This window comes from Mustela lutreola, chromosome 14, assembly GCF_030435805.1.
Source record: "Mustela lutreola isolate mMusLut2 chromosome 14, mMusLut2.pri, whole genome shotgun sequence".
NCBI lineage: Eukaryota > Metazoa > Chordata > Mammalia > Carnivora > Mustelidae > Mustela > Mustela lutreola.
In genome coordinates this window covers 18,474,154-18,618,332 of record NC_081303.1, presented here as the reverse complement: position 1 = coordinate 18,618,332, position 144,179 = coordinate 18,474,154, and the positions used below count along the sequence as shown (strand labels likewise).

Below are 144,179 nucleotides of genomic sequence, written 5' to 3'. Positions count from 1 at the left end.
TGCTGTACAGAAAGGGTACTTTCATAGGAGAGATCTATTTCTTGCTTTCTCAAGGCCAATGGGGGTCTGGGTGTTGTTCTTGCATTGGCTATTTATTAAATAGCTTCTAATGTAAAATAGTCAGTATGCTGAATTGGCACATTTTGGGGCAGACTATATGACCCCACATGCACATTTGTGGAGGTCAGGGCTTGAAATGAGGCACATACCACGAACCCTCGAGAGCAGTCTCTTGAAACCAGGATATTACAGACCTTGCCTGGGTCTTTGGCTTCTCAGACCTATGCAGCACGTGTGTGCAGAGTATGCCCTTTAACAGCCATCCTTTGGGAGCTGGGACCAGTCTACACCCACTGGCATAGCCTCCAGGGCAGAGGAAACCTACTGTCACAGTCTTTCTGAGGCATCAACTTTAAACAGTCATTCCACCTTTGACTAGTGGCCTGATGAGGACCCAGGTTTTCCAGGAGCCATGGTACCAGGTGTCTTTTACTGAGGGATACCCTGCTAGACTGCCCAGCTTCCCCTGGAAAGGCATCCAGTTTCCTCCAAGCATAACTTCAGGTGAAATATGCACATTAAAGACAGTCTGGTCTTGGACTTAGGCCGATGCTTCTGACCCACAGAAGTGCATACCAATAACATGGCATCTTCCAGGCAATGTTCTTCTGTTCCAGGTCTCCGGCTGCCCTGACCTGCACGGCCTACACATATGCTGTATGCCCCCCAATATCCAGCCACAGGCGGCCAGGGCCCTCCAGGCACCTGGAGCTCAGGCTAGTCTCCAACCACCTGCCTGGCTTCCTGGGTAGGAGGATCCCTTACCCAAAAATCTTTCTGAGGAGGCTGCTTTAGACAGACCAGTCAGTCCACGCTTGGGCTGGCTGCCTGATGAGGTTCCAGGTTTCTCTGGCAATCTAAGCTAACAGGTGTCTCCTACTAGAAGCTATCAGGCCATCTGCCAGACCCCACCCTGGCAAGGCAGTACATCTTTCTTCTGATCTGCCTTCATGGGAAATAGGAATGTCTGTTTCAATTAAGGGCTCAGAAACAGCCAGATGCCTTGTACCCGGAGCAGCCCCGTCACGTGACCAGGCTTCTGCTGACATTTTTGCTGTCACAGGTCCTGTCTAACCTGACATGTACATGCACATGTGCACCATGCACCCACCCGTCTTGGGCAGCTAGACCACTTCAGGCCTCTGCAGCTCCAACCAGCCCTCCTCCACCCACATACCCGCAGGGCACAGCGGGGCAGAATCCCCCCAAATATTTCTAAGGCATTCGCTTCAGGGTAGAAAGAGCTCCTATTTGGACCAGCTACCCAATGGGAACCTGGGCTTACCGATAACCCGGGCTCAAGTGTAGTTCGCAAAGGTTTCCCAGCCAGGCCACCTGGTTCAGTCTTGGAAGTCCAGGTTAACGGTTTTATCTTCAAGGAAGACAGGCAAACCTGTGTAGGGTCATATTAGCAATTAGGCAGATGCCGTGGACTTCCAAAAGCCCATTCCTGGGAGCTGGATCCTCTGACATTGCCCAGGTCCTGGTCCTTGGCTTCCCTGAGCGGAGTGTTCCATGTGCTCAGCAGCTTCCTGTCATCTCGCCCTGGTTAGCCAGAACCCTCCAGACCTGTACAGTTTCGGTCAGTGTCCCACAAACTGCCATTCAGTGTGGTGAGAGCCCACCCCGCTGAAAGTATTTCTGAGGCTCCGTCCTAACCTGGCAATTGTCATCCCCTTTTGGACTGGCTACTGGATGGGATCCTGAGTGGCTCCAACAATCAAGGCTCCCAGGTGTATCTTTCCAGATGGCACCCCAGGAATCCCACCTGCTTCCTCCAGCTCGGCCTTCAGTGCCAAGATGCACTTTCATGTAGCTTAATGCTTGGCATTAGAGAGATGCCAGGAATTCCCAGTAACCCACTCTCATGACCCCGTGTCCCCAGACAAGCCTGACCTGTGTGTCCCAGGCATGCGCAGTATGCATCCTGTCAGCTGCCCATGAGCAAGCTAGGCTCTCCAGACCTGCAGAGCTAGGGCCCCCCCACAACTGTCCGCATAGCCTCAGTACTAGAGGGGACCCATTTCATGAAAATCACCGAGGCGGCTGCTAAAATAAGAGATGCTGATTTCCCATGTGGACTTAATGTCTGCAGGGGTCCCAGGTTTCTGCACCGACAAGGCTCCTGGGTATCTTTCATTGGTGGGTACCCTACAGTAACCCGCCTTGGTTCTCCCCTGGCAAGGCAGACTAGTTTCCTCATCTGTCTTCAGTGTGGATACGCACATTTGAGTAGGCTGGGGTTTAGAATTAGGCAGATACCAGACCCCAACAGCATGCTCTTGTGACCTGCCCTGTCCCAAATCCTGCCCTCTTTCAGGTTTCTGGCTGCCATGACCTTCCTGGTCCACGCATGCACAGTACATGCCCTGAAAGTCACCCTTGGTTGGTCCGGGCCTTCTGGGCCTCTGGAACTAAAGTTCATTTCCAAACACTGCAACAGTGAGTTCAGTCCCCATTTAGCCTTACTGTCGGCTGAGGGCCCAGATGTTTACAGCAATCATGCCTCTCAGAGGGGTCTTATCAGAGGACACCCAGCTAGCTAGCCATATCCAGCCTCTGTAAGGGGACCCAGATTACTCCAGCCTGGCCTGCAGTGGGAGCATGTGCGCTCATGTGGGTTACGGCTGGTAACTAGGCAGGTGCCACGTAACCCACGAGTCTGAACTCACGAGCTGCCTTCTCTGGATTCTCACCCTGTTCCAGATACCTGACTACCCTGGCCTGGAGAAGCACACACGCACAGTTGTGCCCTGTAAGCCAGCCTTGAGCACACCAGACTCTCCAAGCTTATGAAACTCTGGCCATCCCCAGCCACCTATGCAGCCTGGAGGGAACCCACCTTTTGAAAATCACTTTAATTAGAAAGTTGCAAATGGGTGGCAGTCAGTCCCCGTGCTGACTTGCTGCCTATTGGATTCAGGGCTTCTCTAGGAAGCGGGACTCCCAGGAGTCTCCCAAAGAAGGGGACCCTGTCCTGGTGGCAAGGCGCCTTCAGGGGGTGTATTCCAGAACGGGCAGGTTGTCATTGCTCATCAGGCCTACTCCTTGTCACCCTAAATGCCTCCTCTGGTGACCCAGCCTCTCCCGACACGGCCCAGTTCAGGTAGCTGGCTACCCTGACTTGCACAGCCAGTGACCTTCACACCCTGTCTGTGAACTTCAGGCTGTAAAAGGCTCTCCAGGCCTAGGGTACTCTGGCTGGAATGCAACCACCCCAATGGCCTCAGGATGGAAGGAGCCTTGGAAATCTGCCGGAGGTGGCAGCTTTAACCTGGGGGTGGTCTGTCCCCATGTGGACCTGCTGCCTGATGGGATCCCCAGGCTTCATCTAGGAAGCAGGACTCCCAGCTGGCTCCCAATAGAGTCTACCCTTTCCTGCAGGCATGGCCCTTCCCCAGCAAGGTAGCTAGAAAAGCCCCAGCTCTGCCTTCAGGAGGACTAGGAAACAATGGGTAGGTGGGCCTGGTGCATTAGCCTTGTACCCCCAATAGCACCCCTCCTACGAGCCAGTCGTGCTGTTACTGCCTAGTTCCAGGTCCCTGGCTGTTTTAGTTTGTGGGGTTCGTGTCAGTGCACTTCATACTTCGTATCCTGGCCTTGGGATGCAGGAAGTATCCCCAGGCCTGTGAAGCTTCTGCCATGACTCAACTACCTGAATGGCTTGGGTGTTTAAGCTGTGCCACAGTCTGTTCCTTTTGGGACTGGCTTCCTGATGAAGTCCCAGGCTCTTCCAGCAACCAAGACTCCGGGCCATCCCAAGCAGCCATGCCCTGGCGAGGCAGTCCAGATTTCTCCAGCTGTGCCTTCAGGGCCCCTGTGTACATCTGTGTCGGTTGAACTTGGGAGTAAGGTGAAACCCAGGTACCCCCACCCAGCTCATGGGACCCAGACTCCCCCTGACACTTGCCCAGTGACAGGTCCGTGGCTGGGGGGTTGCACATGTGCCATAAGCCCAGAATGTCCCCTTTGTGCAACCAGGGCTCTCCAGGCCTGTGGAGCTCGGAGCATCCCTCACCTGCAGTGCTCTCAGGAGGAGGCAGCCCACCACTCCCAAATCACTCTAAGGCAACTGCTCAAATGGGCGACAGTCAGACCCTGAGGACTTAATGTCTGCTGGGATCCTGCGCTTCCGCAGCAACCAGACCTCCTGGTCTTATGGGAGGACACCCCAGCCAGCAACCCCTCCACCCCCATCCAACCTGGCACAACACTCAAGATTCCTCCAGCTCTGCCTTAGGAGGATTATTTGCATTTGAGGAAGTTAAGGCTTGGAATTAGGTGGAATCCAGCTTCCCCCATGAAATAGCGAACCGGCAGCCTTATCAAAAATTGAAGGGGGGACGCCCCAAAGAGGGAGTGGTCATGCTCCTGTGCTCCTCCTCGCAGCTTGCATGCCAGCGGAAGGAAGAGAATTCTTATCTTGACAAGAGAGGACCCTTTTATACAGGAATCTACCCCCCCATCTCCCTGCCCCAGCACCACGCACTGACCACTCCTCACCACCAGTGAGAAACCACCACAACCTCACACTTTCCACCAATGGACTTTGGTACAGAAACCCTCCCCAGTTCCTCCTGAAACCTGATAAAAGCTGACCTTCCCTTTCTTTCTTCCAGCTTGCCTATGATTTGCCGTGGTTTGCTTGCCCTGAATCACAATTCCTCTGCTACTCCCCCCCAAAACCTCACGTCGTTAGTAAAAATAACTGGCAGTTTTATTTTGAGGTCGACACCCTGAATAGCCTTCTCCTGTAACCCCCGCTGTGTTGGATATCGCCCTGTTCCAGGTCCTAGGCTGCTCTGGCCTGTCACCCCGTGCACGCTCAGTCCCCACCCTGTCACCTGTCTTGGACTGCAGAGGGCACTCCAGGCCTCTGGAGCTCTGGCCTGAGCAAAACAACTGAATGGCCTCAGGGTGAAGGAGCCCAACACCTCCCAGACCCTTCTATCCCCCCACAACTCCTCCCCAGCCAATTTTCCTAAGGCAACAGCTTTATCTCTCAACAGTCTGCCCTAATTGAACTGTCTTCGTGGTGGGGTCCTGGGATTCCCTAGCAATCAAGGCATTCAGCTGTCTCTGGCATGCATAGTCTGCACAGGGTCCCCAGACCCTGAACTACACAGCACCCTCCAGGCCTACAGAGTGCAGGCTAAGCTGAAAATACTTGAATGGCCTCAGGGTAAAGGGAACCACCCCCAAATTCTTTGAGGCAGCAGCTTTCATCTGACCACAGTCAGTCCCCAGGTGGGCGAGCTGCCCAATGTCTCCTATAGGAGACTGGGGGGGCCAGGCCTCCAGGTCCCTCCCCAGCAAGGCATTCAGGATTCCTCCTGCTCTGCTTCCCCAGAGACCATAAACATTCTTGTAGGTTCAGCTGTGGAATTAGGCAGATGCCAGTTCCCCCCAATAAGCCCTACCTGTGACTCGGCCTCCCCTGACATCGCCCTGTTCCAGGTGCCTGGCAACCACCGAGCTGCACAGCCCACATGTGCACCATAGCCACCCTGTCCGGCTGCCTGGGCTGCAGGAGCTCACGCCCGTCACTTCCAGGTGGGGAGACCCCACAACTGAACGTTTTTCAGAGACTCTTGCTTAAGCCAGCAACTGTATATCTGCATTTGAACCGGCTAGCTACTGGGGTCTGGGTCTTCTCCCCTGATCAAAGCTTGAAGTAACTCTTATTGAATGGTACTCAGGCCATCCTGCCCAAGCCCACCATGCCAAGGCAGTCCAGATTCCTCCAGCTCTGCCCTCAGGGGGACAACGAGCCTTTATGTAGGTTAAGCCTTGAAACGAGACAGATGCCAGGTACCACATCATCCGCGTCCTGTGACGGGACCTTTCCAGGTGCTTGCCCCATTCCAAGTACTGGCTACCCTGACAGCGGAGGCCCACCCATGGCAGGACCCACCTCCTAAGCCAGCTTTAGGCAGCCGGCCCTCGGAAATGGGGGAGTCAAACTCCACTCAGACTTCCTAGCAGCATGGGTGCTGGGCTCACGCAGCAGTCTTAAGCTCCCAGACGTCTGGCATGAAACTACTGCGGCCAGCCCACCGATCCAAGCCTGGCAAGACAGTCCAGATTCCTCCAGGTCTTTTAGTGGAGCATATGCGTTTGGGTGGGCAAAATCCTGGAATCAGATGCCAGGCACCCTCAGAAGCCCCCCCGGGTGTCTGGAATTTGCCCAACATTGGCCTGCCCCGTGACTCTGGCTGTCCTGACCTGTGTGGTCTGCACAGGCCATAACCCCCTGAAACTAGCCTTGAGTAGACCCAAGGAGCCAAGCTTATAGGAGTCGGGCCAGGCCCCAAACACCGGCACAGATTCCAGTGTGGAGGCGCTGGCCTTGTGAAAATCCCCCAGCAATACCCTGTATTCCCGATAGCCCCTCCTGTGAACGCACCTCCTCCAGCATTGCCCCATCCCAGATCTCTGGCTCCATGGACCCGACTGCCTGCTCACGTGTCGTCCGCGTACCGCCGGCTGGGAATGTGCTGCACTGGGCCCTCCAGGCCTGGGGAGCTCCCGCCAAACTGCAACCACCCAAATGGCTTCCTGGTGGATGGTGCCTACTTCCAGAAAATTTTTTCTGAGGCTCCAGCTTAAAGTACTGACAGTCCCCATTTGGACTGGCTGCCTGTTGGGGTCCTGGGCTTCTCTAGGAATCAAGGCTCTGCCTGCCACTGTCTGCCTGTGCTCGCTCACGCTCGCTCTCTCTCTGACAAATAAATAAAATCTAAAAAAAAAAAGCAAGTCCAGGAAACTAGTCCCAGGTAACAAAGCCCAAATACAAGGGTGGGTCAGGCCAGGTGGAGACATCCAATCAGTGGGGGCGAATACTGCTACCAAGGAGTGTGGGCCCCACCTTTTGGGTGCCAATTCTAACCCAGGTGATAGGCTAGTTCAAATACCTCCTAGGGTAAATTGTAATTCAATTGCCCACTCGTGTGTGACCTAGCATGACTATGCAGCTTTCTGTGTTACAATCTCATTGGCCACCTGTGTGTCGCCAGGCCCAAGCACATGGCCTTTGCCCTTTAAAAGTTAGTGGGCAAGGCAGGGAGGGGTCGCCCTCTATGTAAGAGGGGACCCCAGCCGGTGGGTTTAATTCTTGATGCTTGGCGCGAAATAAAGCTTTGCTTGACCTTCGCTTTGTATCAGTCTCACTCCTTTGATTACGGACCTAACAAGGAGAGAGAGCCCAAATCCCCAAAATCTTTCTGAGACTCTAGGTTACATTGGGACCTGTTAGTCCCCATTTGAACTGGCTCTCTGATGGGGTCCCAGCTCCTCCAGTGATTAAGGATTCCAGGTGTGTCCTATAAGGGGGCGTCCCACCTGGTTTTAGTAAGGCAATCCAGATTTCTCCAACTCTGCTTGAGGGGGAAGACACACATTTGGGTAGGTTAAGCCTTAGAATTAGGCAGATGCCTAATACTAATAGCCTGCTCTTGTGACCTGGCCTCACAAGACACCTTTTCTCAGGTCCTCGGCAGGTGCCTGAGGTATGTGCCGGGTTAGCCATCCTTTTGGCAGCTGAGGCCACCATGCCTTCGGAGGTAGAACTCAACCCCAAACACCTGCACAGCCTCAAGGGTGCAGGGACCCAACACCCTGAAAATCACTGTTTAACAACCACTTGCCACAGAACGGTTCAGACCTCACGGAGACTTACCGTCAGCTGGGCCCGGGACTTCTACAGCAGCCAAGGTTCCCAGGTGTCCTTATTGGAGGAAGCCCCAGCCAGCCCACCGATGTAACTCTGGCAAGGCACTCACTCCAGAGTACTCCAAGTCCGCTTTCAGTGGGAATATGTTTATTTGCATAGGCGAAGGTCTGGGATTAGGCAGATGTTGGGTACCTCCGAATGCCCCCTCAGAGCCTTGTCCAACATCGCCCTGGCCAGTGCAGCCTGCACATGCGCAGTATGCACCCGGAACCCGGACAAGGGAAGACCCCGCCCTTTAAACTTGTCGACCTCCTGACGGGCCCTAATCACCTAAGTAGCTTTCAGCAGTGGAGGGAGGCCATCTGAAAATCACTCTGCCCCCAAAGCTGCAAATTGGGGATAGCCACCATGGGAACTTGCAGTCAGTGGAGTTCTAGGCTTCTCTAGGGACCAGGACTTCTAAATGAGTCTAAATGGAGGCTCCCCTGTTCTGCCGCGTGGCCCCTCCCTGGCAAAGCAGGAAAGCTCCAGCTTTGCCTTTTGGGGAGAACTCCACAATGGGTAGGTAGGCCTTGCATGTGTAGGCTGTTGACTTGTCCTCCTAACAGCCCCGCCCTGTGACCTGGCCTCCTTCAACGTTGCTTTGCTCCAGGGCCCAGGCTATCCTGACCTGCGCAGTGGGGACGTGCAGTCCACGCCTTGTTAGCAGGACTAGGGCTATGTATGGGGACACTCCAAGCCCATGAAATTCTGGTCAGAACCCAGGGGCCAAAATTGCCCCCGGCTGTAGGGAAACCACTACTAGAAAATCTTGGGTGGGGGGTGGGGCAGAGGCAGAGCAGCTTTAAATTGGAGACAGGTTGTCCTCATTTGGATTGGCTGCCTGGTGGGGTTCCTGGGCTTCTCCAGCAGTGGGGCCTCCCAGGTGTCTCTTATCCAAGAATACAATGACAACCCTCCCCGCGCGGATGGCCAGGCAATCCGCATTCCTCCAGCTCTGCCTATGTCGTCTGTTGGTTTGATATGATTCCAAGTCCACTTGTTTATGACAAAGACAAACTGTCTTTAGAGGTAGAGTTTTCTCGGCACGACAATGAAGTAAGTCGTTTCAAGTCACCATCATCATCATCTCATCTGTTCTCGCCCATGAGAACTCAGCAGCTGGCGGCACCTGGCTGGCGGCGTATGGGGGAAAACGTGACAGAACTGGCGTGGAGACGTCAGAATACAAATACTGAGAGCTGTAGGGGCTCCTGGAGAGTGCTTGCTCTGAACAATCAAAACCTGGGCTGATTTTTAAAAAAATAGCTCTCAAAGAACTTAGGACAATTAGCTTCTGCCCCAGTAAAGGCAAGTCTCTTTTAAACACATCCAGGTATCCTCCTTGTGAAGATCATCGTGCCAAACAACACATGTGCCCTTGTTGCCTAGCAACACGCTATAGCAACAGAGGACCTTTTTTTTTTTTTTTGCACTGGCTGCTGGATGTCAGCTCTCAACCTGGCTAAGACTCTCTTGATTTCAACTCCTCTTAAGTGTTTAGAAAGAGAAATCCAGGGTGCCTGGGTGGCACCCTCAAGTGTGTGGGTCTTGCTTCCACTCAGGCCACAATCTCAGGATGGTTACATCAAGCCGGGCTGTGGAAATTTGAGGTCTGCATGGAGTATGCTTGGGATTTTCTCTCTTCTGCTCCCTCTGCCCCTCCCACTTGTGCACGATTCAAGTCCCACATCCGGCTCCTTGCTCAGTGGGTAGCCTGCTTCTCTCTCTGCCTCTGCCTGCCACTCCACCTGCTTGTGCGCGCTCTCTCTCTCTTTCTCTGACAAATAAATAAATAAATAAAATCTTAAAAAAAAAAAAAAAGTCAATCTGAAATATCCTGATCAGCTTCAGGTGAGGTCATCTGCATGATAACAAACCCCGTTGGTCCCTCTCGCCTTAAAAGAAGCTGCCCTGGCCGGAAACAATCCTTTCTTTTCTTTTGCTAATAGCTTCGTTGCCCCACCCTCCTTCCGGTTAAAACCTGTCCATTTTATACAGCTCCTCAGAACGTCTCTCTACTTGCTTCCTCAGTTGATTCATAAATTGCTTAATAAAGTCAATTAGATATTCTAACTTACTAGGTTAAATATTTTTTTTTAACAGGGGCACCTGGGTGGCTCAGTGGGTTAAGCCTCTGCCTTCTGCTCAAGTCATGATCCCAGGGTCCTGGGATCCAGCCGGGCATCGGCTCTCTGCTCAGCAGGGAACCTGCCACCCCCCCCCCCCCTGCTTACTTGTGATCTCTCTCTCTCTCAAATAAATAAATCTTTAAAAAAATATTTTTTTTTAACAAAAGTACAAAACTAAATTTGGACTTTATTCCTTTCATCTCCCCTTTCCTGGAACAATAGTGTGATTCATCTATCATTGGTTTGGACCATGGTATTACTTTATTGGTTTAGTAGACCACATTATCCTGTGTGCAGTTGGCTTGTAAAATTTCACAATGGAAAATTTCGCAGATGTAGGAAAGACATTAGGGTTTGAAGCTGATGGCCAAGAAGGAATTCTTGAGACGTCTTTGGTGCAAAAAGGTGATTTTTATTAAAGGACAAAGACAGGACCCATGGGCAGAAAGAGCTGCCGCACCAGGGTTGTGAGGATTGGTTGATTTTACACTTAACTTGGGAGGGGGTTAGGGATAGAGTACGTTTCTAAAGGGATTTTGGAAGCAAGGTTTCCAGGACCTTGAAGGGGCTAGCTATTGTTGGGAAAAAGTCACTTTTTACCATCTAATAAAACCTTAGTCTTGAGACCCTTCCTTCCAATGTATACTGGTGGCCAATGTGCTTGGGGGATGAATGCCAACATTCATCAACCTTAATGAGGGGGGGTTAGAAATAAAGGAAGTTTCCAAAAGAATTTTTATCTGTTAAGTAGATTCACAAGGGCCTGGAGGTTGGGTTAAGATTGCCATTTGCAACATATCAACATCAAAGCAGTTGAGTCCCTAGAGGAAAGTCATTCTGCCCGTTTCAAGGACTTGTTAATGGTCTGTAGGGAGTAAGGAAATTTAACAATTCTTCTTCTGCCTTTGCTTCCCACATCACCTACATCGAGTAAATTTTTGGCAAAGACAAACTCAGTATCTGAGGGTTTTTTTTTTTTTTAAGATTTTATTTATTTTATTTGAGAGAGAGAGAGATCACAAGTAGGCAGAGAGGCAGGCAGAGAAAGTGAGGGAAGCAGGCTCCCTACTGAGCAGAGAGCTTGATGCGTGGCTCGATCGCAGGACACTGAGATCAAGACCTGAGCCAAAGGCAGCGGCTTAATCCATTGAGCCACCCAGGTGCCCCTCAGTATCTGAGCTTTAACTCACATCCTCAAACATACTATCCTCAAATGGTATAATCTGCAACTGGAACCAAAGTAATAGTAATGAACTTTGGTCATTGCTGTGAAATGTCGTATTCCGTGTAAATTAAAAACAGGTGATAAATTATAATACATGTATAATTAACCAGAATCTAATAAAGCCCATTAATGGCTTGACAAAATTTAAACTTAATATATGATTTACTATCTATGGTATCCTACTGAGATTATAACCAGCCTTTTTTTTTTTTTTTAAAGATTTTATTTATTTATTTGACAGACAGAGATCACAAGTAGGCAGAGAGGCAGGCAAAGAGAGAGAGGGGGAAGCAGGCTCCCTGCTGAGCAGAGAGCCCGATGCGGGACTCGATCCCAGGACCCTGAGATCATGACCTGAGCCGAAGGCAGCGACTTAACCCACTGAGCCACCCAGGTGCCCTATAACCAGCCTTTGAATAGATAAAATTGATAGAGCTACTACAATTTGGATGCTAGTGGTCACCACAGCAATTATCTGACTCTGCTTTACCATATTATAAATGATCTGGAATCCTATTACGCAGACTCTATGATGAAACATACATTGAACACAGTTGTTAAAGGCAGCAGAACAATAGAAAATATACACTTCACTTACTAACCTTACCAAAATTATTCAAGAGATGGTGTAGGGGTAGAATGGATTATTAATGTCTGAGGATCCCTAAGACCTATTGGAGACTTTGGGAAAAACTTAAAATCAAGAAACCTCCAGATATTGGCCTGGTCACCCGATCCAGTCCCTAAAAGAGCAACCAAGGAAGATAATCCAGTGCTACTGTAACAAGCATTCGTTAACACAGATGCCAACAGGCAGAATGGAAAAGTGCGATCACAAAAAGTTATCCCCAGGGTAGGAAGAAAGGAAATGAATGGCCTTGGGTGTCCTAACTCAGGCCAGGGAGCCAGCTCAGCAGCCAGTGGGATATTTAATTAAAGAGCTTGATCTGGTGGCCTGAGTGGGCTGGCCTCTCTTGGGGCCACCCTCTTGATCCCTGAGGCTAGGAAACACCACTCTGGAAGGACCCCTCCACCCTTTCCCACAGAACAACTACCTGGGAGTAGATGAGCTCATGGTCAAAAACTTGATTGGTGACAGGTGCAGGGAGGGTTAATCAGATTAAAACAGCCCATAATAAAGAGCCCAAAAAAGTTTCTACATATAAATGCCAAATTGGCAACCCTCTCTGGTTCCCTCCCTCTTTAGGAGTGTGGTACTACCCACTCAGTACACCTTGCTTTGTTGCCCGCCACTCTTTCTCTGGTCTACCTCTTCATTCCCCAAAATGGCGTGACCAAGAACAGTGGGCACCAAAGGAAAAGAAGTCTGCAACCGTAACGTTAACCTGAAGCTAAAAGCCCATGATAATAGACAAAACTACAACAAATGATTAATATGAAACCAAATCAGAGTCAATGAAGAGAATGCTAATACTGGACAAGAAATGACAAAAACTAGAATGGAATTACAACAACCTCATTTGGACACAGATGGTCCAAACAGGACAAAACCTGATCCTGCCAGAGTAGAGATCATGCACTTCAAACCCATTACCACTGATGCTAAAATGAATCAATACCCCAGAACATCTGGAAAAAACAATATTAACTTACAAAGATCTTTGGGTAGCAGCAAACTGGAGATTAAGATGACCAACGCCTGATATATTATCCCTTAAAACATCTCCATGGAAAACTTCAGTGGAAACTACTAATATATTTCATTTCACTATTATATTTCATATTATGAAATTAGGACTATTAACTCTGATCTGTAATAGAGAACATAGATCCTCACTGATACATGTGGAAGCAACAAAACAAATTAAAAAGTCAGCTTAAAAACTATACACTAGGGGTACCTGGGTGACTAGTTGGTTAAGCGTCTGCCTTCCGCTCAGGTCAAGATCCCAGGGTCCTGGGATGGAGCCATCAGTTGGTTAAGTGTCTGCCTTCCACTCAGGTCAAGATCCCAGGGTCCTGGGATGGAGCCATCAGTTGGTTAAGTGTCTGCCTTCCATGGTCATGATCCCAGGGTCCTGGGATGGAGCCAGCAGTGGGCTCCCTGCTGATCAGGGAGACTGCTTCTCCTTCTCCCTCTGCCTGCCACTCCCTCTGCTTGTGCTCTCTCTGTCAAATAAATAAATAAAATCTTAAAAAAAAAAAAATCTGTGCCCTGCAGGATAGAACATCATTATTTATAGTATTTGCATAAGTCAGAAAAACTGAACTGATTGACTTGATAAGACCAACTGAGGAATTAAGTGAAGATAAAGGTTAAGCCTCCTGTCTATAGACAAAACAGGCTTACACCTAATGAAAATAAACCAAGTCAAAACAGACTATCTAGACTTAAGTTTCTGGCTTTTTTGTTTTGGCGGTTTGGGCTTCCTAAACCATTTAGACCACCACCCATGAACACAAATTATAAAAACAGAAACTCAAATAAGAACCCCAGAAAGCATGTATAGTGGCAAAGAAATGGAAACAGCCACACTTTTATGGTAGATAGACCTACAGAAAATAAGCCCACATATACCCACTACCCCATTTACTATAAATACTGTTTTAGCAAACCTAATTCCATTAATATACAAGCCGCTGATAATCAAAGGAAAGTAAGCCTCATGAGCCACCCCTGCCCCCCGAGACTCTGTGGTCACTGTCTCTTGGCCTAAGCCAGAGATAACTGCCCATATATTACACAGACCATATCAATAGAAACCTATTATGCAAGCAGAAATACTGCATATACCACTATGTTGTTAGATACAGAGGCCCAAGTAACAATGATACAGGGCTATCCTACTTTAGAAAATTTTAAAGATTTTATTTATTTATTTGAGGGGGTGGTTAGCACCTGTGCCAGGGGAGGAGCAAAGGGAGAGGGGTGAAGAGGAAGCGAGAGGGAGAGAGAAGCTCCATGCAGGGCTCAATCCCAGGGTCCTGAGATCACAACCTGAGCTGAAACCAAAAGTCGGCCCATCAACTGACTGAGCCACACAGGGCTTCCCATTTAGGAAATTTAAACAAACAAACAAACAAATGCACTTGAATGATTAGGATGGAAATTAACACCAGGGGCACATGGGTATATAGAGTCTAACAATTGAGGATAGACTGTGCATTATGGCTACATGCTTTATAAATCCCAATTTAGAAAACATTCTTGGAAGGAAGGTAATAACACAAAATTTGAGGGAAACACATTCAGGAACTCCTAAAGGAATAAATTATTGTGCCTACTGTTTCACGTTATAATAATCCAATCCGGGGTGCCTGGGTGGCTCAGTGGGTTAAGCCGCTACCTTCGGCTCAGGTCACGATCCTAGGGTCCTGGGATCGAGCCCCACATCGGACTCTCTGCTCAGCAGGGAGCCTGCTTCCCTTCCTCTCTCTCTCTCTGCCTGCCTCTCTGCCTACTTGTGATCTCTGTCTGTCAAATAAATAAATAAAACCTTAAAAAAAAATCCAATCCAGCCTATTAAAAAGCTGGACGAGTGTTATAGATTATAGGAATTTAACAAACAACCTCCCCAGATTGGTGGTGGTGGGGAACCCAGATATAGGTGCTATCATCAGCAACACCACCACTGGATCTGAAACTGATCACATGGGGATGGGCTTATCCAACATGTTCTTTGCTATTCCGGTTGATGAGGAGAGCCAACCCATGACTACATTCCCATGATATCAAATACATTAGGTCTGATCAACAACATACATTAACAACCCAGTAATAGCCCACAACCTTCTAACACAAGACATCCAGGTCTTCCAGGAAATCACAACACTCACACAAACCATCATTTCTTCTAACCGTGACATCCCTATTTATGGAGATAACTTGGAACAACAGACTAGAGTCCCATTATAGTTTTTTTTTTTTTAAAGATTTTATTTATTTATTTGACAGAGAGAAATCACAAGTAGATGGAGAGGCAGGCAGAGAGAGAGAGAGAGAGAGAGAGAGGGAAGCAGGCTCCCCGCTGAGCAGAGAGCCGGATACGGGACTCAATCCCAGGACCCTGAGATCATGACCTGAGCCGAAGGCAGCGGCTTAACCCACTGAGCCACCCAGGCGCCCCGAGTCCCATTATAGTTAATGGAATCCCTTACACTCAGAAGATGGACAAATGACTCATACACTCAGAAGATGGACAAATGACTCAAATAATGTCCAAGGACCCCACACTACAGTATAATTTCTAAGTATAATCTGGTCCTCTGAAGGCAGAGAAAGAACTGACCCAGTTATAAAGAAGATAGCGTATAAACTCCTATCACAAAAGCAGCAGGTCACAAACTGATAGGACTATTTCAATTTTGGAAAGAGCACATACCACATAAGAAGACCATATCAAAACACATTTATAAAATAACTAGGAAAAGTAGGGGGTGGTATTTAAGAAGGGAATTCAGAAGGACAAAGACTCAAGAGGCAACCTTAACTTAGAAATGCTGTTACCAATTTTAATACATTGGTACCAGCTAATGAGGACTCCTAATATAAATGAAATAACCTATGTTCACAAAGGATTGCAAATGGTGTCTGAGGATAAAACCATGCAGGACCCTTTTGGGCTAAGTACCCATGGTCTAAGAACAGATACCAGTCATTTGAAAGTCTGCCCTGGGCACTCAATAAGGTTCTACAAAATACAGAGCCACTAACAGAAAATAAGCTAATTATACTTAACCTCAGCAGTCTATTCTGTCTCCCTTGACAGAGGAGAATGACTTTTGACCATAAAGTCCTAACATGGATGAGTAAAGGGAGTGTTGGCATAGAAAATAGTGAATCTGGAAATGTTATACGGACATCTCATTTAGTCAGGCAGGCATGGGCAAAGCTTGTCCTGTATATGGTCACAAATGCAAAGATTCATTTTGTAGAAATCTCAGCTAAAACTGAGCATGACATGGCCTCAGGATGTCCAAATGAAATGTCTTTTTTGTTTTGTGTATGACTCAGGACCTCGTGAAGAACTTAATTTTCCCTTCTGATCAAAACTCTTCAAATTGTAGGGATTGAGGGCACATACTTCAATATTATCAAAGCCATCTATGAAAAACCCATCGCAAATATCATTCTCAATGGAGAAAAATTGAAAGCTTTTCTGCTAAGGTCAGGAACACGGCAGGGATGTCCATTATCACCACTGCTATTCAACATAGTACTAGAGGTCCTAGCCTCAGCAATCAGACAACAAAAGGAAATTAAAGGCATCCAAATCGGCAAAGAAGTAGTCAAACTATCACTCTTCGCAGATGATATGATACTATATTGTGGAAAACCCAAAAGACTCCACTCCAAAACTGCTAGAACTTTTACAGAAATTCAGTAAAGTGTCAGGATATAAAAGCAATGCACAGAAATCAGTTGCATTTCTCTACACCAACAAGACAGAAGAAAGAGAAATTAAGGAGTCAATCCCATTGACAATTGCACCCAAAATCATAAGATACCTAGGAATAAACCTAACCAAAAAGGCAAAGAATCTATACTCAGAAAACTATAAAGTACTCATGGAAGAAATTGAGGAAGACACAAAGAAATGGAAAAATGTTCCATGCTCCTGGATTGGAAGAATAAATATTGTGAAAATGTCTATCCTACCTAAAGCAATCTACACATTTAATGCAATTCCTATCAAAGTACCATCCATCTTTTTCAAAGAAATGGAACAAACAATCCTAAAATTTATATGGAACAAGAAAAGACCTCGAATAGCCAAAGGAATATTGAAAAAGAAATCCAAAGTTGGTGGCATCACAATTCCGGACTTCAAGCTCTATTACAAAGCTGTCATCATCAAGGCAGCATGGTACTGGCACAAAAACAGACACATAGATCAATGGAACAGAATAGAGAGCCCAGAAATAGACCCTCAACTCTATGGTCAACTACTCTTCAACAAAGCAGGAAAGAATGTCCAATGGAAAAAAGACAGGCTCTTCAATAAATGAATGGTGTTGGGAAAATTGGACAGCCACATGCAGAAAAATGGAATTGCACCATTTCCTTATACCACACACGAAAATAGACTCAAAATGGATGAAAGACCTCAATGTGAGAAAGGAATCTATCAAAATCCTTGGGGAGAACACAGGCAGCAACCTCTTCGACCTCAGCCGCAGCAACATCTTCCTAGAACATTGCGAAAGGCAAGGGAAGCAAGGGCAAAAATGAACTATTGGGATTTTATCAAGATCAAAAGCTTTTGCACAGAAAAGTTAACAAAACCAAAAGACAACTGACAGAATGGGAGAAGATATTTGCAAACGACATATCAGATAAAGGGCTAATGTCCAAAATCTATAAAGAACTTAGCAAACTCAACACCCAAAGAACAAATAACCCAATCAAGAAATGGGCAGAGGACATGAACAGACATTTCTGCAAAGAAGACATCCAGATGGCCAACAGACACATGAAAAAGTGCTCCATATCACTTGGCATCAGGGAAATACAAATCAAAACTACAATGAGATATCACCTCACACCAGTCATGATGACTAAAATTAACAAGTCGGGAAATGACAGATGCTGGCGAGGATGTGGAGAAAGGGGAACCCTCCTACACTGTTGGTGGGAATGCAAGCTGGTGCAACCACTCTGGAAAACAGCTTGGAGGTTCCTCAAAATGTTGAAAATAGAACTACCTTATGACCCAGCAATTGCACTACTGTATATATCCTAAAGATACAAACGTGGTGCTCTGAAGGGGCACATGCACCCAAATGTTTATAGCAGCAATGTCCACAATAGCCAAACTATGGAAAGAACCTAGATGTCCATCAACAGATGAATGGATAAAGAAGATGTGGTATATATATACAATGGAATGCAGCCATCAAAAGAAATGAAATCTTGCCATTTGTGACGACATGGATGGAACTAGAGCGTATCATGCTTAGCAAAATAAGTCAAGTGGAGAAAGACAACTATCATATGATCTCCCTGATATGAGGAAGTGGAGATGCAACATGGGGGGTTAAGGGAGTAGGAGAAGAATAAATGAAACAAGATGGGATTGGGGAGGAGACAAACCATAAGTGACTCTTAATCTCACAAAACAAACTGAGGGTTGCTGGAGGGAGGGGGGTGGGGTTATGGACATTGGGGAGGGTATGTGCTATATGAGTGCTGTGAAGTGTGTAAACCTGGTGATTCATAGACCTGTACCCCTGGGGATAAAAATATATTATATGTTTATAAAAAATAAAAAAATAAAAAAAAAAGAACTTAATTTTCCCTCCCAGAGATCCCAAGACATGGCTGAATTACATGCTTTATCATGTCTCCTTCTGGTCTTGTGAAAATAAGGAGACAATCCACAAGAATTGTGGTGCGGGGTGGTGTGGTGGTGGGCTGAGATAAACATTTATTCAACATATGCTGAAAAGTCTCCTATTTTATTAGGCTGTTACATATTTTCTATGTTGACATGATCATCCTGAAAGATAGTTTTATTTCTCCATTCTACAGTGGGGAAATAAGGAGCAGAGAGAGTAAATGATCTGTCCAGGATCACATGGCTATTAAGAAACAGAAATGGAACTCTATCTGGCTCAGACACCTATGGTCTTTCCTCTGTATTCATGTCCCCCTCTCACTAGATTAGCAGTTATATAAACTAATTATCTGGCTGAGAATTATTTTTGCACAATGCTTTCCAGCCTAGAATACTTTCATTCTTTCGTGGAATCATCCTTGTCAACATAATGCCAAGCTGGCTCCTTCCAAGATTTTGTTTATTGACTTTAACTAAGTGACCCCACTTAGAAGTATAAAGGTATTTATTAGAAGGTTTGAATTAATCTATAAAGAAGACAGCAATTCCAAAGGGGTGTGTGACATCACCACCCCATCCACTTGAAGATGGTGGCTGTACCCAGGGTTCTGAAGTCACTAATATATGGAATATATTGTTTCACAGTATTACACTTCTCTTCACTTCTGCTCTAGACTGGATGCCACCTCCCCAAGATCTCCTCTATGTATGTCTTGGCAGGCCAGTGTCCTTAAAAGAAGCTTCTTCCCCCACTCCAGAATTACAAGTCAGTCTTCTTGACTGACTGGCATTTCTCCTATGCCATTTAGAGCAACATGAAAGACTAGCAAGTGGGAAATAATGCAAACCAACCCCCCCTCCTCCCGCCAAAAAAACATTGGTCTTATATGCTGGTGTGTCTTTTACACATGGTGGCAAAGAGCCTCCAGAGAGTAGAGCTTATTTGCCATTGTCCTTGGACTGTGTCTTCAGTTTGCTTCTCCACTTTGGTGACCCAAGGTAAGGAATAAGTCATGGTCCTCCATGGTAAAGTTCTACTGGCCCCAAGGTATGAATAGCAACCATCCTGCCTCTTTCCCAAGTTAGGTGGTGTAATGCCCATTCAATGGATGCAAAACAGATTCAGATATGCTCAATAATTTGCCCAATGCCACACAGCCAGTGCCAAGGCAGGTCAAGGTCAGGGTCCTTCCAGACTTCAGCTCAGTTCCTTGGATATTCTTGGATGGGAAGGGAATTAAAAGCAAGACAAGACTTGTTGGGTGTAAGGTTCCTTTTTTTTTTGAATAACTAAGGTGAGTCAAAAATAGCCAGAATGGAAATAAACTTGAGTTTTAAGAAACAAATTAATTTTTAAAAAGAGTAGTCAAATTTATTATAAAAAGATTAATAGTTGTATCTTATGATAAGTCAAATTTATATTATAATTCATATTTTTTGATAAATAATACCATGAAAGCATCAGCAATTTAAAAAAACCCACTCTCATTATGATAACAAACTATTTTAATATTCTATATTCTACCTCAGACTTTATTTACATGCATAAGAGAGTTTTGCATAATTGATATTCTATTGTATTGCTCCACTGTGATGCTGCTTTTGAAAAAAACTTAACATACTACAAGCACATTACATTGATTTATAATAATTACTTAAAATGGCTATAATATTCTATCAATTATGTTATCAAAGATTGTTTAAACATCATCTTTTTGACTTATTTTTATTTGCTTCCTCTTATTAATATGAATAACACTCCAAGAAGCTACTCTAAGCACATAACTTCATCCTTTTGCAAATAAAACTGTAGTTGTCGCTTGAAATATATGAAATATGTGTCTAAATGTATATGTTTAATTTTAGTTCATTGAAGGAAAGTTAATATAATTTTATTTTTTAAAAAAGATTTTATCTATTTATTTGTCAGAGAGAGAGGGAAAAAGCAGGGGGAGCTGCAGGCAGAGGGAGAAACAGGCTCCCCGCTGAGCAAGGAGCTGGATGTGGGACTCAATCCCAGGACCCAGGACCTGAACTGAAGGCAGATGCTTAACGGACTAAGCCACCCCAGAGTTCCAGGAAAGTTAATTTTAGGAAAGAAGAAAGAACACAATAGATACCACCTTGTAATCCCAACGCATAGAAACTTCTGATATTATAAAGATGCACATTCTTTATATAGTTATCAAATAATATTTGGGATATATATAGATATAGATATATAAAATCAGTAACAGCTTGAGTCATAGCATAATACTGCTTCTGCATCTGCTTCCATTCATGAATGTTTTCTCATTTTATTAAATATTTGTTTGTATCTTGCATCATGATTTATTTAATTGCATCCTTCTTGTTGGACACTTAGTGGTTTTTTAAAAATTCTCTGTAGTTGATACTACAATTATTTTGGAATTAGTCTTTGTAAACACTTATAATTGGTTCCTTAGAATTAAACTTCTAGAATTGGAATAACTGATCTAAGGATTTTCATATTTTTGTTTTATATTACCAATATTGCTTTCCAGAAGAGTTGTATCAGGTAAACTTTTCCTTTCTGTATATGAGGGTTTCTTTTTTCCCTCATGCTGGCAAGCAGCAATTTCTTCATTAAAAAAAAAAGTAGAACAGCTCCCCCCCCACCCCCATAGTCCTGTTAATTTGTTAGTTAAAAAATACACTCTCCTGTATAATTTTGGATTTCAGAAAATAGTCAACAAAACAAAGAGGCAACCCAGAATGGGAGAAGATATTTGCAAATGACACTACAAAGGGCTGATATCCAAGATCTATAAAGATCTTCTCAAACTCAACATACACAAAACAGGTAATCACATCAAAAAAAGGGCAGAAGACATTAACAGACAAGTCTACAAAGAAGACATACAGATGGCTAACAGACACATGAAAAAAATGTTCATAATCATTAGCCATCAGGGAGATTCAAATCAAAAGCACATTGAGATACCACCTTACACCAGTTAGAATGGCCAAAATCATTAAGACAGGAAACAAATGTTGGAGAGGATATGGAGAAAGGGGAACCCTCTTACACTGTTGGTGGGAATGCAAGCTGATGCAGCCACTTTGGAAAACAGTGTGGAGATTCCTTATAGAGCTACCCTATGACCCTGCAATTACAATACTGGGTATTTGCCCCAAAGATACTGATGTAGTAAAAAGAAGGGCCATCACAGTCTCTTATGTTTTGTCTCTCCCTCCAATTTCCTCCAACTCACTTCTCCTCTCCCCAGTGTTCATAGTGGCAATGGCGACAGTCGCCAAACTGTGGAATGAACCAAGATGCCCTTCAACAGATGACTGAATAAAGAATATATGGCCCATATATACAATGAAGTATGATGTCTCTATCAGAAAGGATGAATACCCAACTTTTGTTTCAACATGGATGGGACTGGAAGAGATTATGCTGAATGAAATAAGTCAAGCAGAGAGAGTCAATTATCATATGGTTTTACCTGTGGAGCATAAGGAATAACACGGAGGACATTGGGAGATGGAAGAGGAGATGTGAGTTGGAGGAAATTGGAGGGGGAGACAAACCATGAGAGACTGTGGACTCTGAGAAACAAATTGAGGGTTTTGGAAGGGAGAGGGGTGGGGGTTGGCTGAACCTGGTGGTGGGTATTAAGGAGGGCACTATTGCAGGGAGCACTGGGTGTGGTGCATAAACAATGAATTTGGGAACAGTGAAAAAAAAAAAAAAAAAAAAAAAGACAAAGCACCAGACAGGCAGCTGGGTACATTTTCTCTCTCTTGAAATTCTAGTTTCTGTTGAAACAACTCCCTTAGGCACCCACAGCTCTAGGTTCTTTCTAAGAAATGAAGCAAGTATTCCCAGGGCTGTTAACATTGGGGAACAAAATCTAAAGAAGTATTCCTGCCTTTCTGATGTCAGAGATCACCATAGAGATGTTTCTCACTTTGAGGCAGAAGATAAAGCTTTTTTGTGGTCTGAGTGCCAAACTTGTTGAAAGACGGACATTGTTGTAACTTAACATTAATTAATAATGTGTATTCACTATTCATTAATTAATAATGTGTATTCACACAAACCTGCATCAAATGACATTCTGTATGGAGGCAGGGGTTGGACTGAATGCACGAACCCTTGGAAGTTGTTTTCAGCTGAGGATTTTCGAGTAACCATTGGAAATCAAGGTAAGTACCAAGGATAGTAGGAGTTGAGAAGAACAGAAGGCCAGGATATAATATCTTTATTCTTCTTGTTGTGCTTAGACAAAGCCCAATCTATAAGAGAGCTATCCTATAAAAAGTTGCTGAATGAATAAATGAATGAATGGGGGAAAAAAAGAGCATTGTTGAACTCAGTAATACTATCAGTCAACTGGGTATAATTGACATCTATAGACTACTTCATCCAACAGTGGCAGAACTCTCCTAATGCCCAAGTTTACATGGAATATTTAGCAATATAGACCACATTCTGGGTCATAAAATACACCTTAACAAATTTAAAAGAATAGAAATCATACAATGTCTGCTTTCAGGCCATAATGCATTGAAACTAGAGACCAGTAATGGAAAGGTATCTGGAACTTCCCCCAATACTTGGAGTTTAAACAACATACTTCTAACAATACACAGGTCAAAGAAGATATATCAGAAAATATTTTAAGATATTTTTAACTCAGGATGCCTGGGTGGCTCAGTTGGTTGGACGACTGCCTTCGACTCAGGTCATGATCCTGGAGTCCCGGGATCGAGTCCCGCATTGGGCTCCCAGCTCCATGGGGAGTCTGCTTCTCTCTCTGACCTTCTCCTCGTTCATGCTCTCTCTCACTGTCTCTCTCTCAAGTAAATAAATAAAATCTTTAAAAAAAAGATATTTTTAACTAAATAAAAAATACAACTTTTTAAACTTATGAGGTTCTGTAAAAAGCACCACTTAGAGGGAAGTTTATACCATTGAGTGGTCATGTTAAAAAATAAGAAAGACCTAAAATTAATAATCTAAGTTTCCACATTAGGAAACTGGAAAAAGAAAAACAAATTTAATCCAAAGTAGGCATGAAAAAAAAGAAACAAGAACCAGAACCGAATCAATGAAGTTGAAAACAGGAGCTTAATAGAGAAAAATCAATAAAATTAAAAGCTGATTCTTTGAAAAGATCAGTAATACCAAAACTATTTGAAAAGTCCAGTACCATTCATGATAAAAATCCTCAGTGAACTAGGAATAGAGAACTTTTTCAGCTTAATATCCACAAAAATGCTATAGCCAACATCTTACTTAGTAGTGAGGAACTTAAGCTTTCTCACTAGGATTAGAAACAAAGCAAGGATGTTCCTTCTCACCAGTCCTTTTAAGCACCATACTATAAGTTCTAGCTAAAGCAGTAAGAGAAGAACAAGAAATGAAAAGTATACATTTTGGGGGAACCCTCCTACACTGTTGGTGGGAATGCAAGCTGGTGTGGCCACTCTGGAAAACAGCATGGAGTTTCCTCAAAAAGTTGAAAATAAAGCTACCCTACAACCCAGCAATCGCACTACTGGGTATTTACCCTAAAGATAATGAAATGAAATCTTGCCATTTGCAACGATGTGGATGGAACTAGAGGGTATTATGCTGGGCAAAGTAAGTCAATCAGAGAAAGATAATTATCATGTGATCTCCCTGATATGAAGAATTCAAGAGGCAACGTGGGGGTTTGGGGGGTAGGGAAGGAATAAATGAAACAAGATGGGATCGGGAGGGAGACAAACCATAAGAGATTCTTAATCTCACAAAACAAACTGAGGGTTGCTGGGGGGATGGAGGTAGGGAGAGAGTGGTTGGGTTATGGACACTGGGGAAGGTATGTGCTATGGTGAGTGCTGTGAGGTGTGTAAACCTGACAATTCCTGTGAATCGATTCCTGTACCCCTGAGGCTAATAATACATTATTTATTAATAAGAAATTTAAAAATATATACATTTTGGGAAAGAAGAAATAAAGCTGTTTTGTTTGCAGATGACATAATTATCTATGTGGACGACTGACGGAATCAACAAAAAATCTACTGGAAATAATAGTTATAGTAAAGTTGCAGGGTTCCTTCTCACCAGTCCTTTTAAGCACCATACTATAAGTTCTAGCTAACACAGTAAGAGAAGAACAAGAAATAAAAAGTATACATTTTGGGGGAACTCTCCTACACTGTTGATGGGAATGCAAGCTGGTGTAGCCACTCTGGAAAACAGCATGGAGTTTATATACAAGCACCAATTATTTTCCTATATACCAGCAATGAACAAGTGGAATTTGAAATTAAAAGCACAATATCATTTACATTAGCACCCTCCAAAATGAAATGCTTAGATATATAAATCTAACAAAATACATTCAGGATCTATATCAGGAAAACTACAAATATCTGTTAAATTAAATCAAAGAAGAAGGTAAGTAGAGAGATATTCTATGTTTCCGTAGAGGAAGACTCAATATTATCAAGATGTCAATTCCCAACTTGACCTCTGTGTTAAATGTATACTCATTAAAAATTCCAGCAAGTTATTTTGTGGATACCAACAAACTTATTCTAAAGTTTATACACAGAGTAAAAGACCCAGAATTGGCAATATGATATATAAGGAGAAAAACAAAGTCAGAGGACCTAACTTCAAGACTTACAATAAAGCAACACTAATCAAGACAATGTGATATTGGAAAAGAACAAATAGATCAACACAACAGACAAAGTTATCAGTAGCTAAAACAGACAAATAGATAAATTTTTTAGAATAGAGAGCCCAGGATTAGACCCCCATGAAGGACAAAGGAGCAAAGGTAATAAAATAGAGCAAAGATAGTCTTTTCAATAAATGGTGCCAGAACAACTGAAATCCATGTGCAAAAAAAATGAATGTAAGCACAGACCTTTAACCCTTCACAAAAATTAACTTGGAATATATGACAGATCTAAATTTAAAGTTAAAAATGATAAAAGTCCTAGAAGAAAAACACAGGGGAAAACCTAGATGACCTTGGGTCAATGACTTTAAGATATAAAACCAAAGATGTCAACCATGAAAGAAAAATTGATAAGCTGTTCCTCATTCAAATTAAACACTTCTGCTCTGTGAAAGACAGTTATCATGAGAATGGGAAAAGAAGACACAGACCAGAAAAAAAAAATTGGAAAAGACATACGTGATAAAGGATGTTCTCTAAAATTCTACAAAGAACTCAAATAATTTGGGGCGCCTGGGTGGCTCAGTCATTAAGCATCTGCTTTAAGCTCAGGTCATGATCCCAGGGTCCTGGATCGAGCCCTGCATCAGGCTCCCTGCTCAGCGGGAAGCCTGCTTCTCCCGCTCCCACTCCCCCCTTCTTGTGTTCCCTCTCTCGCTGTGTCTCTGTCAAACTAATAAGTAAAATCTTAAAAAAACAAAAAAAGAAAAGAAAAGAAATAATTTAATTAAAAATAGGCAAAAACTTTAATGGGCACCTCATCAAAGAAGATATACAGACAAAAAGCATATGAATAGATGTTTTATATTATATGTCATCAGGGAAATAAAAATTAAAACAAGAACAAGGTATCACTACATACCTACTAGAATGGCTAAAATCTAGATCACTGATGACACTAAATGCTGGCGAGGGAGGGTGTGTCACAAAAGGAATTCTCATTCATTGCTGACTGGAATGCAAACTGGTACAGCCGTTTTGGACAAAACCAAACATATTCTTACCATATGATCCAGCAGTCACGCTGCTTGGTATTTGCCCAAAGGAACTGAAAACATGGCTACCCAAAAACCTGCACGTGGATATTTATATCAGCTTTACTCATAATTACAAAAACCTGGAAACAGCCAAGATGTCTTTCAGTAGGTGAATGGATAAACAAACTGGGACATCCAATGAACTATTATTCAATGCTAGAATTAAATGATTTATCAAGTCATGAAAAGACAAGGATGATCCTCAAATGCATATTACTAAGTGAAAGAAGCCAATATAAAAAGGCTACATACTGCATGATTTCAATTATATGACATTCTGGAAAAGGCAAAACTATGGAGACAGTCAAAAAATCATTGGTTGCCAGGGGCTATCAGGGGAGAAGAGATACATAGGCAGAGCAGAGGCTTTTTAGGGCAGTAAGAATACTCATAATGATGGTATGTCATTATACATTAGTCCAAACCCTTTAGATGTACAACACCCAAGAGTGAACTCTAATGTAAACTATGGACTTTGGGTAGTTATGTGTTAATGTAGGTTCATCAGTTGTAACAAATGTACTACTCTGGTGGGGAGGGGTGCTGATAATAGAGAAGTTATGCATGTGTGTGGGGTAGGGGTATATGAGAAATCTTTGTACCTTCCCCTCAATTTTACTGTGAAGTTAAAACTGCTCTAAAAATAGTCCTAATTAGGAAAGTAATTTGATATAAAGATGGGTTTTTCTTCAACTATTGCCAAATTCAGCTGTTATAGAGAGCAAGACATACCTACAATGCTGATTTTTAGGATTATATAAGTCTCAGTCTTATTATGCTTATTATGCTAAATGGATTCATGGATTGGATGACTTAATATTAAGATGGCAGTACTCCCCAAGTTGAACTGCAGATCAACAAAAGATGTCCTAAAATTAGTTTGTGTTGGGGTGCCTGGGTGGCTCAGTGGCTTAAGCCTCTGCCTTTGGCTCTGGTCATGATCTCAGGGTCCTGGGATCAAGCCCCGCATCGGGCTTTCTGCTCAGCAGGGAGCCTGCTTCCCCCCCTCTCTCTCTGCCTGCCTCTCTGCCTACATGTGATCTCTGTCTGTCAAATAAATAAATAAAATCTTAAAAAAAAAAAAAAAATTAGTTTGTGTTGATGACTGCCCGACCCTGTGAATATATTTTAAAAAGTGTAAAATTCCACAAATGTCATGTAGCTATTTCCTTTGATAATACCCAAAGAACTGGATCTAGCCCGGAGAAGACTGACTAGAGTGACCGAGAAGACAAAGCCGTCTCTACTCATTCTCATTGCCTATTTCTCTCCTTCAGTAGAAAAGTGTACGTGGTACCTGTCAGTAGTTCTCAACCCTGGCTCTGTGTTAGAATCGCTTGGGCCCCATCCCAGACCAATTAAGTCTGGGTCCCGGGTTCAATCTTTTAAAAAATCTCCCCCAGGACTTCAGGTTTCTGATCCAGCATGTAAGGAACTTAGAAGCCATCATCCCATTCTATCAATAAGGGAAAAATGAACAAACTGAAAAAAAAAATCAATAAACTTTCTTAGATCTATCAAAGGAGCAAGATCACAGGGCAAACTGCTGCTCCTTGAATTAGAGAGAATTTCAGCTTACCAGAGCAGAAACCCACCTCAGTGAGACCAAATATGGGGGAAGAAATCTAAGCTGTAACTGATAAATTGCTGGGGGTTCTGTATGGACAAGTCGGGGAGACAAAACAAAACAAAACAAAGCAAAACCCAGGAAGACTCAATCACAGGGGCAAGATTCACACTTCGTGCATTTTACCTCCAGGAGCTTTACCAGGTTCTCACAGTAAAGATCAGAGAAAAATACCTTTGGGCTTTCAGGAGAGGGAGGCAAAAAGTAAGCATTTTGAAACACACCAGTGCATTCTGAGAAAGGCAGGCCCACAAGAGAAACTATTTTACCAGACCTAACGTATTGGGGTTTTATCAGAGTCTAACCAGCCTAGGTGAAAGGCAAATAGCCAATTGCAGCTACTCAAGCCTTCCATGTGGAAGGCAATACACAAATCCGGCCCCCTCTGGCCATCCTGGACCAGGCAAATGGTTACAGAAAAAAAGAAGAAGGAGGAGGAGGAGGAGGAAGAAAAACTGTGAAGCATTTGCAAAATTTTTGATCGAATGGTAAGACTGCAAGCATACCTTGGCTATACTGTAGATTCAGTGCTAGACCACCATAATAAAGTGAATAAAGTGAGTCAAGGGAATTTTTTTATTTCCAGTGCATATAAAATTTATGTTTGCACTATACTGTAGTCTGTAAGTATGCAGTAACATTGTGTCTAAATAACAAATATCCATACCTTAATTAAAAAAATAAATTATTGTTAAAAATGCTAACTGTGATTGAAACCTTCATAGATTCATAATCTTTTTTGCCCACAGAGGGTCTTGCCTCCATGTTGATGACTGCTGACTGATCATGGTGGTGGCTTCTGAAGGCTGGAGTGGCTGAAGCAATTTCTTAAAATAAGACAAAAATGAAATTTGTCACATTGATTGACTATTTCACACATGATTTCTCTGTAGCATCAATACTGTTGGGATAGCATTTTACCCACAGGAGAACTTCTTCCAAAATTGGAGTGGATCCTCTCAAAAACATGTTCTTGCTTTTTCAACTAAGTTTATATAATATTCTAAATCCTGGGTTGACATTTCAACAACCTTCACAGCATCTTCCCTGGGAGTAGTTTCCATCTCAAGAAACCACTTTCTTTGCTCGCCCATAAGAAAGATCTCCTCATCCATTCAAGTTTGATCATGAGATTGAAGTAATTCAGTTACATCTTTGGGCTCCACTTCCAATTCTAGTTCTCTTGCTATTTCTACCACACCTACAGTTATCTCCTCCACTGAAGTCTTGAACTTCAAAGTAATCCATGACGGTTGAAATCAACTTCTCCCAAACTCCTGCTAAGGTTGATATTTGGACTTCTTCCCATGAATCACGACTGTTCTTAAAGTTCATTTGTGAACAATTTCCTGAGGGTTTTCAATTTACTTTGCTCAGATCCAGCAGTGGAATCACTATGTATGGCAGCTATAGCCTTAAGAAATGTATTTTTTAAATAATAAGACTTGAAAGTCAAAATTAGTTTTTAATCTATGGGCTGCAGAATGTTGTGTTAACAGGCATGACAACAACATTAATGTCATTATACATCTCCATGGACTCTTGGGTGGCCAGGTGTATTGTCAGTGAGCAGGAGTCTTTTAAAAGGAATGTTCCGCCCCCGCCCAGCCCCCGAGCAGTAGGTCTCAGTGGGTTTAATATTCAGTAAACTATGTTATAAAAAGATATACTATCATCCATGCTTTGTTGTTGCATTTATGGAGCATAGGCAGAGAAGACTTAGCATAATTCTTGAAGGTCCTAGAATTTTTGAAGTGGAAATGAATGTTGATTTCAACTTAAATTCACCAGGTACATTAGTCTCTAACAAATGAGCTTTGTAGCTAGGCTTTGACTTCTCTCTAGCTATGGAATTTTTAGCTGGCATCTTTTAATATAAGACTGTTTTATCTATAATAAAAATCTGTTTAGTGTGGCTACCTTCATTGATTATCATAGCTAGATTTTTTTGGATGACTTGCGGCAGCTTTGACATCAGCATTTGCAGGCTCACTTTGCACTGGTGTGTTATGGAGATGGCTTCTTTCCTTAATCCTCATGAACCAACCTCTGCTGGGTTCACACTTTTCTTCTGCAGTCACCTCACCCTTCTCAGTCTTCATAAAATTGAAGACAGTCAAGGCTGTGCTCTGATTAGACTTTGGCTTAATGGAATGTTGTGGCTGGTTTGATCTTCTCTCCAGACTACTGAGTCTTTCCCCATATCAGTAAAAAGGCCATTTGTGTGTTCACTGGGATAGTACTTTTAATTTCCTACAAGAACTTTTCCTTCTTGTTCACAACCTACCTGAGTAACTCCTTGCCACAAGAGGCCTAGCTTTCAGACTGCCTCAGCTTTTGACATGCTTCCTCAGTAAGGTTAATCATTTCTAGCTTTTGATTTACGGTGAGTGACATGTGACTCTTCCTCCCACTTGAATATTTAGAGGCCATTGTAGAGTTGTTAATTGGCCTAATTTCAATATTGTTGTGTCTCAGGGAACAGGGAGACCTGAGGATAGAAAGGAGGGGAACAGCCAATTGGTAGAGCTGTTCTATCAAAATACACATGATACTTATGATTAAGTTTGCTGTCATATATGGGCACAGTTTGTGGCTCCCCAGAACAGTCATGATAATAACATCAAAGATCACTTGATCACAGATCATCATAATAAATATAATAGTAATGGAATAATCTGAAATAGTGTAGAATTTCAAGAATTCCAAAATATGACACAGAGACCTGAAGTGAACAAATGCTGTCAGAGAAAAATGGTGCCAATAGACTTACTTAACACAAGGTTGCCATAAACCTCAACTTTTAAAAAGTGCAATGTCTGCAAAGTGCAGTAAAGTGAAGGGCAATAAAACAAGGTGTGTCTGTAGAATGTTGTTCTTTTACACCCTACCTCTACCTTATAAAAGTCCTGTCAACCACAGGTTTTTGTTTGTTTGTTTGTTTTTGTTTTTTTATTAAGTATATCATGTCTGGCTTTCAACAAAAAATTACAAGGCATACTAACAGACAAAAAAACTCAGTCTGAAGACAGAGCAAGTATCAGAAACAGACCAAGATATGGCAGGGATGTTGGAATCATCAGACCACAAATTTAAAACCACTATGCTAAATATGCTAAGGGATTGAATGCAGAAAATGGCCAACAGGCAAGAACAGATGGGTAATGCAAGCAGAGAGATGAAAATTCTAAGAAAAAATTAAAAGGAAATGCTAGAGATTAAAAAAAATGCTAACAGAAATGAAGAATGTCTTTGATACCTACATTAGTAGATTGCACATGGCTGAGAAAAAAATCTGAGCTTGAGGTTTTGTCAGTTGAAACCTCCAAAACTAAAAGGTAAAAAGAGAAAAACCCTGGAAAAAGGGAAGCGAACATCCAATAACTGTGGGGCAATTACAAAAGGTGTAACACTCATGTAATGAGAAAACCAGAAAAAGAAGAAAGGAAAAAAATAAATATTTGAAGCAATAATGATTGAGAATTTTCCCAAATTAATGCTAGATGTCAAGCCACAGATCCAGGAAGTTTAAAGAAAGCCAAGAAGAATAACTGCCAAAAGAAACTATACTTAAGCGTATTATACCCAAACTATAAAATATCGAAGATAAAGGAAAAAATCTTGAAAAAAGCCTGAGGAATAAAACACTTAATCTATATAGGAACAAAGATAAGAGTTACATCTTACTTCTCAGTAACCACACAAGCAAGAGGCAGAAAGAGACTTCTCTGCAGACCTCCATCAGCTCACCTGTAAAATAAATCTTGTGATTCCTATCCTACCTGTCACATAGTAAATGCTCAATGAAGGGTCTTGAATATTGTGAAGTATCTGTTAGGGGCTCGGGAGGAACAACAACAAAAAATTTTTTTAAGCCTCCTATAAATAGTAGATTTATAGAACGTAAAGAAATCCTCCAAATGACTATGTAGAAATTACACATTAGAAATTAATGGGTTTGTGGAAGTCCCGGCTATTCAATGCTAATAAACAACATGAAGAAAAGCGTTTGGAATTTTTTCAAGATTTAACTCTTCAACTATGTCACTCTGGGTCAATCATTTCCTTCATGTTCCAGGAAATTTAGGGAAAAGGTAGAAAGAGGGGGAGCAACGAATGTCCTTAATGCAAGCTCTGTGCCTGGCACCATGAAGTGCACTTGGCCTATATGATCCCAAACGGTTTCTAAACAACCCGAGGAGGCAGACATTACTATCTTTATTTTACACTTGTTGGGACTCAACAAGATTAAGTAATTTGCTGATGATTGCCAAGGTTCGAAGGAGTGGAGATGGGATTTAAAACCAAGCCTGCCTTATGGAAAAACATGAGCTCATAGGAATGGCAGCCGGGCCTCCTGGCCTGGACTCTTGGTCAGGGGTGGGCCATGTGTCAGAGCTTCTGGATGAGCCTGGCTGGTCCATGGTCTTAATCCAGAAGGGGGAGTAATATTTCCATTAATTTCTTGAATTGAAAATGACCTTAAGAGCCCCTGGGGAGTGACATACTGTTTTGCTGTGTCCTTTCCTTTAAGAAGAGTATGGGAGGCCCTCCCATTGTGAATATGGACGTCCTTTATTCTGGTTAATGATCTGCAGCTCTGGTTGAAGTGTAGGGGTGGGGACAGGCACCCCGAAGTGCTGCACACAAGCTGCCCCTTCCTCTGCAGCAACACTTGGATCAGTTGGAGGCTTTCAGAATGAAGGACAGACATCTTTTCCAACTTTTGTATAAAGAGGGAAGATTTTATGTCATTTCCAGACGTGCAACTGGAAGGTTTCTGAAGGTGGAAGGTGGACCTCTGTCTCTCCTGCTGTTTCCCTGCCACTTTCATTACTATTCAGTCTGAATGGGCTGTAAGAACTTCCTAAAAAAAAAATACAGAGCCCTTAAAGCATCAAGAGTCATTGAACATTAAAAAAAAAAATTCGTAAAGAAAATTATATATTTCTTCTTTAATGGGCTAGTCGCAATCAGATTTGATGACTGATTTGATTTTTCTGGTGAACATCGTGGTCTACACTAATTGTGAAGTGAGCCTCGTTAACTGTAAGGTCAGACAGGCATAAAGTGCATGTTCTGTTTTTTCCACTGCTTTCCTAAACCTCGCACAGTTCATTTACTCATGCATTCAACATGTCTTTACGGGGCAACTGTTATCTGCATGTCACTCTGCTACCTATTAGAGGCATAAAGAAAAACAGGGCATGGTCTCTGTCTTATAAAGGCTTATAGTTTAGCAGTGAGGAATATATATAAACAAGAATCTCAAGAAGGGGAAGAAACGTTGCAGAAAGAGAAGGGTGGGAAGAGAGAGGAGACAACCAGGAGGTGTCACTGTTGTGATGTCTCATCACCAGGTGGAGGGGAAGAGGAAGGACATTTTACACAATGTTGCTGGGGAATGAAATACGTGAGGAAGAGGCAAGAGATGAATATGGAAACCCAGACTGGGGTCAGATCGACAGTGGTCTTATATGTTACTAAGGAGTTGGGGCTTTTTCCGTCAGGCAAAGAAGGGTTGACAGCCAGCAAGGAATCAAACCTCGGTGCTACACCTGCAGGGCCTGAACTCTGCCAACCACATGAATGAGCGAGAGGATGGGTTCACCCCTGGAGCCTCTAAGAAGGAATGCAGCTCTGCACACCCGACATTAACCCGTTGAGTCCCAGCTCTGACTTCTGACCTACAGCACCGTAACATTGTAACATTGTATTGTTTTAAGCCAGTGAGTGTCTGGTAATTTGTTATGATAGCTAGAACACTAATATAGGGACTAGAAGAAGCCACCTTCCTTCCCTGGCCTTTCCCTTTTGATTTATTTGGCTTTGGAATATAGGTGGGTTTCAGTGGGGTGAAGTTCAGAGCCAGTGACCAAGAGAGAATTCTTGAGACATCTCTGGGGGCAAAACGGTGGTTTATTAAAGCCCATGGACAGCGCCCGGGGTGGGGAGGGGGGGGGCAGAAAGCCCTGCTGCACTGGGGCTGTGAGGGGTGGCTGATTATATACTGTGGGGTTGGGAGAGGTAAGGGAAAGGGGAGGTTTTAAAAGAACTTTCATATGCTAAAGAGGACCTTCAAGATACCGAAGCTCCTTGCCAGTCGTGAAGTTAAGCTTGTCTTTCCCCTCTAGCAAGGCATTAACATTAGATAGTTGGGAGATTGTCCTGGAAGGACGACACAACCATCCCACCCAGGTATGGGGGGTGGGGAGGGGTTGCAGGGGATGCCGCTGCTGTCTTCCGCCAGCCTTCTGTTCCCTCCTCACTTTGATGCCAGTGACCCTCATCGGTCTAATGTTTGGACTTCTCCTCCTCCCTCCTAATGTTTTCTAAGATAGACCCCAGACCCAAATATAATTACAAGGGGGAAAGAAAAAGTTTAACGCGAAGATTTGCATTTGTTGGGCTGTGGGCCCTGGTTACCGAGCACCAAGTTTTGTTTGATTTGCACAGTATTATAAAAACTTTAAATTTCATGTTTTGTCTCTCTTCCTTTTTGTATTTGCCCTCCCCCTCCCTTTCTTCTTTTTCTTTCTTTCCTTATTTTTGCCTTAAGTTAAGGAGCTCTGTCTGGCCCCACTGAGCTGGCTGCCGGATCTGTTACTGTCCCCTTTGACAAGTGTTCACTTTCTAGCATTCCTTGTTACCTCTCATGGCTTGTTTACTCATTTATATGATCTGTTTGCATGCTGATTGCCTTTGTGACACTAGCCTAAATCTAGAGTGAAAACATACTCAATCTGGGATCTCTGAAGTGAGAGGATACAAAAGCAAAGGAAGCAACAGCAAGACTCAATAAATGAGCAGAATTACTTTTTTCAGTTCAGGGTGGTCCTATGAAGTATCGTGAGGTCTTCTGAATAATGTGTGTGCTTGCACCTCCGCGTGCGACTATACTTATGGATGAGTGTATATAGGTAGAGAATTATGAAATGGGCAAAAATCACAGTTTCAGATGAATTCTTTGAGTGAGGTTTCTCTTCCTTCAGTGGGACCCACCTACTACCAATCTATAGTTTCAGTTCTGCCTCAGTCCAACGGGAGGATATTTAGGTACATGACCCTGAATCAGTATTTTACGAGATCCTCATCATTGCTTTGTTGTGGCCTAACATCTTTTCTGGTTCCTTGTGCAAGGTTTTGACTTGTTTATCTTTGACCAAGATCATTCCTGACAGCTCAATTCTAATAGGGTTCTTCCCCATTCTCTTCTTGCCTTAGTTTCTTGCCTGATTTTTAAAAAATTATAATTCTGTCTCATGCCCTCTGATCTATCTGTTAACTCAAATTCTGTCTTGGAAACTTAGCTTCATTAGGGGAGGAAATTCTCACTCCTTTCTTCTGGGCCTTCCTTAGGCCGAATTTTTACTTCATTGGACTCTCTCCCAGTGGCCTGAGGCTCTCCACATGTCATCTGAGGCAACACCTTTTTTAGTCACATCTGCGTAGAGTCTTCTTGGCCTGTCACAATCAAAGCTCCATTCAGATGATCTCACTGTCCCAGGCATTTGTGTGCGGACATTACATTTTTCATTCTTGAGAAAAGTCTAGGAAATAAAAGATGTGAACATAGGAGGAAACTGCCTGGAAATTTGAGAGGCATCCCCAGTAAGCTTTCTAGTCTTTCCTTGTTCTGCAGCTCACAGGATTGAGCCCATCTTTTCTCAATTATCTCAAGTGGAAGGATCATTTAGGACATTTGGTCATTTTACTCCTGATTTTCTTCAAAATGAACCTAGTGCTCTATAACCATGACAATATTTTGGGCCTTTAGTTCAAAAAATTCCCAAAGAGTCTCTTTATCTATTAATTGACAATTAAACAGAACTCTAGGGAAGAGCTATTCCTTTTGGGCATGAAAAGTTATCTAGAGGGTGATCACGGAATGAGGACTAGCCGAAGATTTGGAAGTGGTATGCTACAGTCCAGACTCTGCCACTGACTACCTGGTGATCTGGGGAAAGACACTTACCGTCTGTGTGGCTTTCCTTATCTGTTTAAAAAGAAGTAATTTTTAACATGGTTACTCACAGGGTTGTGAGGATTTCCTAAGGATGGATCTGAGTCATCGTCCAAATTGGAGATCCCAGCATTAAGAACCCATCTGTTTACTGTTGACAAAAACAGCACCTTGTTTACTAGCGTGTTTAATGCCATCTACATACATTTGTCATGGGATTCGTTGACATTCATGAGTCAGAGATCTGCTCAAGGCTTTGCAGCTCCAGAGTGAATCAAGAACTCAGGTCTCTTGACCCCAAGAGTCAGGTGATATTACATGCCCACTGTAGAAAGAGCATCTCTGACAGGAACCCCAGGATCAAGGAGCACAGAGGTGCTTCTGTTCATGCTCTCTGCTCACATCTTAGCCACTGAAGTCCCATCCTACCATGTCTGGGCTGACATCCCATTGATCACTCCAGGGCAGATGACACTGGGCCATTTCATTTCTGACCAGAAAAGTTTTTGTCAGTGTTAAGAGGCTTCTGAGAGATGATGTGCCTCTGTTGGGAGTCTGACTGGACTACTTTCTCTCCTTTTTGGTGTCAGGTAATTTTGGTCTGAAGGAACAGAGGAGAGTGGCCAGTTATTAGAATGGCAATGAGATAACTGGCATACTCTGCTGGTTTGTTGCTGGCATTCCCTTTAGGAATAGCAGTGTCCAGACCAAAACCCTTTGACCTCAGGGTAAGGCTCCTTGAATTCTTCTTCTTACCTTCCTCTCCAAGAACTGATAATCCCTGAAGCTATGTATTGCTTTTCTGTACACAATTCCAAAGTTCTTGTCTTCCAGGCAAGTGATACTGGGGCAGCTCTAAACTCCTGTTGACCTTGTAGAAGATATGAGAAGATGGGCTGGCTGCTGAGGAAACCAGGCCTTCCAGTCACATGGCCTGGTGTCTATAACCCTGACTTTCAAGCAGCTCTTTGGCTCAGTTTGGTCTTCCACGACCCACTAGTGATTTTCTCAGAGCTCTAATGTAGCATGAATTCCACTTTGGTGCTTGTACAGAAGTGAGTTAGGCTGAATCAGATTTTTTTTTTTAAAATTTTATTTATTTATTTGACAGACAGAGATCACAAGTAAACAGAGAAGCAGGCAGAGGGTGGAGGGAGCAGGTTCCCTGCTGAGCAGAGAGCCTGATGTGGGGCTCGATCCCAGGACCCCGAGATCATGACCTGAGCTGAAGACAGAGGTTTAATCCACTGAGCCACCCAGGCGCCCCACGCTGAATCAGATTTTGACAGGCTCAAGTCCTTTATGGTTTTATTGAAAATATCCTGCCAAGTAGAACAATTCTTTTTCTTTCCATTTAATGCCCTTTACCTTGAAAAGCTTGAGTATCAGGGAGGCTGGTAATAAAAGATCAAATGAGACACTCTTCTCCTAGCATTAATGTTCTCCTAGAAGGTGGGTCAGGGGATCCAACTTCCTAAAAGTGCCTTAGTTGGAGACATGTAAGGAAACCCACCGAGAAACCCTTCCCTAACTATCTTGACGATAGGACTCTCCAGAAGAAGCAACCTCAACTTCTTGGTTTTCATCTGCTAAGGAGTGTCAGGATGTGGAGCTAGGTCTCTGGGAAATTTCTCCCCCATCTCCCATTGTACACGTGGACAACACAGCTCTGAACTGAAGAAGAGGACTTCTGACCCATGCCTATGCTGGGACAGGACACAGCTGCACAGTGGTGATGGGGTAAGTTTGCTAGATGAAGCTAAAGACAAATGTAGAGAAAAACTGCATCAGAATTCAGGGTACAGGCACTCACTTGAGGGCCTGCAGCCCAGGAAGGCCGTCCCAGAACAACCTCTGGGGAAACACCTTCAGGGAAGGAGTGGGGAAATGGAAGGTGAAGCAGTGATGCTCCAGGGACATTAAGGAGACCTGGTCTGAATGCTGCAGTACCTTTGGTCTTAGGAGACACTTTGTCTGGATGCAAAGGTCATGATGCCAACCCCAAAGACCCAGGGAAGTAACAAAAAGAAATGAAGCCATATGAATACTAGAATCACAAAGTTTAAGGCTGTTTGGACCCTATGGATTATGGGCAATATTCCATAGTGGCCTCCCCCATTAAGGATTGAGGGAACATATGCAAATGGGCAGAAAAGGCAAGCTGGTGTTTCATGCCCATAAGCAGCAGAAAGAAATAGTATCTTCAACCTAGAAACAGGTGGTATAGGGGGAAAGAAAAAGCTTGTCAGGAGAGACCATGTGGAAACCAAGGCAACTTTAATACTTGGAAGAGGGCTTAACTCCTTGAGGCTGAAGATGGGAGGAGAAAAAGGATGTAACGTGGCTCCGATACGGATGGCTCGGACCAGAGTGTTTATTACTGGGATAGGAAGATCTGTAGCAGGCACTTCCGGGAAGCAGAAGGTATGGGATGGAGGTTCTGTTCAAGGCCAGCAGGTGCTCTCAGAGGAAGGGGGAAACAACAACTGGGATGTTACAATTGTGTCCACACACACATTGGAACCACCACACACACAGAGGAGCCAGCAGAGCTACAGACAAGCCTAAGGGACCTGCCTTCAAGGGGCTACAAAAGAATTAGGAAGATACAATCATTCAGATGAGAGCTGTGCACAGAGCCCCAGAAAGGCAGTCAGGAGACCTGCTTCTCATCCCATCTCTGTCACTCACAAGCTGGGTGATTTGGAGCAAATCGCTTCACATTTCAGGGACCTCAGTCTCCTTGTGGTCATTAAGGAGCTTGGCCAAACTGGATTAGAGTCACCATCTTAGTAGTTAGATCAGTGGGATTCTAATTCCAACTCACAATTTTGGCCTGGACTTGCTATTACCTCCCTCTGTTGAGGCCGAAACCACTCAATACCTCTGAGCAAGGTGAATCTTAAGATGGCATGGTCTCCTGGAGAAGAAAGACACGGAACATTAAAATCCCTTATAACACCCAACAAAATAAATCTTTATATGTAAGCAAGGAAGTTCTTGACAACATTCCTTGGAGTATAGGATGTTCCTGACAGATATTATCTAAATCCAAGCCTCTATATTTGAGATCAGGGAGGTAAAGGCGATTTATTTCCTACTTAGGTGAACCTCTCAGAGGGGCAGGAACTTGGCTCCACAACCAGCCAGAGCTGCTTCTCTCACTCTTCATGCAAGCTAGTGATGGGTTAAGTTTCAAAAGCCTCATTTGTACTCCCCAAAGGGAGTGGGACGCTTGTTTGGGAGGAGGCTGGAAGGGAGGGAGGGTTAAGTATCTGGAAAAAATGGACCTGAGAACTGCATAGGCTTAAACTAAAACCATGGAATGCTCAGCTCTCTCACAGGACAATTTGTTGCTGTCTTTAAGACTCCTGTCCTATCTCCTTATTTTGCTCTGATGCTGGTACCGGTTTCAGACTCACAGACCTGTTCTCTTTGGTTCTCAGAACCTTCCACTGCAGAGACATCCAGTCTTGCTCTCTCCAGACACTGCTCTGTGCACCCTCTTCCCCCTCTTTAATATTTCCTTACTGATCTCAGTGCAGATATTAAGAAAGGGATTGAGTTTAACTGCTCTGCTAAGAAAACATGTCTGTGTTTGTTTTCAAACACATCTATTTGTTTATTTATACACATATTAATAATATACAATATATGAATGACATATAAAGAGTATATTAATAATAAATATGTAGATCGCTCATAATCACACCATGCAGAGATAATCCTATTAATACTTTATTTCTGAAATTTTCCCATGCTCTCATAAAAATCACATACTTGCATAAAGATATATATATATTTACCACATGAAAATCATACCCCAAATCCATTTTTTAATTTTCTTATTTAACACCATAAAACAGATGCTTTTCAAATGATAGGGTTTCTGGAGATAGTTGGAGCAGGGGCTTTTAAATAGCAGTAAAGCAAGTCACCACCTATCTACCCACCACACAGACCATGACCTACATCCTGAGGCTGTTGAGAGGTACTGCTGAGGAGTGTGGTACATGGGTGGGGTACCGTTTTGCTGTTACTGATATCAACAGACAAAACCTACTCTAAGGCTTCTCTGAGAGCCAAGATAATGAGATGCCCACCCCTCCAGGAAATACCCTCTATGAAGTCTTACCTTGGTCCTTTGGACCTTTGCTTTCTTTCCCTTTATGAGTCTCATTCTTTAGAGAATGGAGCTATAGGTCATGGTAGAGCTTACCTCCACTCCAAGGAGAAGACTTGTGTGTGGGCTTAGGAGAAGTTTTTTTATCCTTGTGTTTCTTCCCCTTGAACTGGAAGTAAGAGCGGGCTGCTTTCCAGGAACAAAACCTGTGAGAAGATTGGCTTCTGGTCACGTGGAAAAAGTTACCTGCTGAAGAGGCTGGCACACTGAGCACAGGGCAACTGGGTCAGGGCCACTCCTCACAGAGAGCAAAGTGTGCAGTAGAGAAGAGGAAAGACTTGGCCTTGGAGTGCTGCCTGTCAGAGGCCCTTCTTCTGAGCCCTCTCTGTGTCCAGGCCTAGCTCCAGTGAGGACCTTGTGTGGGCAGTATGTTGGGATCCCCTTTCGGAACCAGTGAATGGAGTCTTTAAAGAATCTGCTTTATCCAGGTCTGAGTAAGAGTCAATCCCTCCAATGCTTGCTTGAGCATCAGACTATGAGCTCTCCACTTAATCCCACGTGGTACAGCCTGAGTGTCTGACTGATTTCCTCTCAGGTCCCAATCCCTGGTTTTATCTTGTCCCTTACTCAAAGTCATGACCCTGTCATCACATTCCCAGCAGTATGAGTAAACCCCTTCCTCACATGAACTTGCACTCATATACTTACTCAATCTAAGAACTATTGCTCCCTGGAGTCCCTCACAACTCTCTTCATCTGTTCCCCCCTGGCCCCTAATGCCTTGCTGTCCATCAACCCACTCTTGCATTGGACCCCTTGGAGGTTGGTCTTGGCCAAGATTGGATTTATTTTCTATCCTGCCTTTTCTCTGATAGTCTTAACTCATGCCCTCTTTCCCATGCCCCCAAGGGGCATTCTATTTGATCCAGCTGTTTCTCTCATTCCACTCGCTATAATGGGTCTTTGTCCCATCAGGAAGCTCCCAGCATGCCACAATGCATACTTTATAGTGCTTAAAATATTGAGAGACCTTGTTTCTAATCCTGGTTTTACCATGTCCAAGTGCTCCTAGGCATCTCTTAGCCCTTTTGAACCTCAATTTACTCATCTATAAAATAGGGATAATGACACTTTGCCCCACCCATCTCAAAGGGCTGTTGAGAGGTTCATCTGGGATAACATATGTAGACACAGTTTGTGCAATATAAAACTCTTTATATAGGAGTGTATAGGAAAGCAAGTGAAGAACCAGCTGCATAAGGATTAGGGATCCAAAGTCTCCCTGAAGCAGTCTATACTTCCTAAATAGGTGTGAAGCAGTGCCGAGCACTGACTCAAGCCAGGAGCAGCATGCATTTCTCAGGGTTCTGATCCTCCAGAAAGTTTCAGGACAAATTTCTGTTTAGTCCTGCTTAGCAGAACCAGAATCAAGTCTGGACTTGGTGCTAGATAACAACTAATGTTCAAAGGATAAACTGGTTATCTTGAACTTCAATTTTTAATTCTTTTTTAATCCTGTATTAAATAATGTATTATCATAGAGGTTTTATTTTTTTTATTTTTTTTTTTTAAAGATTTTATTTATTTATCAGAGAGAGAAGGAGAGAGAGCGAGCACAGGCAGACAGAATGGCAGGCAGAGGCAGAGGGAGAAGCAGGCTCCCTGCCGAGCAAGGAGCCCGATGTGGGACTCGATCCCAGGACGCTGGGATCATGACCTGAGCCGAAGGCAGCTGCTCAACCCACTGAGCCACCCAGGCGTCCCGAGGTTTTATTTTTTTTAATTTAACTGAATTACATTTATTTTTTCCTTCCAAAGTTTTCTTTAAATCCAAATTAATTAACATATAGTATAATATTTGTTTCAGGAGTAGAATTTAGTGACTCATCACTTGCATGTACTACCCAGTGCTCATCGCAACAAGTGAACAAAGGCTCTCCTTAACACCCATCACCTATTTACCCCATGTCCCACCCACTGCCCTCCATCAACACTCCATTTGTTCGCTAACATTGAGTCTCTTATTGTTTTCCTCACCCCTCTCTCCTTCTCTCTTTTTTCCCCCTTCCCACGCATTCATCTGTTTTATTTCCTAAATTCCACATGTAAGTGAAATTACATGGTGTTTGTCTTTCTCTGACTGTCTTGTTTTGCTTAGCATAATACACTCTAGCTCCATCCACATCACTGCAAATGACAAGCTTTCATTCTTGTTGATGGCTTAGGAATGTTCCATGGTGTCTATATACCACACCTTGTTTATCCATTCATTAACTGATGGACACTTGGGCTCTTTCTATACTTTGGCTATTGTTGATAATGCTGCTGTAAACGTCGGGGTGCAGATAACCCTTCGAATCTGTATTTTGTGTCCTGTGGTTAAATACCTAGTAGTACAATTGCTGGATCATAGGATAGTTCTATTTATCATAGAGGTTTTAAAATAAAGGTTGGAGGTTGGTAAGCAACCTTTACACTTCTCTTCCACTAAAGTAACACTTATGCATGCATGTGTGTGTGTGTGTGTGTGTGTGTGTGTGTGTGTGAGGGGAGGTCCCCTAAGAGCCAGAATCATAAAATAATCTAAATATCCTAATTAGCCCTGTCTTGGAACATTTCAGCCTCTGGTCACTGTCATACAGGGCCCCGTGTGGAATGTATAGGTTGGCACTATACACTATAGGAATGAATAACCGGCTGGGAGAACCTGGACCAGTGTCTCAGCCCAGATTCGGCAGGCTAGGTTAGAAACCAGTGGGCCACAGTTGCATTTGTCCTGCAGATATTTTGTTTGTTTCATTTTTGTTCTTTGGCCTTCGTAATTTCCTCACCATGTTTTAGTTTTGAGTGTGTTGCCACATTTGCCACTTTAACATTGGGAGATAGGACATCAAAACCTAAATTTCTGGGACACGTTGGTGGCTCCGTTGGTTGAGTGACCAACTCTTGGTTTTGGCTCAGGTCACGATCTCAGTCATGAGATGGATCCCTGTGTCTGGGTCTGTGCCCAGCGGGGAGTCTGCTTGAAGATTCTCTTCCTTTCTGCCTCCCTTCACTCTCTCTCTCAAATAAATCAATCTTTTACAATAACAACAACAACAACAACAACAACAACAACAACAAAACTCCTAAATTTCTAAGCTCCTCTTGAGAATGTAATATGTAGCAACTGTGCCTCTAATGGTAATTATGGGATTTGGACATAACAGAGTAGAACTCTTGTGTCTTACTCTCTCATGAAGCGCCTCAAGCACAATTACAGTTGTGTTAAATTTGACAGAACTTCTTCCCAGGTATGGAGGTCCATACTCACTCTTAGGTGAGGAACCTATGCCTAAGAAAATTAACATCATTTTGCTAAGCAAGGAGGAGGTGCCTGGGAGAGAGCCAGGTACTCTGATCCCCAGTCTTACTTGGCCTTCCATCCTCTGACTCAGTTTCAGCATAAGAGTGGGAGGGATGGGGTGTATTATGTGGCATAAGAATACACCATTATAGTCCCCAAGAGACCGGAAACTGTGAAGCAGAGGGCTACTCTAGAAAGTCAAATGTTTTTTTCTGCCCTCGTGGTCTTGGGCAAGGAGAAAGAGTTACCTTTTCCAGAAGTACATAATGACAGGGAAGAGAGACATGACAGTTCCATGGAAGATGTTCCGATCTAGGTGGCCCTCTGCAATGGCAGCAATGATGGCATCCTTCTGGGATTCAGAGATGTTCACCTACCCATGGAATGGGAGCATGTTAATGGCTGAGGCTTCAGGGAAGGCAGGAAACCTCTCTTGACCCCCCAGGACTTATAAGACCACCCCCTCCCCAGAAGCTTTTCATGCAACTGCTAGGGAAAGGACATCTGGTCGACCCAAGACTTAGGAGGTGCCTATCAGCTTTCAGAGTTCTTGAGGACGAAATGCTTCTTGGCAAATGCCCAGAGAGGAACAGGAATCTCCTTTACCCTCAGCCTTGGAGGGATTTCCGAATGCAGGTAGAGCTTTAGGATGATGTTAACTTTAGACCTAATTAGGGCCACGTCATTCTCCTTGTATGCCCGGTTGGCTTGCAGCACGTGAGCTGAACTCACCAAATCATTAAATCTAAAAAGAAGCAGTAAGTAGGAAATCAGTGAGGAGAAGATAAAAGCAGCAACTAAATAGGGCAGCCAGCCCAGACCCATTTCTAGACTAAAAAAGACAGGGCCAATCCTGGGCCAGGTTGAAACTTAATTCATTCAATCATAATACCTCCACAGGCAAATACAAATCGAGCACCTACCACATGCCAGGTAACACGCTAAGTGCTTCTTCAAGTGTATTTCTTTACCATAAACTCCCTTAGGTATCCCATCCTGCCTCCGTCCTGACCTCTGTACTGGTTTTGCCTCTGAAGACTTTAAGGGGTAAGAGTTATCTTGCTCTTTCTTTACCTTCCTCCTGATGCTTTCACAATTACCACCACTCTTTGAAGCCACCTATTACTTTTCTTAATTTTTTTTTATTATAGTAAAATATATGCAACATATCATTTACCAGTTTAACCATTTTTAAACATGTAATCAGTGGCATTAAGTACATTGACTGTGCTGTGCAACCATCAACACAATCCACCTCCAGAACTTTTTCATCTTCCCCAGCTGAAACTTTTCCTAAGAGTAGAATACTAAGATTTTCCCATTATAATCTTGTTTTGCCATACCAAGAGCAGGGATTCAGCAGTGAACTTGGTAAACAAAGTTCTGCCTTCTTTTTAGTTGTCTAAATGCACTTCCTGCACCTATCATCCTACTTATTAACTCTCATTTGTGTTTTGTCTGCCATCCAGATTGGTTTGCGGGATCTCAGAGAATAGGGAACACGTCTTACCATAACACATCTTTTGAATCTCCAGTACCAAACCCAGTGCCCAAGCAATCAGTAAGCATTTGTGGAACTGAGCTAAATGCCTCATTGGGGTGCAGATTAAGAAGATCTCTTAACCAATTCCCCTAACCAGTGTGCTGAATGACCAGATACTCTGCACGTCTCAAAACACACCGACTGATGCCTACGACATGCTCATCATATACACCGGTTGTACCTTCTGTAATATACTCTCACATTTTCGCAGTGAGTTGAGGCACATACATACTGAGAATTATTCATGCCTCTTCTCAAAGATTTTTGCCTGTTGTACTTGTTCCTATAATTTGTAATTTATGAAAATTAATAAAATATGAACATAAAAGTAAAAGATATTTGTTGTTTCTCAGAAAATAAATTTGAATGTGTTGGAATGTTCCAGTAAAAGCAAGTTGTTTTTTAAAAAGTTGCTGTTGAAAAAAAAAACAAGGTTACTATTGAGTGAGGTGTGACAAAGCAATTTAAAACTTTGAAAAAACACGTATAAAATTCAGAAGGATTAAACTGCCTTTATATTCTCACTCACTTTAAAGAGAGAAATTTTAGAATTAGCTGATAGCATTTTGGATATAGTTTATGCAAGAAAAATATATGGATCTCCAGTTAGAGGAATGGCTTTGATTTTACGTTGAAAGTTTGACAGGTGAGTTGAAGTATGTTAGCATGATTTAACATAATAATATCTATTTAAGTATGGATGTTCCTCACAAATTTAAAAATAGATTTACCATATAATCCAGTAATCCCACTATGGGGTATTACCTAAAGAATACAAAAATACTAATTCAAAGAAATAATGCACCCCCTATGTTTATTGCAGCATTATTTATAATGGCGAAATTATGGAAGCAGTTCATGTGTCCATTGGCAGATTAATGGATAAAGAAAATATAGAATATTACTCAACCATGAAAAAGAAAGAAATCTTGCCATTTTCAACAACATGGATGGAGATAGAGGGTATAAAGCTAATCAACCAAAAGCAGGCAAAAATGACAATAATAATGTTACACAATGAGTGAAGTAATATAGAGAGGATTGAGTAGCCTGTATGCATGTACAGGAGACTTCCAACTTATATCAGCTTAAATGCCATTTATGCATCTCTATCTGTATTTCTAAATTAGTTCAGAACTTTTAAAAGTTCTCAAAAAAAAAAAAAAAAGCCCACCACATTCTAAAACATAGACTCATAAGCCATTCTACTTTAGTACCTAAGATACCTAATCACCATGCAGTACATCATTTCTATGGGGGAAATGTATTCCAAATTTCAAATCAGTGCTCCAGGAACATACCCTTTCTGTTCATGACAAAGATGTTCCCTTTGATGAGGACAGAGAAAGAAGTAGAAACTCTTATTTCTCTTAGAGTCACTTGTTTCTATCTGCAAATGTTCGAGACAATTTTAAGTCAGTTTTCTCCTTCAGAGGCGCTAGACCTGTGTTCTCAACTGTGCTGCCATCAGAATCCCATGAGCAGCTTATGACAGTACCAGTTCCCAGGCTCCACACTGGACCCCTGAAATCCAAATCTCTGGGCCTGGCATTGGCAGTATTCACCAGCTCCCAGAGACCCTGATGTGCACCAGTGTTGAGAGCCATTGACTAACTCCTTTACCCCAGGATGATTGTTTTGCAAGTTCAGACCCTGGGCTCACAAATTGAAGAGCTGCACATGAGACACACTTGGTTAAGAGTATTTCTGTATTTCTAAGTAGAGAGGTGCCTGGGTGGCTCATTCACTTAAGCACCTGACTTTTGATATTGGCTTAGGTCATGATCTCAAGGTCATGAGACTGAGCCCCACGTCCGGCTCTGCACTGGATATAGAGCCTGTTCAGGCTCCTTTCTCTCCCTCTCCTTCTGTTTTTCTTTGTCGAGAGAAATATTTCTAAGTAGAAACTGTACTAAACAACAGGTAAGAATAATCTGACCCAGGGCAGAAAGATGTTTTCCTTTCTGTATTTCACCAAAGCTGTAATGGAAAGATCTCCAATTTTTTTTCTACTACTTGCTTTTTTCATAAGATGCATGGATAAAGCAACGAATAATATCTATATCTATAACTATATGTCTCTGTTCAATGTCATGCACACACAGAGACACACAATTTTTATTACTAAAATTCTTTGTTCTAACTAAGGAACTATTGGCTCTATGGTGCTCCATAAGAGGACTTCTATCATATTAGCAAATAATAAGGAGAAAAAAGCGCTCCACTTCCTGGGTATAAATATCATTTCAATATTTCAATCATTTCAATATTGGCAACTCCAGAATACTGAAGAGCATCTAGGACCTAAAGGGAAGGATGGCAGAAATTGATATGGTGACAGGCAGAATTCAGTGAGATTTTCAGTTGGAGATTCCTGCCTGGCAGGGCTGAAATCACTGTGTCACTTACAGGCTTTGCAGGAAGGTACTAACCAGGGGAAGTCGTGATAGGGAGAGATGGGAAACTTACCTCTCTATTTCAGAAAATAAATACAAATCATTGATTGCAAAGTTGACGGTGATAATTCTGTGGCCAAGTATTCGGCGCTTCATCAGTATTATATCCCCATCCTCAAGGTCTGCATTCCGGACGTTGGCGGCATTTGCGGTTGGGCGTCCTGGTGCATTTGGTGTTGTGGAGAAATCTGAGAGAGAAAGACAAAAGAATTAAAATCTAGTTTGATGATATTACTCTTAAACTTGAAGCCTTTGACTTGGGCATAACTAAAATGAAGAAAGGAAAGTGTGGACCCATCTTTGGGGCTGTTGAAATAGTGATTTCCTACCCTTGGGCTCAATGCTTTACTTTGACTTGAAGGACTGCTAAAAAAGCCATCTGCTCAGATGGTATGACCACATACACACCCAAAAAAAAAAAAAAAAATTAACTGAGTACTGAAAGGTGTTTTCCTGGTGCGTGTCTCATGGAAATATAATTGCACTGTAGTTATGCCAATCCTTAACATTTCTGCAGAAATTGAATATGCAGATGTGACCTTCAAAATGGAGTCTGTGGTTTTTTTTTTTTTTTAAGATTTTTTATTTATTTGAGAGAGAGACAATGAGAGAGAGCATGAAAGGGGAGAAGGTCAGAAGGAGAAGCAGACTCCCCATGGAGCTGGGAGCCTGATGCGGGACTTGATCCTGAGACTCTAGGATCATGACCTGAGCTGAAGGCAGTTGTTTAACCAGCTGAGCGACCCAGGCACCCAGGAATCTGTGGTTCTGATGATGCTTATTCTAGGTTTATCAAGGAAGTAATTTAGAAGGAAACTGGGAAAGCAGCGCAACAAAAAAGTCAAAATATCAAGAGTAAAGGAGTTTAATGGAACAGAGAGTAGGGTGCTAGAGTAGAAAACAGACATAAATGAGTAAAGAAGAATATAGAAGATTCAAGAAGGTTTGGATTGTGTCTAGAAAAACAAGACATTTATTTTAGAAAGTTTCTTGAGTAGGATGTACACAAAGAAATCCATTCATTGGGATTTAGGATTGAGAAGACAACAGTTTTGGACTGTATCTGGCAAGCAGTCCCTGGTTAATTGCCTGGCTGGGTTTAAGAAAATTGTCTAATCCAGCTCTAGAATTTACAATTCTTCCTATAAAATCCGTTATTCTGGATATCTGTTCAGGAATCGCTGATGTGGTATGGTGCTTCCTATGGTGTAAGTGGGATTCCTTTTGGAGAAGTGTTACATATAAAATGGGAGGGTACTACAACACTAAATAAATAGCTAGCACCTCTTATTTCCCAGACCTTGTGCTAGGTCCTAGGGTTACAGCACCAAATAAAGCAAAGTCTCCTCCTTCCTGTCTTATAATCTATCTCTTAGACTTGAGTTCAAAGGAGAAAACAAAGTTTGAATAGTAGTGGAAGTTGGTGTGATGGCCAGGGATTTTAGGAAAAGAGTATGCTAAATCCACTCAAGAAATCTGGGAGCAGTGATATACTTGTAAACCAGCTCTGGTAGGGGAGGGGGGAGACTGGCTTTGGTGTCTTTGCCAATTTCTATAATAAATACTTCCACTGTAGCTGGTTTCAGCTATTGATGGTTCACAAAATGTCCCGAATATTTAACAGTTGACTCTCAATTGGGTAGAGATTTGTCAGGTTGTATTATTTTTTTAAAGCAAGACCCAACTCTATGCTAGCTATAAGAATACTTTAACTGTAGGACATAAATAGGTTATAAGTAAAGGAAATGAAAAAGATAATACATGCTAACACTAATAAAAAGAAAGCTGGAGTGACTATCTTAATATCAGACAAAGTAGATTTCAGAGAAAAGAATATTACCAAGGATAGAAATATATATATATATATTTTTGTAATGACTAATGGGTCAATTGATTGAAGGACGTAACAATCCCAGAAAAGTGTAAATGATAATGATAGAAAACAGACGACTGGCAGACAGATCTCCCACTGAGCTATAGAAGCACTCTTCTTGGGCTGTCTTATCCAAAGCTCAGGATGTGGGAAGTTGAAGTAGGGTGAAATTAGACTTTCTAACCATTCTGGGGCACGAGGGTTTGAACTAATTTTATTTAAAAGAAGGAACAAAAGAACTAGAACTATTCGAAAACCCTAAATGTTTGTAAAGCAGTTCCTAAAAAATACATACAAAAACTTTTGCAAATTAGAAAATATCATAATATTAAAATTAAAGTTCCAATAGAAAAATAGACAAAGGTGGGTGCCTGGGTGGCTCAGTGGATTAAACCGCTGCCTTCGGCTCAGGTCATGATCTCGGGGTCCTGGGATCAAGTCCCGCATCGGGCTCTTTGCTCAGCAGGGAGCCTGCTTCCTCCTCTCTCTCTCTCTCTGCCTGCCTCTCTGCCTACTTGTGATCTCTCTCTGTCAAATAAATAAATAAAATCTTTAAAAAAAAGAAAAATAGACAAAGGATGTAAACAATTCAAATAGGACTGCAAATGACCAACAAATGAGGGTACTCAATTATGAAAAAAATATACATAAGAATGGCACGTTAGTTTTCATTTACTGGATTGTCAGTTTTTTGTTTTGTTTTGTTTTTAGACAGAGATCACAAGTAGGCAGAGAGACAGGCAAAGAGAGAGGGGGAAGCAGTCTCCCCATGGAGCAGAGAGCCTGATGCGGGACTTGAGCTCAGGACCCTGAGATCATGACCTGATTGGAAGGCAGAGGCTTTAACCCAGTGAGCCACCCAGGTGCCCTCGGATCATCAGTTTTTAAAAAGTGCCTAATATCCCAGAGGTTGGTGACAACTTGGCACTTATTTATACGGTTGGTGAGAGTTTAATTAGTGTAATGTTTTTAAATTTAACTATTTTTAACCATTTACTCATTTCTCCCATTTTAAGGAATTGATCTCATAGAAATACACGATTGCTAAATATGTGTGTTTTGCAGCATTATTTGTCATACCGACAATTAAAACAACTCAAAAGTCAACAAGAGAGATGAAGGTGATAGACATTAAGGAGGGCCCTTGAAGGAATGAGCCCTGGGTGTTACATGCAACTGATGAATCACTAAACTCTACCTCTGAAACTGATCATACACTGTTAATTGAATTTAAATTTTAAAAACAACAAAAAAAAGAGTGATGAGATTTTCATCAATTCCTCTGGTATTATCTCAGGCACTTTGGCCATGTCATTAATCTTAATTAATTAATCATAATCATTAAACTCCAGTCCAACTGGCCTGATTGCAATTCCTGCAATAAGCCACGCTCTTTCTTATTTTAGGATTCTATGTAGACCTTGAAATTGCTCCCCACCTATTTTGTCTGCTTAACTTGTCATTCATGAAGACAGATTTGTCATTTTCTAGCAGTCTTCCCTGATTCTCCTCCCTGACTAACTAGGGTCTCCCTACAATTGTCATTGGGATTATTCACCATACGCTAACAGCAGTAACACCGGCTAACACTTTTATGGTAATGGGTAAAGACACTTTGTATGTATTAACTCATTTAATCCTCACAACAATCTAGGTGTTAAGTAAATTATTATTACCATTCTACAGGTGAAAAAATTGAGGTATAAAATCACTTTCACAAGGTCCTTCAGGCATATTCTAATCCAGGATATTGGGCTCCAACATCTCTGGCTCTTACTTTCTGTCTTGCCCTCAAAATGTAAGTGCCATGAAGACATGTCCTATCCTGCATGTTTACCACTGCATCCCCAGCACCTGGCAAATTTCCTGCCATGTAGTGGATTCTCAGAAAGTGTGGTGAATGAATGAATGAGCTAAGAAATGAAGTAGTTGAGTAAATCTATTCTATGGACAACAGTTTTGTGAAATGTCAGATCTTGCTGCACTTTAGTCATTTTCCACCCTTGCTGGCTCTGAGAGAAGCCGCCACCGAACTCACATCCTCTCTAGGCAGGTCTGAGCTTGGCTTTGCACCCAGGACCTGGAGTCCTGCCGGACCCCAGGCTAACACAGGCAAGACAAAAAGTGAGAGCTCTGCAGCCTCTTATCAGGGCTGAACCCTGTGTCTGAAATATCAACAGGAAAGACAGTAAATAGAGAGATTACTTACTTTCCTTGTTATTTTGTACTTCTAGGTGAAGATAGTCTTCAAATTCCTGGCGCTTATGGGGATCAGACATAAATTTGCGGTACTTGCAAAAGCTCTTAATGAATCCAATCATTTTCCGCCAGCCTCTCCCCTGGGGGAAAAGAGAGGGGTGCGCCATATTCATTAGTATAGCTGCTGTTCGCCGGAAGTCTTCTATGTGCCAGAAACTTGACATTCATTATGTTTAGTCCTCACAATACTTCCTTTGTAAGGAATAATCTTAAACTCCAATTTAAAGGTGAGGAAAAACAGAATCATAAACCTTCTCCAAATTAAGTGGCTAATGGGCAGAAGATTCTGGCTTTACCCAGGCACGGGGCCACTGGCAATGCTCCTTCTACCATAGACTTTCAACGGTAAGATTTGAGATGACATGATTAGGAGAGAGTGTGAGTGCTAAAAATAGGAAGAAAGAGGGGTGGGAGATATGCCTAACTCACAGGAAGGGAGTATTAGCTCAGAAAAATTTGAAATGTTGAAGAAATAAGGAGATGAATAAAATCATTTCTAATCATTAAAAAGAGAAAAGTATAATTACATGCACATGCATACCACACACACACACACATACACACACACACACACCCAAATGCATTTTATAAGTTCATTATCTGTTTCTTAATGCCCAGTGACCATTCTGTAATTCATTTGCCCATTGACAAATTGATATTTGGAGGCAGAAAGAATCTTATTGATCAACTAGATCAGTTGTCTCATTCCACAAAGAGGGATCTTCAAGGCAAGCATGAAATTTTTTTTTTTTAAGATTTTATTTATTTGACAGACAGAGATCACAAGTAGGCAGAGAGGCCGGCAGAGAGAGAGAGAGAGAGAGAGGAGGAAGCAGGCTCCCTGCTGAGCAGAGAGCCTGATGCAGGACTCGATCCCAGGACCCTGAGATCATGACCTGAGCCAAAGGCAGAGGCTTTAACCCACTGAGCCACCCAGGCGCCCCAAGGCAAGCATGAATTTAAAGAGCCAGTAGCAATATACAAAAATCACTTGAGTCTGGGTTCAGAAACTTGGAGTCTGGAGCCTAGCTTTTCCCTGATTATGTAATTTGGGTCAATTTACTTAATCTGTGTCTCAGTGTCTCCATGTATAAGAGAGAAACAATAGCCTTCAGGATTGGGGTGAGGGTTAGTGATTATGTATTTAAACTCTAATATAGTGCTTGATATAAAGTAGGCATTAAGTATGTGTCAGTTTATTTTTATCTTTTCTTATCCAAGAGCAACTGGAAGACCTGAAATTAAAATGAAGTCTGGTTCTGGGTACAATATTCCTTTTAATGTCCTACATGAGCATTCATGGTACCCCGACACAGATTTGACTCATGTATGGAGGGAAAAAAAAGAGAAAAGAGGGAGTAGACGTTTTCATATAAGCATAGTCCATGTCTGTTTTCAGAAATATCTTAGCAAGATTTTTGGAGTCACAGCTGGGCTCAAAATTTTCTGATACTAACCGACTCTACAACACAATGAACAAGTGATTATTTAAAAATGGAGCATGTATTTTTTTCTCAAATCATATGAAGATAGTTTCCCAAATAACATTCCTGTCTAGGGGAGCATGTGTCTTGGTTGACAGGCCTCAGAAGTACACTGGAATTTACTGATGAAACTTCTTTGTAAAACTAATATTTAATTATTTTTAAGACAATATTTAATAATTGCCATTTTCTTGCAAAACTATATTTTGCAAAATTGTATACTGTCCATTAAAATGCTTTTATGTAAACTGGAAAAAAATCCTGTCTCTTCTTTCTCCCACCCACTCCTCCTTTTTTTTTTTTTTCCACTGCTGGCATAGAGAAAGAGTGAGCTCAATAATGGGTGAGTTTGGAAGAAGAAAATGGGCATGTTCTGCTCTCAGCCCTCTGCATTCTCTTTTTGGGAGTGGCTTGTTTGCAGGATACCTGGAGAAATGTCAGGTATCCATAAGGGGTTTGTCATTCAATAAGGGGTTCACCCAGAAGGCTCAAGTTGTTCCATTATGCCAGTGGCTGCATACCTGACTAAGTCTAATTTGGGTGCAGAGAGGATTATTAAACCCATCGGGCATTATGGCCAATCCACATCCTTCAAACCAGCTTTTAGCAGTAAAAAGACTCCCTCACATTTTGATCTCCATGTATCTGACCCCTGTGTCTTTTGCTTAACTGGTTCTAGTCAAGAGTGAAAGCAAGGATTTTTCCTCAAATTCCCACTGTAACCATTTCTCTGAGCCTCGGGGTCCTCCATTGTAAAATGTGAATTAAGGAACATAGCCAGGGCGCCTGAGTGGCTCAGTGGGTTAAAGCCTCTGCCTTTGGCTCAGGTCATCAGGCTCTCTGCTCAGTGGGGAGCTTGCTTCCTGCTCTCTCTGCCTACTTGTGATCTCTCTCTGTCAAACAAACAAACAAACAAACAAACAAAAAAAGAAACATAGCCAAAGAGTAGTTGTTTGGGTGAATAAAGAAGCTAACAGGGAAAGTCTTTTTTGCTCGGTTGACAAAGCATAAGATGTTCTTGCCCCCAGTGTGTGGTCTTCACTGCCTTCCTCACAGACCTGGGATTCTTGTAGGTGAGCTGCGTTCTTTGAGGGCTTCTTAGAAGTTTGTACTTCAACATGCCCTTCAGGATAAGGTGGGAACAGCTCTTGGTAATCTTTAAACCTGCCAGAAGGAAACCAAGAACATCAAGGCAAACACCTGGTACAAACAAGGTAACGGTCCAGGCAAACCTAGCTCAGCTTTTGGAGGGAGTCAGAGTGGGAACTGGGGAATGGTGAGACACTCCCAAGGACTCTTCTTACCATTTCGATCCTTTGCTAATGTCAGCCTATCCTTCCTGATCAATACTGGATTGTTCCTTGTTCAGGTAAATGAACTGAAATGTGTGTGTGCACAGGTATGTAGGTAGAGGATTCAGGATAAATTTGATTTTTCTCTTGTAGGGAAGCTCGGGCAGTGAACTCTAAGAGTAAATTTGAGACTCCTTGAGTATGATAGTTTTCAGAAGCCAATGAGCAGCTTCCGAAAGAATTATCACCTTCTCGGAGCAATACTCACCACTTCTCTTCCAGAGATTTCATGACAAAGCCCTGTATCATTAACAGTGTGGTTGTGCTGACATGGCGCATTCCAGAGATTTCTTTGATAATAGGGGCGTCACACTGCAGTATTTCTTCTAAAAAGATGCCAAGAGAGAGAAAAAAGTCATCAACTTGTCTACCTTTTCTGAGGTATCTGGTGTGTTTTTCATTTTAAAGTCTCACAGTTCCTTATTCTTAATCTGGTCAGACTCTGAGCTCTCCACAATTTGAAAATCTCAAAAGCATAATTGTAGAGCAAATACTTCCATTCAAATTCAAAAACAAGTGCTTCAAGGGAAGGAAATATTTAAAAGACTCATTTCTGCAGTTAAAGTGTTTGGTTTAGGAAGAGAGCAGAACAATAAAGGATTAAAGTTAAATTGTTGGGGCAGATGGGAGGGAATCCAAGATTACAAATAAGTATTATGAGGGCACTATAATTCTCAGGTGTCCAGATACTACTATGTTCATTAATAAGACTTGAACATTTATCAGCGACAAGATCTGCAAACTCATCTTTGTCTTCTTCCTGAGAATCAACAAGTAAACATTTCTTATAAGTAAACATTTGCCAGATTTACATTTTTTTTTACTTTCATAAAATGTATAACCTTATCTTGGTTATCACAAGGAAATACACACACACACACACACACCTGTTTGTTCATTTTGTGGCAAAATCTTCATTGCTTTGCTATAGGTTTGTTAACTTCGAGGAGGGGATTATGCTTACCTCCTTTTTCTCCCCTCTAGATTTATAGGTCAACACTTTATCTGCAACTTTTGTTTTTGGTCAAGATGAATTTACGTGGGTCAGATTGCCCTCCCTCCACAGGCAAGTAAACAAAATTTATGAAACAAAGATTTTCAGGGAGACAGTTCTTCCCAAGACAACTCTCTCTACAATCTACTGTGGGCAAGCACCCCAACTTTACACACAGCTGACTCTTACTTTTGTTTCTAAATTACTGTCTAGTTGATTTAAGGGTAAAATAACTCAAGTTTGAATTCAAGTTTTCTGTGTTTCATCATCCTCATTAGTAAAATGGAGCTATTCTTTCCTATCTTATAGAGATTAAATAAAATCCTATTTTCAGTGCTGAATTGATTTAAATGTGAGGTTAAATTTCATTTTTAAGTACAAGTGTCTTGCACTTGGCTTCTTACAGTAGTATTTACTTTAGATTTATTTTTGTTGCTTTCTGCTTTTACTGTCCCTCTTAATCTTTGCCTCAGTACTGCCCATGTGGCCACTACTCTGTTCTGCTCTTTCAGGGGTCTCACAGGAGACAGTGTCTCTGCCAAACTCTACCCCTAACATACTAAAGGGAGAAGGGAACAATATCAGGAGGAGAGGGTGTATACCAGCAGAACTTTTGCCATGGAAATAAGTCTTGATTATATTTTCAAAGAGAGACTTGTACATTTTTTCGTTTGTCTCAATACTGATCTTATGTATGGCTACCAGGAATTGCAAGGGGCTTTCAGCCTTCCGTTCTTTGAGGAACTCTTTGAAGAACTCCAAGTGGTGTGTATTGAGGAGGACTTCTGTTAAGTTTCTGGAAAATAAGAAAGCATCATTGGTGAAGAGAAAAGGATGGTAGCCCGAGATTCTGCTCCAGTTAAGGAATGTGGAGGGGCATCTCCCAGACTTTAGCCATATGTGAAAAGTGGAGTCAATAAATTGGTTACTATGCCTATCTCCTTGGAGATAAATTTAACCTTTTATATATCTACCCTAAGCTTAGTCCAATTATTTGACAACCCCAATAGAAGAGGAGGAGAGGTATTTTAAAGGAGATAATTTTTTTTTTTTACATTGTTGATTCAAAGCAACCTCTAATTGGCACTCATTTCAATGAGGCAGAGCATTAGTGATCAGTTGTTATTGATCAATATTTCTAAATTTCTTTGGTTGACTTATTTCACATTTCCTTAAATAAAGATACTCCTAATATTTTATTCTCAATCCTCTTTACTTTTGCCTTATGATTTCCCCCCTCTCTGGGTAATGTCTGCATCTTCTAGGCTTTCAGTTTTCATTGATAAGAGGAAGTGGTTTCATTTCATTTTGATTTTCATTGATACCATATCACCAGTTCTCATGACCTCTACCTCAAAACTTCAACTGTCCATTCAACCTCATCTTTTTTTTTTTTTTTAAAGATTTTATTTATTTATTTGACATACAGAGATCACAAGCAGGCAGAGAGGCAGGCAGAGAGAGAGGGGAGGAAGCAGGCTCCCTGCGGAGCAGAGAGCCCGATGCGGGGCTCGATCCCAGGACCCTGGGATCATGACTTGAGCCGAAGGCAGAGGCTTTAACCCACTGAGCCACCCAGGCGCCCCTCAACCTCATCTTTGTCATACTTATTATTTAAGCCTCTATACCTACATCCACATGTTGTCCAACTTATCCTTCCTCCTTTACATACTTATTTCATTAAGTATGATGTTAGACCTAAGTTTTTTTTTAATAGATGAGCTTTATTTGAATAAGATGGTACACTTATATTTTAATTTTATTGAGAATTTATATCATGAACGGGTGATGGATTTTGTAAAATGCGTTCATTCACCCATTGGGATAATCATGTGGAGTTTTCTCCTTTATTTTATCAATATGGCATACTGTATTAATTGATCTTTGGATGTTAGAGCAACTGTGCATTCCTGGGATAAATCCCACTTGGTCATGTTGTATAATATTTTTTATATCTTGCTGGACTTGGTTTGCTATTGTTTCATTGAGGATTTTTATATCAAGATTTGAGAGGGAAATTGGTCTGTAACTTTCATGTCTTATGATACCTTTGTTTGACTTTGGGATCAGGATAATACTTTTTTGGCCTCATAGAATTATTTAGCAAGTGTTCCTTATCTCTATCTTCTCAAAGAGTTTATGGACTATTATTGGTATTATTTGTCATTTAATTACTGCATAGATTTTTTCCAGTGAAGCCATCTGTATCTAGACTTTTCTCTGTGAGAATATTTTAGGTTACTAATTTAATTTTTTCTCTTGTTATAGATTTATTTGCATTTTCTCCTTCTTGAGTCAGTTTCAGAAATTTGGGTATTTCTAGAAATTTATTAATTTCATCAAAGTTGTCTAATTTGTTCCTTACATTTCTTTAAAATCTTATTAATTTCTATAGAGTCAGTGATTATGTTTTCTTTCAGTCCAGACTTTGGGAATCTGTGTCATCTCAATTTCTCCCCCCCCCTTGGCCACTATAGCTAATGGTTTATCATTTCTTTTTTTTCTTTTCTTTTCGTCTTCTTCTTTTTTTAATCTCTACAAAAAACCTACTTGTGCCTTGATTTTTTTCTATTTTTTGGTCTACATTTGTTGACTTCCACTCTGACATTTATTATTTACTTCCTTCTGCTTTTATTTAGTTTGAATGTATCATCCCAACTTTGGTCTCCATTGTTTCTGATGACAAGTAAACTTTAATCTTTTTGTAGTTCCCTTGAATATAAGTAATTTTTCTCTTGTAGCATTTAAGATTTTTCTCTTTGTCATTCAACATTTTGACTATGATATGTCTAGATGTGGATCCTTTGAGTTTTTCCTATTTGGAGTTCATGAAGCTTTTTGTATGTCTTAATTAGGGTTGTAATAAAATTTTGAAAATATTCAACCATTATATATATAAAAATTTTCTGCCTCTTTCTCTCTCTTTCCTCTTTTTCTGGGATTTCCCTTATTTGCATGTTGATATGCTTACTGGAATTTCTCAGATCTCTGAGGTTCTGTTTATGTTTCTTTATTCTTTCTTCTTCAGACTGGATAATGTATATCAACCTATTCTCAAGTTCATTGCTCCTTCTGCCAAGTCTGCTGTTGATTCTCTCTAGTGAGTTTTTCATTTCAATTATTGTACTTCTCAACTCCACATTTTTATTTGTTTCTATTTTACAATTTCTATCTTATTAATATTTTCTATTTGATGAGTTATTATCCTTAGACTTTCCTTAAATTCTTTAAACATGGTTTCCTTTATTTCATGAAACATATTGCCTAGAAGACTTTGGTAAGTCCAACATCTAAATTACTTCAGAGACAGCTTATATTGATGCTTTTTTTCTTCTGTGTATGAACCATACTTTCCTGTGTGTTTTTCTTGGGAGGTGGGGGGAGTATGTCTCATAATTTGTTGTTGTTCTTTAAAACTGACATATTAGGTGTTGGGCTGGCAGGAAGGGCTACTAAAGATGGCGAAAGTTCCCTCCACAAGACCTGAGCTCGGACAGGAGAACAAAGGCCCAAGCAGGAATCTGAGACCCCCGCCCCAGGCTCCTGTGGACCAATGGGATCCTGATGAGCGGCGGGATATCCAAATAAGGGAAACTTGCCAAAAGACCCCTGAGCTTTTCCCAAGACCCCTTAAAAGCCCCCTCCTCCCTGCCTTGGGCGCGACTTCCGCCACTCTGCTTTCCAGAGTGGCGGAACCTCGCCCCAGGGTGCCCACCTCCTCCCGGCGCAACTTTCCTGGCTCCCCTTCTCCTGAGCCCTGAAACTTCGCCGGAGAGCGTTTTTAATAAATCTTGCCTTGCACCCACTTTGCCTGGTGTTGTGTTTATTTCGTCGGAAAACCTTACATTAGGTAAAATAATTTATTAATTAGTTTACTAATAAAATTAATTCTGAATTCTTTTGAAAGTTTTGTTCAGGTTTTTCACTGCTTTTATGGGGAAGCTATTTGTAATGTTCTTACTCCACCATTCCAGAAATCTGATTCTTCCTCTTCAGTCATTTTAAAATCTGTATCTTCCCTTCCATTTCTACTCCCACTGTTTAATTCAAACTTTTATTATCACTTGTCTGAACAACTGCAATGGACTTCTAACTATTATTTCTGTTTTTGGTCTCTGATTCTCAGACTTCTTATATATCATTATTATTTCTGCCAGGGTAATTTTTGTTGTTGTTTTTAAAGATTTTCTTTATTCATTTGAGAGAGAGAACAAGAGATAGCATGAGAAGGGAGAAGGCAGAGGGAGAAGCAGACTCCCCATGGGGTTGGGAGCCTGACATGGAAGTCGACCCTGGGACTCCGGGATCATTGCCCGAGCTGAAGGCAGTCGCTTAACCAACTAAGCCACCCAGGTGCCCCAGGGTAATGTTTTTTAAATCTATATAACAGGCATTTCTGGTACTCTTGTTCTAACAAATGCCAAGGAATTATTATTTCCAGTTAAACAATACAAATTCCTTAATAATTTATTCAAGACCTTCTTTCTATTATTTGATCTCAATATGGCTTTCTAATCTTATGCTTTATGTCCCTTTACCTTATGCATTCTATGCTTAACATCACTGGGCTGTTTTTAAGTTTTTAAGTACTTTTATATTTGTGAGTTTATATGTTGGTATCATTTCTTTAGCTTAGAAGATTTAGCCCTACCCCTAAAATACTCACTTTTCTTTGAACATGCACATGAATTTGTACATGTAGTTTGAGGCCTCTTCTGATACTCTGACTTTTCCTAATACTCACTCAAAATTTCCTTCTCCTTCCTATACTCTTATAGTAATTAGTCAATATTTTATTGTAACATTATAAGGTCAGCCTTGTATTTTATTTAATTCTCTATTAGATTAAAGGCAAGGATTATATTTTATTTTTTGTAACGTGAGTGTCTGGGACACAGTATATGGTCAATAATTGTTTATTATATTGAATGAGGGCTAGGACAAAGTTTAAGAGAATTGCAACTATGGTATCCCTGGGCCATTCTTCTTTGGTCTTAACTGAAGATATGAAACTGGACTATATGATTTCTGTGATATTTACACTCAAAAATATTGGAAAATAGGTATTTCTGTAAACATAATGGAGAGTGGGGAGTGGTACAAGTTGGAAGAGCAAAAGGAATAAATGATTGATGCTCAGAGAATAATTTCAGTTCCTTGAAGGGAAGGGAGGTCTCTCTAGAGTATTTAGAAGAGTTAGAGGACTTACCACACTCAAGGAATGTTATCAATAACTGAAAGCATACTTCAGAAAGCTTTCTCTGTGCAAAATATTCTTCCAATGACTTTGACTACCAAATTTGTGTGTGTTACTATAACTTTATCTTCTTTAAGGACTTTTCATATACCTAGTAATTAAGAGGTAATTACTGAATAAAAATGAATTATTGAATGAATGGCATGGTCTACAAGAGAATCATGGTCAAGTTGAGAAGATGGAAAACATACTGGGTCTATGTCAACAAGCAAGAAAAGTCTCCCACATGCATCCTAACTTTACACTTAAAGGAGTTAGAAAAGGAACAGCAAATAAAGCCTAAAACCATCAGAACAAGGGAAATAAAAGTTTAGAACAGTAATAAACAATATAGAAACAAACAAACAAAAACCCAGTGGAATGGATTAATAAAACTCAACCTGGTTCTTCAAAAGAATTAGTAAAACTGACAAACTGCTAGCCAGACCTATCAAAAAGAAAAGAAAATTGACCCAAATAGATAAAATCATGAATGAAAGAGGAGACATCACAACAAACACTACAGAAATATAAACAATTATAAGAGAATACTATGAAAAAATATATGCCAACAAACTGGGCAACTTGGAAGAAATGGACAAATTCCTAGAAACCTACAAACTACCAAAACTGAAAGAGGAAGAAATAGAAAATTTGAACAGACCCATAACCAGCAAAGAAATTGAATGAGTAATAAAAAATTTCCTAATAAACAAAAGTCTGGGCCAGGTATATTCTCAGGGGAATTACTTTAAAGAAGGGTTAATACTTATTCTTCTCAAACTATTAAAAAAAAAAAAAAGTCAGAAAAACTTCCAAACTCTTTCTACAAAGCCAGTATTACCTTGATTCCAAGAAAAGGACCCCACTAAAAAAGGAGAGTTACAGACCAATATTCCTAATGAACATGGATGCAAAAATACTCACCAAATCTAATTCAACAGTATATTAAAAGAATTATTCACCACAATCAAGTGAGATTTATTCCTGGGTTCAGGGGTGGTTCAATATTCACAAATCAATCAACGTGATACATCACATTAATAAAAGAAAGGAAAAGAACCATATGGTATTGCCAATAGATTCAGAAAAAGCATTTGACAAAATACAGCATCCATTATTGATTAAAACCCTCAGAAAGTAGAGAGATAAAGGGAACATACTTCAACATCATAAGACCATATATGAAAGACCCATAGCTAATATAATTCTTAATGGGGGAAAACTGAGAACTTTCTCCTATGGTCAGGAACAAGACAAGGATGTCCACTCTCAACCATTACTATTTAACACAGTACTGGAAGTGTAAGCCTCAGCAATTAGACAACAAAAAAAAATAAAAGGCATCCAAACTGGTAAGGAAGAAGTAAAACTGTCACTATTTACAGACAATATCATACTCTATGTAGAAAACCCAAAAGACCACCAAAAAAATTGCTAGAACTAATACATGAATTCAGCAAAATTGCAGGATATAAAATCAATGTGCAGAAATCTGTTGCATTTCTATACACCAACAGTGAAGCAGTAGAAAAAGAATTCAAGTAATTGATACCTTTTGCAATTGCACCAAGAACAATAAGAGACCTAGGAATAAACTTGATTAAAGAGGTAAAAGATCTATACTCTGAAAACTATAGATCAGTTATGAAAGAAATTGAAGAGGACACAAAGAAATGGAAAAGCATTCTGTGCTCATGGATTGAAAGAACAGACATTGTTAAAATGTCTATACTACCCAAACCAATCTATACATTTAATGCTATCCCTATCAAAATATCACCAACATTTTTCACAGAGCTAGAACAAACAATCCTAAAGTTTGTGTGGAACCACAAAAGACTCCAAATAAAAAAAACAATTCTGAAAAAGAAAAACAAACTTGGAGGCATCTTGAGGCATTGACACAGTATGGTACTGGCACAAAAACGGACACATAGATTAAATGGCACAGAATAGAGAACCCAGAAATGGACCTTCAAATCTATGGTCAACTAATATTCAATGAAGCAAGAAAGATTATTCAATGGAAAAGAATCTCTTTGACAAATAGTGTTAGGAAAACTGGACAGCAACATGCAGAAAAATGAAACTGGACCACTTTCTTATACCATACACAAAGATAAATTCAAAATGGATGAAAGATCTAAATGTGAAACAAGACTCTATCTAAATTTTTCTAGAGAACACAGGCGGGAACCTTTTTGACCTCAGCCATAGCAACATCTTAGTAGACATGTTGCCCAAGACAAGGGAAACAAAAGCCAAAATGAACTATTGGGACTTCAAAAATATAACAAATGTTTGCACAGCAATGGAAACAATCAACAAAAATAAGAGGTAGCCTAAAGAATGGAAGAAGATATTTGCAAATGTCATATCTGATAAAGGGTTAGTATCCAAAATATATAAAGAACTTATCAAACTCAACACCCTCCCCCCAAAATAATCCAGTTAGGAAATGGACAGAAGACATGAATAGACACTTTTCTTTTTTTTTTTTTTTAAAGATTTATTTATTTATTTGACAGACAGAGATCACAAGTAGGCAGAGAGGCAGACAGAGAGAGAGGAGGAAGCAGGCTCCCCGCTGAGCAGAGAGCCCGATGTGGGGCTCAATCCCAGGACCCTGGGATCATGACCCGAGCCGAAAGCAGAGGCTTTAACCCACTGAGCCACCCAGGTGCCCCAGAATAGACACTTTTCTAAAGAAGACATTCAATGGCTAACAGACAAATGGAAAGATGCTCATCATCAGGGAAATACAAATCCAAACTACAATGAGATACCACCTCAAACCTGTCAAAATGGCTAAAATTAACATCACAAGAAACAACAGGTGTTAGTGAGGATGCAGAGAAAGCAAAACACTCTTGCACTTTTGGTGGGAATGCAAACTGGTGCAGTCACTCTGGAGAACATTATGGAGGTTCCTCAAAAACTTAAAAATAGAACTACCCTATGAACCACCAATTGTAGTACTAGGTATTCACCCAAAGAAAATACTGAGTCAAATACAAAATACAAAATACAAAAATACTGAGTCAAAGGGGTACACGCACCCCAATGTTTATAGCAGCATTATCAGCAATAGTCAAACTATGGAGAGACCCAAATGTCCATCAGCTGATGAAGGGTAAATATGTGGTGTGTGTGTGTGTGTGTGTGTGTTTGTATTCCACCATATATATATATGGTGCATTATTACTCAGCCATCAAAAAAAAAAAGAAAGAAATTTCACCATTTGCAATAACACAGATGGAGCTCGAGTATATTCTGCTAAGTGAAATAAGTCAGAGAAAGTCAAATGCCATATGATCTCACTCATATACGAAAATTAAAAAGAAAACATGGACATATGGGAAGAGAGAAAAGAAAAAAGGACAGAGGGAAACAAACCATAAGAGATTCTTAATGATAGAGAACAAACTGAGGCTTGGGGCGCCTGGGTGGCTCAGTGGGTTAGGCCTCTGCCTTTGGCTCAGGTCATGATCCCGGGGTCCTGGGATGGAGTCCCACATAGGGCTCTCTGCTCAGCTGGGAGCCTGCTTCCTCCTCTCTCTGCCTGCCTTTCTGCCTACTTGTGATCTCTGTCAAATAAATAAATAGAATCTTTTTTTTTTTAAATTTATTTGACACACAGAGAGAGATCACAAGTAGGCAGAGAGGAGGAAAGAGAGAGGGGAGGAAACAGGCTCCCTGCTGAGCAGAGAGCCCGATGCGGGTGGAGCTGGATCCCAGGACCCTGAGATCATGACCTGAGCAGAAGGCAGAAGCTTAACCCACTGAGCCACCCAGGTGCCCAATAAATAAAATCTTAAAACAAAACAAAACAGGCTTGATGAAGGGAGGTGGGTGGGAGATGTGCTAGATGGATGATGGGTATTAAAGAAGGCATTTGTGATGAGCACTGGGTGTTGTATGTATGTGATGAATCACTGATTTCTACTCCAGAAACCAATATTGCATTGTATGTTGACTAACTAAAATAAAAACCTTAAAAATAAATAAATAAATAAATAAATGAATAAATAATAAAGTGTGCCTTGCATATGTGTATGACATGTGGAAAGAAGCAAAAAATCCATGTACAGAAAGATAAATTCAGCATTAAACATGTTGAAATTAAAGAGAACTTGTGTCTGGAGTATATTGCTGTAACCAGATCCTATGTCTTACCTGGGTCTTAACGAGGGCTTCCTTACACCAGCCTTTCTGAAGAAGGACATTTTCCTATGTGAGGTTGAAAACACATTTGGTTCTCTGACAACTTCCAGTGCAATATCTAATGAAAAATCACAGTTAGGTAACACCATGTTATAAAGAATATTCCAGAGAATAAGAAGGGACAAATTAAAAAAGATACTTATCAGACATCAAGTACATGTGGAAGAACCACAGTTCCCACAACAGCCCAGCATCTCAGGACATTACTACTGAAAAGAGACTTGGGGATGATTTTTACCCTGACTTCAGTCCAGATTGTGTTATCTAAGTGTGTTGGTCATTAGGCCAAGAAGCCACCTTCCTCAGAAGACCTCCTAAGACCAAGCCTATTGTATTTCTTCCCATTTTAACACCAAATGTTATCTATCCTTCCTCTGATCAGCCATATTGACTGGACTATATTCCACAAGACATTCAGTCTGCCTGACACCTCTCTTATCCCATCCTATGCCCTTTCACTTGCCCTCAGGAGCTCCTGCTCTGTAATCAGCAAACTCTCACAGAATCTGGAGCTCTTTGTTAAGCGTTCCCTCTATCTCCTGGCTTTAACTGAAATCATTCTCTCTTCTGAGAACACTGCTTCCACTGCAAGCTTCTCTTTTTTTTTTTTCTTTTTAAAGATTTTATTTATTTATTTGACAAAGAGAGATCACTAGGAGGCAGAGAGGCAGGCAGAGAGAGGGGAAGGGAAGCAGGCTTCCTGCTGAGCAGAGAGCCTGATGCAGGAGGGGTTGGATCCCAGGACCCTGAGATCATGACCCAAGCCAAAGGCAGAGGCTTAACCCACTGAGCCACCCAGGTGCCCCACAATGCAAGCTCTTAAAAGCTATTCTATCACACCATACGCAGTTTAGAGTGGGTGTCTGGTTCCCTATTACTATATAAAAACATTATTTCAAAAAGTATATTAAAACATTACTATTGAAGAATAATAGATTCCAAGGATCTCAGTATCTTAGGAAAGCCCTTTGGGGTGAGTATTGTATAAGAAAATATATAGACTGTCAAATTATTAAGGGCAAGGATGAATATATATATATATATATATATATATATATATATATATATTCTAAATAAATGCAATTGAATTGGTGAAAAAAAAATAAAATCCAGATGATGGAAGACTAGATAAAAAAAAAAAATCCACACAAATGAAACTCAAAGACCCAGTATAAACACTTATAAAACCTGGATAAAAAAATTATACATTTTAAAACTCATATATAAGTTTGTAGAAAATTACAACAAAACAAAATAAAAACATAGAAATTAGAAACAAGGAGGATGTTAGAAACCAGAAAGTTTAAGCTGACATCCTAGAGGTGTTCACAGTGTTAAAACCACAACAGGTCAGAAGACAAAGCCACTGGCCTTTAGAAAAAGGAAAAAAAAAAAAAAAAAACAAACCCTGGCACTGCTTTTATTCTCAAAACACACATCAATTATGATAGTTGCTACTGAAAAATTTAACAAGACTTTTGGCAGAGTCTCAGGGCAGAAGAAGGCAAAATTTCAAACCAACGCAGGAGCAGGGGCTCTGATAAGTACCAGTCTTTCAATTGTGATCCCAAGAAATAAAGGAAAGCAGAAATAGCTCATCCATCAAAAGGAATAAAAATCAGCTTTGAACCAACACATTCACTAAATGGATTAAGGTTATCTGGATGTTACTAGTTTAGTGTATGTCAGATGTAAGATAAAATCCTCTCTGGAGGAAAATAACATTACCCAGAACCTTAAATTATCTCTACAGTTTTTTCTAACTAACCATGTTAAAAAAATAAAGCAGAAATAGCAAGGTATTTAAAAAGATCTAACCAAAAAAAAAAAAAAAAAAAAAAAGGAGGGGAGGAGGAGTTGACAGTTGAAATTGACATAGGAAATCCAAATATGGACTTTTAAAATTACTGTTATTAATATAATATATGGCATTAAAAGGAGTAAAATATCAACAGAGACTAAGTATCATACAAAGAAAAAATTCTGAAAATAAAAAATTTAATGACTGAAATTAATGAAATTAAGAACTAATAAATCGTTTTAATGACAAATTATATACAACAAAGTGAAAATTACTGAACTAGGAGTTAGATCAAAAGAAAATATGCAGACTGAAACATACAGAGAAAAATATGGAAAATGAAGAAAAATTATAGAAGACATAAGCAAGTGGCTATAATGTAAAAAATAATGAAGTACGATTATCAGAAAGAGGGAAAAAATAAAATGGAGCAGGACATATATTTGAAGAGATAATAACTGAAAATTTTCTAAAACTGACAAATGACATCAAATCAGAAATACAGGAAGTCCTGAAACCACAAGTAGTATAAATACTTATATATGTCTTATTAAAATTGCATGACAGTAGAAACAGAAAATGAAGGGGGGGTGGGCAATGAATAAAAGAAATATTTCCTTCTACTAAACAATGCCAGTGAAGATGTTAGGCTGACTTCTCAAAATGAACTAAGGAAGCCAAGAGATAGTAAAATGGTATCTTCAAAGTGCTAAAAGAAAGTAATACCAACAAGAATTCTACAGCTGAAGACCATGTTATCAAACAGAGCCAAAATACAGATAATTCTAAAATTTACATTAAAGGAAATGCCAAAAGGTGTTCTTGGAGGCAACTTAGAGGGGCAGGAAATGATGAAAAAGAAAGAAAAAGTGAATATGTTGTGAGTAAGCATAACTGAATTTTAATTTATAAAATAGTAATATATATGTAGGCATATAATTTTGGATGTAATAATAAAGTTTATAATAATATAAACTTTAATGTCAAGGATGCATTTTGAAATCTATATAGTAACCAGTAAGAGAAGAAAACATGTAAAAACAACACATTAACAGAAAGAATATATGGAATTATCAGAAAACAATTTGTAATCTTAAAGAAAGTCAAAAAGAGAAGAGAGAACATAGAACAGAAGGGACAAATAGAAAATAGTAAGGTAGCATTTAAAACCTAATACATGAGAAGTTACAGTGAATGTGATCAGACTAAATAATTAGAAGGTAATTCTCAAATTGGAGTAAACAAAAATGCAAATACCAAAAAAGAGAGATTCTGCTTAAAAAAGGCTCACCTTATACTGGCATAAAAACAGACACATAGACCAGTGGAACAGAGTAGAGAGCCCAGATATGGACCCACTTATTTGTGGAGCATAAGAAATAACATGGAGGACATGGGGAGATGGAGAGGAGAAGGGAGTTGGGGGAAATTGGAGGGGGAGATGAACCATGAGACACTGTGGACTCTGAAAAACAATCTAAGGGTTTTAAAGGGGCAGGGGGTAGGAGGTTGGATGAGCCTGGTGATGGGTATTATTGAGGGCACGTGTTGCATGGAACACTGGGTGTGGTATACATAAGCAATGAATTTTGGCACCCTGAAAAGAAATTTAAAAAAAAAAAAAAAGGCTCACCTTAGATATAAAAGAAGGAGATACTAAAAAAATAAAAGAATGGAAAAGGATATAACAAGCAAACACTAGCCAGAAAGAAAGGTGATGACTATTAGATATAATTAGATATCTAATTAGATCAGATAATATTAGACAAAGTACAATAAAGAAGCATTATCAGAAATAATGAAATTTTCTACCATAAATCTATAATGGTTCCAAATTTGCTTGTATCTAGAGATGTAGCCTCAAATAATATAAAGGAAAAACTGCAAGTCGTTTTTTCAAAAAGAATTATTTATTTATTTATTTATTTTAGAGAGAGAGTGAGAGCAGGGAGGGGTGGAGGAAGAGGAAAAGAGGATCTTAAGCAGACTTCCTGCTGAACATGAAGCCCAGTGGAGCCCAAACACATGATGCTGAGATCATTACCTGAGTTGAAATGAAGAGTTGGATGCTAAACTGACTGAACCACCCAGGGGCCCCCAAAACTGCAAGTCTTAGAAAAAGAAGTAAAAATCCAGAGGGGAGGTTTAAAAAATTTCTCTTTCAATAACGGATACAAATGTATTCTAAAATTACCATCAAAGATAGAAAATCTGGGGTCTGGGTGTCTTAGTTGGTTAAGTGTCTGCCTTTGGCTCAGGTCATGATCCAAGGGTCCTGAGATTGAGCCCAGCAGCAGGAAGCCTGCTTCTCCCTCTCCTTCTGCTCATCCCCATCACTCATGCTATCTCTCTCTCAAATACATAAATAAAACCTTAAAAAAAGATATAGAAAATCTGAACATACTTAATTGAATACATCTACTTGTAGATACAGAATATTACATCCAAAATTATATGCCTAGAGATAGATAATTAATTACAATAAGAGGGTATCATAAACAACAAAATATTTGAAATTTAAAATGAAATCAACAAATTTGTAGAAAATGCAACATATTAAAATGACACAAGAAGAAATAGAAAATCTGAAAAATCCTACATATTTTAAAGAAATGAAGTTTGTAATTAAATCTCTCCTTGAGATTGAGACAAGTGAGCTTGCCAACACCATTTCCTTCTTTTAAAAATAATTTTTTTTTCTTAAAGATTTTATTTATTTATTTGACAGAGAGAGGTCACAAGTAGACAGAGAGGCAGGCAGGCTCCCTGCTGAGCAGAGAGCCCGATGTGGGGCTCAATCCCAGGACCCTGAGATCATGACCTGAGCCAAAGGCAGAGATTTAACCCACTGAGCCACCCAGGTGCCCCTTAAAAATTTTTTTAAATTTTTTAAATTAACATATAATGTATTATTAGCCCCAGGGGTACAGGTATGTGAATTGCCAGGTTTATACACTTCACAGCACTCATCATAGCACATACCTTCCCCAATGTCCATAACCCAACCACTTTCTTCCTATCCCCCTTTCCCCAGCAACCCTGTTTGTTTTGTGAGATTAAGAGTCTCTTATGATTTGTCTTCCACCCGATCCCGTCTTGTTTCATTTATTCCTTTCCTACCCCCTGAAACCCCACATGTTGCCTCTCAACTTCCTCATATCAGGGAGACTGTATGATAACTGTCTTTCTCTGGTTGACTTATTTTGTTAAGCATAATACCCTCTAGTTCCATCCATATCGTCACAAATGGCAAGATTTCATTTCTTTTGATGGCTGCATAGTACTCCACTGTATATATATACACCACTTCTTTATCCATTCATCTGTTGATGGACATCTAGGTTCTTTCCATAGTTTGGCTATTGTGGACCTTGCTGCTATAAACATTCAGGTGCACATGTCCCTTTGGATCACTACATTTGTATCTCTAGGGTAAATACCCAGTAGTGTGATTGCTGAGTCATAAGGTAGCTCTATTTTCAACTTTCTGAAGAACCTCCATGCTGTTTTCGAGAGTGGCTGCACCAGTTAGCATTCCCAACAACAGTGTAGGAGGGTTCCCCTTTCTCCACATCCTCGCCAGCATCTGTCATTCCCTGACTTCTTAATTTTAGTTCTGACTGGTGTGAGGTAGTATCTCATTGTGGTTTGGATTTGTATTTCCATGATGCCAAGTGATGTGGAGCACTTTTTCATGTGTCTGTTGGCCATCTGGATGTCTTCTTTGCAGAAATGTCTGTTCATGTCTTCTGCCCATTTCTTGATTGGATTATTTGTTTCTTTGGGTGTTAAGTTTGATAAGTTCTTTATAGATTTTGGATACTAGCCCTTTATCTGATATGTTGTTTGCTAGTAAATATCTTCTCCCATTCTGTCAGTTGTCTTTCAGTTTTGTTAACTGTTTCCTTTGCTGTGCAAAAGCTTCTGATCTTAATGAAGTCCCAATAGTTCGTTTTTGCCCTTGCTTCCCTTACCTTTGGCGATGTTCCTAGGAAGAAGTTGCTGAGGCTGAGGTCAAAGAGGTTGCTGTCTGTCTGTGTTCTCTTCAAGGATTTTGATGGAATCCTTTCTCACATTGAGGTCCTTCATCCATTTTGAGTCTATTTTCATATGTGGTGTTTAAGGAAATGGTCCAGTTTCATTTTTTTGCATGTGGATGTCCAATTTTTCCAACACCATTTGTTGAGAAGTCTTTTTTTCCATTGGACATTCTTTCCTGCTTTGTTGAAGATTAGTTGACCATAGAGTTGAAGGTATATTTCTGGGCTCTCTATTCTGTTCCATTCTGCTATGTGTCTGTTTTTGTGCCAGTACCATACTGTCTTGATGATGACAGCTTTGTAGTAGAGCTTGAAGTCTGGAATGGTGATGCCACCAGCTTTGGCTTTATTTTTCAACATTCCGCTGGCTATTCGAGGTCTTTTCTTGTTCCATATAAATTTTAGGATTATTTTTTCCATTTCTTTGAAAAAAAAAACGGATGGTATTTTGATAGGGATTGCATTAAATGTATAGATTGCTTTAGGTAGCATAGATATTTTCATAATATTTGTTCTTCCAATCCATGAGCATGTAATATTTTTCCATTTCTTTGTGTCTTTTTCAATTTCTTTCATGAGTACTTTATAGTTTACTGAGTACAGATTCTTTGCCCCTTTAGTTAGGTTTATTCCTAGGTATTTTGTAGCTTTGGGTGCAACTGTAAATGGGATTGACTCTTTAATTTCTCTTTCTTCTGTCTTGTTGTTGATGTATAGAAATGCAACTGACTTCTGTGCATTGATTTTATATCCTGACACTTTGCTGAATTCCTGTACAAGTTCTAGCAGATTTGGAGTGGAGTCTTTTGTTTTTTCCACATAAAGTATCATATCATCTGCAAAGAGTGATAGTTTGACTTCTTCTTTACTGATTTGGATGCCTTTAATTTCTTTTTATTGTCTGATTGCTGAGGCTAGGACTTCTAGTACTGTGTTGAATAGCAGTGGTGATAATGGACATCCCTGATGGCCAACACCATTTCTATCTAAAAGGGTAATGTAGGATTTAGTAAGAACAATGAAGTAATGAAAAGAAACCAAATGTATAAAAATTTTAGCATAATAAATAAAACTCTTTATTGGCAGAGGGCATAATTGTGTGTATAAAAATCAAAAAAATTTTTAGAATTTATAATTTAGGAAAGCAGAAGATGACAAGACCAATATGTAAAAATCAACATATTTTTATATGCTAGACACAATTTAAAAATGAAACTTTAAAAATTATACCATTCACAAGTGTATCAGAAAACATCAAAGGCCTAAACACAAATGTAATGGAAGCTACAAAATAATATTACATGGAAAAACAGAAAACATTATTGAAAGAAATTAAAGAAAACTTAAATAAGTGGAGAAATACACTAAATTCATGGATTAAAAAGTATAATAGGGAATGACATCACAGAAAATGATTAAGTAGGGAGCTCCAGGGATCCATCTTCCATAAAAACAACTAAAGATGTGGCAAAATGTTCATAATCAGGGTTTTACAGAATTCTGAACTTGGTCAAGAGCTTATAATAACCAGGGAAAAGCTTAGTAAGGAAAGAAGAGGCTGAGTTTGCTAAGAAAGTGTTGTGACATTGTTAAGTTGTCCACCTTGCATTCCTTTGTGATGCCACATCAGTGGTTGCCATATGACAGCAACCTACATTCTTGCTGCAGGCTTCTATTGCCAGAGATAGCAATATGGATCTAATTTTCAAAGAATGTGTTTGTCTCTTGAAATGAAGTTGTCTCTTGGCTCCCTGAAGAACTGGCATAAGGGCTAGCCTTTGTTTTTCCCTATTTAGGAGTATTTTTAGGGCTGAGAGGCATCCCATGTGACATTTGTTGAAAGCATTTATAGGCACAAGTACTGGGTACGGTAGACTGGGCCAACAGCTGGGACATCAGACAACACAAAGTCGGAGAAAGAAGTGTATACATGGGGGAATAAGGGCTTTTAAAGCTCCCACATATACTGGGGAATTAAGAAAGCTATTCACATGCCCGAAACTGGATGTGTGCTCAGAAAAGTCATGAGAAGATCCAAAACTTTCCCCTCTGGCTGAACTTCAGGGTCCAGGCAAATGGAAAATGAAGGCTAAGGCAGAGTTGTAAATAGCCTGGCTGAGCATTGAAAGAGTATTCCAACACATAGCCAATCTGCAAAGGCCCGTAGAGTAATTTTTCTTTTTGTTTTGTTTATTTCCTTTTCTTTTTTCTTTCTGACATTTAAGGAAACTATCAAAACACTGGTTGGCCACAAGCAAGTAGAACAGGAACTTCAGTGGTCACACATAACAAAGAGTACAGACTTTACAAAAATAGTTGAGAAATTTCACCAAAGAAAACAGCACCCACAAAAGCAACAGCAGCAAACTTGAAGAGTAGGGGAGAATTTCATTTTCAGAGCTGCCACAATATAATGTCCAAAATGTCTAGTCTTCAACAAAAAAAATATAAGGCATGCAAAAAACCAAGTATGGCCCATTCACAGAAAAAAAAGAAATCAATAGAAAGTGTCCATGAAAAGTCCAGTCATTGTACTTATTAGACAAAAACTTTAAATCAACTGTCTTAAATGCTCAAAGAGCTAAAGGAAAGTATGGACAAAGAACTAAAGGAAGTCAAGAGAATGGTGTCTCACCAAAAAAAGTATCAATAAAAAGATAGAAATGACAAAAAGAAATCAAATAGCAATTCTGTAGCTGAAAAGTAAAATAATTTTGAGCTAAATGAAATTAAAAAATCAGATAACAAAACATATGAGGTGTAGCAAAAGTATTGCTCAAAGAGAAATTTATTCTTGTAAATGCAGATATTGAAGAAAAAAAGATGCCAAATCAGTAAATGAAACTTATACCTCTAGGAACTAAATAAAGAATAGCAAGCTAAATCCAAAGTTAGCAGTACAACAGAATAATGAAGATTAGAATGGAAGTAAGCAAAATAGGGAACAGAAAACCCATATAGAAAATCAACAAAACCAACAGCTTTTTCTTTGAAAAGAAAAAAGAAAAATCTGATAAATATTTAGTTAGACTGACCAAGAAATAGAAGATTCAAACTACTAAGCTCAGAAATGAAAGTAGAGACATTACTATCAACATTACAGAAATAAAAAGAGATTATAAACAATTATATGCCAATAAATTAGATAATCTAGACAAATGGAAAAATTCCAAGAAATGTACAACTATCCAACAGACTCAAGAAGAAATAAAAAATTTGAACATGTTATAACAAGAGACTGAATCACTAATGACAAATGTACAACTATCCAACAGACTCAAGAAGAAATAAAAAATTTGAACATGTTATAACAAGAGACTGAATCACTAATGACAAACCTCTCAACAAAGAAAAACCAAGGACCACATGACTTCACTGGTGAATTCTATAGTATAACATTTAAAGAGTTAAGACTATAGATCTTTACATTAAAGGCAATGCAAAGAAGCTTATAGTTAAAAACATGAGTATCTTTATAGAATAAAGATACTTGGAGTAAAGAAACAAAGTCCATTTTAACTGGATTATAATTAAGAGCTTGTGTTTGTTAGAGATACCATTGAGAGAGAGAATATTATCCTTATATGACTTGTGACTGATAGGTAACTCATGTATAGAATATATAAATAACCCATACAAATTGGTAAAAAAAAAAAAGAAAGAAAACAAATTGAAAAGTAGGCAAGAGACTTAAATAGGAATGTCATACACACACACACACACACACACACACCTTATCCAATTGAATATTAAACAAATGTAAAAGCACTCAGTGTTATTACTCAATAAGAAAATGGATGTCAAAATAACAAGTGACATATCACTACATACCCACAAAAATAGCTAAGAATAAAGATTTTGCACATTAAATATTGGTGAGGTTGTGGAGTAATTGGAATTCTCATATCCTGTTGATAAACATGTACAAACACTTTGTGAAAGTATTGGGAATTAGTTACCGAAGTAGAATGTATGTGTATCTTATTGACCCAGAAATTCTAGGTCCATATTCAACAGAAATGTGTTCATATGTGCATCAAATAATATGCACAAAGATGTTCATAGGAGCATTAAAAAACTGAAACAACTCAAATATTCATCACTTTTGAATGAATTAAAAATGGTACATTCATATATTAGAATACTCCACAGCATGCATTCTCAAAGGATGCTATTATTTCCAATAGGTGAAAATTAGTTTTCGTGGGTCAGAGGAGTCTTACTCCTTTATATACCATTGACATGTAGTATATCTATGGCATTAAAATTTATGTCTAAAGAGGCTCCTTGTGGGGGTGCAATAATGAAAAAAAATTGAGGTGAGGGTTACACAACTGTGCCACATTACTAAAAAAAAAAATCAACAGTTGCTGCATTCAACATGATTGAACTCACAAACTCAATTTATATAAATATCAAAAAAATTATGTAAATTTTAAAAACCAGATAAAACTAAATTACCATTATCCTTGGGAAATAGGGAAGGATTAAAAATGGGGTGGTAACATAAAGGTGACCTTTGTTCAAAAGGGCAGTTGAAGATCAAACATATTTTTCCTTTTCCTATTCTTCACAATTATTAGTAGTTATTAGAAAAGAGGCAAATAAGGGCTAAGAAGAGACAAAAGAACAGAGGTGATTTGAAGTAGAAATTTTTAATGGGAAAAATGAAAAAAAGCCATGATGCTTTGGCTCTTCCTTCCCTTCTCTCAGGGATAACAGAGCTGAGATACTGGGATGGGAGCATGCTACATGCATCAGGTCACGAGATCATGTTAAGACTATTAAGCTATGCACAGAATAAAGTTTTATAAACCATGTACATGAGAGTAGAGCCTGGAGAAACACACTCAGAGTAGACATAGAAGTTCTCCTTGTCACTGTAGTAATTTAACCATGCTACTGATATATCCTAAGCTTCTTCTGGGTCAAGAATACTTCAGTAGATGTTGTAGCAACTCTGGTCCCATCCACCCTGTCTGAGTTGAAGCATTCATTCTCCTAACCTGCTATAAATTTTGCCTGGTGATGGTGCACAGTTGAAGACCTCAGCTGAAAGAGTTGCTGCTCAACCCACGGTAGTGAACCTTTCATAGGAACAGTGAACCTGGCCAACATGGATTGGCAGAAGCTAGGAGACAATATACGGGAATAATGCTGAGGGTGCTGGCTCCAAGGGGACAGAATAGAAACTTGGTTAAGGGAGAGTTGATTAATATAGGATTGTTCTCCTAGGATATAGGATTTAAGAGCCTGGTAAGGATCCTGGAAAGTAGTGCAACACTGCTACACTGATTCTTAGAAGTTTGGAGAAAGCAATGGCTCATACTAAGTAGAAATTCTAGTGGCCAAAACAAACAGGCAAGGAAGATATCAAATGGCTCATAGAACTGAGCCTGCTACGGAAGATAAATTACGTAAACCTAAAAAACCCACCAGCCAACAACGGGTCACAGAGGGGTCAATCCTTTTACTAAAGCCAAAGAGTGGGGGGTGGGGGTGGGGTGGGGTGGGGGAGGAGTGGGAACCCCTGATGAGAGCATCATTAGCATCACTGAGAAACTTCTTGGTGACTTTCTGTGATGACAAAACATCTATTTTGAGTAGATGCCTAGGTATTTTGCAGTGTGACAATTTTGCTCATACCTAGTCTGGACATTTAGAAAAGGACCCAAGTTTAGGATTTTCACCCCAAGTTCCTGCTTTGCTTTTCCTGGGACATCTTTTATAATGGCCATTCAGAGTTGGATCTATGCAATACTAGTGACAGCTGCGCCAATCTCCTTATAAATAATAGGTGTTTGCTACTCTGCTTGTGCTCTCTCTCTCGCTCACTGGTGACCTGGGATGTAGGAATGTTTTCCCTCTGGCTCGCTGCACCCCATTTTGAGTCTTGAAAGTAATAAATTTTGTGACTTGACTTCTTCTGTATGAGTGTATTGAAACTGTGCTTTCAATCAAAATGGTCCTAGGGTTTTCTCTTCCCAAAATGAGCTCAGATGCCAAGGGAATTACCTGCCAACCTTGTAAAGGTGGCTTGTGCCTTCTTACTCAGCAAGTCATAGTCTGCATATACTTAGCACACAAACTCTGGGTTTTCCAGCACATATTTCTCTGTAGGTCAGGGCTAACTATTACTGAATTGCTGTCTCTGACAGCAATGGAAATCAAATTCCAGAATCGTAGAGGTGAGGCAGAAGCAATTTACTGCCCAAAGTAAGGAAGATGCTAGTATTATACATATATATAATATATAGCATATATATTATATATATAACATATTATACATATATTATATATAAAGTGGCAATAGAACAAGGATGGGAGCTAGGAGGACCTGACCCTCAGAAAGCTGTGGGTATGGTTAATATAATATGGTGTTCCTGGAGGTTAAATAGATAGGCAGCCAAAAAAATTACTGCTTAATATATACAACAAAAAGACACCAAAGACAAATGACTGAGAGCACTTGCACCAATGAAAGTCACAATCACTTGCTCAGTTTCTAAAGATGAGTCAATTTTCAGACCCGGAATGCACTGACTGAAGAAAGGTCTCCATGAAAGAAGACCCTACAGCATTGTGGAAAGTGAATTCTAATGATACTTGCAGTCCCTCTTCAATGGGACATTTGAGCATTTATTCCAGTAACTGGAAGGGAAATATCTAGTCATTTCAAGGACTATTGAACACAGGGGCCTAGTTAACACTGTCTGGATCCCCAGAATGTCATCATCAACCCCAGTAGAGAAGACACTTATGAAGATAGCTAATAAATGGAGTCCTGGCCTAGGTGTAGCTCACAGTGGGCCCAGTGGGCCCACAAACCCATTCAGTAGTGATTTCTCCAATCCCTACACATCTACTGGAATGGCATTACTTGGTAGTGGGTAGGATCTCCACATTATTTCCTTGGTCTAAGGAGTAAGAGCTATTATGGCGGGAAAGATCAAGTGGAAGTCTCTGAAACTCTTTCCATGTTCCTACTCAAGATGATAAAAACAGTATCACATTCTGAAGATAATAGTAGAGACTAATGCCACTCTTAAAAAACTGAAGAGATGGCTTCATATCCTAACTAAGGTCAGGATAAGATAGGTATCAGCACAAAAAGGGAGAAAGAGCCACAAGATTCCAGGTAGGGTAAGGGGACTTCCGCAAAGAAATACTGCCCTACACTGGGAGCTGAAGCCCAAGCTGGGTGAGGAGCATAACCCCATGAAGGGCAACTTGGATTGGAGAATTCAGAACTCAAGCAAGATGAGGATGATATCTGCACAAAGGAGGGCCCAGCATATGGAGTTCAGCTGCGGTGAGAAAGGCACCGACATTGAGACATAAAGGAGCAGACCAGCATGAAGTGTGGGAACTTGAACAGAATGAGAAAGATAAGGGCACCTCGGTTGGTTGAGTGTCTGACTCTTGATTTTGGCACAGAGGCATTTCTTTAGTGTAATATAGGCTATCATACAAAAAAACCTTACAGCTAACACTATAATTAATGGTGAGGAAGTTTTTTAACTAACATCACATACAAGACAATTACGTCCTTTTACCACTCCTTTTCAACATTGTGCTGAAAGTTCTAGCAAATGCAACAAGATAAGAAAAGAAAGTAAAAGTTACACAGAGTGGAAAAGAAGAATTAAAACTTTTCCTGTTTGTATATGTATGACTATGTATGTAGAAAATCCAAAAGAATTGACAAGAAATCTTCTGGAGCTAATAAGCAATTATAGTGAAGTTGCAGAATATAAGGTTAATATGCAGGTGCCAATCTTTCGTATATACTAACAAAGAATGGAATTTGAAATTAAAAACACAATGCCATTTATGTTAGCACAACCACACTGAGATACTTTTGTTTCCTTTAGGCATACATAAAACAAAATATGTACAAAACCCATATGAGGAATTACAAACCTCTACTGAACTAATTCAAAGAAGAATAAAATAAATGGGGAGGCTTTCCCTGTTCGTAGATAGGAAGACTCAGTATTGTCAAGATGTGAGTTATTCCCAACTTGATTCATGCAGTTACAATGAAAATTCCAGTTACTTATTTGTGGATATAGGCATACCTTAGGGATATTTGGGGTGCAGGTCTAGACTGCCACAATAAAGTATATATCATGATAAAATGAATGAAATGATTTTTTTGGTTTCTTTCTTTTTTTTTTTTTTTTAAAGATTTTATTTATTTATTTATTTGACACAGAGAGAGATCACAAGTAGGCAGAGAGGCAGGCAGAGAGAAGGTGGGGAAGCGGGCTCCCCACAGAGCAGAGTCCAACACAGGGCTAGATTCCAGAACCCAGAGATCATGACCTGAACGAAGGCAAAGACCTAACTCACTGAGCCACCCAGGTGCCCCATTTTTCTTAATGCATATAAGATTTTTTTCTTAATGCATATAAGAGTTATGTTTACACTATACTGTAGTTTGTTTAGTTTACTAAGAAACATGTAATTGTTAAAAAATGCTAACTATCATTAAAGCTTCCAGTGAGTTGTGACCCTGGTAGAGGGTCTTGCCTTAATGTTGATGGCTGGTAACTGATCAAGGTGGTGGTTGCTTAAGGTTAGGGTGACTGTGGAAACATCTTAAAATAAGACAACAATGATATTTGCCACATTGACTCTTCCTTTCACAAAAAATTTCTCTGTATATATGATGCTGTTTGATAGCATTTTGCCCACAGAACTACTTTCAAAATTGGAGTTGATCCTCTCAAACCCTGCCACTCCTTTATCAACTAAAACTTATGTAATATTCTAAATTCCTTATTGTCATTTCAACAATCTTCATGGCATCTTTGTCAGAAGTAGATTCCATCTTATGAAACCACTTTCTTTGCTCCTTCATAGGAAGCAACTCTTCATCCACTCAAGTTTTATCATGAGATTGCCACAATTCAGTCCCATCTTTAGGTGCCCTTCTAGTTCTACTTTTCTTGCTATTTCTACCACATATGCAGTTATTTCCTCCACTGAAATCTTGAGCACTTCAAAGTCATCCATGGAAATTGGAGTCAACTTCTATAAAACTCCTGCTAATGTTGATACTTGGAACTCTTCCCATGAAATTTTTCTTTAAAGATTATTTATCTATTTATTTGACAGAGAGAGAGAGAGATCACAAGTAGGCAGAGAGGCAGGCAGAGAGAGAGAGAGGAGGAAGCAGGCTCCCTGCTGAGCAGAGAGCCCGATGCGGGACTCGATCCCAGGACCCTGAGATCATGACCCGAGCCGAAGGCAGCGGCTTAACCCACTGAGCCACCCAGGCGCCCTTCCCATGAAATTTTTTAAAAAGATATTCATTTGGGAGACAGAGAGACAGTGTGAGTGAGAGAGGCAGAGGGAGACAGAGAAGCAGACTCCCCACTGAGCAGGGAGCCCAACTTGGGGCTCTATCCCAGGACCCAGAGACCCTGACCTGAGCCGAAGGCAGATGCTCAACCACTTGAGCCACCCAGGTGCCCCAAATCATGAATGTTCTTAATGACATACAGAGGGAATCCTTTCCTGAAGTTTTTCAACTTCTTTTGCCCAAATTCATTAGAGGAATCACTATGTATGGCAGCTATAGCCTTAAGAAATGTATTCCTTAAATAATAAAACTTGAAAATCAAAATTACTACTGGACCCATGGGCTGCAGAATGAATATTGTGTTAGCAGGCATAAAAATAGCATTAATCTTGTACATCTCCATCAGAGCTATTGGGTGACCAGGGACATTGTCAATGAGCAGTAATATTTTGAAAGGAATCTTTTTCCAAGCAATAGGTCTCAACAGTGGGCTTAAAATATTTGGTAAACCATCTTATAAACAGATGTGCTATCATCCAGGCTTTGTTGTTCCGTTTATGGAGCATAAGCAAGTAGATTTAGTATAATGCTTAAGGACCCTACACTTAAAGGTAAGAAAGGTAAAAGAGCGTCGGTTTCAGTTCAGAGTGACCAGCTGCATTATACCCTAACAAGAGAGTTAGCCTGTTTGTTGAAGCTTTGAAGGCATGCCTTGACTTCTCTCCAACCATGAAAAATTATAAATGCTGTCTTCTTCCAACCATGAAAAATTGTAAATGGCATCTTCTTCCAATATGAGACTGTTTTGCCTACACTGAAAATCTGTTGTTTAGTGTAGCTACCTTCGTGAATTATCTTGGCTACACCTGGATATCTTGCAGAAGTTTCTACATCAACACTAGCTGCTTTACCTTGTACTTTTATGTTATGGAGATGGTTTCTTCCCTTAAACCTCATGAACCAACCTCTATTAGCTTCAAACTTGTCTTTGCAGCTTCTTCACCTCTCTCAGCCTTTATAGAATTGAAGAGACCTAGGACCTTGCTTTGTGTTAGGCTTTGGCTTAAGGAAAGGCTATGTCTGGTTTGATCTTCTATCCAGACCATTAACATTTTCTGTATCAGTAATAAAGTGGTTTTGCCTTCTTACCATTCATGTATTCACTGGAGTGTCATGTTCAATTTTCATCAAGAATTTTTCCTTTGCATTCACCACTTGGGTAACTGGTGCAAGAGGCCTAGCTTTCATCCTATCTCAGCTTTTTTTTTTTTTTTTTTAAAGATTATTTATTTATTTATTTGACAGAGAGAAATCACAAGTAGATGGAGAGGCAGGCAGAGAGAGAGAGAGGGAAGCAGGCTCCCTGCTGAGCAGAGAGCCTGATGCGGGACTCGATCCCAGGACCCTGAGATCATGACCTGAGCCGAAGGCAGCGGCTTAACCCACTGAGCCACCCGGGCGCCCCTATCTCAGCTTTTGACATGCCTTCTTCACTAGGCTTAATCATTTCTAACTTTTGATTTAAAGTGAGAGATGTGTAATACTTCTTTTCACTCAAACACCTAGAGGCCATTGTAGGGTTTTTAATAGCCTAATTTCAATATTGTTGTGCCTCAGGGAAAAGGGAGTGGCCAGTCATCAGCCTAGTCAGTATACACACAAATATCATCAAGTTTGTAATTTTATATGGGTGAGGTTTGTGGCACTCAAAACACTTACAATAGTAACATCAAAGATCACTGATTACAGATCATCATAACAAATAAAATATAAAAATGTTTGAAATATTTTAGGAATTACCAAAATGTGACACAGATGCACAAAGTGAGCAAATGCTTTTGGAAAAATGGCACCAATAGACTTGCTCAAGATAGGGTTGTCATAAACTTTCAATATGTAAAAATGCAACATCTGCAAAGCATAATAAAATGAAATGCAACAAAATGAGTTACACCTGTGTTGAAAAACTGACTCTAAAGTTCCTGTGGGTAGGCTAAAGACCCGGAATCGCCAACACAACAGTGAAGGAGAAAAGCAGTTAGAAGACTAACTGACTTCAGGACTTACTACAAAAAAAATGAAAAACAGCCTACTGTAAAGCAAGAATAATCAAGACAATGTGATCTTGGTGAAAGAACAGACAAATAGATCAATGGGACAGAATAGAGAGCCCCAAAATTGGCCCACGTGAATCCAGACAGCTGATATTTGACAAAAGAACAAAGGCAATAGAATACAACAAAGATAGCCTTTTTCTTTCTTTCTTTTTTCTTTTTAGATTTTTATTTATTTATTGGAGAAAGAAAGAGGGCACAGAGGGAGAGGCAGACTCCCCACTGAACAGAGAGCCTGATGTGGGCCTTGATCCCAGGACCCTGGGATCACGATGTGAGCTGAAGGCAGATGCTTAACGACTGAGCCACCCAGATACCCCAAAGACAGCCTTTTCATCTTTTCAACAAATGGTGCAGAAAACATTTGATATCCATATGAAAAAAAAATCAATGTGGACAGAGACCTTATGCCCTTTACAAAAAATAACTCAACTAAATGTATAATGCAAAACTATTAGACTCCTGGAAGATAACATGGGAAAAATTTAGATAATTTTGGATTTGGCAATGACTTTTTAGAGATAATAGCAAAGGCACAATCCATGAAAAAAAGAATTGATAAGCTGTGCTTTATTTAAAATAAATACCCTGCTCTATGGAAGACAATCAGATGACTAGAGAAAGGAAGAAAATAGTGGCAAAAGACATATGTGATAAAGAGCTGTTTTTCCAAAATATTCCAAGAACTCAAGTCTCAACAATAAGAAAACAAATAATCTGACTAACAAATGGACTAAACACCTCAACAGACACTTCGGCAAAGGAGTATACAGATAGAACATAACTTTTTAAAGAATACTTATGTATTTATTTGAGAGAGAGAACGAGATAGACTGCACACCTGGGAGGGGCAAAGGGAGAAAGAATCTGAAGAAGATTCTGCACTGAGCGTCAGGCTCAACCCGGGGTTTGATCCCATGAGCCAGAGTTCACAATCTGAGCTGAAACGAAGAGCTGGATGTCTAATTGACTGTGCCACCCAGGTACCCTGAAAATAGTATTTACAAAGAACCTTCACACTATATATCATTAGGAAAAAGCAAATTAAGCAATAGTAAGATACTACTACACACCTATTAGAATGGCCCAAATCTGCAACAGAAATTCTCTCTCATTGGAAGTGGTGATGCAACATGGGGGCTTAAGTGGGTAGGAGAAGAATCAATGAAACAAGATGGGATTGGAGGGAGACAAACCATAAGTGACTCTTAATCTCACAAAACAAACTGAGGGTTGCTGGGGGGAGGGGGGTTGGGAGAAGGGGGTGGGATTATGGACATGGGGAGGGTATGTGCTTTGGTGAGTGCTGTGAAGTGTGTAAACCTGGCGATTCACAGACCTTTACCCCTGGGGATAAAAATATATGTTTATAAAAAATAAAAAATTAAAAAAAAATTCTCTCTCATTACTGGTAGGAAAGCAAAATTGTGCAACCACTTTGGAAGACATTTCCAAAGACAGTTTGGAAGAAGTCTGGCACTTCTTTATGAAACTGAACATGTTGGGTCACCTGAGAGGCTCGATCACTTAAGTGGTCTGCCTTCAGCTTGGGTCATGACCTCGGGGTCTTGGGATGAGCCCCACATCCAGCAGCTCCCTGCTCAGTGGGAGGCCTGCTTCTCCCTCTCCCAGTCCCCCTGCTTGTTTTCCCTCTCTTGCTGTCTCTCTGTCAAATAAAATCTTAAAAAAAAAAAAGCAAAACAAAAAAAAAGGAACCTGCTATTATCATGAAACCCAGCAATTATGCTTCTTGGTATTACCCAATAAAAAGTTATGACCATACAGAAACCTGCACATGGTTGTTTATAACAGCTCTATTCGTAACTGTCCAAACTCGAAAGCAATCAAGATGTCCTTCAGTAGGTGAATGGATAAACAAATGCTGGTGAACCAATGAAATACTATTTAGTATTAAAAATAAATAAATTATCAAGGCAAAATTAGACATGGAGGAAGCTTATATGTCTACTACAAAGTCTGAGAAGACAATCTGGAGAGCTATATAGTATATGATTTCAATTTATGTGATATTTTAAAAAAAGCAAAACTATGGAGGTAGTGAAAAGATCAGTGGTTGCTAGGGGTTGGCAGTATGGAGAGGGGTGAATAGGTAGAGGTTATTAGGACTGTTAGGGCACAGAGACTTTTTAGAGCCATGAAAATACTTTGTATGGTGTGATAATGATGGGTACATGTCATTATACATTTGCCCAAACTCAAAGAAAGCACACTACCAAGAGGAAACCTTATGGTAAACTATGGGTTTGGGCAATTATCGTGTGTTAATATAGGTTCATCAATTGTAGCAAATGTAGCACTCTGACAGGGGATGTTGATGATGGGAGAGGCGGTGCAAGTGCTGGAGCATGGGGTATATAGGAAATCTCTGTACTTCCCTCTTAATTTTTTTGTGAATCTAAAACTACTCTAAACAAAGCCTTAAAAAAAAAAAAAAAAAGAATACTGGGAGGAAGGAAGACACATGTGGATGAATCTATGGGAGTAAGCATGAAGAACAAAAGTTTTTGCGTTGTATCTTAAAGTTCACTCATAAACAACCACTGTCAAATAGGGCACCAAGTAACCAAGTAGACAAAATGACTTGGATGATTGATTTCAGCAAATCTCTGTCATAATCCATCAATGAACTCGTGAATAGAGTGGCTAGATGGGTATTGGACTACTAGGGATGGAAGTTGTATGTGTACCCAACGGCACGGGCCCTACACTCACCAAGGCTGATTTAGTTACCACTGCTGCCAAATGTTCAACTTGTCAGTGACAGGGACAAATGCCAAGGCCACATACTTCAATAACTCTCAGAGAAAACCAACTGCTTACTTGGTGACAAATTGATGACATTAGATCGCTTCTACTCTGGAAAGGCCATCAATTCATCTTGCTTGGAAATGACAAGGATTCCTGCCTGTAAGGCCTCAGCGAGCATTGCTATCAGGGGGCTTACAAGATCCTTGAATGAGATCCCATATAACGTTTGGGGGATACACTGACAGCCCAGGAGGTTGGCAATGGATATATGATGATGGGATCCACTAGGTCTATCAGCTGTGAGAGGTGCTGGCCTGGTAGAGCAATGGAGCCATTCCTTGAAGGTGCAGCTGTGAAAGCAGCTTGATTATGATCTTGGGACATAGAACATCATCCTTCAGGTTAAACTGAAGGTGTTGTGTTCCCAATAACTAGAGTATATGTGTATGGAACAAAGGATAAAAGTAGGAGTGATTCATTTAACATTAGTATCAATGACTTACTTAGGGAAATTTCTAATCCTTACAGCTTTAGGTTCTGTGGGCCTAGACCAGTGTTGTCCAATAGAAATGCAACTTGAATCACATATATAATTTTAAATTTTCTAGTAGTCACATTAAAAAAGATAAAATCAAAAGGATAAAATTAATTTAAATAATATGTATTTGTGTAACCTATTTGTATCAGATACATTTCAAGTGTTCAATGGCCACATGATGCTAGTGGTTCTTGTACTGGGCAGTGCTGGTCTAAAAGATCCTGGTTTCCAGATGGGGAGTGCTTCTACCAAGGACAGAGTAGGCACTCAGTCACTTTTAACTCCTTAGGCTAAGAGGCTAGCAGGCAAGAAAAGGAGTTACTATACTGACAGGGTAATTGACTTTTACCATCTAGGTCATCAGTAACACAGCAGGGACAATGGAGAATTCATTTGGCACTCTTGGTATTCTGCTGCCTAATTCTAATGATAAATTGTCAAGGGCAATAACTATAGCCTGAGAAGTGATGATGACCAGGGAGCTCAGGTCCCTTAGGGATGACAGTCTACGTCATCCTCTCAGTTAATTCTCTCAAGACCAGCAGAGACACTAGCTGAAAATAAAGGAACTCTAGGATGGGTAGCAAAGGAGGGTGAAGAGGAGTATTCATTGTGGTCTCCAGGTAAGCTATAGGAGTGTGAGCCAGCCTTTCCAGTCGAAGTTCCCCAGGGGGAAAAAATACACCAACAAAACCAACCAGAATTTACTGGGGTAGCTACTCCAAGATGGAGTGAAATTTCCTTACAAAGAAAGTCAACAGGGTGCTATGGTGTACAGCTGATGCATAGCTCAGATCCTCCTTTAAGGACCAAATCACTCATTCTCAGCTGCCTGCAGACAGCTCATAGTTGAGACCCCCTGTGGGCATTGCCTCAGCCAAAGGGTGCTGCATGACCCAAGGTTATATCTTCTCTACAAGCAGCCCAATCCCTTACGAGTCTATGTGAATGTAAAAAACAAAACAAAACAAAAACCAAAAAATCCTTTGTCTCAGTGAGGCACAACTTGGAAAGGCCATCCTAGCTTTAGGGTTTTCTCTATGGGACCCCTGCTGAGGTCTACTGTAACTGCCTGACCAGCATCTACCTCTGCCAATGCTGCTTTCCTTATTTCTTGAAAAGGGTTATTACTAAGAACACACACCAACAAACCTTCCACACATCTCTGATTCTAAGAAACATGGTAGAGGACAAATCTGTAATTAGGAAGTCCCAGAATAACTAGGTGAGGAGGTAGGAATGAACAACTTTCATCACCATTCTCATTCATTTATAATTGCCTGGCAGTTTCATGATGCCCTCCTGTGGCCATGTAGGAGGAAAAAAAAGATGTGGCAATTCTTCCCGGACCATCCCTCATTTCAAAAGAAGCATGGTTCCTATCCTGGCTTATGCCTTTTGCAGTTGGGGAGAGTCTTACCTGATTGTTTCAAATGACTCTCTGAGTTGTAAACACTTACCTAATTTAGGCGCTTTTTCACAATATATTTTGTAATCATCGCTGATCTTCTGTATGGCCACCGTTGGAAACTTATAGCAGAGTTCCTCAAAGGACATTTTCCTAATGTCTATCAAGTAGGGGAAAAAAGGTATAGAGTCTGGTTGTCCACTCTGGTTTAAAGATTCATACGCTTTTATTGACAGTATTACCTTTAAATTGTTATTTTAGGAAGATAATAATGTTTTAATAAAATGTTTACACAAGAAATATAAGTTCCTCAGGGAAATTAGAAGCAAGGAAGTATAACCTTCCCTCCTCTCCAGAATGGGAGGATTCTGCCCTTCTTGGGGACACCTGACCCATGGAGATTTTCTGCCGGAGGGATACTAGGGTAACTGAGATATAATTTTGAAAGTGGTACTAATTGTTGACACATATACAAGAAGTAATTTATTCAAATGAATACTGACCCCTTCAAAGTAGCCATCTGTTGTGTGAAGGAATTGCAAATATATTTCAAACATTCTGCTATTGCTTCAAAGAATTTGATACACTTAGGGATAATATATGGCAAATAACATGCTAGGAACTTTCTCTCTTGCTTGGCTCTGTCTTTGGGAATTACTTTCAGAATTGACAGCTCATATATGTAAATGTCCTTAATAGTTGCAAATCATTGTCCTTTGAGAGTGAATTATTTTTTCTAGAAAAAGTCATACATTATTTCTAGCTATACACAGTTGATTGAGAGGAATACATTTTTGCATCCAAAATACGATGAGACAGGACGGCTGAGACATCAAGGGAAGTTTTAGTCATGTACTGAACAATAGAACAGATTAGCAGCACCTTGCCTCCTACCTAGGTGAAAACATTCAATCATGTGGTGAGTTCTGCGGTTTAAAGTAAGTCTTATTGCGCACAGTTCCTTCCCAGAAACTCTCCCAAGGCAGTCTAGTACTTTCTGAAGATCATACTGGTGGGAGTCTAGAAGGAAGGCTGGGGTGTGGACCCACAAATGTCAGCATTGTCATTATCATCATTATCATCTCTCAGCCAGGGGAATCTGGCTGTAAGTTGTTAAGAGCAGCAGATCATTCCTGCAATAGATCCATTTTTCCAGTTCTGGACCAAACCCTCCCTTGCTAAGCAACCTTGACCAAGTCTTTCCACTTCTCAGAGACTCGTTTTCTCCATAGGACAGCTGAGGGTTTTCTAGCTCTGATGTGCTGTGAGTTTATGGTATTCCCTGACTGGATCAGCCCACCAGGGAGTCAGGGCCTTGGGTTGGGCAAATATACAGGAGGACCTTTATCAGGTCATACTTGCATTTCCAAAAAGCAGTGGTGGAGGAAGTAATGATGTGTGCTGAGGGAAGGAAGAAGCATCTTCATGGAGAGTGGTTCCCACTCTTCCTGGCCATCCCTGGCACTCCAAGACCACCAAAGCCATGCCTATTGCCAAGTGTGTGGGCAGTCAAATTTACCAGCCATCCTTTCTTCCATTTTTCTCTTGATTTCTGGAACAGGTTCTGGCATGTTCGGTAGTTAAAGAGAAGGTGAAATTCTGATATGAAACACAGGGTTTGTTCATGCTAGATTTAATAACTCATGCCCAAACATGGCTATGAGAGGCAAGCATTCAAGGCATCTTGTTTTGTATATGGAGTGCACATCAAAGTTTTGAAAAAGCTGAATGTTTTTTAGTATAATCTAACAAGTACTTACTGAGCACCTGCTGGCTCTGTAAAGGCATTGCCTCGAATCCCCTCAACAATCCTACCAAGCAGGGGCCATTATCCCCACTCCACAGCTGAGGAAATGAGAGGCTCAAAGAGATGAAGTAACTCGCCCAGGCTCACTGAGCAAGGGAGCAGTGAAATTGAATTTTTGAAGCTTTGGCTTATTCCCCTTCTGTATTTTTAAAAGTGCAGGTCATGACTCAATAATGTCGAAAAATTGTCGTTGCCAGCCTTTACAAAATGAAATAGAACAAAATAGAATAGAGAAACTAGAGGAAATCATATTATATAGTAAAGGTAAGTATTGCTTTGTGAAAATGCTTTTCCACATATACACACACACATATACACAAGTACATGTTCCCTGAGGTCTAATGTGTTTATTGAGGATTGCAGTACTGCAGTGCTCTGACTGCCTCAGCACAGAAAATTAAAGCAGTTTGTTCAATTTAGAAGCATTATTGAACTTTAATTATTGCCAAACATTGTGGTAATAGGTTTCATAGGTGACCTTGGAGCTTCTTCACAACAGCAACAAACCTATCATGATTAGTTCCATTTTAAAAATGAAAAAACGGGGCCTTACAGAGAGGACGAATACATTGCTCAAGTTTACAGTCACTGGCAGACCTAGGATATAACCCCGTCCTCTGGGACAGCACAACCTTGTGCTCCTAACCACTCTTCTCTACTGCCTGAGTGAGCTGCTGTGTTATGTTGGGGAAGAGGAGTAGCTATTAAAAATATGTTCGTAGAAATGCTTTGGACCTGACTCTGGAGGAGGTATGGTAAGATGGAATAGGCTTATCAGATGAACAACAAAGAATTATTCTGTAACTAAGATGCTTTGATGGGCAGGAGTCTGGCCAAACTTAAATAGCCAGTCAGTCCGACCTTGGCTCTGCCACTTACTGTGTGACTTTGGGAAGGTCATTTAACCTCTCTGTTACTCAGTTACTCAGTACTTACCTCATAGGTTATTTTGAAGATCAGATGAGGTAATCTTTGCATTGCACAGTGCTGATATACAGTAAATCATCACTAAATGTTGAATATTAATATTTCCCAATTGCCTATATGTTAGGGTCAAAAATTATGGTGACTGCCCTTACCTGCTTGGAACACTGGAGACTTTAGTTCTACCTGGAGAGACCCGCCTTGTTTCAGGTCCTCGGTTGCTATCTTTTGCCACTGCATAGAATCCATTTTCTCCATGTTAGCCAACCCCTGGCTTAACTCCAGGGATTCCTCACACCTCTTATAAAGAAGAATGTTCTCTTCTTTACTTATAGATCCCTTTTTATGCCATTTTCTGCTGATGAACTTGGCCTGAGTCTAAGAGAATGGGATGGGGTCAAAGAGCATTTGCTATAGGAACTAGACCAGAAGCAAGATTTTTGTAACCACCCCGTCCTCCTGAGCCTCCTCGTCACATGGGCTTTTCTTAGGAACCACTGCTCCTTTCCACACCAACCCCCACCCTCTTCTAATCACACTCATATCTATAAGGGAGGAGTTCTATATGAATGTGACTTCTTCACAATTAGCTACTGCACTTGAGTCTTTTCCCTCGAGGTTTGTGTTTAGAATATCGGAGACCATGTCAATGTCCACTGGCCTCTGGGAAAAATAAAAGTTTCATTTACTTTGACAAATAAGTCTTCTAAGAGAGCAGTTACTCCTTTTTCTTCCCACAACCTCATGATTCCTCCCCAACTTAAAGTCCCTCCTACTGTGAAAATGAGAAACCAGTGGTCCTCTTCCTCCAGGAATTCATCATACCAGGAGCTGAGCATCTGAAATCCAAACAAGATATAAGCGCTATGAGGTGATGCTCAGTTTGCTGCATCTCTTGTGCTAGTGTTTATGAGGGAGAAGAGCAGGCTGCAGATTCTGCATTCTCTACTTTGGAGATACAATGGAACAGCAAGCATTAGCCATAACCAACCAGGAGGCAACATTTGTCTCCCCGAAGATGGCAGCTTGCACAGTCTCTCTCTGAATCTCAGAGAATGGTAATTGATATTTACCTAAGGAAAGAATAACAACTTACCGAACGACAAACTTGGCATCTTCCTACTTCCTTGTTTTTTTTTCTAAATAAAGTACCATCTCATTTGAGCCTCAAAATGGCCCTGAAAACCAAAGATCTTTTCTGCAGTGACTTCTCTCAAGATTTCCCACTTGAAGACCTTACCCATTTGTGAAGGATATTTCACTACATTAGAACAAACAAAACCCAAAAATAACAACAAAAACACTTAAGAGTTAGTGCTCAGCTCAGTTTATTTGTCTGTACTCTCACCTTTGTTCATTCATTTATTTGACAAATAGTTTCTGAGGGCCTCCTATCTGCCAGGCACTATGCAAACGGCTGGGAATATACGGATAATATATTACAAACCTTGTTCTCAAGGAGTGCACCTTCTAGCATGATGAGTAGCATAGGATAGCACATGCTACAGTACAAGGGTGAAGAACGTCCTCTGGGAGCAGAGTCCAGGAGATTCAGAAAGAATTCAAAAAGGTAAGGAAATTTTAACCAGAATTTGCATTTTGCAGGATAAGTAGGAGCTCACCATATGGAAGTTGAGTAAAGGGCATTCCAGGCAGTAGAAAGAACGTAAGCAAAGGCATAGACACGGGCAAGGACGGTTTGAGAATGATGAATACTCTCTAGCAGAGGTGAGCTGTAGCATCCTGCAGAGAGCAGAGGGGTGGGGTAGTAGCAAGAGATGAGGCAGTGAAGGTTGGTTGGGACTATCCATGAAGGACTTGAATGCCTTGGTATGTAGTCTAGGCATTAGTTTGCTGGGAATGAGTCAACAACATTAATTTTTAGGGAATGTAAGATTGTTTCCGCAAACCACCTCAGTCATGCTGCCAAAAGGTGAGTGAGTTAAAGAGTATGAGTTTTAGTAACTTCATCAGATCTCCTGGGTTCCTAGGGAACTGGAGTGAAGTATATTCCTGAGAAAATTAAGCTCAGTGATTGAATATTAGCAATATATAATGTAATATGATGTGATTGACCAGTCGATAATCTCTGAATATATATATATATATATATATATATTAAATATGAGTAATAAACGTGTGACATGAGTACCCTATTAATGTTCCTTCTAGTTTAAAATATTTATGACTCTAGTGATCTAATTGGTATCTTAACCAACAATGTTTAATGAAGCATTTCCCATTAGAAGAAATAGAGTTGCAGCAAAATAATAGTAATAAATAATAAATATAATAAAGCAATATCTAAACTTAAACTTACATTTTAAAACTTGACTTATGAAAAATGTCAATGGTATTTTCATAGGGATTTCATTGAATGTGTAGATTGTTCTGGGTAATGTAGATATTTTAACAATATTCTTCCAATCCACGAGCATGGAATGTTTTTCTGGTTCTTTGTGTCTTCCTCAATTTCTTTCATAAGTGTTCTGTAGTTTTTAGAGTATAGATCCTTTACTCCTTTGGTTAGGTTTATTCCTAGGTATCTTATGGGTTTTGGTGCAATTGTAAATGGGATTGATTCCTTAATTTCTCTTTCTTATGTCTCATTGTTAGTATATAGAAATGCAACTGAGCTGGAACAAATAATCTTAAAATTTGTATGGAACTAGAAAAGACCCTAAATAGCCAGAGGAGTGTTAAAAAAGAAAACCAAAGCTGATGGCATCACAATGCTGGACTTCAAGCTATATTACAAAGCTGTAATCATCAAGACAGTATGGTACTGGCACAAAAACAGACACATGAATCAAAGTAACAGAATAGAGAACCCAGAAATGGGCACTCCACTCTATGGTTAACTAATATTTGATGAAGAAAGAAAAAAATATCCAATGGAAAAAGGACAGTCTCTTCGATAAAGGGTGCTGGGAAAATTAGACAGCTACCTGTAGAAGAATGAAACGACCATTTTCTTATACCATACACAATGATAAACTCAAAATGGATGAAAGGCCTAAATGTGAGACAGGAACCCATCAAAATCCTAGCAACAACTCTTCGGCGTTGGCCACAACAGCTTCTTGCTAGACATCTCCAAAGGCAAGGGAAATAAAAGCAAAAATGAACTATTGGGACTTCATCAAGATAAAAAGCTTCTGCACAGCAAAGTAAATAGTTGACAAAACCAAAAGACAACTGACAGAATGGGAGAAGATATTTATAAATGACATATTGGATGAACAGCTAGTATCCAAAATCCCTAAAGAACTTAGCAAACTCAACACCGCCCCCCCCCCCCCAAAAGAATCCAGTCAAGAAATGGCCAGAGGACATAAACAGACATTTCTGCAAAGAAGACACATACAAATGGTCAAAAGACACGTGAGAAAATGCTCCACATCACTTGGCATCAGGGAAATACACATCAAAACCACCATGAGATACCACCTCACATCAGTCAGAGTAGCTAAAATTAATAAGACAGGAAACAACAAATGTTGGTGAGGATGCAGAGAAAAGGGGAACCTCTTACACTCTTGGTGGGACTACGAGCTGGTGCAGCCACTCTGGAAAACAGTATGGAGGTACTTCAAGAAGTTAAAAATGGAGGTGTTATTTGCACTAATGACTTGTTGAACACTACATTAAAAGCTAATGATGTACTACATGTTGGATAATTGAACATAATAATAAGTTAAAAATCTAAAAAAAAAAAAAACTTTAAAAAAATAGAACTACCCTATGACCCAACCATTACACTGCTAGGTATTTACCCAAAGGATACAAATGCAGTGATCTGAAGGGGCACCTGCATCCCAGTTTTTATAGCAGCTATATTCACAAAAGCCAAACTGTGGAAAGAGCTGAGATGTCCATCACCGGATGAATGGATAAAGATGTGGTGTATAAATACAATGGAATATTACTCAGACATTAGAAAGAGTGAATACTTAATATTTACATTGACATGGATGGGATTAGAGGGTATCATGCTAGGCGAAGTAAGTCAGAGAAAGACAATAATCATATTATTTCACTCATATGTGGAATATAAGAAACAGTGCAGAGGATCATGGGGGAAGGGAGGAAAAACTGAATAGGAAGTCATTAGGGAGAAAGAAAAAGAGTGAGAAACTCTTAACTATAGGAAACAAACTAAGCATTGCTAGAGGGAAGGTGAGGGGGATGGGGTACCTGGGTGATGGGCAAGGAGGGCATGTGATGTCATGAGTAAGGGGTTTATATAATGAATTATTGAATATTACATCTGAAACTAATGATGTACTATATGTTGGCTAATTGAATCTAAATAAAATTTGACCTACTATTTTTAATATATATGTACTTTTTCTGTAATTGTTTTTTTATTATGTTACATTAGTCACCATATAGTACATCATTAGTTTTTGATGTACTGTTCCATGATTCATTATTTGTTTATAACACCATGAGCACATGTTGTGCTTATGATAACATGTGCTCTCCTTAATACCTGTCATGGGGCTACCATATCCCCCGACCTCCCCTCCCCTCTGAAACCCTCAGATTGTTTCATGGAGCCCATAGTCTCTCATGGTTCATCTCCCCTTCTGATTTCCCCCACTTCAGTTTTCCCTTCCTTCCCCTAATGTCCTCCATACTATTCCTTATGTTGAGAAAGGGGAACCCTCTTACACTGTTGGTGGGAATTCAAGTTGGTACAGCCACTTTGGAGAACAGTATGGAGGTTCCTCAAAAAGTTAAAAATAGAACTACCCTATGACCCAGCAATTGCACTACTATGTATTTACCCCAAAGATACAGATGTAGTGAAAAGAAGGGGAATATGCACTCCAGTGTTCATAGCAGCAATGTCCACAATAGCCAAACTGTGGAAGGAGCCAAGATGCCCTCCAACAGATGAATGGATAAAGAAGATGTGGTCCATATATACAATGGAATATTACTCAGCCCTCAGAAAGGATGCATTCCCACCATTTGCATCAACATGGATGGAATTGGAGGGGATTATGCTAAGTGACATAAGTCAAGCAGAGAAAGACAATTACATGGTTTCACTCTATAATTGTTTTTCATTAAAAGATATTAGGGTTTCCTTCAGAATTCAGTTTGCCCATCACTTGGTAAACTCTCCTGCCCTATCCTGAAAGCAGTGCATGAAAGGCCAGATAGTAAATATTTTCCAGTGTCTATGGAACTCCTTACTCCAGCATCTTCAGTACCTTCTCTCAATCCTCTCCTCTTTGGTTAGAACCCAAGGCAATTTTTAAGCTGATGTGCTATCCTCCATGTTCACACCTACTTCTCTTTACCCATTTCCTTTTATGGTATAGTATTCTCAATGTATCTATAAACTTATTAAATCCACAAATACAATGACAAAATATGATTTTGTCCCATTTATCATTTTATATATGAGGCATAGAGACCTAGGGAAATTCAAGAATTATACAAACTTGGATTTGTTCAAGATCACATAGCCAAACAGTGACACAGCCAGAACTTTAAAAACTTTTCCCATACTCCACATAGACATGTTTCCACATTGGTGAGTCAGAAGTCAGGAAATGGACACATCAGTGGACATACTATAGGTAATTCACAAAAGTTGACTAAATAATTGGAGAATGATTGAAGAGATGGATGAAAATCAGAGTTCTCAGAGAATCTAGTTGTCTCAAAAAAGAAAAGAAAAAGAAAAAAAAAAAGAATCTAGTTGTTTCCAATTAGAAAAGAGCTCTGGGCAAGGCCAAAAGGGGGGCCATTGCTAACTGGGATTGATCAGTTCAACAGACATCTATTGAGCATGAAGGTCTATTAGCACTATCAAGCACTGAATACTCTACCCCCCCAAGTAGTGTTCCAAATTTTGGTGAGACAGTACTGACAAAACAATGAAAATCCCAGCCCTCATAGGGAGAAATAAGCAAAATAAGTTAAATAAATAAATATATGTATATATACACACATACATATAAACACATGTATATATATACACACACACATACATATTATGCATCTATCTGAAAAATAATACAAGTATATGTGTATATAATAGAAGTGTATATAATATATGTATGCACATATGCATACATGAACACTGTAAGGAATATATGTGTATTATACACACACTCACACAGAGTGAATGTATGTACATATGTATGTTAGAATGGTGTACGTAAGAATGGACGGTTGGATCTGGATGATATGTGCTAAGGAGAAAAATAAAGTGGGGATGGGATGAAATTTTATATGAAGTGGGTAAGGAAGCTTTGCTGAGAGGACTTGAGCAAACAGCTGAAGGAGGGGGGCAAGCTGTGTGAGCATCTGTACTTTACACAGAGTGGGAGCACTGCCACTGAGCAGGCAGTATGCCTAGCATGGCTGGGGTGGTGTACCCAGAGGCAGTGGAAGATGAAACCAAAGAGGGAGATAGAGAAATTTATAGAAATTATTTGGCCTTGCCAGTTTTGGCAAGGTCTTTGGATTTTACTGAAGACAGAAAGCCATCTGTTTTCAAGGTCCCCACTCAATTCCTTTTACTTATTTTCAATTTTCATTACACAGTTTATGTTTTTGCAGAATCACCACAGCCAGTGTGGAAATGAGCCTGCTTGTCATGTCCAAGGACAAATCCATAGGCATCAGTTAGTTAGGAGGCCACTGCAGTATTCTAGGTGACACTGGATGGGTCTTAGACAAGAGCAGGATGGGTCTTAGACAAGAGCAATTGTAACAGGGAAGGGGAGGCATGCTTAGACCTCCTGGGTTCTGATCTTGGTTACTCCACTAGCCTCTTGTGTGCCTTTGGGCTAACCCACCTACCTTCTAGGGTCAGTCTCATTTACCTCAGTTACATAACAGTGGCAATAGCACTACCCTGTCTACTACTTCTGAGGTTCTAAGAAGCCTAAAAGAGGTAATATGTGAAAACATACTTTATAATACATTTATATACATATACATGTATATGTATATACATACATTTATAATACATTTTAATATATACTTTATATACATTTATATACATTTTAATGCACTAAGTAAGTTGTTTATGTCCGCCGGCCCTTCCAGATCTACTTTCTATTCTTCTTCACTGTTTGTGCCTTGGGAAATTAACCTGTATGGACCACATCAACAGGCTCCCTTGACCTCACGTTGGGTTCATCTAGTTAGGAGTCCTAACAGGAGATGGGAAAGCAGGAGAGTAAGCGTGGAATTAGCTATTCCCCATGATCCCTCCTGGCCAGATCACCAAGGACTGGCTATACATTTCTACTGAAAGAGTTCCTGCCAACTGTTGCATCCCAAACAGCTCTTTCTCTCCTGGTTCTGGTAACTGCTCCCTTTCCTCAATTCTTCAGGTCTCAGAGGGAGAAAAAAGTGACCCACGCTTACTGACCCTGAGGTGTTACAGTATCTCTTATGGTTTCCCTACGCTGTGCCCTTTCCTTTGTAAGCAGTCTCTTGTATCAGACTTTTATCTGCTACCCAACTTGATTCTGCCATTTGTCTCTGCCAAGATCTTAACCGTAAATATCCAAGCTATGGGCCTCACTGGCTGTGAGTCTTCAGGATAGTCACATGCTTTTATCTAATGTTTTGGGATAAGAATAAACTCCTACCAGTTGGCTACTTCTTGGTGGTCTAGTCTACCCTGCATTTCAATACATTATGTTTGGAACAGAATTCTTGGAACTTTCTTCAGTAGAACACTCTGGGGTTCATGGTTTTGGGAGATTCCATATAGGGGGAAATTAAAGAAGAAATAAAAAGTCGATGTTGACCAATCACCCACTTCCATTCTACTTTGGATTTTGGCTATTTCTTGGGAATTTGTATGGCTATTTCCTAAGAGATCATCCAAGTCTTCAATATGTGAAAAATTATGTAGGTAATTATATCATTAATTTAACCAGTCTAGATGACTAGATAGGATTTTTGGTCAGTCTTGACCTCATCTTCCAGATACTAACCAATTTCTACATTGCAGACTTTTACCTTGCAATTCCTACCTTGCAGATCTCCTTCTGGGCTCTGGGAATCCAGGGGTTTATATCCCCAGAAGGCAGCATCTCCTTCAGGCCTTCAATGGTTTGCGATTTGAGTGGTAGGCATGGACCAATCTGTTCATTCAGGTAGAGCTCACAAATTCGGTTGCCCAGCATGTGCCGAAAGGTGGCATTCCCAGTCTTCCTGTTATTCATCAGGACACTGAGAAAATGGTGCAGGTCTTGCCAGAGGTCCAGGAGTTGGGTCTCCACTTTCAAATTCTGCTTTTTCAGGTGGTTCCGGAAGGGACTCCCTGCACAGGCATCAGCACACAAGGCCCAGTGGGTGTACCCTAAGGAGATGGTTTGCTTGATGGCCTTCTTGACTTTCATCTGGGGGGAGTGATTGATGATAGGGGTGACAGTCCTCAGGTGTGTAGAGAACGTTGTCTCAAAGAGGCCCTCCATGTCGAGGTGGCTCTTGGCTTTCTTCTTCATGTCAGACTTCCTGGCACATAAAATATCCTTTTCCAGGGAACTGATTATTCTCTCTTTTGAAGAAGTCACTTTTGGGGAAGGCATTTGTATATGTTTATATTTGTATGTGTCCTTCTCTGGAGAACACATCTTCTGGGGTTGCGTAATGTTGGTGTCTGGCTTGGTATCCATTTTCAGAGTAGTGCTATGGTCTATCAATTGCCACATCCTCCTCTTGGTCTTCCTGCTCGAGTACTGTTTCTGGGGGTGGTGGCTCTCCTTGATGCTCATGTTTAGAGGGAGTCCTCCTACATGAGTACAGCAAATAGTGTACAGGCGAGTCTCATATTCCTGCATCAGACCTTGGCACGTTTCCTCCTTGGCCATAATTGTCCTGGCATGGGTGTAAAAGTTGGGGAGCCAATAGCTCTGAATTTTGAACAGAGCCACTTTCTGCATATGGCTCAAGATCTCCCTCCTGGTGGTTGACTGGTTGGGATGCCAGATGGAGAGGTTCAGGAGGGACTCTGGAAAGAGAAGAGACATGAAGGGTGAAAATAATGTAGTGGTGGTGATGATGATGATGTTGGGAGTGGTTTTTTGAATTTTTCCAAATATCATTGTGCATAACATTTCATTTGTTCTTCATACAACCTTTGGGTATGGACAGGACAAATATATAATAAACACATTTTTAGGATTTTCTCAGGGAACAGTAACCCCTTTCTCTGATTACCCTCCTTCCTCACCATAGCAATAAGCCAGTTTATGGATTCCTTGAATTATTTTTTAGATAACTGGGTGATATTTTGTAGGGAAAAGCAAAAGGTACATGAAAACATGTTTAAGAATGGGATTTCTGAGTCAGATCTGCCTGGAGGAAGGGGTTTAGATGGGTAATTTGAAGAAGTCATTACTAGCCCTGATTTCCCACACAGCAAATATTCTGGAACACATTTATATTTGGGTTAGGAATGTCTCCTTACTTACTAAACAAACAAACAAACAAACAAATAAATTTAGATGAATCTGATATTCTAGAGAAGAGGCTGGCAAACCTGTAAAGGACCAGATAATAAAATATTATTCTTTGCTCGCTTCTCAGCCTTTTGGCCAAGATCAAGTTAAATATTCTTTGAGAACCATATTCAGGCTCTGCTGCATAGTCTTCTTCCTTCACCCTTTACAAATACAAAAACATTCTTAGTTCATAGGCTACATGAACTATGTTTGGCCTGTGAACTGTAGATTGTTCTAGGGAATCTCAGTTTAAAGAAAGACAAGCCATGCAGTCTCAGAAGATGCAGGAGCTGTTTAATTACCCTGTCCCAATTCCTCCTCACTCCTTCCAGCCAACCTTTACTGGCAATCAGTATCTCAGGAAGAAGCTTAAAGATAACAGGTCTCTTGCAACCCTTTCCTGTTCAGGGTTCTCAGTGGCATCCCTGATACATAGAAAATGGAGAGGGTAGCAGTCTGCAAAATGAGAAACTGAATATTATCAGACACCGAATTGACTTCTTTGTCACACCCCCCAGTGATTTCAGCTCAGATGTAATTCTCTGTGATTCTCACTGATGTTCATGTTGCAGAGAGTTATCACTCTTGAGCCCTCCTGTAGATGTGTAGCCTTCAGCACAAGGAGGAGGGACAGGTAGTGGTCTCTCATCTCCAGGTCCATCTCATCTATGCTCAAGATCTCCTCAGCAAGGATCCAGAAGTCCACCAGCTCTTCACCTACAGATCAGAAAGGGTGAGCCCAGAGCCACAGCCCCGTCTTGCCCCTGCAGTGGTTGCATCTGGGTGTAGCAGCTGATACCACTCATACCACTCCCCACCACCAATATCACCATTAGTCACTTCTTTAGGTTAAGGCATGGTCTTTAGTAGTGTCATAATGTAGGGGCAGATGGAGGGATGGAGAACAGGGGCTTAATGGGTAGGGATCTTTTGTGACTTCTGTTGTTGTGATAAAAAGTGTCACTTCAGGGAAAAACTGCAAGACTCCAAGGATGGATCATGAGACATTCGAGTTTTATCCAAAAAAAAAATGAAGATGCGAAGGAAAAAAGAACATTTGCTATAACGTGGACCGAGAGCAGCCAGAAGAAGAATAATGGAGCCCAAAGGTGTCAAAGATTACGTTCCTTGTTTCACAATTTTGCCAGGGCTGGAGTCTGAGTGACAAACTAAAAGATGGTCTGTCTAGTTCTTCCCTATCCCCTCCCTGGAAACACAGGATTTCACCCTTAAACGAGAGCTTGTCCTTAGATGAAACTCAATGCTGCTGAACTGGAGTGCTGGCTAGTGTGGCAGCTGACCTCCCAGCACTCATCAACCACTGGACCCAACAGAATAGAAAGCTGTGCATCCCAACACTTGTGCTTCATGTTTGTTTATCTACTTGTTCCTTGTCTGTTTCCCCACCACTGTGGCAGCTTTATTAAGTGGGGATTTATGGCTCTGTTCACAGTGACTGCCATACAGGTGGTGCTCCACAAACACTGTTAAATGAATGGGTGGATGGATGGATAAAAGAAAGGCACTCTGATTGCTTTTGCCCTAATCTATACCGTGGACCCATTTCCAAAGACTTTCATGCAAACAACAATAATAAAACACGATATTTCCCATATACATACCTTGCTGTCCGTAAGTGTTCTGGGGCATTCTGGAAGCTGTTGAGAACTTACAAAGGCTCTGGAAACAACTCAAGAACCTACCTGTACTGCTGGTGAGGTAGGTACAGAAGCGCCACATCCCTCTGACCCCACCAATGCACTTATGGAGTAGCCACTGGTCTGCTTTTCTCCATCTCATCATCTTGGCTGCCAGGAGAAGTTCATGATGAGAGAGAGAATGAGCTCTTCCCACAGCACCTCTGTCAGCCTTGCACAGCTGACCCCCATTCAGTCAGTGTGAGTGAGGAAAAATAGTGGCCAGTTGGATGAGCTTGTTATAAGTATGTGGTACTTCTGAACATAGGAAAAGACCCTCTTAGTGACATGCATAATATGAAGGACCCACAAACAGTACAATCAACAGATTAGAAATACCCTCTGACCAAGACCTCTTGCCTTCTGTAATCCCCACCTGACAGTGATTTTGCCAATCCAATTTTTCCAATATATATATATACTGGGATGGATGAAGGAGATGAGTATATGAGTATATTGGGTGTTTTGTTACATTTTAATCAATCGTATCTCCTGAATCTTGACTTTCCCCGGGGTGAAGATGAGAGTCAAATGATCAATTCAGCTCTAGATGGAAATTTTATTAATTCATTTTTTCAATAAATATTTATTACATGTCTACTACTTAGTACCATACCGTTTTAGGTGTTTGGGATATACCGGCAAACAAAGTCCCTGCCCTCAATGAGCTTACATTCTGGTGAAGGAGACTGATAATAAATAATAACCATAGTAAATACATTATCTGGTGAGGTCGAATGTCATAAGCACTACAGGAAAAAATGGAAAAGTAAGAGAGGGTAAAGGGGGTTGGGAGTGCTAGGGCAAGAGTTGGATGAGTGGACCTTAGGGTCATCAGGGTGGTTCTCCACTGAGGAGGTGAGATTTCCACAGAGATCTGAAGAGGTGAGAGTGAGAGCCAGTGTGGATATATGGAGAAAGAGCATTCCAGGCAGAGTGCACAGTCATTGCAAAACCTTGAAGTGAGAATGTATCCAGCATGTTTGAGGAACTGCAACCAGATCAAGTATAACTGGAACGGAGTAAGCAAGGTGGGGGGAGTGGGAGCAGATGAGGTCCTAAAAGTACTGGGACCACATTGGTAGGATCCGGGAGGCCATTGTAGGGACACTGGATTTTACACTGAGACCATTTTACACTGGAGCCATTGGTCAGGTATGGAGCAGTGAGAAGAGGAGTGACATGATCTGAATTAAGTTTTAAAATGCTCTCTCTGGCTGTGAGAACAGGAGAACAAGAGAAGAAGCAAGAAGATTAATTAAGAGATGAGTTCAGTAGCCAGGTGAGAAATGATGGAGGCTTAGACCAGGCAGTGAGCTATGTTTAATTCTGGATATATTTTAGGCAATGTTTCCATGTTGTGTGTCCACCAGTAATTCTCTCATTTCTGACAACTAATGCACATAACCTATCTAGTCCCTGCTTATTGCTCTAGGTACCAACATTTCAGCCCAAGATTTCACCCACTGCTGCTTTACATTATAAGCTGAGGTACCCTCCCATCTAAGGCTACAAAGCTGGCCAGTATTTGTACCTTACTATAGAACTAACAGGCACAGGATCATTATGCAGCCTGGTTTCCCATATATCTCCACACATACACTCTCATGCTTACCTCCTTCTGGGGAGTTAATGAAGCCGATGAGCTCCTGACAGAGAATGTAATGGAAACACAAGTTGGTTTTACAGAAGAAAGGTAACCGGTATTTTTCCAACCAGGTCAATAATCCTTTGTACTTCGCAATCTAGGGTCCAAACAACATGGGAATAGAAAAGAGAAATGGAACTGAATGCAAAGAAATGCAGCATAGCAAGGGGAAATAAATAACTTCATCCTGTGGTATCTGGCCCACAAAAGAGGTATGTTGATTAAAAATATTTAAGGGGAGTGAAGACTTGAGCTGAGGCTCCCAAAGGAGTGAATGAATTGGTAGGCAAGAAAAACCTTGGTCTTTTTTCAAAAAATTTTCCTTATTCCTGAGTGAAGTTGTTTAAGAAAAGATCTAAGTCTTAGGTAGAAGAGAAGCAGAAGAGATTTTGATTTGTAATGTTGTCATAACGCTATTCAACTTATTTCTTTGTAAGCACTCTTACAATTTCTCGCAAGTTCCTAACCCATATCAAATGTGTGACATGTACAAAAAGACACAAAGACTCACGTCATTTAGAGTATGGGTGGGATCCCTGAAGGACTGAGCCGCCAGAAAAGGAAGAAGAATATAATTTTTCTTTTTACTTGTACCTCTCACTTCTCTTCACCTGTTTTTTTTTTTTTTTTTCATCCCTCCTCATCCATTTCCTAACTGGCAACCACCAGTTTGTTCTCTGTATTATGGGTCTGTTTCTGCTTTTATTTGTTCTTTGGGGTTTTGTTTTTTAGATTCCACGTATAAGTGAAATCATACAGTATTTGCTTTTCTTTATTTCATTTAGCATTATAGTCTCTAGTCCCATCCATGTTGTCACAAATCACAAGATCTCTTTCTTTCTTTCTTCTTTTTTTTTTTTTTAAATGGATGAGTAGTATTCTATTGATGGACACTTAGGGTATGTCCATATTTTGGATATTGTAAATAAGGCATAAATATAGGTGTGCATATATCTTTTCAAATTAGTATTTTCATTTTCTTTGGGTAAATACCCAGTAGTGGAATTACTGGATTTTATGGCAGTTCTATTTTTTAATTTTTTGAGGCATTGCCATACTGTTTTCCATAGTGGTGGCACCAATTTACATTCTCACCAACAGGGAATGAGGGTTCCCTTTTCTCGACATCCTCGCCAACACTTGTTATTGCTTGTCATTCTGACAGGTATAAGGTGGTACCTCATTCTGGTTTTGATTTACATTTTCTTGATGAATCATGATATTGAACATCTTTTCACATGTACATTGGTGATCTATACCTCCTTTTTTTTAAAGATTGCATTTATTTATTTTAATGAGAGAGAGCACAAGCAGGGGGAGGGTCAGAGGGAGAGAGGGAGGCAGACCATCTTACACAGACTACTTGCTGAGTACCGAGCCCTACATCGGGCTCCATCTCATGATCCCGAGGATCATGGCCTGTACTGAAATTGTTAAGCCCAACATTTAACTGACTGAGCCACCCAGCCGCCCCATCTGTACATCTGTTTTTGGAAAAAGTGTCTATTCAGGTCTTATGCCCATTTTTAGTTGGACTTGTTTTTGGTGTTGAGTTGTATAGTTTTTAAATATTTTTTTGGGTATTAACCCTTTCTTATATATATATCACTTGCAAATATTTTCTTCTTTCACTAGGTTGCCTTTTTGTTTCCTGATGGTTTCCTTTGCTGTGCAAAAGGTATTTATTTTGGTATAGTCTCAATAGTTTAATTTTGCTTTTGTTTCCCTTGCTGAGGAGACATATCCACAAATATGTTGTTAAGGTTCATGTCAAAGAGATTATTGCTTGTGCTTTCTTTCAGGATTTTTTAAAAGATTTTATTTATTTATTCGACAGAGAGAGATCACAAGTAGACAGAGAGACAGGCAGAGAGAGAGAGAGAGGAAAGCAGGCTCCCTGCTGAGCAGAGAGCCCTATGCGGGACTCGATCCCAGGACCCTGAGATCATGACCTGAGCCGAAGGCAGTGGCTTAACCCACTGAGCCACCCAGGCACCCTTTTTCAGGATTTTTATGGTTTCGGGTCTCACACTTAGGTCTCTAATCCATTTTGAGTTGATTTTTGTGTATGGCAAAAGAAAGTGGTTTCTTTCATTCATTTGCATGTAACTGTCCATTTTTTTCAACATTATTGAAGAGACTATATTTTCTCCCATTGTATTTTCTTCCCTTCTTCATCATAGATTGACCATAAAAGTGTGGGTTTATTTCTGGACTCTACGTACTATGGATAGATCTATGGATAGATTTATTCACAGATCCAGCCAAATTGATCTATGTGTCTATTTTTGTGTCAGTGCAATATTGATTTTTACAGTTTTGTAGTATATTTTAAACTCCAGGATTCTGATACCTTCAGTTTTGTTCTTCTTTTGCAAGACTGCTTTGGTATTCTGGAGTCTTTTGTAGTTCTATAAAAATGTCAGGATTATCTGTTCTAGTTCTGTGAAAAATACTATTGGTATTTTGATAGGGATTGAATTGAATCTGTATATTGCTTTGGGTAGTACAGACCTTTTAACAATATTAACTCTTCCAATTCATGAACATAGTATGTCTTTCCATTTGTTTGTGTCATCTTCAATTTCTTTCATCAGTGTTTTATAGTTTTCAGAGTACAGGTCTTTCACCTCCTTGATTAGGTTTATTCCTAGGTATCTTATCCTTTTTGGTATAATTATAAATGCAATTGTTTTCTTAGTTTCTCTTTCTGCTATTTCATTATTAGTATATAGAAACACAACAGACTTCTGTTTATTAATTTTGTATCCCACAACTTTACAGAATTACATAAATTATATTTATTTCTTCTAACTTTTTTGATGGCATCTTTAGTGCTTCATATGTATCATATCTGCAAATAGTGACTGTTTTATTTCTTCCTTACCAATTTGGATGGCTTTTTTTTTTTTTAATCTGATTGCTGTGGTTTGTACTATGTTAAAAAAAGTAGTAAAGTGGACATGTGTGTCTTATTTCTGATCTGAGAGGAAAAGCTCTCAATTTTTCATCATCAAGTATGATGTTAGCTGTGGGTTTTTCATATAAATATGCCCTTTATTATGCTGAGGTATGTTCCTTTTCAACAAACTTTGTTGAGAGTTTTTACCATGAATGGATGTTGAATTTTGTTAGATATGTTTTCTGCATCTATTAAGATTATCGTATGATTTTTTTATCCTTCATTTTGTTAATGTGGTATATCATGTTGATTGAATTGCAAGCACTGAACCGTCCTTGTATCCATAAAATAAATCCCACTAGATCATAGTAAATGATCCTTCTAATGTATTGCTGATTTCAGTTTGCTAATATTTTGTTGAGGAGTTTTGCATTTATGTTCTTCAGAGATATTGGCCTGTAGTTCTCCCTTTTTGTAGTGTCTTTGTCTAGTTTTGGTATGAGGGTAATGCTGGCCTTGTAGAAAGTATTTGGAAATTTTCCTTCATCTTCTATTTTTTAGAAGAGCTTGAGGAGAATAGGTATTAATTATTCTTTAAACATGTGGTAGCATTCCCCTGTGAATCCATCTGGTTCTGGTATTTGAAATTTTCTGATCACCAATTCAATTTCATTACTAGTAATTGTTCTATTCAGATTTTCTATTCCTTCCTGATTCATTTTTGGAAATTGCATGTTTCTATGAATCTATCCATTTCCTCTGGGTTGTCCAATTTTTTGGCATATAATTTTTCATGATAGTCTCTCATAATTCTTTATATTTCTGTGGTGTTGGTGGTTATTTCTTCTCTTTCAAGAAAATAAGATTTTTTTAAGTTTTAGGGGTTTTCTAGGGAAATCAGATATAAGAATCGAGGGGAGTGTCTTTTTAAGTTGTCCAGGTCTCAGAGAAAAACAAAACCTTGTTATGAGTATGGTTTAGAGTGATCTTTCTGATCCCACCTGCCACTGGTACAGCATGCAGACGTCACTGGTAAGTCTAAGGTGAGTGTAGTGGAAAAGGAGAACAGGAAGGGGGAAGAGGAGAAAAGAAAGACAGTGGACAAAGAGAACATATAAGAGATAAAAAAAGATTGGGAGAAAGACATGTTTCTAAAGGAGAATCATAGGGTAGTCTTAGGAATTGAAGAGTGGCACCTTACCTTAAGCTATAACTTATAATGCAAATAATCACTATGTGGCCAAGAGGCTGACACTTCCTATACTGCTCGCATGGCAGGCATTGTCAATCAGTTCTCAGACTTTTTCTTGATTAGGTGCTGCCCCAGAGTTCTTCTAAATGGTGTTCCAAACATTTGCTACCCAATTATAACAGTAGACATGAAAGATGAATATCATTTGCTGACCATAGACTAGAATACAGAGCGGATAATTCACCAGCGATTGTCTGCCCAAGTGATAAAAACACAAAAAGGAGAAAAGTCTACAAGTGGCTTGATGCTGTTTACAAGGTCCTACTCACCTGCTTTAGAGTTTCTTCCAGAGTTACCCTCTGGACTTCCTCTTCCTTTTATCTCTCTATCTCTCAATTCACATTTCAGATTTAGGTCCCTCTCTCCCCATCCCAAAGGCTCTGCCATTCAAGAATCTTACCAAGTTATAAGGTATTTCTGGCCACAAGCTCCACTGTGAATTTTCAACAGTATAAAATGGTGTCTGACCAAAGACCTGCAAAAGAAAGCTAGGAAACAGCCAAAGAGGTAGAGCTTCTCTTCACAAATATGTCACACTCCAATTGCAGCCACAAGGCAAGGGGATTCCATTGATTTCCTATCTCAAGGGACATTAACTCTTAAATTCATTCCCCTAAATCAACTTGCCTTGCAGAAAAGCACCCAAAATAGACTAAACTGAAAGATTCATTGATCTTTTGGGTCTGTTCTTCCCCAGCCTGGGAGTTATCTTGTCTGTGTACAAAGGCCAAAGCCCATAATATTATTTTTGCATTGAATTATTCATTTCTTTTTTTTTTTTTTTAAGATTTATCTATTTATTTGAGAGAGAAAGAGAGAGAAAACACAAGTGGGGGAAAGTGTAGAGGGGGAGAGGGAGAGACAGAATCCTCAAGTAGACTTCCCTCTTCCCTCTGAGCAGAGCCTGATATAGGGCTCAATCCCAGGACCCTGAGATCATAACCTGAGCTGAAACCAGGAGCTGGACACTCAGCTGATAAGCCACCCAGGAAACTCTGCATTATTCATTTCTGCATGGATTTAGAGAGTTAGAGCAAAGACTTGAAGCTTTTTTTTATAAAGAGAAACAGCTTTGGATTTGCCTCAACTCTTGAACTGGAGAAAGTAGAGAGGCCTAAGAATATGAGGACTAGGGGTACAAATTACTTAGTGGAGGCAATTAGAGTGTCCAGAATTGATAGATAATTCTATGTTACTGTCCTGGAGAAGGGATAACCAACTTTGAGACTAATGGGCATGGGGTTCTATGTTTACAGGTATCTAAGCTTAGCATTCTCACCATAGGTACTAACATGTCTCGGAGTATCCCCACATCAACTGTGATAAACTAGAGGGTCTAAAGCCCTAACTCCTGGCTGCACTCTCAGCACTTTATGTCAGCCTGACCATCTCCCCAAGACTATCAGCCCTGTATTTTGTCAGTCTGAGGCCTGCTCCTTCTCTCCCCTTTGTTCTTGGCTATGAGATATAAAAGGAAGATAGTGGTACCTATTGTACCTTACAAATATCGGGCTGTGAAGGAGGCTCAGTCCTTAGTGACCCCTCTCTGCTCTGCACTCGGGATTTGACGTGACACGCCCTGCCCAGCATGTGAAAATGCCTTAATGAGATGTGTGGTAGGGCTAAGGAGTCATGAGGTTATTGTGGGTATAGCGCACGGAAGCAGTCTCACCACATGATGTTGATACCACAGAGCCCATGAGGCTGATGTGGAAAACATGCCAGGTATAGAGCCTCCTGGAACTTCCCCAGACTTGCCATATGTTCTTAGGCAAGTCATTTAATTTCTGAGATTCATCTGTGAGAAGGGAATGGTGTCCATCACCCAGGGTGATTATAGAAATTAAATGGCCAAATTATAAATTGACAGTGGTATTCAACGGGAACTAATACTGTCTCTCTAAATAGACCACAGCCGCCTAAATGGCCAAGACTTTCTTACATTCTTGGCCGGCATTCTACTTTCCACACCATTCTCACCATTTCTAGAACATTAGTATAGGCTGCATAAATTGTGTTGATAAATTAACAAGAATGCCTCACGATTACTTCTGTAACCTTTCATTTAAAAAAAAGACAGTAGCACCTGACTCCTCCCCTAGGTACCAACTCTCACTGCATTGAAACAGTGACAAGTCCAATATTTTTCTTCCTAAAAAATCTCTTATTTGTTCCATTCTCTTCATTCTCTTGCCTTTAGACCTCCCTCACTGAAATAATCTCTTAACTGGTCTCCTTGCCTCTACCCTGGTCCCCCAGACAGCCCAACCTATGGTCAGACTTCAGCAGAAATAATTTTCCCAAATCAAAGTCTGGTCATGTTACTTCTTTACTTGAAACCCTTTGATGGCTCTCTAGTACCTTCAGGATGATGCCTGCTTGCTCTCAGAGTCCATCTGTGCTGTTTTTTGTCTTGCTATGCCTGCCTGTCACAACTTCTTCAGCCTGCCTTAGCTGCTTAGAGTTTCTCCCCAAGTACCACAAGATTGCTCTCCCTGGTGCCTCTACTTACTCCATTCTGTTTGTAAGGTCTCTGCTTCTTAATACTCAACCCCTCCCCCACCCCCATCTTTTCCTCCTACCTCTTTATTCACATTTTGCTCCCCATTTTCTTTCCCAGCCAATTGTCAAATATGTTGTCTTTAAAAACGTGCTTGTGTCTTCTATTCACGGAAGCCTTTCCTGACTACAGCTCTGATGCACTTATACTCTTGCTGCCTTCTAGACACTCCTATCACGTCACTTAGAACCCTTTTTGCACTTACCTTAAATATTATTCTCATTGGACTGGGAATTCCTTGAGAACCGCAATGGCATCATTAATATCTGTATCCCCAGTACCAAGCCCACTGGTGGGCACAAAGTAACTATCCAATAAATATTTGTGAGGTAGCACAAAATGTTTTTTCCCCAGTTGTATGAAATTTCACCTTTTAATATGTAGTGTTATATGGGAAAGGACACACTGAGCCACAAATTATAAGGCACCAACTTTAAGATATAACCAGAAACTTAAACCAAAAAAGATATAGGATCAGTCTAGGTTTGGATCTAAGAATATTTTGATGTTTCAGATTTTAGTTGCATGGGTTAAGGAAATACGTGTTTGGTTTCAGGCAACAGCTTAGAAAATGCTAGATGCCAAACACCTGGTAAGAAAAATAGAGCAAAATACATAATCCAAGGTCCTTGTCCTGCAGAAATTCACATTCTCACAACTAAGTAGGAGAGACACACCCATACAATACAATAGGGTTGGAAAAGGCCAATGGGACTCAAAGGCAGGGAGAAATAAGTTCCGATTAGGAGATAGAAATTTCTCAAGAATAGGATTTAAGTAGAGATTTGAAAAATGGTTAAGACTTTGGTAGGTGGTGGGGCGCCGGGGTGCTCAGTCGGTTAAGCGGCTGCCTTCGGCTCAGGTGATGATGCTGGGATCGATCCCCACATAGGGCTCCCTGCCCATGGGAAATCAACTTATTCTTCCCCCTCTGTCCCTCCCCGCTTATGCTCTCCCTCTCTCTCTCTCTCTCTCTCTCTCCATCTGAATAAATAAAATCTTAAAAAAAAAAGAAAGACTTTGGTAGGCGGAATTATAAAAATTAACAACACAGGCAAGAAGGGGTGCAGCGGTGAGAGAATGCCGGCTGGACCCTGTGAGGGTGCAGTTGCTGTCCCTGCAGATCTGGGTGCCAGCAGAGGATGTGATGGGAAATAACCGGACAAGCAAACGCAACCCAGAAAGCTGAGGGTTTGGGATTTATCAGTAATGGGAAACTCCCAGAGATTTTAAAGGAGATTCTGGTTCCTACTTATTTGCTCAAATTTAAATAGTCTTGAGTTAGTAGTTTATTTATTTTTTAAATGTACTCAGCTCAGTGTGATTCACTATTTGGCTACTGAGCAAACATTTGAATTTAATTCTGGGAATACTTACCGGAAGAGAAAGAAATGTGTTGAAAAAGTCGGCAAAGATTTCATCCTCTAGGAGAATTATAAGATTTGTAGAACCGATTATCTCTATATGGGGAGAAAAAGCAAACAAATAAACAAACAAATAAAACTTCATGAACCAGGGTTGCTTTGGGGATGAAAAAACGAAGAAATAGCACAGATTATTTCACTTGGCCAAATCTCAGCATTTAATGACCTTTAGGGTCATCTATCTTGATTTTTCCTTCTCTCCAGGACTCTTCTGTGCAATATCGCTCTGCTTAAACACTCACAGCTTCCCAGGGCTACCCATTCCATTTATGAAGAAATGAAATCGTTAGGAAGACTTTCCTATTATAAACTGTCTTCTATTATTTTCTTTCCATTTGCAGAAATTCTGCCGTCTGAAGCTCAACAGAATTCATCTAAGTCCTCTTAAATGGTTTGATGCTCCCATATTTATAAAACCATCTCAACCTTCTGTCCACCTCCAACCCTTCTGGCTCATCCGTCACTAAACAATTCCTCAACCTTTCTTCAAATGGCCTCCTTTCTACCTGGGTCCTCCCTCTCTGACTAGAGTGGCACCTGCAACTCAAGCACTCTGCATGCTTCCCAGGGAAGAGCAGAGACAGCTTTGTCCATTTATATGTTCTATTGGTGTGGCCCCAAATGGGGTTAGCTTTGGGTGCTGCCATATTACACTATTAACTCCACTATCCACTATCCTTTATTCATGCAGTCACTTTTCAGAAACCAAGGGCAGGAACTTCCATTTATTCCATCTGAATTTCATCTTGTTGATTCAGACCCAACAAGAACTTTTGTGAATACTGATTTGGTCACACAAAGTATTTATTACTCCTGTCAGGGCTGATCATTGTGTAGCGGAATTTAATCTGAGGGGATGAATGTTGAATGTCATGAAGCCAAGCACAGAGAACACAGGTGGACTGTGTGCCCCCTCAAAGTTTGCTCTAACTCACTGTGTTTGCTCTTTAATGCCCAATATTCAACAAGTGAATAATCCAGTTGTTTTATCAATGCCCAGCATTTTCCCATCATACCCAAAGTTTATAATGAATGATGTATAAAATGAGCAATATAAATACTGTATTAGTCCTGTCTCTTAGTCTAGTTAAATGTCTGGTGAGAATAGGAAGTGCCACTCACAGCTGCTAGAGTGCAGTTGTGATAATATAAGAAAAATAAACATTTTTCATGATGATGATGGTCGCTATTGTCTTTGTGTAATAGAAATAGGAACCCCAAATCAAATTCTGTTACAGTACAGCTGATGTCTGGTTTGCCCTTTGCTACACAGATATCTCTGCTCTTCTTTTTAGAAGCATTCACTGATCTATTTTATGTAGTCCACATGAATGATTCCAAAACACATGTTTTTACTCCAGACTTCTTTCCTTGTCTCTAGTTCTAAATATCCAATGAGCTATAGGACATCTCTCCATGGACGTCTACCAGCACTTCCATCTCAACATTTTCAAAGCTGATCTGATCATTTTGTTTCCTAACCTGATCTTTTTCCCTGTATTCTCAATCTCAATCACTAGAACCGCCACTCTTTCAATTGTCTAAATCAGAATCCTGAAAATCATCTTTGATTACCCCCTTGTTCTGTTTCTCTTCCTCTCAAATACTCCCCTAAGAAATGGAGGACCGTGTTATGTGGTCTCTCCTACATATCTCTGGAATCTATCCTCTCCTCTCCATCCATTAAGTCACTATCCTTTTTTCAGGTCCTATCATCTCTCACCTAATGGTCTCCCTAACTTTCCCTTCCAAGCGCTTTCCACATACTGCCACTATAGTCTTCTAATGCTGTGGTTGTTAAAGCCCTTCCAAAACTATTCAGTGTCCTACAAATCTGAGGCTTCACCAGATCTGGCCTTTGGGTTATGTGCCAGCACCATACCATGCTTCCTCCTGTTTGCCAGCCAAGATATTGCTCTTTCCTACATGTGCTATGCACTCTCACTTTCAATCTCCATATCTTTGTTCCCATATTCCTATCACTTAAAATGTCTTCTCAACCCATGTGTTTGCAAATCACTAGTCATCAAGAACTGGTTTACATATGATCTTCTTGGTGAACCAATCATGGTAGAATCTACCACAATTGTAAAGTCAATCACTACCCCCTGCACCATTATTTATATCTCCCATTATTATAATTAACAAGTCACTGCTTTCTTCCATTGATGCATCATCTGTCTTCCTCAATAGACTGAGCTCAATGAGATGAGGAGCTCTGTCTTTTAATATTCTTCTCCTAGGCACTAAAGTGCTTACATTAATATCTAAGCTTTATAAAAGTTGAATGAACTGTTCTTTCAAGAGTTCTTCAGTCTTTTGAGCTTTTGTTCAACTGTTGATTTATCATTCAGAGAGCCTGGCATGGATTTTTTAATAAGATTATTGAGACAATCTGAATGCAGGAAAGTGGGGTTTGGCAGAAATTTCCCAATTGATTGTGTTCCATAGCTATACATGCTGTTGGTGACAAGAGGCTTGACTATGACAGAATTTGCCACTAATAAGACTGTCTTAATAGTCTTAATAGGGTATAGAAACTAGGTTTTCCACATCTTTCCCTTCCTTATCCTACTATGTCTTCATTCCTGTGTTTCTATTTTCACCTGTTCTGCCTTGAAACTTCCTAATAATTTGGACAGGCCTTCAACATTCATTCCATACAGTAATACTGACTCAGGAACAAATGAGATCATTGGGTAATCCCAAACCTCAAGCTAGTTTTCTCCCTGGAGGAGACATGGCACGTGATAGCCCAATCCGTGTTTTTCTTCCTCCTTCTTAGTTGCTTTACTCTTCTATGATTGGGGCTCTGTCCTATTCTTAAAGATCAGGTGGCATAAAGTGGGGGTAGGAGTTGGGGAGGAGAAGAGGGAAAAAAGGAAAGAAAGGGCATGAAACATAAAAGCCATATGTGGTGTAAGACTGGGAAGGTGAGAGGTTTGCCTTAAGTAGGGGGAGCTAAAAGCCTCAGAAACATCCCTTTTAGATACTCACCAGCATTGCTCATGTTGCCATGCTTTCCCTGCCACTGTGATTGATTAGGAGGCAGAATTTTAGCCCCCAGTCAACAGAACTCCACCCCTTGTGAACATGCAGTGACACCCCCTCCAAGGGGTTCCAGATTCTATCAGGAAGTGGCCTATTTCTGTCTGGTGTAGACCTCAGTCTGAAGATAAGTCATTGTTACCTCATCTCCTGGATTTCCTGGAATGTACCAGACTCTTCCTATACTTAGGCTTTTAGCCCATATACTATTTTGTGTGCTCTGACAAGTTCTTCATAAATTGTTTTCAAGTTATATAGGTCCCGAGTTTTAGTTCTGTCTCTTTAACTTGACTCTCTGCTTCAGGGAAGCAAGGATCTGTTCATTTATTTCTAATGTGTCTCTTGTGTCTAAGATCCTTCTAGAAATTTAATAGGTACTTGGTGAATGTTTAATGTTTAATGAGTTGACTTATCTTCCAGATAAGCTGGCAAATTCAACCAACTATCCAAGTGTGTTTTCTACCCTTTCTCCTCTTTCCCAGATAGTTTCTCTTCCGGTTGGCTGTGGGTTGCTTCATAATCCATTGGCATTGAAAAGGAATAGAATAAACATTCGTTGAATATCTTCCATGAGGAAGAAGCTAGGCTAGGTATTTATAGTTTGTTCTAATTCGATTCTTAACCCACAAACTAGAGGTTATTACCTCCCTTTCTCTGAAAGATAGGAAGTACAACACAGATTTTAGTCTGCCCATTTGATTCAAGAGCCCATGCTAGTAAATCATACCTACTTTTCACATGGACTTAAAAATAAGCCCCTTGGACTTCTTTCAGTCCCTGGACTTCCTTCAGAAATTACTATGAATCTCTTTCCTAATCTTTGCTAAAGAGATCTGCTGCCATTTCCAGGGTAAAGATACACTGGGGTAAAGGAGACACCCAGAGATCTGGGAAATCATTGCCTTATAGTTTTGACCCAACACACAGCCACTAAGTCCCAGAGCTGAGATGTGAACTCAAATCTATCTAATTCAAAAATTTCCTGTAGTTGCCTGTGAATAATCATCATCTTGGGGCACCTGTAAAATATATGGATCCCCGAGCCCCACCCCTGCCCTTCTGAGTCAGAGTTATCATAGGAAGGACATGGTAATGTACAAGTACCCCACGTGATTCTTATCATACAAGTTTGGGAGACATCTGATTCCCTTTCCTTTTGGGAACTAAAGGTCTTGAAAGGTCAGGGATCATGCTTGAAATGCCTGTAGCCAGTGATGTTGGCTTTTAGTCCTTGCCACTGTTGAGTGACAACACTCCATTAAGTTGTTAACAGCTCCAGTAGCCTCTCTGAGCTTGGGGAAGGCTGGGTGAGTGATCGGGAGGAGAGAATGCTGCTTGCAGCCTCATTGAGGACAAGTCTGAAAGCACATTCCGTTAAGGAATGTGGGTGTATATATCAGTGTTACATATGCCATTCTTTTAGGAAGAGACTGGAAAGGTTTTTTGTTTGTTTGTTTGTTTGTTTTCTTCTTTGCCCAGGTTATGATAGCTCTTTTCCAAAGGACAGGATAAGCTAAGGAATAGATGAGATTGGAGATTAGTAAACCATAAAGAGCTTCGCCCTGACCTCTCTCTCTCTCTTTCTCTCTCATGTGTGTGTGTGTGTGTGTGTGTGTGTGTGTGTGTGTGTGTGTGTGTGTGTATGTTATACTGACTAACAAAGGAGGTAACTGATAATTGATTGAAGAAATATGGTAGGCTACCAACTCATCTTGGAACACAAATCTCTTCACTTTAAAAATCACAATCACTTTAAAAAAGAGTGTTTGGTCTTTACATAAACCAAAGAAAGCATAACACTTCTTCAAATGCAAGTGATTATTGGTGGTTCATTATTAACATGCCTGGCACCTTCCAAATTTCTTCTCTTTGGGACAAGAAGATTTTTTAGACATGACAGGCTTCCCAACAATTCCAGAACTTTTCAAATCTTTTAACCCTTTCTTGGGTATGACACTGATTGACTCTCTTCTCAGTAACTTTTGGCTAAATTATTAAGGTTTACAGAGGTGATGGTCTTTTATTTGAATATTCACTTCCTATGGGAAGAGAGCTAGAAAAATGGAAGAACTCTTTGATAAGATAACCAAGTGCCTGACAGCCCTCCAGAAAAAGGGAATTCAAGACTCTGGTAGGCTGATGTTTTCAATGAACAGAATAGCCAGGAGATACTGCCTGCCGAAATAATACCCACCAGTTTACAAAACCCTTGGAAGCTGAGTTTAGTGATTCGAAAGTCACAAGGTGGGAGAGAATGAGCCACCTGGAAAGGGACTTAAGCACGGTTGTTAAACACATAGAAAGTTGGATGACAATAAATTGTAATAGCTGCCCCCTTGCAATCTGTTCTCTCAAACTGGCATCCTCTTTTAACAGTAGGAAAATATAAATCACACTACTTAGGAATTGGGTGAAATGAGCTGAAAGGAAATGACATAGATGAAGTGGTACTCCACGTCCTGTAGTGCCCAGCAGTAGTAGGTACCGGGCAATGTTTGTTCAGTTCCGCTGAGAAATGGATGTGAAGGTCATATGGAAAGCTTGAAGTCCTGCCCAAATATAAAGACCTAAAAATTGTGATTGAGGAAAGGGGACACTGAAAGAGGGTCAGAGAGAGATAAAGCAAGTAACACAGAGTCATTGTCCCAGTGTTAACTTACGAAAGCTTTAGATATAGTATTGACAGACAATAGAATTCTCCTAAGCAAACCTGTGCCTTCTGATTTAGAACTTTGTGTGCATTACTGCTTATTGTTAGCTATCTAAGGAAAAGATGCAGCATGCAGATTTAGACCTTACTCCTAATTTTTGTCATCTTTGCTGATATAATAGATTTCAATAAAAGACTTCAAAATGGTGGTCGATGCAATACATGTAATTCTTAAAGTCAAAGGAAGGGCAATTTCTTCCTACATAAAGGGGTTAAAATGCTACATAATGCTACATAAAATGCTACATAATAGGACTTAGTGCATTTAGCTATAGTAATACAGAAAGAGAATAAAAACTGGGAAAGACTTTCACTAAAATAGGACTATTTAGGGCTAAATAGGGCTATTTAGCTAACAATTCATTCTAAGGAAAGATACTGAAGTTATAAGAAGTATAACCTTTCTCTCTTTTTTTTTTTTTTTTTTAAGATTTATTTATTTGACAGACAGAGACAGCAAGAGAGGAACACAAGCAGGGGGAGTGGGAGAGGGAGAAGCAGGCTTCCCACTGAACAGGGAGCCCGATGAGGGGCTCCATCCTAGGACCCTGGGATCATGACCTGAGCTGAAGACAGATGCTTAACAACTGAACCACCTAGGCACTCCAAGAAGTACAATCTTTTGTGACTGGTGATTAGTGAAGTCTTGGCCAAAGGCAAAACCAAACCAAAACAAAACAAAAAAACAAAACAAAACAAAAGCAAAATAAAACAGAAAACAAACAACAACAACAATGTATATAATCCTACAAAGAAAGGGTTAGTCTTGATCTTATATTCTTTGACCTAAAATAATGTATAAAAATTCTGAGTTTTGGACAGAGATGCCTCAAGAAGTTGGCAACAATAATTTTATTTCTTTTGGTTGAGTGGGTAAATTTAAATTCAAATTTTATAATATGAAACAACTAAGGGGGCGCCTGGGTGGCTCAGTGGGTTGAGCCGCTGCCTTCGGCTCGGGTCATGATCTCAGGGTCCTGGGATCGAGTCCCGCATCGGGCTCTCTGCTCAGCAGGGAGCCTGCTTCCTCCTCTCTCTCTGCCTGCCTCTCTGCCTACTTGTGATCTCTCTCTGTCAAATAAATAAATAAAATCTTTAAAAAAAAAAAAAAAAAAAATAAAAAATAAAAAAAAAAAAAAAAAAAAAAAAAAAAAAAAAAGAAACAACTAAGGAATCTCAATTAATAAAATATGGAAATTGTAAGGGTCTATTCAGCCAGAGAGGCCCCACCACGGTTGAGCTGCCATTTTGTTGTAAAACTTAAATTCACCTTGCCCCTCCCAGGGGAACTTATTTAAAAGCAAGTCCGGGAAACCAGTCCTATAACAAAGTCCAAATACAAGGGTGGGTCAGACCAGATGGAGGTATTCGATCAATGGGGGTGCAGACTGTCTCCTAGCTACCAAGGAGTATGAGCCCCGCCTTTTGGGTACCTTTTGGGCGCCAATTCTGAACTAGTTGATAGGCTGGTTCAAATGTCTACTAGGGTAAATTGTAATTCAGTTGGTCACCTAGCATGACTGTGCAGCTTTCTCTCTGTGTTACAATTTCGTTGGCCACCTGTGTGTGGCCAGGCCCAACCACATGGCCTTTGCTCTATAAAAGTTAGTCTGGAAAGCAGGAAGGGTTCATCCTCTCTGTAGGGGCGCCCGGACTGGTCTGTTTGTTGGTCGGTCTGATTCTTGATGCTTGGTGCAAAATAAAGATTTGCTTGACCTTCGCTTTGTATCAGTCTTGCTCCTTTAATCACAGGCCCATTATTAGGGTACCTGATTTTGGGGGGACTCAACAAAAATGGCATCTGTTTAGGAAAATTTTTTTTCCTATGATTTATGATATGCATGATTTATCAAATGCATGATTTTATTGAAAGACGGTGAACAAATGATAGCAATTTTAAATAATATTACATTTATAAATAATTTTTTTATGTCAAGTTAAAAAATTTAATAATTCATATATCAATGTATGCCTAATCTATTGGATGTTAACTACAATACAAATAATTGCAAATGTTTTTGTTATTTTGGAAAAATATTCCCCTTCAATTAGTAAGAGCCCATTAATAATATTCTGCCTTCAAACTGAAAAGTAAATTATTAAACTTCTCATTAAACAATTTTGTGTGGCTCTTCCTTAGCCACCCATCCTAAGGGACAGGAACTTGGTAGTGTTCTCTGTATCACTGGGCCATGAAATTCCATCCCTGGAACTGCTCTGCTAAGGTTGTGTTTGTTGGGCTTTGGTGTCTGAGCAGAGGAAACATAAAAGGCCTCAGAATTCCTATCCTGAACTCCTCTAATAAACTCCTACTTATCCATCAAAACGCAGATCAGAATTAAACCAACATTTCATCTGTGCTACACCTGTACTAAATACTTTATTTACTCATTCACCAACCATTGGATGTGTATCTATTATGTGATGAGCTAAACAAAAGCATTTTGATTATTTTATAAAGTTGCTAAAAAACAGCAGCCATTTCAGCTCAAAGGGCATTATACACGGTTTTGTTTTTGAGATACACACATACCTATCTATATATATATGCATAGATATTTATACATGTATACACCTGTATACCTTATGTATCTATATATCAACGTTTCTAGTTATCTATCTATAATTTATACCTAGTGTTTGAATTCTGTGTTTACTCTTGTACACACACCTAAGTTTAACAAGAAACAGACCTTCATTATGTTTACCAGATGCCTGGATAACACTTGCTTATGGATTTTTTTGCCCTCCTCTTCATCCCTTCATTTTTTCTTAATTGATACTTCAACACCAAACGGAGAGCAATTGCCTTTTCCAGGCTCGTGTAAAAATGTGCCCTCTGGTGGGCGTGGTGAAGATTACACCTTTCTCTCTACAACTCTGGGGTTTTTTGCTGTTGCTACTGTTTCTAAATTTATCTTCAGTTGGTTTTACATTCCAAAGGTTTTACATCCAAAGATACAAATCCAAAGGATTACTTTCAGAGTGCTCATACCTACTGCGATGTGAAGAGAACAGAAGGACCCTTTCATTCAAACATCAGGTCTGTCCATTCTGCCATTATATCAGCCCTTAGTAATAATTCTTTGTGGCGTTGTGATCGTGCTAATATTTATTATCTTACCTCAAAAGTACATATTGTGAGACATAATAATATTGGGAGGCATTAATTACTACAGGAGATGAGTTCATGAGCATCTACCAGGAGCTCAAAAGTACTCAGAAAGGGACAGATCTGTCAGTAGATGGCTTTGATATCTCTTCAACTTCTATCTTTGTAGAGAGATAATATCTTGACATATTAATATATTAATATTAGGCTTTGCTTTTCCACCCTTGTGAATAACTTCTTCCCCAGTTAGTGGCAGACGCTGCCACAAGATGAGGTTTGTAAGAAGAGTCAATTTTTAGATTAAAAAAATCCCAAACATGCTCTTAATTCAAAAATAGGAGGGCTGGGTGAAATAGAAAACAGGAGTTTGCCATATCAGTAGGAAAGAATGCAGAGGAAAAACAGATTCCCTACTTTTCCAACCTCAGGACACTCGAAGAGGTTCAGCTAGGGTTCAAGGAAGGATGAGCTGCAAGGTTAGGCAAGTCCTGAAAAATACCCAAGATTGTGAGAGAGAAACAAGGGGAAGGGACCCAGAGGTGACAACCAGGAAGAGGGCAGGACCTACAGAGAGAACTGCAAAGCTCCACGGGTCACCAGGACCAAAGAGAGGCAAAGAAGCTGAACTAATGCCCAAGAAATATTTTATTTCCACCCCACAGACCACGGTCACCCCGGATGGAGAGCCGCATTGTTGCCTGATTGGATACCCTACTGGTGCAAGGTGAAAGCCCTCCCTGGAAAGTTGGTGCCTGCCGGTCACATGCATGTCATCCCGCATTCAGAGACATTGCTGACCACCCCTGAAATGACACTGGGAGGCACCACCCCCTTTGCAGTCACTCTGAATGCTCACAGCTCTTCAAACCACAGAGTAGAAAACCTTAACAAGAAGACAATAATTCACCCCTGCTACACAATAACTGTTGAACTAGGAAATTAACCAGGAAGAGTAAGTCCAGAACCAAAGGAAGACAGGTATGTCCAGTTCTCCGAAGAACTAGAAGCAAAAGGGAAATTGGAAGGATGATGACCCCCTAGAACCCTTCCCCCAGTCTCACTCTGTCCTAAGCCTGGATATTATAATCATGACCAAGAGTAAGAGAAGCCTAACAGATTGTCCGTATCCTGGGCACAGCAGGGAAAGAGGCATAGCAGGGGTCATAAAGACATTGTTTTGCAAGTTGCCAGCAATTTAACTCTACTACTTAGAATTCCACCTCTGTGGATACCAGGCATAGCATTATGTGACATAACTAGATATCTGATTGCCTTAAGCTAGTTTTTTTTTTTTAAACCTTTTGAGTCTTAGATTATCATCTATAAACCTACATGATAAAATAGTTGTGAGGATTAAAAAAAATTTTTTTGTGGAATAAATAAGCCACTGAATTTCATGACACATGAGAACCAGAAAGGAGTTGTTCTAGGTGAGTCTACCACTTGGAAATGGATTGAGGTATGAACAGAATAATGGGCTGATCTATCCAGGCAGAAGAATCTGACAGATTCTACACTCAGTGAGACTCACTCCTGGAAGCACACGGGTCCTTTTGCGCCCTTGCTATGTGCAAGGTGCTGCTCTGTTGTGCTAGACCCTATGGAGGAAATTGCCTTCCAGGAGTGTGGTGATGTTATCATGGTATCACATATGCCCAAACTCACCAAAATATATACATTAAATATGTGCAATTGCTTGTAAATTAAGTATATCTCAATAAAGCTGAAAACAAAAGATGTCTTTGACAAACCATAAAAAAATAAGTCAACAATTGTTCTCTGAGCCCTTTCTAGTTAAAATAACAGTTTAGATTTCGTGTAGGTATTGAAGAGATCCAGAAAGAGAAAGGGTGAGGAGGTGCTTACTATGATGGGTAAATTATGATGTACTAAATGTAACTTGTGGTCAGTCTTCTCTTGGGTGAGTGAGGATATATATTAAAGACCCAAAGGGAAGATATAGTACATTTATTTTCATGTTCTTCTGGGGGGGGGGGATGTGAAGATTACAGAGAGGAGAAAGGCAAAGAGAATGCCTTGGCTGGAGTTGAGGAGAGGAAGAGGAGGTGGGGGAGCCGAGAATGAAGGTCATTGTGACATGCCTCTTGTGTTTCAGTTGCCTGTCCCAGCACACTGCTCAGCAAATGAGACTGAGAGAAGCCAGAGGGGAGAGGGGGTAGGTCCATCCCAGTAGAGTCTGCTGCCTCGGTCTCTTCCTCTCTACCACCACCACTTCCCACAACTTCTCATCCAGGTGTTTCAGAATGCGCAGGTGATAGGAACCATTCTGGGCTTCCCCAGGTTCGGACATCAACAAATGTAACAATACCACACCACGGAGAAGCCGTAGACCCAGATCATCAACATGGCAATGAAAGCCACATGCCAGCAGAAGAAGGTGGTGACAAATATAATGTCGTTTTCATCATCGTCCATCCATTTATAGCCAGAAATTGGTTTGTACAGCATAAAACCGATCTGAATCAGCCAAGAGCCTGTCAACATATAAAAAAAGGCCTTCATCACCCAAAGCTGCAGCATATCAGGAGCCCACAGCTCAGCGACCACCACCAGCGCCAGCAGGAGTATGGCCTGGGTGAGCAGGACGTGGGACTGCAGTTCCACACCTTCGGAGTCCTGCATGTGAGACACCATCAGAGGCAGAAAGAGAAACATGCCTAGGGCTTGGGCGCCCTGCTCCAGAGCAGCACACCGCTGGGGCAGCAGGTTCTGGCTCACCACGTCCACACACCCACTCAGAAAGAAGGCCATATAGAGAGTGAAGTGTTGCCACTGTTTGCGGTACAAAAAGTTTCTCTGATGATATATCTTGCTGATAAGTACAAACTGTCCCTTTATGTTATGCAGCTCTTGGGCTGCTAAAATGAAGGCACTTAATATCTTCACCAGCCCAACATAGCACACTTGCTTCAGTCTTGCCCATCGTTCTTTGCTCCAGGGATAGCTTGGCAGATACTGGACAGGGTAGTTGCATATTAAGGCCCTGGAGACTAGTCGTGCATGATAAAGTCCATAGAAGAAGAGAGACAGTCCTGGGTACAGATGGCCCTCAAAGCCTCCCATGGAACTGAAGGTAGATCTGACCAAAGGGAGAGAGAAGCAGCTCAGAAATGGTCGCCTTGGGTTCTAGAGCGTGGAGGGAGCTTCCTGAAGCCTACTTATATCTTCTCTCCAGCTCGCTGCATCCACATACATGGGGAAATGGCTTTGGAGGAAACCCAAACTTATGCTGCGGTGGGTGTCATGGCTTCCGTTCTGGTCTTCTGCTCTGGTTCATTGATAGCTAACCAAGCATTGCTAAACAGTAAAATAAGCATATTCTCCATCACAGTGCCCGGACACCTGCAGTTCTCGGAGATTATGCTATAGACTCCCCTTGCCTCTCCTCCTCGTGCTCTTCATGCCATTGCTACCTTCCTTACTTCCCAAACTCATAGGACGTAAGGAAGAGCCGAGAGAAAGCATGGAGAGGATTCAGTGTGGGGCATATCCCTTAAGATTCTTCACGTATAATCCCATACAAGTGCTAGGTACAAATGTATTCTCCTGGGTACAAACAGTCTTAGGTAAACATATACGTACAATATTCAATTTCTCTGATGTTATTTGAGGCTTGCCAGAAAAATATTCCCTCCTGAGGATCTGTCTTCTGCTGATCTCCAGAGAGATCTTTCCTCCTGAGAGTCTTTCCTCTGAGCTGAAGCAATGTTTTTCCAAGTTAAAATGTAGGTGAACAGGTTCTACTCAGCGGTGCTAATTCAGAATTTCTTGAGGATGATGTCTTGAAATAAGCATTCCAAGACACACTCCCAGGTAGCTCTTAGGCGGACTAAAATTTGAATCACTTAGTAGTATGTATGTACTGGTTAGAAAGAAGATCCTATTAAACTAAGCTTAGTGTGAAGTAGCCACCAAATATTTTCTCTCATGAAATAAGCATTTAGTTAGAATGTAATGGTCATATAACCCTTCATGACAGACAGTCAAGTGCAGGAATATCTCAGGTTAAATTTTTCTCATACTGATCCTACATATTTCCATTTTGGTTCATTTGTTGGTAAATTCTCTTTTGGTCTATCAACGGATCTTCCATTTTATTTTATAATTTTTAAAAAGATTTTATTTATTTATTTGACAGACAGAGATCACAAGTAGGCAGAGAGACAGGCAGAGAGAGAGAGGAGGAAGCAGGCTCCCCACTGAGCAGAGAGCCCAATGCGGGGCTCGATCCCAGGACCCTGGGATCATGACCAGAGCCAAAGGCAGAGGCTTTAACCCACTGAACCACCCAGGCGTCCCTATAATTTTTACTGATTAAAAAAACCACAATTTTAGATTGATCTTCATATTAACCATCTTGTTGCATTACCTATGCTCTTGCTAATTTTCAAATGATTTTTTATAATCATATGAACTTCAATAATGAAAAAATGCTCTCCTTTTAGATACACCTGTCTTTTCTAATTGTCTCTCCCAATTGCATTAGCATGACAGAATTCTGTTGTTGTTTTAACTGTGAAAGCTCCCCTCTCCTGGGAAGTGTCTCCTCTAGCCACATGGTTAAAGGGGAGCTGTCTCTTGCTGACAAATCCTGCTTTCCTCCTCACACATCAGTCAAGGGACTGAGTGCCTAAACCAGTGGGGCTGATCTAAGCCCTTCACCAACAATTTAACTAAAGAAACCAGCTCTCAGCCCTTTCATAGATTATATCAGTTCTGCTTATAGCAGAACTAATTAGCATATTGGGGTTATATTTCCTTCTCCGTGGATCCATTAATGTATTCATTATCTGTTGCTGTGTAACAGTTTTACACAATTTAATTCTGTGGCTTAAAACAACATGCATTTGGGGGACTGGGTGGCTCAGTTGGTTAAGCGTCCGCCTTTGGCTCAGGTCATGATCTGCAGGGTGCTGGGACCCATTCCTGCGTAGGGTTCCTGCTCAGCAGGGAGCCTGCTTCTCCCTTTCCTCCCTGCTTGTGCTCTCTCCCTATCTCTGTAGCTATCTCTGTGTGTGTCTCTCTCAAATAAATAAATAAAATCTTGAAAAAACACAACAGGCACTTATCTCACTTTCCGTGGGTCAGGATGCAGATAGAGCTTTGTCAGTCCTCTGCTCCCAGTCTCAAGAGATACAGTCATGACGTTGACCAGGCTTGCACTTCATGCTGAATCTGAGTCCTCTTCCAAGCTCACGGGGTTGTAGCAGAATTCAGTTCTTTGTAGCAGTACGATTGCTGTCCCCCTTTGCTTGCTAACTATCATTTCTCATCCACTAGACTGACAAAAATTAGCTTGACAACTAACTGTCTGACAATGTGAAACAAACAGAATAATGAACATATTGCTAATAAGAATATAAATTGATACAATCACTTTGGAAAAGAATTTGATATTATATGGCATAATAGAGAAAGTTGAAGATCTACATCCTTACTTGTATATGGTAGATGGTAACGCACCCACACAAGGATCATATGCAGGAATGGTCCACAGCAGCCCTGTCTATAGCTGGCGGAGAGAAGGAAGAATAATAAAAATGTCCCTCAATTTTAAAATATGTAGATGAACTTGTATGATATTCATAAAATAAAATATGGTAGAGAAGTAAGAATGAAAAATACAGCTACATTCAACAACATCATGATAATTTTCTGTGTTGACTGAACCCCAGGATGCCCAGATTAACTATTATTTCCAGGTCTATCTATGAGATTAACATTTGAATCAGTGGATATTGTAAAGTGGATTGTCCATCCCAATGTGGGTGGGTCTCATCTAATCCTTTGGGGACTGAATAGAACAAAAGGCAGAGAAAGATGGAATTCATCCCTTTTTCTTCCAGCCTGTCTGCTGATCTGGGACATAGATCTTCTGGCCTTACACTGGGTCTACATCATCAGCTTCCTTGGTCTCAGGTCTGCAGACTCTGACTGGAATTATACTACAGTGTCTCCAGCTTGGAGACAGCAGATGGTGAATTTCTGTGCCTTTGTAATCAAGCGAACCATTTCCTCGTGATCAATCTCCTTTATATATATCTTCTGTGGGTTCTGCTTCTCTGGGGAACTCTGACTGATACCAACATGGAACCTCAAAAATATATTTAGATGAAAAAAGAATGTAACATATACTGTGAGGTTCCACATATATAAAAAGGTCAAAACCACACAAAATTAAACAATGAGAACACATACATAGAACCATAAACAAAATTCAGGAAAGTGGTTACTCCCAGAGGGGGATGAATAAGAAAGATTTGAGAGGGACACAGGCGTGGAAAATAACGTTTTTCTGTTCTTATAGTTGGTGGGGACCACAGGAGTGTTGTTTACATCTCAACTCTGTAGAGTTTATATGTATTCTAATAATGTTATTTTGTGTCTACTTAGTGTTACTTTTTTTTTTTTTTTTTTTTTTTTTTTTTACAAAAATAAGAATTTTAGGTAGAAGCACTTCGTGGAGAAGTGTGACTGGATGTCTATTCAGTCTGCTTCATGGGGAGAAGGTAGGAAGAGAGCTGTTTGCACCGGCCTCTCCAAATTCCAAAATGAGATTTTCTCTAGGACATCAACACTTACATGTATCATTCTACTACTGGCTGTTTTTCACTCAGTCATAATGATGCTTGAGACAGAACTATTTTGCTATATTTATAGAAGTATTTTGTTATATCGATAGTACTGATACATTTAATATTATATTCTTTATCTAGTCCCCTAGTGATGGACGTGTTGGTTTAGCTGATATACTTTTTAACAAACAATGCTGAGTTAATATTTTTCTTTAGAGGAGCTAACCATAACTAGCATTTCTGAGTCACAGAACCATTACCTTCTCAAAATTTAATAACTAGTGATGTATCTCCCTTCAAAGTGGTAGCACAAATTTTCACTCACCCCTACAATATATTAATCAACAAGTTCTTTGGACATTGTATCCCCACCTATACTGCCCTTGTCCAAGCATGACCAACTTTGCTTTGTTGCCACATCCCTTAACTGAGGGATTCCTTAATTGGAGGGTTCCAATCCTCATCTATTTTTATCTACCCTGCAGCCAGAGTGAGCTTTTGGAATAGAGAGCTAATGATACCATTGGCTAAGTTAAATTCTCTAGTAGCCTCCGTGGCTTTGTGGATAAAATCCATGACCTTAGATTAACCCTGGAAGGTGTCTCTCACATTGGCCTGGCCTCATTTCCGGTCCCTTCCTACATGAATCATGGTCTTTAGGCATCTCAGAAGCTTCAAGTTCAGCCTGCAATGGACTTCCTATTCCACATTCTTTCTGTTTGGGAAACTCCTCCTTTCTCCTTCAAAGCTCAGCTTGAGTATTGTCTCCTCTCAACAAGGAATGATACACATCTCTATAGTTATACACATGCACTTATACTCATCTGTACAGTCACACAGTTTTACCACTCCTTATTTACTAGGAAGCATTTGAAGTTGGAGACCATGTCCTGTCTTCTTTTTCTCTTGAGAATCTAGCCCCATGCCTGGAGGTGCTCAGTGAGTGTTTGATGAATGCATATATGAGTGAAGTATCACATGAACACATGATCTCTACCATAAAATGTTTTATAATCTAGTTATAAAGACAGAACAGATACATACAAATGATGCAAGGCTACTAATGCGAAGAGCTAAATGCCAAATAAGTGAAACAAAAGACCAGACCTATTTAATTAGAGGAAAGAGCTCACCCCAGCTGTAGAAGTCAGGGCAAACATGATCATTCCCAGTGAACAGCTGGAGAGGCTAACATATGTGAGTTCAAATTTTATCTTCAATTCCTTTGTCCTTGGATCTATGGGTGTGGAGGACTTGGCATAACTGTAACACAAATACTCTCTCTCTGGGGCAATATTCCCTGTACTGAGAGAGCACACCGTATAAACCAAGGGCAGAGTATAATCCCAGCAAAGAGCTTGGTAATGCAGCACAGAGCTCATATTCAAAGAACGTTTGTCTTTCAGCAATTGAGGTTCGTTAGTGAGGGGTAGACTAGATGGCCTCAAACCAGGCTCTGCATGTGTGGCTTTCAGAACCCAGAGATTTCGTGCTGCAAGTCCTGATACAATAATTGGAAAATTCACGTTCCATTAGAGGGACATAAACGAAAATTTCTCTCCTCTGACTCCTTACTGTATGAAAGAAGTAGTATCATCTAAAAGGATGAAAGGAATGGGCATATCCTATTGGTTTGGGGTTTTGTGACTAAAAATAGGTGGAATGTAAATCAAGAGCTTCTGTTTGGCCCAATGTGGCAGGAGCAAGGAGTTCCCCATATTGAGCCAGATACACCACTGATGGGGCCGACTCCTGGGATGGGGACGGAGCAAGTGCCCACTTACGAACTGATGTTTTATAATCTACAGACAAGACCTCCACCAGAAGCAGCCCTCCTGTACTGTAGTGGATTCTTGGCTACTCATTGACTCACCCCTAGGGACAGGGTCTGATGAGCACAGGCCAATAGTAAGGTATGAAACTTGGCTGTTCATAATAATTATCTCAGAAGAGGCTTTAAAAATACAGAGCACTAAATTTTCACCCTGACCCTAATGAATAAAGTCCCTCTGGGTAGGGGCCTAGGAATCTGAATTTTGAGTTATACCCAACCAACCCCCCACCCCCCAACTATTGGTGATTCCGACGCAGGCCATCTTTCCTGAGGCTTGGAAACCATTGCTCTAGACTAGAAAGCACCATCCTCATCATTAGGCCATGCACGGGCACCATCTTCCTGCCCTAGCTAACCCACAGATTCACCCAGGAGTATGGGGTGACATCTTTATAAAAGCAGAACCCACAATGTTTCTCAAGAGACACGGGCATGCAGGAGGAGAAGGAGAGGGGGCCGAGGTGAGAGGAGGCTCCATGAGGGATGGACAGGCAGGTAGAGCGAAGGGAAGGTGGAGGAGAAAGAGATGGAGGAAACTGAGAGAGAACATGGGGCTCAACAGAAAGGAAAGAAAGGTTGAAAGCAGCCCAGACCCTGAGAAGACGGAGACAAAGAAAAGAGGACTCAAGGGAGCCAGAGGTTGTGCTTTCTTTCCCAAGGGTGGGAGAGAAGTAAAAAACCCTCCTTGTCCTGGCTCCGGGAGACCTTATCAGGTAGTGATTAAGAAAATGAGGAGTCTGATTGGTGTTTGACACCTAGTTTGGCCATTTGGTAGGTGGATGCTTTAAGACAAGGTATTCATTTTCTCTCAGATTCATTCTTCTCATAGGTAAATGTGAAATTATGGGGCATCCATGAAATATAGTATCTTAAAGCAGGTTATAAATATAAAGTATTTTAAGTTGGCAATCATAGGGCTGGATGAGATCATAGAGCCTATTTCTTCCAAATCTCTGAAGATTCACAAAGGAAGGAAGGAACTGAAGCACAGAAAGTGATTCACAGGATGTCACATGGTTAGTGGGTTAGTGCATAACAAAGTCTACGCTGAGATACTTAGTCACAAGTTGACTGTCACTAAGAAGTACAAGGGAAGTCCAGATCAACATGAGGCAAAGAATACGTGGGTGAAGGCTGTGACCCCCTTTTTTTTTACCTAGTCGCTCCACTGATGGGGCCTGTTGACACCAGAGAGACCCAAATACTTGGAAACAAGAATGTATCTGTCTTTATCCAGTGCCACCCAAGGACAAAGACTATTGGAAGAAAATAAGTATTACAGAAGTACAGTCTTTTTGGGAAAGGAAAAATTTCATCAAGTTTTCTTTCTTTCTTTTTTTTTTTTTTAAGATTTTATTTATTTATTTGACATAGAGAGAGAGCGTACAGCAGGGGGAGTGGCAGTCAGAGGGAGAGGGAGAAGCAGGCTCTCCACAGAGCAAGAAGTCCGATGAGATGTGGGGCTTGATCCCAGGACTCTGGGATCATGACCTGAGCTGAAGGCAGATGCTTAACTGACTGAGCTTCCCAAACAGCCCTGTCAAGCTTTTCTTTTACCTGCCAGTTCATTTAGTTTATCTACTTTCAGTCAAGGTTCTGAGTTAAATTATCCAGAGCCACTTTGATCCTAGAGTGAGGGGTTGGTGGGCAGGGCGCATGGATGGGTGGTGGGGAACAGGAGAGTATCTCATTGGCAGACACTGGTATTTCCATCGCTGGAAAGACAGATCCTCTCATGTTAATTAATAAATTGGCCTTCTGGTTTACATATTAGTGTCACTCAGTCTTTCAGAACATAAACAGGCTGATAAAATTGAGTTTCTGGATCTGTAATGCTGATTTACTCTGGTTTCCTCTGACCCCCAATTCCTGCCCCACCTCACTTTCTGCCACCCCAGCTACGGCTGTCTAATGCTGCCCAGATCCCACATTTGCATTTAAAGGAGACACCTCAGAACCACCAATGCCTTAATTTGATTCATTTCAATTCCGTGTATTTGTATGAACTACATATAATCAGCCAGACACTGTGCTAAAAGCTGATACTACAAGGACGAATAAGATATGACACCTGCCCTCAGGGAACTCAAAAGCAGTACCTGGACATTCAGAGTGGCCCATAGGCCCCCAGTGTCAGCATCACTTGGGAGCTTGTTAAAAATGCAGACTCCTAGGCTCCAAATCAGACCTACCGAATCTGAATCTCTGGGTGATTTTTATGTGTATAAAGTTTGAGAAGCACTGATTTAGTAGAAAAGACCCAACTGATGCCATTTTGAATTAAATTTTATGTTGAATAAACCAAGTATGGTGGGCACATAGAGGAGTGTGTAGTTAACTCTGATGGAAAGGCAGACATTTGCACTAACAGGCCAATAGCATGGGGATGGGGAGCAGATGGAGAAGGTGGGAGCATTCAGGTGTGGAAAATGGCACGAACAAAGTTATGAATGTGTATGGTGTCTGGGGCAGGGGTGAGGGTGGGGGTAGGCCATTTACAGAGCCAGACTAGGACAGACTGGAACAAAAGTCTTTTAGCAGCTTTTTGATCTCACCCTGGGATGGATGGCACCATCCATGCTTAGATGCTGTACCCTCTTTTGACTTGGATGGGGAGGCCCTCCCTACCCTTGTTACCAGCCCTCCACATTAGGGGCTGATCAGTGTGTCGACAGGCAGAGGCTTCTTTTCAACCTCTAGCCCTCAGTGACCCCTCAGGGATGAGGGGCTGATGTTTGCAGTCAGCAAAGGATGCCGAATCTCAGATCTCATGCCAGGCCACCTGGTCCCTGGCAGTGGCTCTACAGAATGACCTTGGGAGGGAGTGGATGCACAGATTCCCACAGATTCCCATGGACTCCTACGAATTCCTGGCAGCCCAAATGGCCTTTAGGGAGAGGGCTTCCCTCTTACTAAGGTTGTAAGGGAAGCTGACTATGGAGAAAGTCAAGAAAGTAATGACAAAGGGCAAGAAAGGGATGGAAGCAGGGTCTGGAGGCTGGGTTGTTGTCCTGGACTGGCCTCTAGAACATGAAGGGCCTCAGCTATAAAATGAAGAAGATGTACATATGATTTCCAGGGAGCCCCAACAGCCTGTGACTGTAGCACTTTCCAGGCTGCCATTTTCCCCATTTTTCGAACTACTTAGATCCTCTTGGAATTCACTGCCCAATGACAAAATAAAATATTCTTCTTGGGGACACAGTCTCCACCAAGCACAAGGCACCCAGATTAGATCATCTATCAGGGTTATATTTAGGGAAAAAAATAAAAATATATTAATTAATCATGAAATATACATTAAATATCCCCTATGTGTTTTGTCTGGTAGCCAAATTGAGCACCAAAGGAGCAGAAGCTTAGGTTCTGGCCAAAAATATTCTCATATATTTTTAGAGAACTATGACACACTTTAGTAAGGAAGAAAGCAGTAAACAATTCTTTAATTAGGTGTTTTATTAATGAAAATTGTTAACATTTCCCAGTGCTAAACACTTTATAGGAATATCTCATTTATTTACATAAATATATGAGGTAATAAATCACTTAGGATGCTTGGGATGTAACCAGTAGGAAACCCTGATTCCACTGACTTAAACATTAAGAAATGTATTCTCTCACTTAATAAGAACTTCATAGGTAGACTAGTCCTAGAGCTGGTTAGTACAGTGGCCAAGTAAAGTCATTAAGGACTCAGATTCTCTCTAGTTTTTCTCTCTGCCATTCTCATTGGTATTGTTCATAGATTAACAACCATATTGTTTCAAGCTGCTGCCACACTTCCCAATGGCACATCTTTATAGAACGTCCAGAGGCAGAGAAGAGAGCTTTTTTTCTTCATTAAGTATATAAAGCCACCAAGCCTGGAGATATATCTCTATAGAGATATCTATACAGATTTAAATATATACATAAAGGATTTCTTTATGACAGGGACATTTCTCCAGCAGGACCTGGATTTCATGCCCACACCTACACCCAGCACCAGCAAGGGAATCACCACTGGGCTCAACCTGCTTCACTCTCTGCTGCTGGGGCTGGTGCCTAGGCCCACCTCCTCTGATACACAGAAGGAGGAGAGTAACTAGTGTGCATGCGCGCACATGCACACACGCGCACACACACATACACACACACACACAAATTTGGGGGAGGATGTTTCTTTAGGATAAAAGAAGAGGCAGGGGGCTATTCAGAAGGCAAACAAATAACTTTCCATTTTACAGTTGAAGGAACAGAAGTTTTGAGAATTAAGTAATTGGGTCAAGGTCATACAACTTTACACAGTAGAACTGGAGTTAAAAATGGAGCCCATAGCTGTAGGAACTTCTTGTTAGACATGACTCCAAAGGCAAGGGAAACAAAAGCAAAAATGAACTATTGGGACTTCATCAAGATATAAAGCTTTTTCACAGCAAAGGAAACAGTCGGCAAAATCCAAAGACAACTGACAGAATGGGGAAGATATTTGCAAATGACATATCAGATAAAGGGCTAGTATCCAGAATATATAAAGAACTTATCACACTCAACACCCAAAAAACAAATAACCCAGCCAAGAAATGGGCAGAAGATATAAACAGACATTTCTGCGAAGAAGACATACAGTTGGCCAACAGACACATGAAAAAATGTTCAACATCACTTGGCATCAGGGAAATACAACTCAAAAGCACAATGAGATACCACTTCATGGTTAGAATGGCTAAAATTAGCAACTCAGGAAACAACAAATGTTGGTGAGGACATGGAGAAAGGGGAAATTTCTTATACTGTTGGTGGGAATGCAAGATGGTGCAGCCAGTCTGGAAAACAGTATGGAGGTTCCTCAAAAAGTTGAAAACAGAGCTACCCTATGATCCAGCAATTGTATTACTAGGTATTTACTGCAAAGATAGAAATGCATTGATTCCACAAAACAAACTGAGGGTTGCTGGGTGGAGGAGGGTTGGCAGAAGGGGGGTGGGGTTATGGACATTGGGGAGGGTATGTGTTGTGGTGAGTGCTGTGAAGTATGTAAACCTGGCGATTCACAGACCTGTACCCCTGGGGATAAAAATATATTATATGTTTATAAAAAATAAAATTAAAAAAATCATAAAAAAAGAAATGTATTGATTCCATGGGGTACCTGCACCCCAGTATTTATAGCATCAATGTCCACAGTAGCCAAACTATGTAAGGAGCCCAGATGTTCACCAACAGATGAATGGATAAAGAACATGGGGTATAGATACAGAATGGAATAGTACTCGGCCATCCAAAAACATGAAATCTTGCCCCTTGCCACAATGTAGATGGGTCTAGAGGGTATTATGCTAAGCAAAATAAGTCAACCAAAGAAAGACAATTATCATATGATCTCACTCATATGTGGAATTTAAGAAACAAAACAGAGGAGCATGGAGGAAGGGAAGGAAAAATAAAACAAGATGTAATCAGAGAGGGAGACAAACCATAAGACACTCTTAACCACAGGAAACAAACTAAGAGTCCTGGAGGGGATCGGGGGAGGGCACAAGATATCTTTAAGGAAGTTTAAGGAAGGCATATGATATAATGAGCACTGGGTGTTATGTACAACCAATGAATCACTGAAAGCTACCTCTGAAACTAATTTTAAAAAGTAAATGTGAAAAAAAAATGAAATGAAGGAAAAAAAAAAAAAGGAAATGAAGGCAGAGATAGAGCTGATGTTTCTACAAGCCAAGGAGCACTGAAGACTGCCAGTGAAGCACCAGGGAGAAGGCACAGAACAGACCCCTCCTCACAGCCTCAGAAGGAACAACCCTGCTGACACCTAGAACTCAGATTCTTCAACTGCAGAACTGTGAGACAATACATTTCTGTCGGAACCACTCAGTTTGTGGTACTTTGTTATGTCACCTCTAGCAAACTGCTACAGCCTCCTTGGGCAGGGGGCTATAAATCTGATGGTGAACAGTCTTCCGCTAGGGTTGCTTTTTCCTTTGAGAGTCTCATGTGATTCGCTGGACACTAGGCTGGTGCTAACTCTATTTGACATTAATTTCTTGGCTTGAGATTCTTGGACCCTGCCCCCCACACTTGAATAGTGTGAATTCAGAGAGGGTGCAGATTCTCACGTGGGCCTTGTTTTATTTTCTTCCCTGGGCTCGTACCAGAGAACAGCTTCCTTACTTCCTGAGCTGGTGGGAAGAATTTGTTGAGTCTCTCTTACACTGACAGGACCATTTCCAAATCCAGCCTCTATGTAGAAATCTGTGTTTTCGTTTTGCCAATGTCTGAGCCCAAGCACATACCTCCTGTACCCCTAACTGGCATGAAAATCCCAGCTAGCAGGGGCACGGAATCAACTCACGATCTTGCCCTCTAGCTCTGAGCTACAGTTTATATTTTATCACCTGGGGATTGGGGGACTTTCTTCTTTAGATCTTGGATAAAAAAAAATAATGATCTTGTTCTGCTACATCTTATTTATTTTATCCCCCATGTCTTTTCCTGTGGAAGTGGGAGGGGGATTAGATCAGCCTGTTATGTTGCCAAAAACAGAAGTCCTTGGAGAAGGAAAGAGAAGTTATTAAAGAGGAGTTCATCTTTTACATTTAAAAAAAAGATTTTATTTACTTATTTTTATTTATATTATTTATATATTTATACTACATTAATTTATATTATTTATATTATATTTTTAAAAGGCTTTATTTATTTATTTGTCAGAGAGAGACCACAAGTAGGCAGAGAGGCAGGCAGAGAGAGGGAGGGAAGCAGGCTCCCTACTGAGCAGAGAGCCCGATGTGAGGCTCGATCCCAGGAATCTGGGATCATGACCTGAGCTGAAGGCAGAGGCTTTAACCCACTGAGCCACCTAGGAACCCCAAGAGGTTCGTCTTTTAAAGGGAGCAAAGGTGTTGAGTTGTTGGGGTAGTTCACACATCTAGGTGGGTGCTTTGCTTTCTTTTGGGGGATGGTGTTGCTGGTATAGCCTAGCCACTGTATGCATGGGGCTGGAAGAGGGTGTTCCACAGTCTAGAAATAGCCTCCTCTGGGGGTTGAGCTTGCTCCCACAGGAGGGTCCCTAATGTAACTCTCTTTCATCCCACATCTATTCTTCTCAGGAGCTTTACAATACCCATGAGAAATCAGAGACCATAGCTGGATGGCAACTGAGTCTCAAACCACCTGAAAAGGATTTTGATTTCTCCTTTCATTGGAAGGCTAGACATAAGGGAGCCAATTACGGAAAATCCCAACTACTTAAGTCAGGGTTACAGCCATCAGAAATATCCCACTAAACCCATAATCTGTGTTAATGACCATAACTAAGGGGACCTGCCCATTCTCATTAACATTATATCCATCATGAGCTTAAGAGACTCAAGCCCACAAGGGAGCCCAATTTCTCATGTGAGGGAAAGAGGAGAGGGTCCTTTACTTTAAAGCCTCCTGAGAACCTGAAGTCCCCTGAAGTGTTCCTAGCAATCCCATCTGCTTCTGCTAGATGTGGCACTGTGGGGCTTCAGCCAGCAAGTCAGCCAGCCGAGGATGCTGGCCAGCTTTCGGAATCTCCCTAAAAACTACGAAGTACTCCATGCAATAGGAAAGCTCTCATCTCTCACGATGGGGAATCCAAGCATGTTTCCTCTCTTGGAGGCACATTCAGGACCCAGACTTGATTTTTTAAGTGTTGCAACACAAGGCTATTCTGATGTATCTTGTGCTGGCTAACCAGCTGGCTGGCGGAAGCATCACCGGGTCAAATCTGGTAGATGCAGATGGGATTGCTAAGAGGAAGAGCATCAGAATTACTCATCTCCTTTCGTAGCCATAAGAGTGGATGGTATGGCTTTATGAACATGAGACATGAGAGGATCTAGTCCTTTTCTCTGGTCTTCTGACTACAGAGATGTAAAAAAAAAAAAAAAATTACACATAAATGGTTTCACGCTCTCTGGACAGAAGTAATGTCAGTCACTTCTCAAATGCAAATAGAACTGGCTCCAGCCCCAGTCTACCAGATTATCAGGAAATGGATCCTTCGTCATCTACCACTCCTTCTGCAAGAACCCCATGACTAAGGCAGTCGCGTAGTCTGTCAAACAGCCTTTCTCAGATAGAGGAGAGACATGATGGAGTATTCTTGCTGTTGGTGCAGCAACAATGTCTCTGCCCTTCCAGCTCGGGAGGGGCGCTGAAGCTCTATGTTTCTGATGATTTAGCCTCAGTAAGGTAGTGCTGCCACAGGCTAGTCTCCATTCAAGCCAGCAGAGGCCTTGGAAGGAGGGCCCCTCTGAGTAACAGTCACTCGGTATGGTCTCAGATGCCAGTGCTTGTTACCTGGGCCCCAGGACCTTCTCTCTCCCATTCAATCCCTGAGGACTCCTGGTGCCCCCTCTGAGGCCTTACTCAGAAGAAGTGATTGAATTTACTCCCAGTCCCTGGGATTTCCTCCAGGATCAGGCAGCTGTTCACGTTTAACTTCCTGAAGCCCAAAAGCCCATTCTGACTTCTTCTGCTTCAAGAGTTTGAGCACCATGAGGAAAGGCCTGCATTTTCAGGACAAAGAACGAGCCATCCACTCTCCCGAGGAGGAGGATCCAAACTTTAGGAACACAAAATTCTATGTGCCATCCTGGCAGTGTAGTTAGGACAATGTCTTTTATTCCTTCTGGATGAGTTTCTACCTCTTTTTCCAGGACGGAAAGGGGAATGCTTACTGCTCCAGGGACATAGACACAGCACACAGTGAAAAGTCCCACCAGGTCTTCCTGAGGCACAGAAACAAAAAATTCAAGTTGAATTTTTAATAGATCACTCTTTCATAGCAGAAAAGGGTATCCCATGACTTTGAGATCTGACCCACGGGTCCTTGGCACTTAATAATGTTTATGCAAATGAATTACTTTTTAGTGACAATCACACCTAATTTTGTCTGCTATCAAATTGCCCAGGAAATCGGAATAAAAATGGGTTTTAGAAACAGTTTTAGGCGTGATTATTGCTAAAATGTATTAAAACGTATCTGCTACCTTTGATAAGATATGATGAATATATTTTACTTTTTTATCTTTTTATCGCTTGGCTAGTTATTTTGTTCAGTCATCATATAGGAAGGCAGGGTAGGATATGGAAGGAGCACTATGAGTATCTACATTTAGACCCGAATTGTCACATGCTTTTAAGTTTTATTCTGCTTGTCAGTTTTTTCCTCTTGTCAGGACATCGTCTTGGCTCTTATCTGCTGTCATATATGTGAATTTTCTTCTTCAGTTGCTATGCTGCTTCTAATCTATGACCTAGGCAATGAATCAGTAAGATAAACTAACATTGCATATATAGAGACAGTAAATTGGTTTTGAATGAGATTTTTTTTATGCATAATTGTCACTGCTCAAACCTTAGAACATCAACTCAAATTAAAATTTCAGGGGTGCTTCCTTCTTTTGTCTTGGACATTCTCTGTATTCTAAATACTTGACTTTCCTATGTATGATCTTTCAAAGGTGAGTTGAGTATAACGACAGGTCTATTCTCAGAGATTCCACTAGTTAACATCTAATTCCATGCATAAAATTGTGGATTTGGGTACCCGCTCATTTTTCCTTCTGTGTGCCCTCCCATTCCGGCCTCATACTGGTCTGTCCCCTTCTTTCCAAGCATTAATGCTGGCAGCACATGGTGATAAAATAAAATTGGGATTGAACTTGGTCCACCCACTGAATCCTAATTTTTCTTACTTGGGAAGTCACATTGCTTCTCTGAACCTCAATCATCTAATTAAAGGGAGTGACAATTCTTCTTACATATTTAGGTGTTGTGAAAATTGAAAGTGATAATGCTTGGGAAAGCATTTTCTAAAAACGTTATTATCCCAATGTAACATTCTTTTTTTTTTTTTTTTAAGATTTTATTTATTTATCTACAGAGAGATCACAAGTACACAGAGAAGCAGGCAGGCAGAGAGAAACGGGAAAGCAGGCTCCCTGCAGAGCAGAGAGCCTGATGTGGGTTTTGATCCCAGGACCCTGAGATCATGACCTGAGCTGAAGGCAGAGGCTTAACCCACTGAGTCACCCAGGGACCCCCAGTGTAACATTCTTACATGTCCTTGTTGCTAACAATTATTGAGATATTCTGTGACAGACACTGAGTTAGGCTTTATTGCTTTTGTGGGTTTTTTATTTTAAGATTTTATTTTTATTTATTTATTTGAGAGAAAGAGAGTGAGCATGAGATGGGGAGGGGCAGCAAGAGAGACAAAATTTTAAGCAGGTTCCATGCCCAGTGTTGAACCCATTGAGGGGCTCAATCTCACAACCCTGAGATCATGACCTGAGCTGAAATCTAGAGTCTGACACTTAACCGACGGAGCATCCAGGCACCTCTAGACTTTATAGTTTTCTTTTTTTAATCATTTAATCTTCACAAAAATATCTGAAATTATGCTAATAATAATGCTAACTATTGTCCTGACTTTGAGAATGAGGAAACTAATGTTGAGAAAGGCTAACTAATTAGGGGTGGCTAAGTGCCTCAGTTGGTTAAGTGTTGGATCTCAGAGACTCGGGTCCTGATCTCAGGGTCATGAATTCAAGTCCTGCTTTGGGCCCCATGCTGGGTGTGGAGTCTACTTAAAAAAAATAAATAAATAGACGGTACTCGGAGTGGCCAGACCTTCCAGCTTAACAACTGTCCTCAGTGCCTGCAGCATCTTCTGCTTCTTTCCCAGGCAGTGCTATCCGGCAGCCAGAAAGTCACCATGTCTGTTCTCAAGATCCATGCTAGAGAGATCTTCGACTCTCGTGGGAATCCCACCGTTGAGGTTGACCTCTATACCTCCAAAGGTCTCTTCAGAGCTTTGTGCCCAGTGGTGCGACCACTGGTATCTACGAGGCCCTCAAGCTCTGGAACAATCCCCACTACATAGGGAAAGTTGTCTCAAAGGTTGTTGAGCACATCAATAAAACTATTGCTCCTGCCCTGATTAGCAAGACACTGAATGTCGTGGAGCAAGAGAAAACTGACAGACTGATGATCGAGATGGATGGAACAGAAAATAAATCTAAATTTGGTGCGAACACCATTCTGGGTGTGATCCTGGCTGTCTGCAAGGCAGGGGCTGTCGAGAAGGGGGTGCCTCTGTACCGCCACACTGCCGACTTGGCAGGCAATTCCGAAGTCATCCTGCGGGTTCTGGCTTTCAACGTCCCCAACGGTGGCTCCCACGCCAGCAACAAGCTGGTCAAGCAGGAGTTCATGATCCTGCCTGTGGGTGCAGCTGGCTTCTGGGAGGCCATGTGCATCAGGGCTGAGGTCTACCACAACCTGAAGAATGTTATCAAGGAGAAATACGGGAAGGAGCCACCAACGCGGGGGATGAAGGCAGGTTTGCACCTAACATCCTGGAGAACAAAGAAGCTCTGGAGCTGCTGAAGAATGCCATCAGGACAGCCGGCTACACTGACAAGGTGGTCATGGCATGGAAGTAGCTGCCTCAGAGTTCTTCTGGTCGGGCAAGTATGACCTGGACTTTAAGTCTCCCAATGACCCCAGCAGGTACTTCATGTCAGACGAGCTGGCCAACTTATACAAGCCCTTTATCAAGGATTACCCAGTGGTGTCCATTGAAGACCCCTTTGACCAGGATGACTGGGAAGCTTGGCAGAAGTTCACTGCCAATGCCATGTGGTGGGGGATGATCTCACTGTGACCAGCCCGAAGTGGATTTCCAAGGCCATGGGCAAGAAATCGTGCAACTGCCTCCTGCTGAAGGTCAGCCAGATCGGCTCCATGACTGAGTCTCTCTAGGCATGCAAGCTGGCCCAGTCCAACAGCTGGGGCATCATGGTGTTGCATTGCTCTGGGGAGACCAAGGATACCTTCATCACTGACCTGGTGGTGGGACTGTGCACTGGGCAGATCAAGACGGGGCACCTTGCTGATTTGGGCACTTGGCCAAGTACAACCAGATCCCCAGAATTGAAGAGGAACTGGGTAGCAGGCTAAGTTTGCCGACAGAAACTTCTGAAACCCCCTCGCCAAGTAAGCTCCAGGTGGTGCACCCCAGGTCCTGTGGTCCTGAGTCGGCTCATTAGACCTCTGCTCCCCCCTTTACCCCCAGCCAAGACTGACCCGGGGCCTCTGCTAGTTAACTGCCCGCTCCCCTCCCTGTGCTGTTCTTGCTGCTTCCTTAGAACTGTTGCAAAGCCTGACTCGACCATCTGGAACCCTGCTGGAAACCCTAGCTCTGTCGTCGTGAGGTTGGCCCAAATCACTGTTTTCTCACCTCACTTCCCACCCAGGGTCTGGAGCCAAGTCTGTCTATATGATAATCTCTAGGTGTCCACAGGGGAGATCCCCAGTGGTTCTGTGAGCAGAATAAAAAGGCCTCAGTGACCCGTTGAGTAAATAAATAAATAAATAAATAAACAAACATATAAATAAAGGCTAACTAATTATCATGAGTCCACACAGCTAATAAATGCGAGTCTGGGTTGGAGCTCCAGACCCCAGGTCTGGGTCTTCATACAATGGCAGAATTCAGTATTTTGGCTCATGGAGATCAGGGAAAGGGAAGAGGCAGCTCAGAAGAGATTCTGGAAGGCCCTTCACCTCACACCCTGGCATGTGGCTGTCTCTCCACCTCTCTCTACAGGCACAGAGGCTGCCCTGCCCTGGCTCCTGGTTCTTAGGGCTAGCCTTCAAAGTTTCACTTGAAGAATAATTCAAACTCCCTTCCAGATGGAGGGGTCAGACTCAACTCCCTGACCCGCCATGCTGAATTCCTGTGGCTGCCTGTATGCAATCGGCATTGCAACTTCTCCACGGTGCAGTAGGGTAAGCCAGGCTCTCACGCTTGTAGAAACGTATCTGGTGTCCCAATCATCCCAGCCAGCAGTTGATGATCTAATAGAAAGCTACAGTTTAAGATGGTTAGAGAGTCCAAAGTCCCCTATTTACATTTTATTTGCCCGCTCATTCCCTATAGCTATGCACCTGCCCAATCTCTCCATGTAAAAAGCCCAGGATCCAAAGGGATATTGACTCAGAATCTAATAATCTTTAAGAAAAAATTCAGAAATGACTGCAATCTCTTGTTTGAGCTTTCCTTATAGCCTGTACCATGTGAACAAAATAGATTGCCGAAAAGAACACTATAATCCGAGAGGTACAGGGGTTTATCTAGGTGGAACCATGATGTTCCAGCCTGAAACTCTGCTTCTCCCCTATTTTTCTCCATTTACTCATTTATTGACTGGACAGAACTTAAAAACTAATGGCAGTAATAAATATTCTTCATATCAGCAAATGCTGGTGACAACTAATCCTTTCAATTAGCCTCATCTCTATTTGACAGATTAAAGTAATCAAGGTTCAGGGACTTGCCAAAGGTCCTGAAGGCAGGAGGTGAAAGATTGGAATTCAAACCCAGGTCCAGCTAGATCCAAAGGCTCGTGGTTGTTCCTGGGCCACAGTGCCTCTTAGACCCCTCCTCACCACTCATTCCTCTGTGTCCTGGGACTGCACCAACCATATCTGGGGAGAACCTCAAGACCATATGTGACAAGATGAATGGCCCTGACGCTAAAATAACCAGCGAGGTCACTCCTTCCTCACTCTGATTCATGGAAATGGGAAAGATGCCATTAAGGCATACACACCCCTGCCTCAGAAATGCGAGACAGCTGCTAACAGGGCCAGCCTAGACAGCAGTCCCTGGCTTTCTGCAGAAACAGTCTTTGTTTAAGCCAACATCAAATGTGCTTATTCAGAGGACACCGTCTCCCCATCCCTCCTTAAATCCTTAAAGTGCATTTCTATTTTCTATTAATTTATTTATATATTTTTATTAATTATATTTATTTATTTATTTTCTATTTCTTTATCCCCAGAATTTTATTCCCAGGATTGTCCCAGCCTAGGGAAGAAACTAAAGGTTGGAGTGAGCATAAAAACATGTGCTTCTCATTAGATTGTCTGGAACACGCGTTGTAACCTGCCCAACTTCAACACTTGGAATAGAAACACAGCACGCAGTTGAAAACACAATTAATGCTATATTCCCACCAGATCTCTGACTGCTCAAGATCCCTGGCTCCCTACTGACTCATCAGACCCAAAATAAATGCCACCCTCTGGCATTCAAGGTCTCTGTCAGCCTCTGGCATTCAAGGTCTCTGTCAGCCTCTGGCATTCAAGGTCTCTGTCAGCTGTGTCTCCAGGTCCTCCTCTTCAAGCCTCCTGTTTGGAGCCCCCCAGAACTCCCTGGCTTGGCAGACAGGCTGCCCCTTCCCTCAACATCTCCCCATCTTGGTTCCTCAGCTTGTGCCTGAAACGCCCTCTCACCTCTATGCACCTCCTCTAACTCCATCATTTCTTTTAAAGCTCAAAAGGAAAGTCTCCAAGACGCCCTTCCTCACCAGCCCCTATCCCTATATGTCTTTTTATTAGTACCCAGTCAATGGACCATTTCCTGAGCACTTCCCATGGGTCATCAAGACCTTTTCTGACCAAGATGTACTGAGCCCTTTCTGTGTGCCAGGCATTGTGCCAAATGCTCTGCATGTCACCCAATTGCTCTGCTCCCTGTTACAGAAAACCTTCTCAGAGAAGTTGTTTATACTCATGTCTCAACTCCTGTCCTCTCACGCTCTTTTGAACCAACTTCAAACAGACTCTTGTCCCCAACGCTGCACTGAAATTGCTCTTTTCAAGGTCACTAATGATTTCTATGCTTCTAAATCCAATGGTCAATTTCCAGGGCGCTTCTTCATTGATGTCTCAGCAGTATTTGTACAAGGATCTGACTATATTGTCTCATCTCATAATGAATGAGTTGTAAGAGAAGTTGATAATATTCCAAAAAAACCTTTGTATTTGACCTTATGAAATAAAGGTGGGATAAATACATATACATATACATATACATATACACATACACATAAAATCACTATAATTGTGTCAGCGACAATTGTAGTCTGACAAAAATACAGCTACTCAAATAACTGCTGTTGCTGTTAGCAATGTATTTTTTTCCCCTAATTGTTAACTTGGATAGAATTCTAAACAATCTGAGGAGTCTGAAGGGGCGGGAGGGTGGGAGGTTGGGGTACCAAGTGGTGGGTATTATAGAGGGCACGGATTGCATGGAGCACTGGGTGTGGTGAAAAAAATAATGAATACTGTTATGCTGAAAATAAATAAATTTAATTAAAAAAAAGAATTCTAAACAAAGCAAAGTACAATGTTCTTTTGGTTTAAATGATTAAATAATACATCTTTGGTAAGTTATACTGAAGATATTTTATAAAGTAGAAATAGAGTCTAGATTCAAATAATTTAATTACATTTTTTTTCACTAAAGTGAATGCTTGATAGTAAAAGTTGTATGGGACCTGGGGCACAACTCAAGAGCAGAGATGGTGACCGGCTTTATTCTGAACTATCTTTTCAAGGTTGTTTGTATAGCAAACAGATTTCAAACACAGAACTAGTGTCCGCCTCAGAGCAAAGGGTAAGCACACTTACTGCACATTATAAAAGATTCAAGTTTCCTCAGCCTGGGGTTCCACTCCTGTCATGCAACTGTATCTCCATCATTTCTTGTCATTTTCTGTCTCTCTGGCGCTTCCACACTGCCCTGGGGAACTGAGACTCAGGGAACTAGGGAAGGAAAAGGCAGATACTCTGCCTACCATGATTATCGTAACAAAAGTCTTTATCTATGTATGACCCCAGAGGCTCATGTCTTCTGCCAGCGTCTAGGAGGCTGTGGCAGGCTGACTTCCTGGCTTGTAAATCAGGTAAAATTTAGAGCCTTCAGAGTTCTTGACAGTCGTTCCACTGACACTTACTGGAAGTATATCCTTACACCCAAATCTAGATTTTAGTCTTGATCTCTCGCTGAACTCCAGGCATTTCTAATTAATTGCCCTCACTACCTGAATATCAAACAGGCATCTCGAACTTAAAGTATCCCAGATAAACTCCTTCTCCTTTTCCCCAAGTCCTTTTTCTCCTGAAGCGTTTGCCAACACACACACACAAATGTAAATTCGTCTTTCCAGTTTTTCAGACTGAAAACCTTGGTTTCATTTTGGGGGCCTTTCTTGCTCTTATATTACTCATCTAATGGCTCGCTCAATCCTTTTGACACTACCTTCAAAAAACATGCGGGAATCTGACCACTTCTCACCAACTTCACCCCTCCTCCCGGTTGTCAGAACTATCAGCCTCCATGTGGATAACTGCCATAGTCTTCACCAGTCTCTCCCCAAATATCCACGTGACTCCCCAGCTTACCACTCAGGTCTCTGCTCGAATGTCACCACTATCACATTGGCCTTCAAAGATGATCCCACTGAAAACAGCCATCTCTCACAGGCCTGGCATGTCCTATTCCTTTAGCCCATTTCATTTTTCTCTCCAGCCTTTACCAGCATCTAATACATAGATGCTCATTTTTTATTGTCTTTTTCCTTCCACTAATTTCTTTCCCATTTCCCTCTATTCCATTGGAATGCTACTGTCTGTCTTTTCAGGGTGACTTTTA

General features: G+C 40.8%; 2 protein-coding genes and 1 pseudogene across 2 annotated transcripts; 1 reads left to right on the top strand and 2 right to left on the bottom strand.

Moving 5' to 3' along the window:
* Positions 1-37,759: 37,759 nt before the first annotated feature.
* Positions 37,760-113,442, bottom strand: RGSL1 (regulator of G protein signaling like 1). The gene is made up of 20 exons (XM_059146786.1): positions 113,346-113,442; positions 110,302-110,384; positions 106,765-106,839; positions 102,178-102,307; positions 100,569-100,673; positions 99,421-99,582; positions 97,393-98,372; positions 90,151-90,213; positions 89,530-89,752; positions 86,696-86,803; positions 64,616-64,721; positions 55,802-55,995; positions 54,414-54,531; positions 53,912-54,017; positions 51,320-51,449; positions 47,251-47,425; positions 43,845-43,983; positions 43,487-43,611; positions 39,989-40,098; positions 37,760-38,689 (listed from the first exon to the last, which is right to left on the bottom strand). The coding sequence occupies exons 1-20, from the start codon at positions 113,356-113,358 to the stop codon at positions 38,571-38,573; spliced, it is 3,264 nt and encodes a 1,087-aa protein (XP_059002769.1). The 5' UTR covers positions 113,359-113,442; the 3' UTR covers positions 37,760-38,570.
* An 8,086-nt stretch (positions 113,443-121,528) lies between these two features.
* Positions 121,529-122,302, bottom strand: LOC131814924 (transmembrane epididymal protein 1A-like). Its single transcript, XM_059146400.1, has one exon. The coding sequence runs from the start codon at positions 122,300-122,302 to the stop codon at positions 121,529-121,531; it is 774 nt and encodes a 257-aa protein (XP_059002383.1).
* A 15,998-nt stretch (positions 122,303-138,300) lies between these two features.
* Positions 138,301-139,673, top strand: LOC131814715 (alpha-enolase-like; annotated as a pseudogene).
* Positions 139,674-144,179: the final 4,506 nt, after the last annotated feature.

What these genes read in the sequence shown, in the direction of transcription:
- RGSL1 (XM_059146786.1), bottom strand. An exon ending in AAATCTCTGGAAGAGAAGTG is followed by an intron (nt 54,018 to 54,413) that starts GTGAGTATTGCT and finishes TCCTTCTGGCAG; the next exon opens with GTTTAAAGATTACCAAGAGC. An exon ending in AGTACAAAATAACAAGGAAA is followed by an intron (nt 47,426 to 51,319) that starts GTAAGTAATCTC and finishes TTTCTCTCTCAG; the next exon opens with ATTTCTCCACAACACCAAAT.
- LOC131814924 (XM_059146400.1), bottom strand. Translation starts at nt 122,302, where the DNA reads ATGGGAGGCTTTGAGGGCCATCTGTACCCAGGACTGTCTCTCTTCTTC.